Source organism: Silurus meridionalis, chromosome 18 (assembly GCF_014805685.1).
Source record: "Silurus meridionalis isolate SWU-2019-XX chromosome 18, ASM1480568v1, whole genome shotgun sequence".
NCBI lineage: Eukaryota > Metazoa > Chordata > Actinopteri > Siluriformes > Siluridae > Silurus > Silurus meridionalis.
Window position 1 is genome coordinate 9,229,558 of NC_060901.1, and position 144,179 is coordinate 9,373,736.

General features: G+C 35.7%; 10 protein-coding genes and 1 long non-coding RNA gene across 26 annotated transcripts in view; 4 read left to right on the top strand and 7 right to left on the bottom strand.

Annotated features, from left to right (window-relative positions):
- Positions 1-8,645: 8,645 nt before the first annotated feature.
- cdkn1ba (cyclin-dependent kinase inhibitor 1Ba) lies at positions 8,646-11,703 on the bottom strand. 2 transcript variants are annotated; one of them, XM_046874372.1, is made up of 3 exons: positions 10,989-11,703; positions 10,535-10,658; positions 8,646-10,003 (listed from the first exon to the last, which is right to left on the bottom strand). In XM_046874372.1, exons 1-2 carry the CDS (start codon positions 11,356-11,358, stop codon positions 10,558-10,560), a joined length of 471 nt encoding a protein of 156 aa, XP_046730328.1. In that variant the 5' UTR covers positions 11,359-11,703; the 3' UTR covers positions 8,646-10,003; positions 10,535-10,557. The 2 variants fall into 2 exon arrangements, with proteins under 2 accessions (XP_046730328.1, XP_046730327.1); XM_046874371.1 differs by having other exon boundaries at positions 8,646-9,974; positions 10,989-11,702.
- A 2,637-nt stretch (positions 11,704-14,340) lies between these two features.
- Positions 14,341-16,302, bottom strand: cdpf1 (cysteine rich DPF motif domain containing 1). The gene is made up of 3 exons (XM_046874353.1): positions 16,171-16,302; positions 15,242-15,353; positions 14,341-14,955 (listed from the first exon to the last, which is right to left on the bottom strand). The coding sequence occupies exons 1-3, from the start codon at positions 16,278-16,280 to the stop codon at positions 14,836-14,838; spliced, it is 342 nt and encodes a 113-aa protein (XP_046730309.1). The 5' UTR covers positions 16,281-16,302; the 3' UTR covers positions 14,341-14,835.
- On the top strand, positions 16,297-20,940 carry cbll1 (Cbl proto-oncogene-like 1, E3 ubiquitin protein ligase). 3 transcript variants are annotated; one of them, XM_046874352.1, is made up of 6 exons: positions 16,297-16,320; positions 18,566-18,655; positions 18,809-18,915; positions 19,041-19,124; positions 19,231-19,304; positions 19,421-20,940. In XM_046874352.1, exons 2-6 carry the CDS (start codon positions 18,574-18,576, stop codon positions 20,409-20,411), a joined length of 1,338 nt encoding a protein of 445 aa, XP_046730308.1. In that variant the 5' UTR covers positions 16,297-16,320; positions 18,566-18,573; the 3' UTR covers positions 20,412-20,940. The 3 variants fall into 3 exon arrangements, with proteins under 3 accessions (XP_046730308.1, XP_046730307.1, XP_046730306.1); XM_046874351.1 differs by lacking the exon at positions 16,297-16,320 and adding an exon at positions 16,350-16,534; XM_046874350.1 differs by lacking the exon at positions 16,297-16,320 and adding an exon at positions 16,515-16,572.
- A 480-nt stretch (positions 20,941-21,420) lies between these two features.
- On the bottom strand, positions 21,421-29,585 carry slc26a3.1 (solute carrier family 26 member 3). The gene is made up of 19 exons (XM_046874348.1): positions 29,390-29,585; positions 29,030-29,169; positions 27,924-28,034; positions 27,665-27,825; positions 27,243-27,407; positions 26,654-26,800; positions 26,474-26,556; positions 26,167-26,314; positions 25,928-26,041; positions 25,560-25,637; positions 25,136-25,231; positions 24,297-24,403; positions 24,125-24,194; positions 23,941-24,033; positions 23,292-23,387; positions 22,875-23,102; positions 22,537-22,591; positions 22,325-22,455; positions 21,421-21,544 (listed from the first exon to the last, which is right to left on the bottom strand). Exons 1-19 carry the CDS (start codon positions 29,527-29,529, stop codon positions 21,467-21,469), a joined length of 2,241 nt encoding a protein of 746 aa, XP_046730304.1. The 5' UTR covers positions 29,530-29,585; the 3' UTR covers positions 21,421-21,466.
- A 1,891-nt stretch (positions 29,586-31,476) lies between these two features.
- slc26a3.2 (solute carrier family 26 member 3, tandem duplicate 2) lies at positions 31,477-45,904 on the bottom strand. Of its 4 annotated transcripts, XM_046874339.1 has the most exons (22): positions 45,241-45,321; positions 43,995-44,028; positions 40,911-41,058; positions 40,482-40,621; positions 40,026-40,136; positions 38,620-38,780; positions 38,269-38,433; positions 37,934-38,086; positions 36,928-37,007; positions 36,669-36,816; positions 36,465-36,578; positions 35,938-36,015; positions 35,683-35,778; positions 34,790-34,896; positions 34,554-34,623; positions 34,214-34,306; positions 32,963-33,058; positions 32,535-32,768; positions 32,333-32,387; positions 32,088-32,221; positions 31,930-31,986; positions 31,477-31,855 (listed from the first exon to the last, which is right to left on the bottom strand). In XM_046874339.1, the coding sequence occupies exons 3-22, from the start codon at positions 41,024-41,026 to the stop codon at positions 31,829-31,831; spliced, it is 2,235 nt and encodes a 744-aa protein (XP_046730295.1). In that variant the 5' UTR covers positions 41,027-41,058; positions 43,995-44,028; positions 45,241-45,321; the 3' UTR covers positions 31,477-31,828. The 4 variants fall into 4 exon arrangements, with proteins under 4 accessions (XP_046730295.1, XP_046730299.1, XP_046730298.1 ...); XM_046874343.1 differs by lacking the exon at positions 43,995-44,028 and having other exon boundaries at positions 45,241-45,904; XM_046874342.1 differs by lacking the exons at positions 43,995-44,028; positions 45,241-45,321 and adding an exon at positions 41,385-41,670.
- A 235-nt stretch (positions 45,905-46,139) lies between these two features.
- On the bottom strand, positions 46,140-64,859 carry LOC124401837 (pendrin-like). Of its 4 annotated transcripts, none has more exons than XR_006928626.1 (21): positions 60,973-61,016; positions 55,464-55,606; positions 55,008-55,147; positions 54,827-54,937; positions 54,455-54,651; positions 53,114-53,278; positions 52,657-52,809; positions 51,639-51,721; positions 51,249-51,396; positions 50,846-50,959; positions 50,639-50,716; positions 50,422-50,517; positions 49,843-49,949; positions 49,580-49,649; positions 49,389-49,481; positions 49,159-49,254; positions 48,744-49,004; positions 47,933-48,016; positions 47,573-47,718; positions 46,706-46,789; positions 46,140-46,631 (listed from the first exon to the last, which is right to left on the bottom strand). XR_006928626.1 is itself a non-coding variant. In XM_046874345.1 (21 exons), the coding sequence occupies exons 2-21, from the start codon at positions 55,601-55,603 to the stop codon at positions 46,608-46,610; spliced, it is 2,361 nt and encodes a 786-aa protein (XP_046730301.1). In that variant the 5' UTR covers positions 55,604-55,606; positions 64,763-64,859; the 3' UTR covers positions 46,140-46,607. The 4 variants fall into 4 exon arrangements, 3 of the variants coding, with proteins under 3 accessions (XP_046730301.1, XP_046730300.1, XP_046730302.1); XM_046874345.1 differs by lacking the exon at positions 60,973-61,016 and adding an exon at positions 64,763-64,859 and having other exon boundaries at positions 47,962-48,016; XM_046874344.1 differs by having other exon boundaries at positions 47,962-48,016.
- A 504-nt stretch (positions 64,860-65,363) lies between these two features.
- LOC124401838 (pendrin-like) lies at positions 65,364-78,484 on the bottom strand. Its single transcript, XM_046874347.1, has 21 exons — positions 78,265-78,484; positions 77,334-77,471; positions 77,069-77,208; positions 76,865-76,975; positions 74,281-74,471; positions 73,999-74,163; positions 72,048-72,200; positions 71,828-71,910; positions 71,545-71,692; positions 71,081-71,194; positions 70,476-70,553; positions 69,987-70,082; positions 69,161-69,267; positions 68,949-69,018; positions 68,733-68,825; positions 68,544-68,639; positions 67,953-68,210; positions 67,564-67,618; positions 67,198-67,343; positions 66,313-66,390; positions 65,364-66,191 (listed from the first exon to the last, which is right to left on the bottom strand). Exons 2-21 carry the CDS (start codon positions 77,456-77,458, stop codon positions 66,168-66,170), a joined length of 2,331 nt encoding a protein of 776 aa, XP_046730303.1. The 5' UTR covers positions 77,459-77,471; positions 78,265-78,484; the 3' UTR covers positions 65,364-66,167.
- A 10,076-nt stretch (positions 78,485-88,560) lies between these two features.
- Positions 88,561-96,565, top strand: def6c (DEF6 guanine nucleotide exchange factor c). 2 transcript variants are annotated; one of them, XM_046874303.1, is made up of 12 exons: positions 88,561-88,743; positions 90,409-90,549; positions 90,773-90,955; positions 91,592-91,819; positions 91,961-92,107; positions 92,244-92,352; positions 92,509-92,798; positions 92,871-92,978; positions 93,133-93,299; positions 94,709-94,796; positions 95,116-95,203; positions 95,432-96,565. In XM_046874303.1, exons 1-12 carry the CDS (start codon positions 88,648-88,650, stop codon positions 95,662-95,664), a joined length of 1,878 nt encoding a protein of 625 aa, XP_046730259.1. In that variant the 5' UTR covers positions 88,561-88,647; the 3' UTR covers positions 95,665-96,565. The 2 variants fall into 2 exon arrangements, with proteins under 2 accessions (XP_046730259.1, XP_046730258.1); XM_046874302.1 differs by having other exon boundaries at positions 88,562-88,743; positions 94,709-94,982.
- Positions 96,566-101,095: 4,530 nt separating this feature from the next.
- On the top strand, positions 101,096-113,004 carry atxn10 (ataxin 10). Its single transcript, XM_046873274.1, has 11 exons — positions 101,096-101,237; positions 102,489-102,668; positions 103,522-103,607; positions 103,789-103,885; positions 104,010-104,177; positions 104,287-104,367; positions 105,061-105,217; positions 105,315-105,420; positions 107,088-107,266; positions 109,077-109,140; positions 111,108-113,004. Exons 1-11 carry the CDS (start codon positions 101,149-101,151, stop codon positions 111,305-111,307), a joined length of 1,407 nt encoding a protein of 468 aa, XP_046729230.1. The 5' UTR covers positions 101,096-101,148; the 3' UTR covers positions 111,308-113,004.
- A 356-nt stretch (positions 113,005-113,360) lies between these two features.
- wnt7ba (wingless-type MMTV integration site family, member 7Ba) lies at positions 113,361-121,737 on the bottom strand. The gene is made up of 4 exons (XM_046873275.1): positions 121,254-121,737; positions 118,824-119,050; positions 116,437-116,708; positions 113,361-114,680 (listed from the first exon to the last, which is right to left on the bottom strand). Exons 1-4 carry the CDS (start codon positions 121,334-121,336, stop codon positions 114,201-114,203), a joined length of 1,062 nt encoding a protein of 353 aa, XP_046729231.1. The 5' UTR covers positions 121,337-121,737; the 3' UTR covers positions 113,361-114,200.
- An 11,821-nt stretch (positions 121,738-133,558) lies between these two features.
- The window catches only part of LOC124401817, a 30,094-nt gene continuing 19,473 nt past the window's right edge, over positions 133,559-144,179 (top strand). Inside the window, exons 1-3 of one of the 6 annotated variants that reach the window (XR_006928620.1) lie at positions 133,559-134,930; positions 135,924-135,988; positions 140,431-140,481. This is a non-coding gene — a long non-coding RNA (uncharacterized LOC124401817). The remainder of the gene's footprint in view (positions 134,931-135,923; positions 135,989-140,430; positions 140,482-144,179) is intronic. The other 5 variants (XR_006928617.1, XR_006928618.1, XR_006928616.1 and 2 more) reach the window with 5 other exon arrangements.

The following is a 144,179-nucleotide window of genomic DNA, read 5'->3' on the forward strand; positions in this document are numbered from 1 at the left end:
TCTATTTAGTTAAATGGGTGTATTTATAATGTGTCTATTTATTTACATATACACTCAAACACACACACACACACACACACACACACACACACACACACACACACACACACAGAGGGTAAAACAGACTTTTCTTGTGCGAGGTGTAATCAGCACTTAATGTTTTTCCATCACAATATTAAGCCAGAACTGACAAGTACAATTTGAGTCAGTATTATTGCAGAACCTCAGAAAGCTGTATAGCTTTATAATGTGCTTTCATTTTGACCATACAGTGTTTTGATGTTGGTTTCACTATATGTTAGTAAATCTCTTAACATGAATGCAGACAGTGATGGCTATAACTAAATAATAATCTTTTACTGGGCTTCATAATAAATCATTGGATAGAAAGTTTGCAAGTAATTTTGCATTGTTTAGCTTGGGCCATTTTTTTGCCCAGGAGAATATATATTTTTAACAGATTAAAAGTAGCACAAAATAAACAGTAAATGGTGTACTCTACATAGAAGGCTATAGAAAATATTGCTAAATTATTTGGTCTAAAGTGTGCCTAAACACGTAACAGAGAAGTGGAATATGCGGTGCAACTGGTCCAGTTAGTTTACTGTGTTTATTTTGTCATTATGCCAATGTGATATTACTATTGTGGTGTGTTGTCAACTAAATTAATAGGCTTGCATTTAGAGTTATGTTATCATCATGAAATCCTGCTGCTTTGTAAATGGTGTTGCTGTTACGATTGTGACCAAATGACCATGACATAAAATTATCTATGGGGATATACCTTTTTTGAAAGCGACATGATCTTAGGGTGTGTGAGTGTATGTATTCTTAAGCACTTGTCTGTGTTCATGATTAGTTTATTTCAGGCAACTTATACGATTGCTGGGGTCAGACTACAATGCAGGGGAAGAATATGTTCTTACATTTATTTGAATGGGCTGCTGCTTGTTTTGTTATATATCATCGGGGATTTGAACTCTATCGATGTTCTCTAGATAAAGTTCCATCTTGCACCAGATTTGATCTTATATGTTCCTAATACATATACATTCACAGCTTCAGAAAGACTGTTTTTTTTTGTGGGGTTTTTTATTGTGATTTTGCTGCTGCACTTGCTTGTTTTTATTTAAAAAGGGCCGTTAATCATGTGCTCTGGGTGTGAAATGTGGCTTTACAACTCCAAACATAAAACATGGTTTCGGTTAAATGTAGGTGTTTGCTTTGCAAAGTTTATCTCTCCCTCACTTTCTGTGGCCAGTGTAGGCGTGTCACCTTTATAAAATACAGAGAGATGACTTTGCTTCTCTCTCTCTCTCTCTCTCTCTCTCTCTCTTGTGTGTGTGTGAGTGTGTGGTTTAACAGGGTGACAGGATTAACAGCAATATACATAGTTGGGGTAATCATAAAGTTACCAGTCTGTCTGATCTCCAGGTCACTGTAGGTGGCATGTTTACTGGTGCATGCCTCCTACACCCATCTTGCAGACAGACACCAAGCTATCGTGAACACGATAGAAAGATCAACTTTAAAAACTGCATCATAAACATTGCTTTATAACATGAATCAGGATAAAAATGCATATATGTGTAATCAATTAAAAAATTTGCTGTCAGTGACTTTGACCATGGCATATTTGTTGGTTCAGGGTGGACTGGTTGGTATCACAGAAACTGCTGACCTCCTGAGATTTCCACACACAACATTCTTTAAGTTTCAACTGAACTATTCAGAAAGACAAGAAACATTCAGTGAGCAGTAGTTCTCAAGCCAAACTACCTGATGGAAAATGCAAAATGGTGAGAAACATCAGAAGAGAATGGCAAGACTATCTTGAGCTGAGAAGTTTATTAAAATAGTGAGCAGATTGTTTAATTATACTTCCTCATCTGATTGATTATCGGATTCATTTATTCATCTTCAGTAACTGCTTTATCCTGGTCAGGGTTGTGGTGGATATAAAGCCAACCCTAAAAACACAGCAGCAGGCCACCAACTATGCACACTCATTCCCTAAACTTAGGGAAAGTGAAGGTGGGATGGAAGGAAACCAAAGAACACAGAGAAAATGTTAAAAGTTAAGAAGACTGTGTGAAACTTTACACAGACCCAAGTAACTCAATTAGCAGTATAAATTTTGCATAACTGTCACTATGCTATTATTTTGGGAAAATTAAATGTTTTTTTTTATACCTTGTTTGAATGATAGTTTTGATTGACCATAATGCAGGCCTTCCAGTCCTAGAGTTCATGGGTTTTCCAGTTACAGGTAGTATTTCTAAAACCTGAAAAGACTTGAACATTCAAAGCATAAGATCTACCGAAGTTAAGGTTTGTGCTAGAAGATTATAAGTGCAGACATTCATCTGCTGCTAAGAAAAAAAAATGTTGGTTGAAAAATCTAAGTATACAGAAAAAGTTAAACTAAAGTTGAATAACTTTTTTTGTTTGAACAGTGAAATGCTTTTACTGTTACTGTCAAAAAATTTTCCCAATAAGTATCTCAAATCTGTCAAAAAAAAGTGTCAAATCTTGCACATGTATTTTAATATTTAACATTTAGTGTTGATTCTTTTTAGGTCTTGTGAAGCAAGCAACAATCATTTCGTTAATGAGCTTGCTGCTAACTTTGGATAATATTATTATCTTCACAAGTCCTACAATAAATAGCTACACAGTAATGTAATAGGCAAATTTTTTTATTTCACTTTTCAATAATAAGGGCTTTACCTGACTTTACCTGGTACTTGGTTTGCTGCAGCAGCCTGAATAGTGAAATATATATAGAGATATGGAATATGAGAGCCTAGTGTTATACTTAATATACTTAACTTTTGTAGAAAGAGGCATAAATTATGAGATGTCTGAAAAAGAAGTATTGTGACCTAAAGTGAAGCTATATTTAGCAAGGTAGTAAAGAGAAAATTGAGTATTTGCGGCAAACAAGATAATGTAAATGTAAGAACTAGCAAGCTATTGACTTTGTTTTCACAGTCAAACAGAGGAACTATTGCAATTTGAACAATATTTACTTTGGCCACAGATGTAAAAGAGGAACGATTTCTATGTATGTCCTTTGTTAGTGTGGTGGGACACAGATAATGATGTATGTCTTAGAGGTGTTTATTAGAGGTTTATTGCAATTGACAAATGACAAATAGAGGGTGTTAATAAATAAAGACTGATAAACATGATCTAAAATATACCCCTGAGGGATACCTTTAGTAACAAGAAAAGAAGGCACCACAGAAACACCTTCTCATTAATTTATTTATACCTTCTCATTAATTTATTCATTCGATATTCACTATTACATTACTAATTATTTTTCATTTATTTACATACAAAATAATATGATTTATTTGGGGGTCCTTGATTGATTTGATTAGGCTCTAAATCTTGTTGAATGTTGAATTACACAATCTGCCTTACTGCCAAATGCACAACACACCATCACGTAAGCTGCCTGGCTCCACTTCACCTATTGCCATCTGCACAAACAGTTCATAATCAGCTATTTTCAGTGCTTACATGTTTCTGATTTTAAGGCTAAAATTTTTTGAGCAATTGTATGGCATGACAAAAACACCATTCACAATATTTAATGGGCATAACTCTACCTTAATGACCATTATTATTCATTTGAGAGTTTAGTTTACAAACAAAAATGTACCTGTATAGCACAGTAAAGCACCTTTTTTCTTTCCATTTGAGAACATAGTTTTAGATGCCAGAGGCTTTGAAACAGCACAACAAATCTAGTCATGCCATCAACCACAACAGTGAGTAACCGCACATGTTCACACCCATATTTAATACCCAGATATGTAAAAAAAAGTAAAAGAATATTAAAACTCTCTCTGACACTCACTCACTCACTCACTCACTCACTCACACACACACACACACACACACACACACACACACACACACACACACACACACACCTTTAATTGATGTCATGTGACTTAGATGATAACTTGTGTTATTAGTCAGTTTGAATAAAATTATGTATGGTCAAATGAAGAGAAATTTCTAAAAACATCCTGTACAAATCATGCATATGGCTAATAATGTTTTTCTATTTTTTTTTATTTTTAATTATTATCTTGTTTCAATGCAGTGCAATAGATTGCACAATATTCTTTATTCTAATGTAAATGCTTAAAATGAAATCAAATCACTTCACTCACACAATATTCAAATAGTCTTGCTGCACATGCACATTCTAAAGTACATTTCCTGTGTTCCTTTGGTCCAGCTCTTACCAAGCCTTAATTAATCTGGTAATTTCCTGGTTCTTGATATTGTTACTGGTTTACTCTGACCTGCTCATGCCTGCTCTAGTATATGTCTTTGGTAATGGACTGTATACCTGCACTTACCTCCATATTTTATTAAATTTTTTTTCACTGCAGCATTTATGAGAACAGGCAAATTAAGGATTTAATTGCAAAAATTATATATGATAATATGATAATAAAGTTAAATCTTAAATTATGTTTTGCACGAGTTATCTCATATCTCAAGCTAACTTTCATCCTAAAAACCATGATCCGGCACACACCTACACACTTATCTTGTCATCATGATAAGGAGTAAGCTGAAAGAATTTATACATGTGGTCAGAACAGAGCGAGAGACAGACAGGGAAAACTACTAATTGACCCTGAATGTGCAATGCATGGAACAAGCCAAAACCATGCATACAAGTGGGGTACACAGCAAGATAAGCGTTCCATTGGCAAAAGATTATCTAATAACTTTGTTTGTGCTGGTAAGGGGCCAAATAAAAACAAGTACCAGTTAGAGTTGGTTACATGCATGCCTGGTGCAGGTTTCTTGTAGAGTTTAGGGGCAGCCAAAGCACATGACTGTTGGGCAGACGGACATGGAAAATAAAAAGCTTTTTTCAATCTCATAAAAATCATTCATTAATAAAAAAAACACGAGACGTTGCAGATCCAAATTAATACAGGCATTTGCAAATGTTTCTTTCCCAGTATGACATCATGTTGGAATTTTCACAAAATATCTAATTATAGGCCCAGCAATAAACATTTTCGGGTTTTCTGATCACTCTCATTGTCTGCCATGCTGTTATATTAGTGGTCTCCTAATTTAGTCGTGTCCCTATCACAGAATTTTTTGAGTTTTGGCCAGGCTGCTTCCAGGGTTGTGTGAGTAGATATATGTTCATAAGCTTCTGCTCCAAAAAAGCAGCAGATCTCCTTTATTATTTATTTTTTAGCCTATACTTTCTTTTCAGCATTCTAAGAAAGTAGCACATAAGAGGTTAGAAAAGATGTATGAGTAAATGAACATTTCCCTGTATCTTTTCTGAGATCATATCTGGCAGGGTATGTTGTTGTTGATTGAGGTGATTGAGTCGGCATTTAGTACCTAAAGTCACCAGCAGCAAGCTAAGATTAAGTCAAGAGGAAATCCCAGTCTAGATTTAGGTTTTGAGGGGTTTAGATATGTTCAACTGGGCACACGGTACACTGTGCTTCCCACTGCCAGTGATGAGCACACAGCAAAGCTACTATCATTAACCATGGTTGCCAGGTTTCAGTAAAATTTTCAGCCCAGCTACATCTAAAAAACACACACAAAAGAACTCAAACTAGCCAAAATATTTCAGGCCTTGGAAGAGGGAGACACATTTCTCTTTTTCCTCTCAATCTTTGTGTGGGAAACAAGGTTACTGTGGTGCACACACATTACTGATATATGAACACAAGCAATAATTCACTTTCTCTTTACCGACCTTTAGAATATATTCAAAAATAGATAAAATTACACACACACAGTTTGCATACAGTTTTCCTTTCTTTTAAAAAATGACGTTACAAAATAAGGTCTTTGTAGACACAGAATATTTTAAGCGAGCTCAGTTGAAAGTTAAGAATGCAAACTGATTATCATTTATTTTGACCGCTGCCCTTCCCTGAGCATGAGATGATTCCTACCACAATGAGCTTCTATTCCTGCTTGTTGTAGTTCCTGTTTTTGATTAATAGGTCCAGGAATAAATCGATGGACGTGGGGATGTGGGGCAATTAGCATTCTGTCCTACAATCCCACATTTAGAAAGATTAGCAAATCAACTGATCATCAGCATGTAACATTGTACCTCTGTCACATAGCAACAAGGTAGGGGACGAAGCCAAAGAAGACATGGTGAAACTCTGCCACCCCGTCCCTGTTAAGAAGCCACCATGGCATTTAACAATTTATTTAATAATAAGATGATCTTGAATGGGTTCCAGTGAACTGGTCCCTGATGACAGGTCAGTTGGTATTAGCAGACTTTCTGAGGAGGTATTAATGCATTTTGATTCTAACTCAGATTCCAGAGCCAGACATCTGTTGTGGTTATTAGCCAAACTATCTTCTGGTGTAGAGTATAGACATAATAGATCCCATCTGAACAGTAATGGCCACTACTATGTGCTAATATCAGCCAGGTTCTCTTTCAACCATATGTAATGCATTGATCGATTCTTTTAAACACCAGAATACTGCAAAAAAGCAACCCTCCTGGGGTTTCTGTTCAGCAGGTTTAGCGAACAAGTCTGACTAACTGACTCTGTAACACAACCTGACCTATTGACCCCCAAGATAAGTAATAAAATAAATACTGATTATACAGTCTATGTAAGGGGTTGTCTTGATTGCCTTGTTGCTTAGATTATAAAGAATGGTAAATTGTATAGCTAGCATAAACTTTGTCAGCAAACACATTCATGCCATGGACTGAATGCATATATTTTCAAAATATTTTGTAATTCCTCAAATGGCTGTACTAAAGAGATGGTTCATTTTGTACATTGTATGTACAGTATATGCTGCACCATCACCTATTACTAATAATATTATTATTGTTATTATTATTATTATTAGATCACAAGACTCACTTCATCTTGCCTCTGTCCTGGCTTATGACACTTGGTTGTTTTGGAAGCTGACTAATATCTTTGCCACCGTAATATGACCTTAACCTTAATGAAAAATCCAAAAAATTGGACAACATTGAAGAATTTGTTATCTGTATTGTTTCTGTGTGACCAGGAGTTAAACAATTCCCACTGCTCCTCAGGTGCTCTACTGATCCAGTCTAGTGATAGTGAGAGAACTGTAACTCTTTCGTTGTGATCACTTTGTTTTATGCGCAGAATTGGTTGTAACACGGCCTCCTGCATTATTTGTGTACTTTTAAATTGTGCACACGCCTCAATACAAGCTCTACACAATTTGCTGCTACTACTACTTATTGCATCAAGCTGCACATAGCCTGGGGGTTTAAGCGCTCATTCTGTGTGTCATCCACGGCTGGTTTTGCAAGCATCAGCAAAAAAAAAAAAAAAACACTCCATAAATCTAGCCAATAGTGCTGGGTTCGGGACCGTGCTTTAGCGGAAAGGACATCCTGTACCGTTCCCGGCGCTGCATAGACGAGCTCAGTGGCTGCCGCCAGTGGTGTGCTTTCCAGAAACCCGGTCTGATTGGGCGAACCAAACGTCAGTATGCTATCGATTTTTTTCCCTCCTTCTTCTTTTTCATGGGACGTGTCCTTGTTTTTCTCAATCGAGGCAGGCAGGCAGGCAGGCAAGGTGAGGGCAGGTTATTGCGCGCGCTCCGAATGGCGCCTGGAGTAATCTGTGCACACCACAAAAACACTTCGTTTTACGTTTCCATCCGCGCAATTCTTTTTTCGCGCAAATGAAAAGGTTTTCTGCAAAAGCGAATTAGTGGGTTTCCAATTCTATCCGATCTCATATACTGAAAGAGCAGGGCGCAGTGCGTCCAGATTCAAGTTCAAAGATGCCTATAACCACACACACACACACACACACACACACACACACACACACACACACATTACAACCTCTTCGGGATGTAGTAACTTATGAACAAGTATTTCAGAGGTGATACCATGCAACTGGTGTTTTATCAAGATTTACCAAATATACATGCATTTCAAACACATTATGATGCATACCCATAAAAAGCCCTAGGTGTCTGTGCCCTTTAAGTACAGGGTTATTAAAAAAGAATGAACCGATTTCATGACGCAATATTTTATTAAGGAAATGTAATACAAAAAAATCCAGTCACAAGTATTATACTCACAATCAGCTTAGATAACTCCTCTTTCAAATGGTCACTGACTCATTCCATGACGATGCTTGAGAACTGAAGCAATGCGTCATGATATCTGTTCATTCTTTTTGAATAACCCTGTATTTTGAGTGCATGCAAATGCACTTACTACAATTTCTATTCTTCTACGAGTGAGATATTGTCCAAATTGTGGCCCATTTGCATGCCCCATTCATGCTCTAAAAAATATATATCTGTGATGTATAGTTGTAAAGCTTAATTTTAGTTCAAGTGATTGCAAGATAAGGTCATTTGTGTAATGTGTAAAATGTATGCCATTAAATGCACAAATTATTCCAGATGATGATCCCATGTTCTTGACCTTACAGTGAAAAAATATTAATGCAGCATAATTTTTAACTGGTTAGTATTGTGTATTAATCATTATCTTTATTCATAAAAATTTATTTAGTGAATTCATGGAATTATGATATAAACATCTTTAAAAATGCATGAATACAGAGTAGAAGAAAATGTAATGTGTTTGTCATTTTTTTTTATTAATTACTTTAAACAAGCAATACAAAATCCACATCAATTTTTTTTTTTTTGATATAGGCTCAGTTTGCAACCTTGCACAAATTCTTTTCAATAGTTGAAAATAACTTTCAGTAAAAAAACTAAATAAAAAGGTAGTTAAAAAAAAAAAAAAAGAAAGAAAAAAGAAAAACAACAAATGCCACTTTGGATAGTCAATAACAACCACAAAAAAAAAGGCTTAACATAAATAAGTTAGTATAATTTCCTCAGTGTTTTTACAAAGCAATATACACAGGTACACTTCAGAATTTTACACATGCAGTGTAACGTCTTAGTTTTTGATTTGCGTTTTTTTTTGGGGGATAGTGGAACATCATGTTCAACATGAATATCATGTGTGATGCCAAAAAGGGGGAAAAAAAATAATAAAATGGACCAGTGTTTTAAAAAAATAGAATCTAAAAATCTGCTACAAAGAGATACAATGAAGAAAATTACACAAAAAAGTGACTGAAGAAGATTTGCTGTTATTTTCAGTTTCCTGTTAAAAAATTATTCAGTAGACTTTGTCATTCATAATAAAAAAAATTAAAAACACAATCCAGGGGGAAAACTAGTGGAATAACCTAGATATATAATAATACTGTGTAACACTGTCAAAACCATAAACCACACCCTAAAAAGGGAAAATCCCTGCCTAAATGTGTTGTGACTTTGGCAGATTTTTAAATAAAACTTCACATAATTAAGTACCATACACTCTATGGTATCACTAATAATACCAAAAAATAAAAAATAAACATTTATCTACAGGTGTCTCAAATTGCTTTCTTTCAACTATGAATTTTATTTTGACTGTAGCTCTTAATAGAGGACCTTGATCCCTTGTGATAATTTTTTTAATTAATCAAACTTATTAGGTTTTAAACCCTGACAATATTGACTATTTTAATCTGGGTAGATTATTAGGGGTAGTTTTGAAAACTGCACAGCAATTCTTCAAGTCATTCACACAATATGCTTTTTCTCATCATAAATGTTATATTTTAATATGCTACATATAATTATTTACATAGGTAGTAATGACAAAAGCAAAAAGAAAACATTTGCACACTGCTACATCATCTGCTTTTGAGGCAAATGTCTTTTTGAGTGCGAAAACTTTAGTGTATTTACTCAAAAAAACAAAAACAACAAAAAAAAAATAAAACAAAAAGAAATCAGTGCTTCTACTGCCTCGCACATCCGTGGAAAAGGAAATGCTCTATTTGTTGTCCCTGTTTACTTCATAAAGCTCTTTGTTGGAGAAATGCACATTCTTCATCTCTCTGCAGGAAACAGAAAAGAGTCTATTCAGCTATAAAGAAAGCACAAATAGAAATAAAACATAATTGTACGTGAAACTTTCATGCACTGCATAGAATCAGGTTGTTTTTTTATCTGATGCTGATCAAATCTTTTTTTTTTTTTTTTTTTTTGCATTTTTGTTTCAAAAGCCCCTGAATACATTTTTTTAATTCTTTAAGTACTTTCCAAAGGGATTATCATAAAAAGTTAATAAGTAACAAATATTGCACATATGGACGTACAGTATGTGTACAATGCTGTGCACACACACGCACAAACACACACCCAAACACGCACACACACACACACACACACACCAGTGTCGATGACGTGTTACTACACTGTAGTACTGCAGTTCAAAGACGTTTGTTTACAACACCCAAGTCCCTTTTGCAATGAAACACAAGCTTTCTGCAATAACCTTCCACGTGCACGTTTAACCAAATTGCTTCCAACTGTGAAGCTTTTTTTTTTAGTAAAAAATAACAGAAGAAGAGTGGCACTTTTTCTCTGTGATGTTTCTAAATCGAATGTAACCCACCTTCGCCTGCAGGTCCTGTTGTTTTACGTGCTGGAATCTGATTTTCTGGGTGTCTGCTCTGCTCTTTCTTGACTGCTGCTCTCTTCCTCTCCATGGTTCAATCTTTTACTCTGTCGCGCAGAATCTGAGTTTGAAAGGGAAGACGCGGTTACACGCCTGTATACACGCCACTATTCAATGCAAATGCAATCATGCGGCAGGGTTTTTTTCTTTTCTAGAAATAGCCCTACTTCCGAGTGCTCTTGTACTCGAGTTAAACTGCAACAAATAATTACAGGAAACCGCAAAAGAAGAGCAACAAGTGTAGCAAAATTATGCACAACATAAACGCATGATCGTGTGCTCTGGGGGCTGCGAACAAAAGGTAGCGTCGAAACGTCACAACACCTCGGCCAGATGTTGAGAACCGACACAGTCGCGAAAATAAGCATTCCCTACATCCTGCTGTATTTACCCGAGTCCTCCGTGGAAGGTCTTTTTTTCGCGACGGTTTGCGTTTTTTGGCAGTCTGTCTGACCCCCGTTAAGGTCCACACGTCGGTTTGCACGCGACGGCCTGTAGAACTCGGGCGCGTCTCTGGCGTCTACTGACTGCCACTCGAATCTGCCCGACTCGAGCGGCTTGTCTTTCACAAAGTCGAAGTTATACTTCTCCTTGTGCTCCTCTTCCGACCTCCGCAACTCGTCCAGACACGACTGTCTTACTTCCCCCGGGTCCGGCGATCCGAACAGGTTTCTGCACACCGAGGGCTTGGCGTGTCCGTCCGGTCTCGTGTCCACGCGCTCGAGTGGCGGACTTCCATTAGAAAGACGCACGTCCGACATTTTGCTACATGAAACGCAGCCCGAAAAAATTGTTTTTTTAAATAAAAACAAGTAGCTGCTCTTGATATTAGACGTCAAAGTAGAAACCAATTATTCCCGTAATAAAACAATGTTCAGGCAACCAATAAGCATGAGATCATGCATGCCAAAAAAAAAAAAAAAAGAAAGAAAAACGGAACAAAAAAAAGCAATGCAGTCAATGTGGCAAAAGGAAGAAGTGATCGCAGGAAAAGTGTGCAGCTCTTCAGAAGTCACTCCCGTCTCCTCCTGTCTCGTAGTAATTCCTAAAGAAAAAAAAAACACCAAGTCAGACCAATATGGCGAACGCAAACGCAACTGGAGCAAAAACTCTAATGGCGAGGGCTATTTAAACACAGGGACGCGTTCATTGGTTGAACAGCACAGAACCGCCCATTTCCAAAAAAAGACGAAGCTGAAGATACCAGCGAGAGAAACGAGTGCGCTTCACGCTGCAGTTTCTTCTGTTTCGGCTTTTCATTGCTCCAAAACTACGCGTGAAACGCAATGTAGCTGCGTGTAAGTGACACGCAGGGCTCAGGACCACTACAGCACAATCCACGCAGCACGTGTGTCGATTATCCCCGAGTAATGCTATGCGATAAGGATGAGATAGGTGATGCTTTACCAAAAAAACCCTCCAAAGAGCAAAAAAGTAAAAATACGATACATTAAAATTTGTAGATCACATTCTAAACCAATATAACAGATCATAATAATCATTTTGCAATGCAATGGCCTACATATTACTTATCCATTACTCTTCCATTTAACAGTAATATAATTTTACTATATGACACTAGTATATATATATATATATATATATATATATATATATATATATATATATACACACACACAGATAATATATACGTATATATATATATATATATATATATATATATATATATATATATATATATACATACATACATACATACATACACACTACACTAGTATAGTATATATAGTTTTCATACTCTCTCATATATATATATATATATATATATATATATATATATATATATATATATATATATATATATATATATAAACTTATCCCATTAAACTACACTGGTGATGCTTAAAAACACTGCCTCAAAAGGACTAGGAAGATGGCTAAATAAGCACAAAGAAAAATATGATATTGGTTTGGCAAGCAATTAAGAGATTTAATACACTTAGGTTGATTTACAAATAAAAAGAAAAACTTTTAAAAATTTTAATAGAGAGGACTACTTTAGAAACTTTCAAAGAGATGACTATAACATAAAAGGCCTGTTGTGAGTAATTGAGTGCTTGCTTGGTTGTTGTTTTTTTTCTCTCTCGCAAATATGAAATTACTGAACCAAATCGAATGGAAAAACATGACCAAAATTATAATACAAAAATGCTATTAATTCTCATGCTTACTCATTTTGAGTGCAGCAAAAATAAATAAAATAAATAATAATACTGAGGTCATAGTTGGCAATGAGCTTATCATGGTTAGACTTTGTTGCTATCAGAAGTAGCTCGGATCGCTGAGTCCTATCAGTTGTCCTTCAAAGCTTAAGTTTTTTACAGGCTACACTAATTTCAGAAGGTCACAGTGTACAAAACTGTTGATATTTGTACAAATATGCTTCATTCATTTATTCATATTCAGGTTACTGTGGTGCTGTTTCGGTGTTGTTAATTGGATGGTGTATAGTAGTAGAAAGGGTTGTTTTATAAAAAAAAAAAAATAAATAAAAAAAAGGCTCCAATTGTTGCTACTTTATAATAATACACACACACACACACACACACACACACACACACACACACACACAGAGTCCTAATAAGTAATGCAAATTAAGCAGTCTCACAAGTGTGAACAGTACACCAGCATTTACTGTATCATTGCTAAATACACACAACAATGCCCTTTTGATGTATGTAATATTTAATTATGTTTCAAGGCCATGAGGAGAAAGTGAGACTTGGTGGCTCATCGAGATATGATGTTGTGTCTCTTTGTAAGTCAAACCTAACAAAGAATCCCTAAGTCCAAGTGGCACTGAAAACAAGAAACAAATCCGAGCAAACTGACTAATAATTTTTTTTTTTTTAAAGATGCTTTTCAATGACTTGATGGCATTTATTATTTCTTTGCATTCTATAAGTAGGTGATTTCGTACTAGTCGTCAACTCACTGCTGCAGTCAGGTCAAGTATTCACCAAAAAGTGCACACGAATGCTTCTACTGCCAGCTAGTGGTCAAAACAAGACATTGTCTTAAAAACAACTTGCAGGCTTTCAAAAAGTTTTGCCTACTTTATCATTTTCAAAAATGAAAATAATGTGACACATGAGATGCAACCTTAACTGTGTGATCAATATGCATGTGAACAAATTACAGTCTATTTGTCCAATAATTTAAATCATGCTAAAACTGTGCATAACATTCATTTGAAGCTAGTTTGTTATTGATCTCTAATTTATTAGAATATAAGCTTCACCAAGTACTACCAAAGAAAATCCATCAGCAATCTTTAAATCACAATGCAGCAGTTCTTTTAGTAATGTAGTCTGTCTAGCTCTCTTACCTCACCTGCTTAACTGATCAGTTTCCACATCTTCCAAAAAATGCTTAACTCCATCAAGATTGTCATTGACAAATAGACACAACATATCTAGATGAGCCACCAAGTCTCACTTTCTCCTCATGGCCTTGACACATATTTAAATATTACATACATCAAAAAGGCACAGTTGTGTGTATTTAGCAATGATACAGTAAATCGCTAACTTGCCAAAACGAATCTCTGCTGTAATTTCTCACTACGGCTTTGAACTGCTGCTCTGCATTCTGAAGTACACTGTTTGCAGTTGCAACTGTGTATACACTGGAGTTCTCATTAATAAGATATTTGAGATTATAATGTTTATGGCACACAACATAGTTTTAAATCGCACAGAACAAAACACACTTAAGCATAATAAATCTTTCAACTTTGTTTTATTACTATGCAATATACAGATTATTTTCTACAGTCTCTTAGTAATGGGTTGATTTGATAGCTTTTTCTCAAATCCATGTTTCTTGCAATGACAACAGAGACCACTCTACATTTCCTTTGTTTGCTGCTCTTCCAAATGTACCCTAGAATGGTATGTGAACTCCACGTGAGTTCTGGTTTTTGCTCAAGCACACATTTCAATTTCCTGTGACATCTTCAATGGAAATCCAGTAACAATTCAGTTAGATCCTATGTTAGATTTTATGAATAAAAAATACCAGGCTCTTGAATTCCCAAGAAGGATCCACTTTTCAAAATATTTCAATTTTATGATAAAGGAAATGGCTAAAACACTGTTTACACCATACTCAGAAATACAATGTTTAGTAAACTGTTTAGAATTCACACAGTCATGTAAAAAAAAATCCCAAATGTCCAAAATTTCCTCTGCATATTTGAACGTCTCTGCGTGATGTTAACTTTTCTGAGCTGATTTTTTCTTGGCTATTTCTGTCTGAATCTGCTCTGGAAACTGCTCCAAGTTTTCCCTTACACACTGTAGGCAGAAGCGTTTGGTGTAGAAAATGCTGCAGTCCTGTACAAAACATTCAAAAATGCAAAAAAAAAAAAAAATGTCAGTGTGCCTTTCTGAATAAATGCCATTAATGAGATGGTATTTTCTTCCCTCTTTGCAACAATGCTGCAGTAAATCCTAAATTAGTAGCACTAATTACGAGTACAAAAACTATTATAAAACAGACATAACATTCAATTTGCTAGGCACCAATGAAACTTCTATATGCAATACAATTACAACAGAGATACCATTCAGTATCCTAGGAAAAAAAAAACGTCAATGAAAGAATCTGATTAGACCGTACCGTGCCAACACATACAGTCTTGTTACACAAACTGCACTTGGAGCCCAATATAAGGAATTTGTTTTTGTCTGGAGTGAAGGGATCACGCATGCCATAGCAGTCTTCCAGAAGCCTGAAGAAAAATGGGTGTAGTCAAGTATTTAACAAGAGCACAAGCATGTTTAATAACCTACTTTGCAGCAACCCTTACTGGCCATTTTATTAGGGATATCCATTGTACAGTCAGCCACCATTAACACATTAATTATGCAATGAAAGAGATGCATACCATAGCTTTCTAGTAAGCATAGTGGGATTTCGCATCCTAGCAACACTGCTGAATCTGATACACCCAATGCTGTGTGATTTTTCACATTGTCTATTTGTGTCCAGGTTTTGTGCTTTTCATCATCTTCCATAAACATGCATAGACGTGGACTGGTGACACGAAATTGCCATCAAGTGTGAATGAGGGTGCATGGGGGTTTAGGCATTAAGAAGGATGCAATCCTGCCTCATTGCCAGTGTTTTTAGGCATACATTTTGCATACAAAGTGCCATGATTTATGTTTGATGAAAGGCACAATTGCAGGACTTGTGTGTATGTGTATGAATTTCATCTCCTAACATAGTTGTGATAAACATTAAAATCTTTATTGTAATGTTATTTGTTGTAATAATCACTAAATAAAGGGGAATTAATTGCTGAAAGTTTGTGACATTATTTTTTTGACACCTATTATTAAAAATCAGGGCAGTAAATAATTGCACCATGATCTTTTGGGTCAATGAATGTAATGTGATCAGTGAGCAGAAATATGACTGAAATGCTTTGGATCTTAGAGTCACGTGTCAGCCTGCCAATAGATCACCTTTGTTTGCTCTATATGGCATTATTAGTCATCTAGTGTGAAACACGGTCGAGATGATTATATTAACATTCGACTTACCCGATCCCTCGGGTGTTTGGTGGTTTCTTTCCGTAGAACGTGTATGCACAAGATAACTCACACAACGCGCATGTAAACACTCCTATTGCAGCTTCCTCTGTGGCGTCCATTTTAGCGGCGGCGGCGTGAGTCCACTTCTGCCCCCTGCTGGTGAGTCAAGAAATGCACGTCGTTATCAAAAACCGGGGAATTCGTTTTTCGACGCATTTAGCATACATAAACACCGACGTTCCATTGTAGCACAGTCCCTTTTTTAATCTTAATTAATGTTTAATTTCTGTTGGTCTCTTACCAACTTTTGCGTTGAAATATTCAAACCGGAAGCAGGAAGAGTTCCGGCTTCACACAGCTATGGATGCCATTGGTAAGGAGGGAACTTCACACTTTGCATGGTTTCCGTTGGTAATACAATCTTTTTTATCAGGTTTACGTTATCAGCACGGGAGCTGCTCGTTACTTGAAGTATTTTTTGAGAAGAGTGGGGAAACTGCAGATCGTGTAGCATGCTAATGGTTACTGTGGTTTACTTTAAATAGGATTATTCGGCCTAGAGGTTAGCATTAGCACTAGCTAACGGATAGAGATCTGTTAGCATTAGCACTAGCTAACATAGAGAGCTGTTATCCAGTGCTAATGCTAACCTTAAGGCCGAATAATCCTGTTTATTGCAAGTGTATGGGACTGTATAATATCCTTAAACCATGGCTCAAATATAGCTACTGTTTGCACACTTAACGCCTTACTTTGATTGGTTGTTAGCCATATAGTTAACAATTCAACGTTACAGACGTGTTTGGGCGTGTCCACGTTACTTCAGTGACCGCGCGGTGTCTAAGCCCCGCCCCCCGGTTGCGCCGCTTTGATTACTTTTGTTTATTTACTGCCATTTGTCATGATCTATATGATAATCATACATTGCATTATCTGTTTGCATCTTGTGTATATAGGGCCAGTCAAAATTTTGGACACACCTTTTTCTTCTTCAGCGGTGTACTTTATTTTTTTTTATAATTGTCAACCTTGTACATTAATACTGGACATCTACAGTATGAAAGAACACACATGGAAATATATAGTAAACAAAAACTTTTTAAAACATACCAGAATGTTTTATATTTTAGTTTGCCCAAAGGAGCTACATTCAGATTCAATGACATCTTGGCAAACTCATGGCATTCTCTTATTAGATTCATGAGGTAGTCACCTGGAATGGTGTTCAGTTCACAGATGTGCCTTGTGAAGCGTTCATTTGTGACAGTTCTTGGCTTCTTAATGTAATTTAGACCATACGTTGTCAGTCAATTATCCCTATTAATTCTACTACAAAATACTATACAAATCCATATTATGGCATGCAACACTGATTTTAGTTAAAAAAAAAATTAAATAAAAAGAAAGAAAAGACAGTCCAGTATTACTTGAAGATCATGTGTAGAATAAAGATCAGTCATTCCAAGATTTTAAATGTATTCCCAAATCAATGGGAATTCAAGTGGCTCAATATTTCAAGATCCAGTGTTCATAGGAGACTGCATAAGTCAGGCCTTCATGGTCGAGTCGTGGCAAAGAAACCATTACTGCAGAGGAACAACAAACGGAATATTTTTGTTTTTTTTCTCGGGCCAATAAATGGACAATAGATCAGTGGAAAACATTTATTTGGTCTAATGAGTCCAAAGATGAGCTTTTTGATTCTAACTGCTGTGTTCCAGATGAAATGTGTGGTTCCCACTGTAAAGTGGGATTTCCATTCAAGTTCTTATATATTTTGGATGTTTTCAGTGTTAAAGTACAATGTTAAATAATAAAAATAAAGAAAAGCCACTGAAGGAGAAGGTGTGTCCAAACAAGTGACTGGTACTATGTATGTATGTATGTATGTATCTATCTATCTATGTATCTATCTATGTATCTATCTATGTATCTATCTATGTATCTATCTATGTATCTATCTATCTATCTATCTATCTATCTATCTATCTATCTGAAATGTTTGTGATGTGCTTGGTGGTTCCTGTGCTAATGCTATTTAATTCTTTAGAAAAGTGGTTTAGTTTTGTCACAAGGAACTCTTTGATGACTTTCTTGGAATGGCTTTTTTTAAATGAAATATTTTTTAATGATAGCAGTCAGATTTAACATCAAATTTCAGGATTATTTAACAGTTTGCATGATTGTTAGTGAATACAAATCATGTTATTTAATAAAGGTGTTTTTTTATTTATTTATTTAGCATATAGTTAACGAGTGAGAAAATAGTCTCAACATTTCTCTATGTACAGCAGGTCATTTACAGAGCGGATGTGATCACAGTGATCATGTGATATACAAAGACATCAGTCTATAATCTACCGACAAGCTACTTACTCAACCACCCAATTTCTTTCTTATACAGACAGTGACATGCAGGGAACAGAGGGGGCATTAGGAGGTCCTGATGTACGAAGGCGGATACCCATCAAGCTTCTGCCTAAACAGGCTAGAAGTAATGTTTTTTATATTTCACTTACACACACAGACTTTTGGGCTGAAACATGTGCTTTATTCATTGCCCAAAGCAGTTTATACTATGTGCATGTTGTCTGTAATGCTACATTGCAATGTTTTCTGTAATGCTGCATTGTTTTTCTCTTAACAGAAAGCTTTGCCTACAAGCAGGAGGAGAGGTTCGACTGTGGGGTAAAGTCTGGAGATGCTTATGCTAGCCAGCGGCGATACCCCCAGCCATTGTTTTGGGATTATAAGGTTTAAGACTTTTCTACTGTCATTTTTCTTTTAGGATTAATCTATTTTATAACTGTAGATTATATCTTGTATACTAGATTCAAGAAAACCATTACTTTCTCACTTAATTTGGCTTCTTTTTCCAGCTTAATCTAATTGGGGAAAAAGATGAAACTCCTATTCATTGTTGTGACAAGTGTCATCTACCTATTAAGACTTATGGGCGCATGGTAAGCTTCATATAGATCTCAAAATGTCAAACATATTTTAGAGAATTCCTATAAAGCTGCATTTTAAACTTTGTGTTTCTTTTTTTTTACTTTACATTTTGTATAGATTCCTTGTAAACATGTATTCTGCTATGATTGTGCACTTCTTCATGAAAGGAAAGGTGATAAAATGTGTCCAGGGTAAGTTTGGAGGAAATTTTCCCTAAATCTGTGCAGTAAATCTGAAATATTTCAAAAGCAAAATTATGTAACCATATATCACATGTATTTAATATTTCATCCTCTTTATCTTTTAGTCTGACATTGTACAGCTGTACAGACCCAGTTCAGCGCATTGAGCAGTGTCAGCGTGGTTCTCTCTTCATGTGCAGCATTGTTCAGGGTTGTAAACGCACTTATCTCTCACAGAGAGATTTGCAGGCTCACATCAACCATCGCCACATGAGGGCAAGTAAGAATTCATCAGGTCGCTCTGACCCTCACCACCCTCCCTGCTCTGACGTCTCGGAGCGTTTCCGTGTGCCCCCTCACATGCCTAAACCCCATGTGCTCATTCCACCTCCTCTGCAACATACCAGTCATGACCCCTACATTCAGCCACCTCCCTCCTCTCACGATGACATGCGGGCCCCTCCTGGCCAGGCCCCCTCATCTGACATGGGGCCTCCTCGCTCTCTTGCTCAAGAGACGTTCCGCATTACAACGGTGACCACGCGGAAGCACAGCAACCTCATCACTGTCCCAATTCAGGACGATTCAGCAAGCTCTGCCTCCCGTGAGCCTGTGAACACCCTGTCACATCACCACCCAGGTGAATATCCAGGGCAACCTGTGGTTTCCCACCCTCACCACATGATGGCTCCACCTCAGCAGCGCTACGGCCCTCCACCTCCTCCACCGTCACTCACTCATCCAATGCAACATCCCTCACAGGTCTTTAGCCAAGCCCCTCCTCCACCTTTATCCTCAGTTCCTCCTCCTATCACTCCTCCTCCTGGACACCTCATGAGTCAGATGCCACCATACATGAACCATCCTCCACCTGGTCCTCCTCCTCAACATGCGGGTCCTGTAAATGCCCCACCACCCCATCATTACAATCCTCAGTTCTCTGAGGATAAAGGTACCCTCAGCCCACCATTCAACCAACCAGGTGGACTTAGTCCTGGCATGTGGCCCGCTCCCAGAGGACCTCCCCCACCCAGAATGCAAGGTCCACCTCCGCAGGGACAGATGCCTGGACCTCATCACCCAGACCAGGGTCGATACAGACCCTATTACCAGTAAAATGATTTTGTTGGTAGCTTTGAACATTGATCTAATAAGTGAGTCTGTGGTAGGGGTTTGGAGGTCTGTTGAGTCACAGTAAATAATAGGACTGCATATGTTTTGCATTGTTCATTTCTGATATTAGAATATATACCTTTAATTCTGGCCAATATTTTGGATTAAAAAATGTATTTGGCAAAGTTTTTAAAAAGTTTGTCAAATGTGCTTCATGAATGTATTACATATTAAATACTAGATAAGGATTGCTTTTTTTGGTTTTCAACTTTTCTGTTTTTGAGGTTTTGAGCTGCCATATAGTATGACAACCATATGTTAACTGCCAAGTTCATACCAGCAATCAATGGGTTCTCTAGTTCTTTTCAAAGAGAAGCAATGATGATACTGTAAGGACAGAATTTTTGAATAACATTTATTAAACTTCATTGTGTAAAAAAAAAAAGAAAGAAAAAAGAAAATTGTGTGTTTGGGTTTGATTTGGTTGACCTCTCATCTAGTCATGCTGATTTTATTGAAAAATTATGTTTTCAATCAGTGTGTACTTGTGAAATGTAATTCTAAAACAAGTGAAAATTCCTCAGCATTCTATATTCATAACACTGAAAATCCTTCTATCATATATTACAAGCAGTTACTGCAGCACACTAATAATATTGCTGGAATGTTTACTTAATTTCAGAAAGCAAAAATGTAGCTCCTTTCTAGTTACACATTAGATCTTATAGACTTGAACTATAAATATTACAATTCAAGCAATAGACATGCAAAACTGACAAGGAGCATTTTTTTTTGTTGAAAGTGTTGTTTTTTATTAGTGACTCAGTAAAAATGCCCCCAATTTTTTCCAAAATGTGCATAAGGTAAAAACAATTTTAATTGGACCACACTGTCTATTAATGGCAGAAAACTCCTGCTTTTGTTACATGGAGCTCTTTAAGTATTTGAATTTGTTTTTCACAGACAGTTCATGACTTGTTAATAAACGTTGTATGAGACAATGCATTTTTTGACATGATTATTGTGTTCTGTTTTTTAAATATATAAATATAGATTGTTTATAAACTTGTAGTTTTATTTTCATGTTTCCGTCGACATAATCCATTAGTCTGGTCGTGTGTTTTGAAGCATGTCTCCTGTGAATACACAAGCACAGTGATTAGCATGTAGCATGTAGCGCTCAATGGAATCATGAACCTATTGAATATTTAGTCTAAAATTTCAGACATTATTTAAACTGATTAGTAATTGGGAATGGTAATTTTATTATATGGCTAAGATTTTGCTTAAAATATTCCTAATAGGGCTGTCAATCGATTCAAATATTTAATCGCATGATTGTCATGAGTTAACTAGTGATTAATCGCAATTTACTTTTTACTTACATTTTTATTTGTTTTAAATGTACTTTAAATAAATACTTTTCAAGTTTTTAATACTCATCAACATTGGCATGGACAAATATTAATGCTTTATGCAAATGTATGTTTGTTATTAGCAAAACCAAACTCAACATAGAGCATTAAGACAAAATATATTTGTAAATGTTTTAAAGTAATTACAGTGTTTTAAATTACGTTAAGCATCAGGACACCGAAGTGAACTTTTGCAATATTTCCACACACACGGTTTTAATTGCCGGATATTGGGTGCATCATTGATTTTGGTGCCTGATTTGAGATGTGGCACATCAGTAAAAACAAATGTTTGGTGATTACAAATATTTTTTAGGTGTAGTTTATTCCTTTATAAATGTGTTGCGTTAAAGGTTTTAATTTAGTCTCTTGTATATTATGTATTTATATTTGTAATAAAAATGTTCAAACAGAAATGCGCACTGCATTAATAAAATTAGTGCCGTTAAGATGAATTTGCGTTAATGCGTTATTAATTTTGATAGCCCTAATTCTTAGTACCTTTTCCTTTGCATTATCTGGGTGCTTCTTCAGAATGTGCAGCATGGCATTAGGAATATCAGGAAAGAACATGGACGTCTTGATTTCCTCGTCAAAAAACATGCAACTGTGCAGTTTCTCCAAGATGTACACTACAAAACAAGTTATCCAGAAGTTAATGTTTTACATAGGGACTACTAAAAAATTAATATCAAACTTAAAAGCATAGTTACCGTCACAAGAAACAATGTAGACTTCCACATCAACTCGAATAAACTCCTTTAATATCTGTGTAAAGAAAGACCTTATAGTCACAGAATATTTTAAACAATGCTTTTTGGCTTTTTTTAGAGAATGTCTGTTGAAGGCTTCTAATCAGTGCTTTAAAACTGCTGCAATTTTTAAATATATCAATAATTTTAAATATATCTATATATATAATGGAAGTATAATATCAATATTCATATTTCCATATAATGCACCTTCTGTAAAGCCTTTTTATTAATGATAATTATTTTGGGTGTCTTAACAAGCATTTTAGTCACTTAAAATATTTAGTGAGTCAAGTCACCGTTTTAAGGCCGTTCAGTGCTGAGATATCAAGAAAGGAGACAGCTGAAAAATCCAAGACGAGACTATGGATATCCACTTGAGGAACAGAGATGTTGGCAGGAAGCTCTGATCTCCAGTTCACCTGAATAGGAAGGTCTGAGAAGTCTACTGGCTGATCTAAGCTTTCCATGTTGCTCTCATCCTCTGACATGTAATTAATTGAGTCACCAATAAGCTCAAAGCCACTCTGAAAGGAAATATTGAAACAATGTTACAATTTGAATAATTAAATCTTTAAAAAAATCATCAATAAAAATAATCATTTTCTATCTGTGTTAAGACTTATTTGGCGATTATATGACTAAGAATTATTGTAAAAACACAACTCAAACATGATATTAGATTACTAGCTACGTATATATAATAAGGGACTTACTGGTGATATGCGCAACTCCCCATTTTTTATCATTTTTCGGATTTTTCGCAGTGCCTTGTTCCTCTTTCTTAAAACTCTAAGTGGACTGAATCCCACCTAAGAACACAACAACAAAGAATTAAAAGATGTAAAACTGCTTTAACTAGGATTGGAGTTTCCATGCCTGAACTTTGTTTCCTCTTAACTTGAGCTTTTTTTGTTTATTAGTATAGTCTGTAATGAAATAATATGATGATCCTTGACTATAATATTGTTTACATCTTTCTGATTAGTTCAATGCATAAAAAGTCATTTGTAAAGTAATAATTCCAGTTTTTTATTTAGTTTCTATGATAATTGTCCCTGTTTATTCTTTACTTTTCTTTAAGGGAGCTATTACTACAGTGTTTTGCATTTTTTTTCACTGCTACAGGGATCCTGATAAAATATACTCTCTTTTATAGAGCTGTTGGGCAAGTTTAATGTTTTTAGAAAATCTACATACCTACAGCTAATTAAATAATGCAGCTAGTTAACTTCAGGTCATTGGTTTTTCAAAAGAGAAGCTAATCCTCACTTACAATGCTAGTGTGATCGGTACACCTACTTGTTCCTCCAGTTTAAAATACTTGTCTAGATTTCAAACAAATACAAGATATGAACCACTTACAGCTTGAACCAGTTTGTCTCTGAAGAACTCGATGTTTGCGAAAAATATTGGTGAGGGGATTCTAAATATTTTAACTCCACCTGGTTCATAAACCTATGAATAAAGAAAAACAAAATGAATAACACCCTAGTTTGTTGATGTTGAGAATTGTGACAGTTTAGACCATATATGAGCAAAAACTCACAGGAGTATAGTCCTTGTGGTCTCTGTAGATATTAGTGCCTATGATGTTGGCCAGTACAGAGCAACGTGGACTGTGATAAAAAATAAGCATGAATTATTTGTGCTGAAATAATTGATCATTTAAATCTGCCTTGTTGTTGCTTCAGTATTTATATATAACTGTGACAACTTACAACTGTGTACGGAAGACAACTGTGAGCAGTTCCACACCAAGACCAACAGCTAATCCTAGGTCTAGGCTCAAAATAATGGAGGCTGCACACGTCACAACCCAAATAACCTGAAACAGGGAACATTATAACAAGATTAAAGTTAACACAGAGAATGTAAAACTTTCTTAGAAGTGTAGAAAAAAAGCCACATGTACTTGTGCAACCTTTAGTTACATTTACTTGTGCAACCTTTAGAACAACCACAACTTTAGCAACCTTTAGTGTTTAAGCACTAATTTAGAAAACAAAAAATGTTGTATTTAAATGCGCTCACTTTTAGTATTTGCTTTAAAAAATAACTTTTACTTAAAAATAGCCTGATATAAACAGTTAATTAACAGCATTTTTTTAGTCAATAAGATAAAATAAATATAAATAAGTAGCTGCAAAACACTGCAAAATGCAGAATCATTCCAAAAATGTTCAATAAAAATTTCCTCACAAAACATTTTACCATATCAATGCATCACAATTAATGTATTATTAGTAATAGATAAGGTAAACCATCTGTTATCTATGTCTCGGTGTGAGAAATACCTTAATCATTTATTATGAGCCATTGGATATAAACCTGTGCTTTGTATTACACAAATGTCAGAAGTTTGAGCGATATTGAAGTGGTGCAGGTGTCTGTATGGTTTAGCAAAGGTCTTCACCAGGAAGGGTGGTGCAAGTACCACTACAAATATTAACAAGTTCTTATTTTTACCAATTTTTTTACCATTGGAAAGTGTTTAAATACTTTCCATACTTGTATGTTGCTGTTATGAGCCTTAAATAGAAATAAATAAAATGCTCACAAAATCAGCTTTGTCCCTTTTCCATAAGTATGGAATCTCTCGGAACTGCATCAGCATGCCTTTGAGGTTCACAATCACAAGAGCTCCCAAAACAGACTAGAAAAACAAGTAACAGTGTAGAAAAAAATGACATGAACATTCAATTGTTTCTACATTTGTTTCAGTTATTTGTATTTCTTCTTATTAGTAGTAGTATTGATGATTATAATGTATTTTATTATTATTTTTAAATATTTCTATTTACTTTATTTAATGTTTATTAAATTGTTAATAATTATAATGTGTACTTAATAACTATGCGCAAAAATGACTTGATAATGGAAATTAAGTAGTCAATGTCTTCTGATAAGTTAAGTCAGGTAGAAAACATGGGCAATATTTTTTCCGAATTTTGTTGGTGCTTTGACATTTTTTTTTCACTCACCCTGGGTAGTGGCTCAAGCAGGAATCCTATTCCAACTGTGACGATCAGTACTATAACAGCTGAGATTAGACCTGCTATCTGTAAAAAAAAATAAAAATAATAAAGTTAATATTTCATCCCTAGTTCTCATTTAGGCAATAAATCTTAACAAATGATAAACCAAACCCTTTATAAACTTTAATGACAGTGGCCTCATAAACTATAAAAGCATGTCTAAGATGTACAACAAGGCTAAGATGTAATATTAAATGAGCAATAGTGTGTACATGAACCTTTGTTACCTACACAGACTTTCACACCTTAACTATCTAGTTCAAAGGCAGTGCTTTGTGTAGTTAAGGGTTTAGCAGAAGCACTTTGATTCTTACCTGTGTTTTCCCCCCTGTGCTTTCCTGAACTGCTGTCCTGGACAGTGCAGTGCTGGCTGCAAAGGACCGAAAAGATGCTCCAAATATATTACTTGCTCCAAAAGCAATGAGCTCCTAAGAACATTTTAAAAAATTGGTTCATTTGCCATGAATATGATTACATTTCAAATGTAAGGCTCAGTCTGAATAATGTTTTTATTTAGTCTTATTGTGGATTGTTAGATTGTTAGATTTCTCACCTGATTTCCATCAATAATGTAGTCATGCTTGACAGAATAGACTTTAGCCACAGAGAAGGCCACAGCAAAGCCCACTATAGCTATAGGAAAAGCATCTACTGCACCTTGTTTCATCACTTCCACATTTGGGGCAAACGGAGCTTCAAATCTAAAGATATGAATGACAAAACTCAATGCTTCATATATGTTGAATTTGATACAATATGGCACATCTCCATAAATATTGTACATATCAAATATGTTTCATGTTCACACATTGGCAGGTGAATCACTAATTATTATTAACATGTCACAAATAAATACTTACCCATCCACCATCTGTCCAATCACAGTGACATTATATCTTTCTTCAAAATTAAATCCATAAGAGCACCCACAAGCAATGATCGTCTAATAAAGACAATAGAAAAAACATTATAGCTTGCAAAATCTGTTTGGATATCGGAAAAATGCTGCAATGTTAAACTGTTGATATGGTTACACCTACCATTATGATTTCAATTGGAATGGGCAAAGGTAGCTTGAATCTGTCATTTAGCTCTTTCACTATATACACCACTACCATGATTATAATGGAGGTCAACAAATCAGCTATGTTTGTCTTGTGGATCTGTGTAAAAACTTTCTCCAAAGTCTGAAAAATTTAAAAAGCACATTAGAAACATGTAATTTTAAAAATAAAAACATTCTTTCAGTTTTACCTAATATTTATAATTGCTTTATAATGACCCTAGCTCTCAATAACAGAAAGAAAATGCCAGAATATATTTTATACTGCTACATCTTTGCCCATAGCTGAGCAGCAAGACAATACATTTATGCACAATGAAAATAAGGCTAAACATCCACCTCTTCTAACCAGATATTCAGTTGGTTCCCTGTCCCTCCTTGACCAACAAAAATAAGATAAATAGAATACTATATAATATTAAATATGAAATAAACATTTCAATGTGTATACTTGACTTTAATTGACCAAGCAGTTTAAAAATATTAATTCATAAAGTACACCATATTAATAAAATGTTAACAACTTTAGTTAAACATGCAATATTTGTTATTATTATTATGCTCACTAAGAAAATGTTGAATGCTCCACTTTTGCCTGGTACATTCAACCCAAAGATAAATTTGAGCTGTGATACAAGGATGTGAACTGCAGCAGCAGTGGTGAATCCAGATACCATAGTATCAGACAGGTAAATGACAATGAAGCCAATCTGCAGCAACCCCATGCCAAGCTGAAAAAAAAATGAAAAATTACAGAATTTAAGTATTTTTATATTTTTTTTATTGCATTTCAGCTGCTGATTTTCAATTTAAATTATTTAGTTTTTCTGTCTATTTATAATGTGGTATTAACTAATCTGATTCTGATAAGGACTAGCAATTTATTTAATGATATTAGTAAATGACAATGCTAGCTTATTCTCATTTGAAAGAAATATGTGATAGAAGTACAACAGAAGCTGATCAAAGTACTATTTGTATAGGCTACCTGGAAAATACCCATTAGAAATGTGATTGAAGAGGCGACTATAACTCTTTGTTGATCCATGGTCAGTCCCTCAAATCCAGTAATATTGACAGGCATGTCACCATCAGGTACAAATCTCTCTACAACACTGCCAACCATCAGACTCAGAACCGGAAAAGGACCTAGAAGCCAGATAGAAAGATTTCTGATGAATCAAATAAAAAAAATTCTAATCTGCATATAATTAGCCAAGATCAATACTTCATCACGATCTGCGCACCTACTGACAGGTGTCTGGATGTGCCCAAGAAGAAGTAGATTATTACAGGAAAAAATGCAGAATATAGTCCATATCCAGGTGGTAATGAAGCCAGCAAGGAGAATGCAAGTCCTGGAGACATATAAGATAATAAGCATCTTCTACAGTTACTTGTCATTCACTGTAAAAATCACTTAAAATGATTTATATATAATGTTCCTAACAGACATAAACATGGCCTGGATTAACCCATTCTTACCACTTTATTTCCACCTGATCACTTGCACATTATGTGCAACATAGCAGTTTTTTTCTTACATTTTTTTAATGCTTTTCAGGGTAGCAACTGGTTGAAAAGGTTACCAAATCCTTTTTTTTTCAACAACTGGTGCTTGTCTATTTTGATTTCCATGTCTAATAACCCCACATATTCCCTAGACAAATGTCTGGGGTAAGCAGGTACTATTTGCCATATCCTGTGTTTGGTTAGCAAGTCCAGGTCCTGGACATGCCTGAACCAGGTCAAGATATATAGCTTCTACATACAGTGTACATACATACCCTGGAACTCGAGGTGGTTGACTGTATTCCTAATTTAAAGGGTCAATGATGTCTTAAAATATTTGACTGTTCAATCTGATTATAATGATAACCAGGTCATCAGACAAACTTAAATTAAGTAGAGTACATTTTCTTATCTTTTTTGCCAATTTTAATCGGTCTTGCTTTATGTCTGATTTCTCCTCTTAGATATTTTCATCAAAAATAGAACATTAAGCTCTGTCTCTGCAATAAAAGTTAACTGAAGTACACAAACCTCTTCACCACTCAAAGTTCACGCAAAGTCCATGAAGGCCGGAAGTTTATTTATTTGTTAAACAGAGAACAAATTGTATTTTTATGAATTTTATATGTCTTATTTGATATAATATTCTTAATATTTTCTTTTACAGTCTAAAAGTTTCTACTCACAATAATCTGTATCTGTTTCCAGATACTTGTGGCCTTGGTATTATTATGTTATTGAATCAAAAGGAAAATGTTGGTATTGCCTATCTTTACCAAATGACTGAAACACTTCAGGCTCTTTGTGAGTATGAAAGTCAGAGAAAAACACAAAATACTACCTTGCAGTACAGCAACAAGTCCTGTGCTGACTCCAGAAATTATGTCACTTGGCAGCCATTGTTTAACTCTGTATATTTTCATCCACCCAATGATGGGGAGCAAAGACAATGCTGCATTCTTTGCACGTTTGGAATTACACCTAATATAAAACACAAACATACACTTTCATCATATTTTGTCCTCATCACTGAAATAATTGGACTAAAGAGAAAAAACTATGTGACAATTTAAATACATGCAAACATTATAAAACAAAATGAGTAACCCTTAATGTGTTCTAAAATCTGGAAAGTGACATTTTTGTGGCACAAAGGTTTAGCTTCATTTATTTGACAGATTTGAGATTGAATTGTCCTTACGTGAAGTATTCTTTAACATGATCGAGTAGACCCTTGTGTTTCCTGCTGTTCGTTTTGAATTCTTGTGAAAAGGAATCCTCAGAAAATACATGTGTTTCCACCCAAGGGTGTCCATCCGCTAGTTTTTCCTCTTTTCCCATTTGCAAATCCACTGAAGGTAAAAGCAGGACGAGTTACTGCATCTCGTGTGTATTTTTAGGACTCAGCTTAGAGAATATGTGCATCTGCTTTTACTTCGCAGACTCTTTAATCATTTACAGATGTAAATCGGGTTGCCATCACAGCATGATAATCTGAGACATCCCTCCTTGTGTCTTACTGACAAAAGATTAAGGTGGTGCATATCCCGGAGTTTATGTCATCTGGAAGAAGCTAATAATTCATTTTGGTTTACGGAACAAATATTCTTTATTAATTTCTCATCAAAACTCAAAACACACCTAACTTCCTACCAGATTTCTCAAATGTGTTTGATCTTTAAGAAATATAATTTCTTAAAAAGCAAATAGATTTTTCATAGTATTTTGACTTGCTTTATCCTGATGTAAAGATATGATAACATAGGAATGCCCAGCTGACTCCTTCTAGGTCTTTAGAAAATAAATATTGTAAATAAAGAAAAGGAAAGTTGTAGTTTACATATTTTTTCCAACCTCTGGTCTGACTTGCAGAAGGTTAGGAGTTTTCTGGTAGGCTTTTTTCTCATGTTAACCAAGTTAAACTTATTCTTATTGATTTCATCATCTTGAAAAATAACTGCCCATGTTTGTATAGTGTGTTTCTATTCATTTTCTAATAATAAAAATATTTGGCTTTGGTTGTTTGATTTACCAAATTAATTTTTTCATTTCCTATTTTTGGAACAGTTTATAAAGGTATTGATGGAATGTCTATATAATGACTGAACAGGTGCCCATTTTTATAGCACATTTTCCTAAGCAGGTTTTCTTAGTCACACACTTTTGCACCTGTAACATTAATTGTTAGCAAAGTGGTTAAAAGTGTAGTAAGTTAGTGTTGTTCTGTGTGGGGCTAAATATAGCAGTCTATGGTCTATTTACAATGGAAATAGACCAGTACAGTAATCCACTGTTTAAACCACCCTCAATAAACTAAAAACCACGATAAACGGACGCCACCCCCAAAAATGCTATTTTATGTAAACAGTACTGTATTAACATTTTACTTAATTTTATAATTAATAATTATATTTGTATTAATACATTATTATAACATCATAAAACTCCATAAAAACAATTTCATATGTGTTTTTTGGTCTATCGTGCTATCCGCGAGAGACCGGGAAAATCAGCCAAACTAATTAGTTATGTGGCAAATGCAATTCCACAATAAACCGGGTGGGTCTCTGTATTCACAAACACTTGTGTGATTTTATACCCTTCACAAGAATGGTAAAATGTGCATATCTGCATCTACATGTTTTCTCTGTCACATTTTTGCAGTTACACTAAAGAGGGTAAATTCTGTTTTAGGATTGAAGACACAATACCTGTTTGTCTACCTAGTGTCGCAATTATTATTATAATTATGTATAAATACAGATCATTTTGCCATTGATTTTTAGACCACCTCTGACATATCATGCTTATGTTCTCAGGTTGATACTGCTATCTATGTTCTAATATTATGCTTTGGTTATACTGAAATAAACCTTATTTTGCTTTTTCTCATCCACATTTCCTTGAAGTCTTATTTATTTTAAAAAATAATTTCTGGGCAATATTGGCACAACATTTTGAACAAGAAGACCCAGCTACTGCTGTGGCAATTTTGCTATGACCGTTTTTAAGTAGATAGCTACATACCTAATCTTTCAGAAGTTTAATCAGATATTGTTCTTCAGTTTCCATATTTTTTACCACACTTGCTATAATCTTTGATCGAAAAGCAGACTACTCCTGTTGTCAATGTTAAGTCAATATTTTTGCACCCCACCTATCTTTAAATAAAGACTAATTGGCTAAAGAGGAATTGCATTGTATCATTTTGACTCTCTGTCTATAGGTGTATAATCTTGTATATAATATAATGACACATACAAGCAATAATAAACCAAAATAGTTGATATTTGGTATTTATTTTTTTAATGATTATTTTGTACAAACATCTGACATATTTTACATTTATAAAATATTTTACATATACAAAAAATAGCAATGTTATACCATGAATCCATATTTCTTCAATAATCCAGATAAAAAAAAGATAAAAGGATTTAGTGCATGCAATAGTGCACTAACTGCATAATATTTTGTAAATAAAATACATTTTACAGTACAAATTTATGTCAAACATTAAATCTATACAGAATTCTCCATGCTATCGATTACGTGCACAATACACAATAATCAAAGCATCCAACAGACTATTTTGTCTTGGTTTCTCCAGAATACTTGAGCACAACAGAGATGGTGTGCATTACAATCTGGTCTCTGGCTCCTTGCCCTGCAAAAAACACAGTTTTTTCTCTAAACTGTATAAACATATATACTATCATTTTAGAAAAGAGTTTCACTCACTCTGCTGCGCAAGCTGCAATTTCCATTATTCATCTCCTCATGATGTCTACTATTCACCTATATGGACATATTAATGGGTCAATCAGAGTTTATTATTCATGTTGAATATACATATGTGGACTTTGCAGTGAAAGGAAAACTTTTTGAAGTCTCCTCACCATCTGGCTAATGCTAAGAGGTGGATGCATACTGAGTATGTGCAGCATCGCATCATGGATGGTCAAAAAGAAGATGGATGTTTTAATCTCATCATCAAAGAATTTGCAATTCTTGAGTTTCTCAATGATGTAAGCTGGGAAGAGCATTGCAAGGGTTAGTGGTAGAAAATGTCTCACCATTTTATTGCAATGGCAACATAATTGTGGCAGTTTATATTCCACAATAAAGTAACATTTAAACTCACGATTACAGGCCACAATGTAGACCTCGACGTCAATGCGGATAAACTCTTTCAAAGCCTGGAAAATTTATAGCACACCGTTATCATAGTTGTTAAAATCACCAGTGTCAGATATATAGTTATATGCTGCTTATCTTGCTATCTACATTTGAAAAAATCTATGCTAATATAAATGCATAAATCATTGTTAAAACAACTGATATACCGTTTTAAGGCCTTTGAGTGCTGAAATGTCAAGGAAGGAGACAGCAGAGAAATCCAGGACAAGGCTGTGGATATCCACTTGGGGAACTAAAATGTTGGCAGGAAGCTCTGATCTCCAGTTCACCTGAATGGGAAGGTTTGAGAAGTCTGTTGGCAAATCTAAGTCTTCTGTGTTTATTTCATCTTCAGACTCTTCAATAGGCAGGGAACGATTTCTCTCCAATAGGAAGGGAGCCTGTGTATAAAGTAATAAGCTTTTTAGCATTTTAAGACAAGATTTTGTAACTGATAACATTTCAGAGAGAGCACGGGGGCTGTTATGCAAATGTTCAGATTTCAACTTCTGAAGCTAAATAGCAAAAATGAATATTAAGTGTTCAAATAAAGTGGCCCAGACCATGCTGCCAGCTCACTATGTATAGGACTTACACACATGACTGTGAGTTCCCCGTTCTTAATTAGCTTCTTAATTTTTCGTAGGGCTTTATTTCTCTTTCTCAGTACTATCAAGGGATTGAAGCCCACCTGTAATAAAGGAAAGAATAATTAAGTGAATTTAAAACTTGTGTTGACCTAAGAACTGTCCTCTACTTAAGACAACAACATGGAAACATGCATACAAAAATACAAATTAAGACATTAATACTATCTGTATCTGTTTAATGAGCCTCACTAGGCATTTCACTAGACAAATGTAGCAAATGCATTATCCAGCTCTGTATGTTCATTTTTTTATAAATATGGTATTTATTTGGCCTGCTCATTCACAACTGCATTAAAGTAAAGACGTCCTGCTTATGCAAGCTTTTCTGTGTCATGCCAGTGTATGCCAAGGCAGCTGGGTTAAAGATGCATTCATTCTTATTTTATGGAATTAAGTATGTCTCAGTTTAGACTTGGATTAAAAGGAAAGCAAATAGCTTTCAATTATACTCAAGGTCAAGGAACAGTCAGGAGTTACTGATAAGCGGACTTAAATAGCCTAGAAGCAATGTGTGTAATGCATGTCAGCAAACAAGTGAAGGTATATTTATTTTGTGCATTAAAAACAATAATTACATTGTAAAAAAAACCACAAAATATTTAAAAACTTGTGACTTTTTTCTATACAACAATATAAATATTTTTCCTTTTGAGTTTAGATTTCCCATTATTTCTCGAGGAGATGTCTATTTGCCACTGTTATCTCTGGCTTGCTTATTAGGCTTTTAAATTTCAATTCAGATTTCTGTAAATTATGAAAATGTTTATTGTGAAAGCACTATAAAGGAAGAGAATTGAATTGGAGCTTTCACAAATTGCTGGGTGTAATTGTGTTGCAATTTTGAAATAGCTTTGAATGTGCTTGACAATTAATAAACATTAAAATAAAAATGGATAAATAGGAAATATTTTACAGTTTGTGTAATACCATAGAGACATCATCCTAAAATTGGCAATGTTTGCCACAAGAAGTAAATCATTATGTACATTTAGGGCACTATAGATAGGTTTGAGTCTTAATTATCTCACCAGAACAACAGTGTAAACTGTGTTATGACTGCTTTTTTTTTTTTTCTGAGCCATGAATGTAAGACTCCATTGTGTAATACACTGATTAGGGCAAAGTGTGGACAGGTCCTTGTTGTTAAAGAACTTTAGGATTAGTGAAGCCAAACTATTAATCTCACAAATACTTACGGCATCAAGCAGTTTGCCTCTGAAGAAATCAATATTTGCAAAGAATATTGGTGAAGAAATTCGGAAAATCTTTACTCCCTCTGGTTCATATATCTGTGTAAAGTTAAAGATGAGAATTGATTTAAAAATAATCATAATTTACACTAGATGTATCTCCTGACTTATTCACACATGGGCCAGTATCTAACAGTATCTAAACTTTACCATTGATTAGTATACATTTCTGTAAAACAATGTTTTATGCATTGACACATTTATTGAGCTACAGTAGACCATTTTTCTTGCCTTTATAACGTGGAATATTCTGTATGTGGTGAATCTGTAATTATAAGTGACTTACATTAACATAGTCCTTGCGGTTCCTGTAAATGTCAGTGCCAGAGATGTTTGCCAGGACATAGCAGTGTGGGCTAAAAAAATACAAAACATATATTGGTATTCTATGAGTAAACAAACCAAGCTCTTAGGGTCACGTGAATATTATATTTTTAAAACTTTAAATAGAAAATGTATACTTTATGAATTTTGATTTTGTTGTATTTTTTTTGTCAAATAATTCAATTTAGTAACACTTACAACTGAGCTCTAAAGACAACAGAAATCAACTCTGCTCCAAGGCCCACAGCAAGGCCAAGATCCAGCCCCAGCAAGATAGAGGCCACACAGGTCACAACCCAAACAACCTGAGTGGAAGAAGGTAAAAAGAAGTATTTACAGGAGCCAGTTCAGTGTATTAATACAAAGGTACAGTATATTATTGATATAGTATAATTTCATTATTCACCAACAATCCTCTAATTAAACTGCTCATTTACCATCATTAGCTAGCTAATACTTTTGGGTTAGAACAGTATCAGAATGTTTTGTAAACTTTAGTTATATTTTCTTATATATTTATATTTTATAATTGCAAGTATTTTTTGCAATATCCTTTCATTTAAACGTATGTTAGTTATCCAGCTTCACTTCCAAAGATACAAATTTGATTTACAACATTTGATTTAAAAATGTTCTCACAAAATATAGTCAAGTTCAAGTAGCAAAATACAGAGGGGTGAAATATCTTTTTATATAATTTATATTTATATGTATTTGGTATATAATGTATAAGAAATTTTATTAACAGAAGTATAAAAGTATCATACTTATATAAAAAATCAACTATATATACCCTTATTCAGTTATATGTACATATTACTACACCTTCTGTATAACCTCATACCCTTATTTATTACACTGCCACTTGTAAATAAGCCATCTACGCACTTCTGGGTTAGATGTAAACTGCATTTCATTGGCTCTGTACATGTACCTTGCACAATGACAATAAAGTTGAATCTAATGTAATCTAATCTAATCTACCAGAAACATTTTATCTGTTGTATTCTAATTATCTGATATGAGGCATAATTTATTTAGCAGCAACTTTCACTTGCTGTTGGAAGGAACAAAACATGAAGGTCTCTTACACAGTCAGGTGGATCCTTCCTCCAGAGGTAAGGCACTTCACGTACCTGCATTAGCATCCCTTGCAGATTTACTATTACCACTGCACCCAGCACTGACTACAAAAAACGCACAATACAACACACATAGGAAGCATGCAACAGTGTGATATTAACTAAAACTGAAGCTCCAAGATTGTGTCATGATATAATTATGCATACTGTAAGGTTAACACTGTAAATTAATAACTCTAGATTATGCGGGTAATGATGTGTTACCTTTGGCAGTGGTTCTAGCAAGAACCCTATGGCCAGAGTTACTATCATGACAATGATTGCAGAAAGAATCCCAGCAACCTGAAAAAGTGACAACATTCTGGTTATGTTTTGGAAGAGCAGAGGTTTACTGGCTAAATGTTAAATGTTAACTGTAGTTTGCTATCCTCACTGCACAATAAACCACACACACAAAAAACAGATCATCTGACAAAAGTAAAAAAGGACTTTTAAAGGTTCCTTATTGTAGGTCTCTCTTTTTATAGGTTGTATGAGGCAATATCAGTGTCAACCCTTAACCCCTTAAATATTGTTTACTTCTCAAACTGCGTGCCTTTTCTCTGCATGTTATTGAAGTCCTTTACTGTAGAATTGTACATTGCCCCACCTCAACAATAGAGGGCAGTATTTTTGATTGAGACATGTTTTACAATGTAATAATTTGTAAAACGATATATTTCTATTTGAATTAAAATGCAATTCAGAATGCTTAACTGATAAAAATAGCACGTGTTTATGAAGGGTAGTACCTGTGTTTTTCCTCCTGTGCTCTCCTGTACTGCAGTCCTGGATAGAGCTGTACTGGCTGCCAATGATTTAAAAGCTCCACCAAAGATGTTACTTGCACCAAAAGCAATGAGCTCCTGTAGATACATACGTTTTGCAAGACAATCGATTAAAATTTTTTTTATAGATATTTGTTGACTTTAAACATATATGACAATGGACCTCACCTGGTTTCCATCAATAACATAGTCATGTTTGACAGCATAGACTTTAGCCACAGCAAAGGACACAGCAAAACCCACTATACACATAGGAAAAGCATCTACTGCCGTTTCCTCAAAGATCTGAAAATTAGGGGCAAGCGGAGGCTCAAATCTAATGGGAGGAGAAAATATGTTGTGGTCATTCTTACACATGAAAAATAATTAGATTAACTATATATTTTTATTAAAAATAATTAATAAAACTCATTATTTTGTTTCTTACCCATCTGGTATTTTTCCTACAACGTCCACTCCATAATTCTTGAAATTGAATATATAGGATACTCCACATGCAATGATAGTCTGCATAGGCAGGTATATTGTTAATCGTTAATCCAAAGGAAAATTTTAAGTGAGTGAAAAGTTTTTAAAGATATAAAAGCTACAATTGAAGCAATAAAAATGGTGCAAGATAAAGATGGTTAACAAAAAGGCCTGGCTTGCATGACACTGCAACATTAAAATCTTATCTTTGGAGGACTTTCAGTGCTAATTTAAATACATTCTGCTGCTTGTAGTTTGGAATTCCATTTTGATGATTTTATTTAGAACAGTCCTTATACTGAAGGTTATAATCATAAAGTAAATCTTGATGTAAAACTGGGATATAAAATTTGGAAGACCACATGTGCTTTGTACTGCCGTACTGTTTATTTTGTGTGTTGATTAACACGGATATCAAGGAAATGTGATTAAAGGAAATTTGTATTTCCATCCACCTAGCTTATCTAAGTGTAGTAGGATGGGCATATCTTAAGTTTTAAAATTTATCTTTAGTTATGCCATTTCTATGCTATAATTCTCTTCAAACTATAGTTTGTGATATACTTGCTATTCACATAAGCCAAAAGTGTGGGAGCTCTGATTGTGCTTGAGCCCTGATTTAAACCCTGATTACATTGCAAATTTTTCCAGTCCATAGATTTACACACACAAAAATGGAAAGAGCATATTTGAACAAGAATTTGCTTGTTTGTTTTTTTTACTATCTTCCAAAAAGAGGATCTGGTTTCACTGCATGCCAGTTTTGTGTCAAGAAAATCTTTTAAAATGGTTAAAGTATAGACTGAAACCGTTATCTATTAGTATATCTTATTTATATTGTCTTGTGCAAGATGGCAATCATTAGTTGCATACATAAATTACTAACAGTGGTTTATTTATAAGTTAATAAAAGTGACAACATAACTGATTTCCTTTATGCGTCCTGTTTCACAAGATTTACTCACCATGATGACTTCTATTGGGATGGGCACCGGGAGCTTTTTCTTGAATCGTTCGTTGAGCAATTTCACAATGAACACAACAACCATCACCACAATGGACATCACCAAATCATAGATGTTTGTGCATGTAATCTGCCCAAACGTTTTCTCCAATATCTAGTTTTGATACCAGGAAATATGAATGAAGTGACAGTATACTTGCAAATGCACAGATGCAAGTATTATATGACATTATGTTTCACTATTAAACAAAAATAAGGTGTTTATGGCATGACATATGTCATGTGCAGTCCCTTAAATTCAATTGTAACAGTAAATCAGAAAACTGTTAAACTTACTTTTATAATGGAAAATGGTCCACTGAAGCCTGGAACTGTCAGCCCAAAAATAAATTTGAGCTGTGACACCAGGATGTGAACTGCAGCAGCAGTAGTGAGCCCGGATATCAAAGTATCCGACAGATAAATGACTATAAAGCCAATCTGCAGCAACCCCATGCCAAGCTGTGTGTTAAAGAACAGAAAAGTTGTCACATTATACTGACTATACTTCTTCCTAAACAGCTATACAATTATCTTGTGTGTCATACATTATTGCAATACATAACTGTCAGTTATCAGTTCTCAATATTGTATACATGACAGACTATTTTAGACAAGAGCTGAAGAACATGAGATTATAAGGCATACCTGGAAAAGACCAATGAGAAAAGTAAGTGAGGCAGACACCATGGCTCTTTGCTGGTCCATTGTAAGCCCCTCAAAGGCTGTTATGTTGGCCACAGGACCCTCGTCAGGTACTAGCCTGGTTACTACAGACCCTACCATGAGACTCAGAACTGGGAATGCCCCTGAAGTAGAAATATGTGATTAAAAAGAAGAATTCATTTTAATTAATAGTTTTCTAGTAAAGTACAAAACATTATCATTGCCTGACCTTCTAACAAGATTTACATTATAGCACCTTATTTATCATTATACTTTAGCACAGATGTTTGAGGTTTTTTTTTTTTATCTCTGACTGTAAAACTAGTTGCGAGGCAAATCACAGGGATATATCAGTGTGCTTGTCACATTTCTGTTATAACAATAATTCACAGGGACTTGTAATCTAAGGTTAATAATAACATTATTAAAATGTTTTGTTTTAACAAGGAAAAATATGGTCAAACATTCTGATTTTGGTCTCCAGTGTCAGGTCAGTATCAGCTGAAAGTCTTTGTTGATTCAGAAACATGAAAAGCTGTGTGGTGTTTTTTTTTTTTTTTTTTTGTAAATCACAGTAAGTAATGGAACACTCCTTAATTCCACAAATGCTGTTTGTATTATCTAAACTTATTTAATACTTAGCTGAAAATGAAAATGAAAATTTTGATAGAAACATTTTATTTGTTGAAGATGAAGTCCACATACCACATAGTTTGTAATTTATTTTCAAGTATTATTTGTATGAATAAATGCATTTAACCATTGCAGCCAGAGCATGTCTTGCTCTTTAGTATAAAATATTGCCACAAAAAAAATAAGTATACAGTTCAGTATACAGTATACACATACAAACATTTAAAGTATGTTGGATTATAATTTTTAACATTAAATATTTGCAAAATGGAATTTACACTTATAGACTTAAGTGGTAACCATTAACATGGAAAACAAAAGCACTTTATGCCTTGCATAATGCTTTTATATATTATTAAATGAAAAAAAAAAAAAGATAATTATTTGTCATCTAGATATTATGTGTAATTTCAAATCAAGAAAACCTTTAGCATTAATATGGCACTTGTTATTGAACATCTTCTCATTTATGATATAGAATGCAAAATATTTACTTTGTATAATACGGACACATTGCAAGTCATGAAAAACAAAAGCTGCGCATGCATCTTTTGTGTTATATTGTTGATATATTATACAATGGTTATAATCAGGTTTGTTTGTACATTAAAGCCAACATAGCAGCTGAATGTGAACTAAGATATTTGATATTTATAATGAGACCTCCCAACATTTGATTCCATTTTGAAGTATGCTTCTTCAGGCCAAACATTTCTTTACCACAAATGCATACTTTAAAAAAAAAAGTAACTTACCTACAGAAATGTGTCGAGAAGTTCCAAAAAAAAAGTAGATGATCACAGGGAAAAAGGCAGCATATAATCCATACCAAGCAGGAAGAGATGCTAGTAAGCTGTATGCCAGTCCTAGCAAACCCAAAGTAGCAAATCCAAAAAGTTTAAATGTACATTAGTATATGAACAACTATATGTTATTGTGCAGGATTATTACAGACACTTCAAACAAATCATTCAGTCATTAAGTGTGCATATTTAACTATTTATTTATAATTATGATTTAAGAATTACACTTGTTGGAAACTCTAGATTACTTTTGTTAAGGTTTTTAGTCTAATTTTGCATTCCACTGAACATTAATTTATCCCATTTTATGATGGTGTATAATGTATAATAGATACAAGAGACAGTAAGTGTAACAAATTATATGAGAAATTTATTCGTTCGACAAAGTTTCATTGTAGATTGTTTTACCTTGCAGTACAGCCACCAGTCCAGTGCTGACTCCAGATACAATATCACTAAGTAGCCATTCTTTTACATTGTACATTTTTATCCATCCAATGATGGGTAACATAGACAAGGCTGCATTCTTTGCACGTTTTGAATTGCAACTGTATCACACACACACACACACACACACACACACACACACACACACACACACACACACACAAACACACACAAGCATACATACAAAGAGCATTAAAATTGTATCATGTTTTATCTTTGTTCTGTAAAACAGATGTTGTACCTTACATAAATTCACTTACATAAATGAGAAAAGAAAATAATATCACATAGTGGATACAATCTCATATCATTATTATATAAGGTCAGTATTCATCTACTTTGACAAACGTCTTAATAGTTTCTTCATGGGATACAAAAAGTCAGGCTTACGTGAAGTATTGTTTAACATGGTCCCGCATAGTCTTGCGTGGTCGGTAGTCTTTCTTGTGTTCATCTATAAAGGCATCCTCTGTGTAAAGTGGTCTGGACACCACATACTCTGCCATTGTGCCTCTGTCAAAAGTGTTCCACTGGTAATCTGTGTATGGAGAGGATTTATTTTTATTATTGGACATCACCATAGCTGTAACCACAAGTTTGAGAAAAAGCTCTGCACCGTTATCTGTTGTAACCATATCAGCATTTTAATTGCACATAGCTAAGCATAAGTAAATGTAAAACAAACTGTGCCTGAGTATCTTTTCTCACAATTTATATCACATATTTACTGTGTTTTTTAACTACTTTTAAGCTTCTAGATTTTGCCCTTATCCTCTTTATAATTTAAAAATATATATTCTCCATTTGCTTTGCTTACTTATCATGTTTCATAATTAGAATAGACAGGGTCTGTCCTCACATCACCTTTAGAAGAACAGGACATTCAAATGCACTTCTGCTAACCATCAGTCTCAGTTGATTTTCACTTTAATCCCAGAGTCCTTTGATAAACAGTCGAGACAACAAAGGCATAGCCTCTTCAAAGAGTAGTTAAACTACATTTTGTGTATCATGTATTATGTCTGTTCTATATTATGTGTGTATAATGTCTGTTATCTCATAACAAGAACTAGTGCGTTTGCAAAATTAGAAATGTGTTCCTTTGACTACATCAACCACAAAGAGCAGCCAATGTACAGTACAAACTATCCAGCAAAAAAACAACACATACGGTTTCATAACAATTGTAGTTGTTGATCAACCACATCAAGTCAACTTCATCACAAATTAGGACAATAAAAAGATAATTCCAGGATCTCCAAGTGGTTAAACATGAAGTTCCTGGAATTATATTTTTATTGTCCTAATTTGTGATGAAGTGATGGTTGATCCACAACTACAATTGTTATGAAACCGTATGTGTTGTTTTTTTGGTAAATGTAAATCACTCGAGAGTTCAAAGGTATAGACCTTTGGAGGGAAATCTCAAGTGATTTACATTTTGCAGTTGTTACCTTCAGTATATTTTCGGGAAACTTCATGTTTGGGGGTTCCTTCTGGTCTATGATCCTTCTGGTCATTAAATTTTTATTTTAATAAGAAAATGTGAAAAATTTATTTATTAATTTTTTTGTTTTTGTTTTTATATTTCAGACCAAACTACGAAAAAAACGTAATTTTCCCATTTATTTGTGTATAAATCAAATCAAAGAGATGACGTATTTAATTCATGACAGAGGAAGCTGACTTTTTAATACAATCAGGAGAACCCGCCAAAATATAGAACTAGATAGCTGGAAGATCAAACAGGTCAGTCAGGATGGCCTTGGAACCTCACCTTACCGATTATTAATACATGTACAATATAATGGCAAGCTAGGGAAGTCCTAATTTGACATACATTCTAATATTTTTTTTCTTTCTTGTGTTCTTGTGATCTTGACATAAGAAATATTGTTTCCTGTGATCAGTACTTAATGTTTTTGTGTATTCGGCATAAGAGCATGTTCTAGAGGCAGCATCATCGCATCATGAATAATAACCATAACCATTTGCGACAGCGTCAAGCATCCATGCGCCCACTGCCACAAATGGTTATGGTTTATGGTACTAGATATTGATACAATAATAATCTATGTGAAATAGATTATACCCTTTGTCCTGGGGAAACGTTATTTTACTGCGTTCTGCACTGTATATAGATGTAATGACAAAAAAACCCCAACACAATTGACTTGACTGCTAAAAGAAACGTACGCGTTTTAGGTAATGCATCTACCAATATAGACGTTATAAGCTCCGCCCACTTCTGATCTAAAACTGGTGTGACGTATCCACCTGGGCACTACGGTAAAATCAATTACGGGGCATACCTTCAGCCGGATGTCCAGTTTGTTTTTCAGGCACGAATATGTTTAAATAATATTTAAAAAAAAGCACAACATGTGCTGTTCTTGGTTGCACTTATAACCAGACAAAGCTTAATTTGTGGCGTAAAGAACAGTGGCTTTACACACAAACCTAAAATTTGCCAGAGTGCATGAATTGCCTATCGTCCTGCCCTCTATGACGCCTGACGTTGGCACTAAAACCCAAGCTTTATTATGTGACGCATACAGTACAGGCTTTGGCTTGGCTCTACATCAGCTTTTAATTACCAAAAAAATTATTTCCTACTGCACTGAATAGCACACAACGAATTTATTACTGTGAAGGTCAACTTCTGAGTTTTTACAGTGCTCATTGCCTACTGTATGGTATGCGCTGGCACATTTTGAAATCGCCTCTATTAATGAAGGGACGGGTATGCTGGTGTTGTCCTTTGTAAGTTCTGCTCTTTGTAAGTTTGGCTATGAAAATATGAGCGTTTATTAGGCATGAGCTATTTTACTTACATTTCTATTGTATTGTATGTTTAATAAAAAAATGATCTAATGGTGCGGACTATACACATACATAGGCAAACGGCATGTGTTGCCAATTTGCAATGTTTTTGATTCATTGTTTTACTGATGCACTCAAATTAGAACCAAAATCCGCCAGACGCACACATTCAGCTATTAACCCTCTCAAGTCGGTCTTTTTCCCACATTTTCATCAATTATTTGGTCATACAGATAAGAGCAATATATCATTTGAAACTGTAAAGGGTCTATTTTTATTTGTATATATTCATAATAACAACAAAAAGTTGTGCTTTTGTAAAAATAAAGAAAACCTACAGGATCGCTCTCTGTTGTCTCTGTTTCTTTCTTTACAGGAAAGCAACACCCTGAATATTAGTAAACACTTTCCTCACAGACATAATAAATATATTAATAGAAAGCTCTGATATTACTTCCTCTTCATTACAGCTCCATCCTGAAAGAAGGATTTGTGTTTATCTGAGATCCCCCTAAACAGTTACATCCATAAATATGTGCCTGTAATTATTAACAACTGGTCTTTCTTTATCTTTATAATCTCCTCGACCATTGCTCTTTCAGATAAAGCTGCTGATAACAGGTGGTACACTTGCTTTCGGAAATCACTTACAACTTTTTTTCACACACTGGATCAAGGAATCTCCCTAAATAAAAATAATAAAGCAAATGTCAATATCTATATGTAGATATATACATATCTTTCATCCAAAAACAGAGCATGCATGACAAAGGAGCCATTTTATTCAAGTAATATATGCATATAATATCTAAAGTCAGTGACATGATTAAATATCCAACAATAATCCCTTGAACCTGAAATAATTACTTCTAGGTTTTTTTCTGAAAGCATCTGATGTGTTAAACAAATTTTCTGATGTCATATGTGTTTTCACTGTTTTGTTCCCAGTGGACAGTGGGATCAAAACAGACAGCGCTTTGATATCTGTAGATTAGGATAGTTATGGAAGTGACCTCACGTCAGTGTGATTATAAAAGTGTTATAAAGTACTGAATAGCGGCAAGGTTCAAATGTCACCCAGTTTCCATTTGCCAATATTTTCCATTAACAAATACACAAGGTCTTGATCTATGTCAGACTGAAGCTGCAGGGCCCATCCCTAAAAATCACTGTTGTTCATGAATTGATTGATGAATTAAATTATACTAATACCTATGCAAAGATTTAAATGATACATTTTTTGGACAAATGATAAGCCAGTTATTTTGTCCAAAAACTGGTTTATCAACTGTAAAAATGTTCTTTAATGTGTTTGCTATTTATTAATACAGCTTAATGACTTAATCAACTTTGTGTATAATTACCAATTAGAACTAAATCCTGTGTGATTAAATAAGCACAAACAGTAAATGTGTGAAACCTAATAATATTAATAATAATAATAATAATAATAATAATAATAATAATAATAATAATTTAAGAAAGATTAAACATGATACACAATGCCCCAAATATAAATATGTATCTGTAATCAGTTAAATCTAAGTGATTTTTATTGGATACACAATATAATATTTTACAACAGGCTATAAACACCCAACTATAATAGTAAAGTCAGGAGATGATCAGCTAAAGATTACCATTCCACCAATCATACACATCATCCTTAATAGTAATAATAACAGTGAATATGTATGTACACCTAAATAATTCTCATACAGTATCTAGCTTTTAAAACTGCAGGAAATAAGTGAATGACTACATTTGAAATTCCTGATCATCCAACTGGACTAGGGAGTAATTCTTAAAACCTGAAACTCCATTAAATAATGCAGTTTTCAATGTTTTTTAAGTAGCATTGAACCAGCCATTGATTCATTATTACACTGTGACTTACCTTACTGTAAGAGTCAGGCAGTGAAGCTGGGCCTGGTGTATTTACAAGTATGTCTGGTTTAAATAAGTATATGTGTTTGAGAGAGAGAGAGAGAGAGAGAGAGAGAGAGAGAGAGAGAGAGAGAGAGAGCAAAAGATAGCTCATGTATGTTTGCTTGTGTGATTAATGCTTTTAGTGACTTTCACTTTTCACAGGAGACCTTCAGATTAACCAAAGCAAGAATGTAACAGAGAGCACAAGTGCTTCATTGTAGCAGAGTGCAGTCTATGCTGCAAACAATATTAAAAACTACTATAATAGAGTAATTCTGCACATAAATAGATCATACAGGGGATATATTAGCCAAAACATTAATATATAAAAATATTGTTCATAAAACAAACCGTTATTTATCTATTTGCCTTACACTTTATGACTTACCATTGTACGGTGACATGAGAAGAAAATTACATTTGTCAACCAAAGAAAATAGTAACAAAAATAAGAAAGTGCTTTGAAGACTTTAGAAGTTTTAATTGATAAAATGTTATATTTTTATTAATGGGCAGTACATGTAAATGAATGATGTTCTTATTTGTAATACTGCCATGGTTACTTTGGTGGCATATACTGGAAACAGCAGCAATAAATAACAAAATAAAAATACTAATATAAAGATAATATATATAACTAATATATAGCATGAACACACAATGTTTTTTGTATTTTAATAATGTCTGAAGCTGTATATATATATATATATATATATATATATATATATATATATATATATATATATATATATATATATATATATATATATTTGTATGTATGCAAATAAAAAATATAAAGCAAATGTCAATAGCTATATGTAGATATATCCATATCTTTCATCCAAAAACACGCAAAGGACAACAAAACAATTTGCATTCTGTCTTTATTACCAAATTAAACTTGGTTTTATTTACTGAAACTTCTATTTGGCTATGAAATGTATTCAATTCTTACATTAAGGCTATAAATGGTGAAGTTACACATATACAGAGTAATGGTCTAGTCACTTATCTTGGGTTCATTCAAGGTAATCAGTCCTTCTCATCTTTAAAACTGTAGGACAGGGAAAGCAGCCAGTTTTATGTGAACATCCTCCAGTGTGTTGTTAGCAAGCATTTCTCTTTAAGACACTTTGGGTAGTTTTGGGTTTTTGTCACTGCTGCTGTTTCAGTTCAAATGCTGTAATGCGCAATGAATCTAGTCACAACATTAACTAATGAGGCAAATGAGTGTTTATTATAAGGAGCGATGCTTAATGATGTTTGATGATAGCTTGAGTCAGTAGGAACTGTGCACCTTCTCCATCAGTGAGTTCAACAACAAAAGTAATTTGCTCAGACTGAGAGTTCATGAATAGCCTGAGAGAAAGAAAAGAGGCATTAATTAATCGTTTTTCAAAATCACTAATATGTTATTAAAAACAGGAGCTCACCAGGTGCTGGTTGTCATAGGTCTCTATCTGGTTTTCATCTTCAATGAACGGTGGTGGTGCCTTGTCATCCTGCATCTTAGATATCTAGACACACATCAACCATTACCTTAGGCACACACTGTGTAAGTATAGTATTTAGTACATATCAAGATGTCAAAGTAACTATATAGTATTTGGTTTAACTGTGCTGATTTGTTTTAAAAGTGTTTTTAATGCAGTGTAAAAAAGTTCATAATAATATTTTTGTTTTCACAGAAAGCTCCAAGCATTTACCCCTACAGAGACATAATGCTTATTCATAATAAATATCAGAACTATCACATTTGCTAAATGCAGTGGTTCTCACAGAGGTTTTCATAAAGCATAACCCATGGGTTTGTGATATTTAATTAGGTTGAAGAGCATAAACCCACCATATCAAAGCTAACATATTTTAAGTTTGAAAGATATTTACCTGGTCCAAATTTAATAGGTTGGGTAAATCCTTAATAACTTAAACAAGACCTATAAAAAAGTATTTTTATTTACTTGTTCTTTTGTTTATCTACTCTAATTGACAACACATTAATTAATTTATCTTTTGTTATTTCTTTATCCTGCTCAGGGTCATGCCAATAAACAGGCATGTGGAAGAATTTACACTAAATGGGATCAATTCACACACTCTCACACCAAGCACATAATTTATAATATAATTTAGCATAGCCAATCCATACAGCCAGAAGACTGAGCTTCATGCCTTCATGAAATACTGTACTGAATTTCTTTTACAACTAAAGGGTCCTTGGCTACAAATATTTGATTCCTGCATATTGCAACCTAAGCACTGTTTCAACCTTACTAACCTATTTTCTAATTACAGCCTACCTTATCTACCATTGGGTCTGATATACTACTAGTGGACATTTCCAGCTTGATAAAGAGGATAGCATCATGAACAGAGAGGAAGAGCAAGTCTCTGGTAACCACTTCATCAAAGAAACACAGGGCCTCCATCCTCCTGACAGTATCATCTGAAACACCAAATACATTCAAAATGAAATGACAGTGTGCTTTTTAATTAATTACAACTTTATTATAATCCTATTTAAATGCTGTTTCAAAAAACATTTCTATACAGTTCAGACTAGATTCATTTATACAATAAAAAGTGAAATCATTGGTGCTAAGAATTTATGACAAAACAAATCCCAAGGTCATTATGTAAAGACTTTTATGCTTATCTACAGTTGATTGTGATTTGACACAAGCCACACCATCACAGCCGGCAATATAGATGCTGACACCGATGCGTATAAATTCCTTTATGACCTGTGGAGGACAAAGAAATGATTCATTACTGACCAATGCCAAGCAATGTGAGATCTATCAATAAATGCACAAAGTGCATGATGAATGGCACAGTTGTTATCTGATAACACATGAGCACAGTTTTGCTTACAACACTGTATTGTCTGACACTGACATGCAGACTGCCTTTTACAGATTTTACTGCCTACATCAACATACTGGATGTCAAGCTGGATATGAATAGTCTGGTGATATGGTCCATTTATACCAAAGCATGTCTATAAATTTTTTGTGATAGAAAATCCCCCTCCCCCTCAAAAAAGAAAAATCACAAGCATCTTATCATGTATAAAAATCTTTCATAGCATTGTTGAATTCTTGAATCTTATTGAGCAGTGGGCAAAAGGTTAACATTCTAATACAATGTCGCTTGCATTATATTTATCTGCTTGTTCAAATCGCTATCATTTCTATAGCAACAACTTGTACACACGTTTATAGTTTTTATATTGGATGCTCTATATAACCTGACTAAAAATGTAAATAATCTTTGATAAGTCTTCTGTAAGGAAACTTTTACTGTTAAAATTAGTCCCCACTTTTTTTTTTTTATAAATGACAGTGGTTTAGTTGTTTCTGATACATCTGACATGTTTTCAGGACCAACAGTGATAACATAGCAAACTGAATTACTGTTAGATCTAATTTTACTTTTCTTTACACTGCATCAAACCAAATAAAAACCTACCAGTTTGAGGGACTTTGCCGCCATCACATCCAGGAATGAGACAGCAGAGAAATCCAACACTAAACTGTGGATGCTAACTGTAGGGACTGTCACGTTTACCGGCAGTGCAGCTGTCCAGTCCACTTGCACCTCTACAACGACATCTGTTCGACTCCCATCCTCCACCTCCTGCTGTGGTCCACCATCCACCTGCTCAGGGTCCCGCTCCCTTATATATCCCTCATTAACCACACCTAGAGGGTCCACTGACACCAAACCACTCTGCAACACACGTGATTTACTCCATTTATTCAGGAAAAGTGAGTATGGTGTGGAGTTGGTGTGGTGTGGAGTTTCATTATAATTAAGTATTAAACAAACAATTTATTGCAGTGAACACTTCCATGGTATCCACATTACTTTTCTGTTTTTGTACCTCTGTGACTTTCAGAGACCCCTTTTTAACTAGTTTGTGAATCTTCTTTAATGCTTTGTTCCTCTTTTTAAAGACCTGCACAGCATCAAATCCAACCTGTGATGCAATAACATAAATATTAGTCACAAGCTGTGAAAAAAAAAAATTAAACTTTGGTTCATAAAACTGGTTCTTAAACTATTAACATAAGCCATTTGACTACATGAATTTATATTAAATTATTAACTTACAGCATCTCGTAACTGCTCTTTGAAGTAGTCAATATTGGCAAAATATATGGGTGAGTTGCATTTGAAAATTTTAATTCCAGATATCCCATTAATCTGAGAAGGAGACAATACAATTTGAATGAAAATTTGCTTTATGCATTAACATGTACTAAACACTATTTGAGTTATAATTTCACTTAGTATTTTCTTACATTTTTGTAGTCTTTCATATTCTTGTAGATATCAGTGCCTGGTATATTCCCAAGGGTTATACAGGAAGGGCTAGATAACAGTGTATTGTGAAAATGTCAGAAATACAGTATCAAAATGTTTATAGGTACTAACATGAATATGATGTAAATATATTCCTTAGCATGTATTTTCAATAATCATTTTAAGCATACATAATAATAATGAAAGCTGCTAAAATAAAAATATATCAGTTTTATTAAGTTTTCAAATACAAGTTACTTACAACTGTGTCCTGACCAGCACAGTTCCCAGCTCAAACACTATGCCAGTCAGCAAACCCACATCCAGCCCCAGCATGATGCAGGAAATGCATGTAAACACCCAAATATACTGTAAAAAGTTTATGGTTATTACTCGTCTAAGGAGAAAACTTACACACAACCTCAGCATAGAAATTATAAACTCAAATATCAATATTTCTACACTCAATTTATTTTTTAACCAACATAATTATATATCAAAATCCAGAGCTCTCTTTAATTACATATATGTAATTAGGAAATAAATAGCTCAAATACTTAGTATTATAATAAGGTATTAAAACAACTATAGAAACACTGATATCGTTGATTTTATGTGATAAAAGTTAACACAAAAATAACTAATTGCTTGATTTCAACATAATTTTAATAGATAAAATGCATTGCCCTTTCCTAAAATGGCAACTCACAGAGGAGGTGGGGCCATTAGGGGAAATAGAAGGGTTGTCTGTTTTTTTATAAATGGATAAGTCCTTTAATACATGAGGACCTAGTATGAGGTCCTTTACTATGTGTTTGTTCACCAGAAATAAGTTACTTACACAGTCTGTCTTATTCTGCCTCCACAATATGGGCATATCTTTGAGTTGCATGAACATGCCCTTCAGGTTGGCGATGACTATGCCGGCCAACACTGACTAGAAGCCACAAATGAAGAATAGTCATGTCTAACATCATCTAAAGCACGTCTTTATGTCCTTACAAGTAAAGTGTTGTAATATCATTGCAGTCATACATGCAATTTATTATCCAACTTACTTTCTGCAGTGGTTGCAGTAGAGGCCCAAGGCCCATTATTACTATGAGCATTATCAGAGCTGAGATCAACCCTGCTACCTGCAACAACAACAAAAAAACTGAATATCACAGAGAGAAGAAAGAGAGAGAGAGAGAGAGAGAGAGAGAGAGAGAGAGAGAGAGATAGAAAGAGAGAGAGAGAGAGAGAGAGAGAGTATATATGTATACCTGAGTCTTTCCCCCTGTGCCCTCCTGTATTGCTGTACGTGAGAGTGCAGTGGTAGCCACAAAGCCTGAGAAGCAGCCACAGAAAATGTTGCTAATTCCAAATGCTATCAATTCCTGTTGAAAAACAAATAGGTTAGATCTGCATTCCAGAGCATAAGAGTAATAAGACTTCTTGTTCTCTGTGAGTCTTTTATCTCTGTTCTAGCAAGTTACAGTGACCCATGTAAGGTCAGTCAATATGAGCTCTTTCTTACATTATGACATAATTTCCTCCTACCTTAAACAACATACACACACACACACACACACACACACACACACACACACACACACACACACACACACACACACACGTTTTCCTTAAAGTCAGTCAATTTTTCACACCTTAAATGCAAATACATACCTGATTTCCATCAATTTTATAATCATGCTTTGTTGCATAAACTTTAGCCACTGATATTGATACTGCATATCCCACCACTGCAGTAGAAAAACTGGAGCCCACAATATCCCCAAAAAGCGTTATACTTGGAAAGCGTGCTGGAACAAACCTGTTAACACAAAATATGTAAGGTATATCCATACACCTATGCCATTTATTTTAATGAAATTGAATTGAATTTTCATCCATTTCACCCTATCAATTCTTTTTGTGTTCATTTATTTTGATATCCGATTTTGTCTTTTGTTTTATATTAATGTTTTCATGTTACTGGCCTCTTCATAGTATGACAATACAAATATTTTGTGTATCTCAATAGGGAAGAGGAAATGTCACAGAAAGTGACCTTACCCTCTTGGAATACCATCAACAATATTGGCACCATAGTGGGATTTTAGATCCACTGCATAGGAGATCCCTGCAGCAATCACTGTCTATAAGAGATATGATTTAACATGTTTTTTAAAAGCAAAAAAAGATCCTCGTCAAAATATTATTAATACAGAAACCAGAGCTGAATGAATATTGATAATAACAATATAATATGATACATTATAACTCAATATTTTGGTTTTCAGCTCATTGCAACATCAGCTTAGTTGAAATTCAGGGAGGATGGTATTCACTGACATAGACTATGTGGTCAAAAGTTTGTGGACACCTAATTAAGACACATGCATTTGTTGAACATACTATTCCAGATGTAGCTCCTGTTTTGCTGTTAAAATAACCTCCACAATTGGAAGGCTTCACACTAGATTTTGGATTGTGGCTATGAGCTTTTGTGTTCGTTCAGCCACAAGTGCATTAGTAAGGTCAGATTCCGGTGTCAGGTGAGGAGGTCTGGGGTGAATACAGTGTTCCATTACATTCCAGAAGTGTTTGGTAGATGTTAGGGCTCTGTTTAAGTTCTTTTACAACAACCATCAGCAAATCATGTCTGCATGCAACTCTCTTTGTGCACATAGGCATTTTATTGCTGGAACTGGTTTGGGCCCCTTCATTCTGTACAAAGATGTCGGATACAATTGTGTGGCTCAAGCCTTTTGGCAAATGTTTGGGGAAAGTGCGATTGTCAGGTATCCACAAACCCTCGGCTGTTTAGTGCATTACATTGGAGGACAGTGACAAATAATTATTATTATATAAAATTGATTATAAAATGTAGCTTATATTTAATATATCACACACACACACACACACACACACACACACACACACACACACACACACACACACATATATATATATATATATATATATATATATATATATATATATATATATATATATATATATATATATATATAATGTTTTTATATACTGCAGAAATAGGGCCATTTACATGTCATTACATGCAGATACTGACCACAATCACTTCAATGGGTACTGGCACTGGAATCTTATGCTGACATTTGGCATTGACCTCTTTTACTACCAACACTATAATTATGGTCAGTAAACCAGCAACCAGGTCAGCCAAATTGGTTTGCTTAATATTCTGAAACACATCACTGAGAGTCTACAAAGAAATAACAGGAAATTAATACATTTTATAAACAGCATGGCATAAATATTTACATTTACAGCAATATACAATTAACTTCTCAACATTTGGCACACTGTTTTTAATTATTCAATCATTAATGGTTAGCTAATTGTTTCACTTAAAGAATTTGTGTAAGTTGCTTTATACTGATTAATTAAAAGCAGCATCTTACTGAAGCAAAGCAAGTCTAATTAACAAATACTTTAAATAATTTTAAGGAAATACAAAGTGTTTTTCAAAGATACTAGGCTCCAAACTGTAGACAGCAACCACTCACATAGGCAATTGAGAAGAAGCCATGGTGGCTGTGTGTGGGAACAGACAAAACCATTTTAAGTTGAGAGATGAACACATGGAAAGCTGCCGCTGTGGTGAAGCCTCCTACCAGTGGATCAGACAGGTAACGCACCAAGAAGCCTACATGAAGCATCCCCATTGCCAACTGAAAAAAACACATCTAGTATTTAATCAACCTATGCTATACATTTGGCAGAGATGTGGGTTATATTCCTAGGTCAGGTATTAGTTTACTCTGTAAGAAACCATATTTTGACTGTCCTACATGTGATCACTGCCCAATTTACTTTTTTTTACTGTTGTCCCACAAACATCTTTGTACGTTTCTACATAAGAATGACAAAGATAATGAGTTTACACCATCTTACAGAATTAAGCTTGTGGCATAATTGACCAAGATATGTTTTGTGTAAGCTTCTAGGCTGATTTAAATCCTATTTCTTAAACTGTTACCAGATTACTAGTGTAAATGTAGATTGTTTAAAGCTCCACAAAGCTACACAATATTGAAGAGTGTGTAAAAGATAAAGAATTAATAGGCACCTGCTTTGAAATTCAAATAAAAAGGTAATAATGTTAGGAACTAAGTCTGCCCACAACAAGTGTGGATTTTAGCCTAAAGTTTGTGTCATTTTTTTTTGTAAAACCAAAATCAAGAAGAATCTTTTTCCTAATCTGATCTTAATCCAGTTTATCATTTGATTGTCACATAAATCTATGAATCTGCTAATAAACATATGATGATAAACATATGGTAACTGTGCAAGACTGATAAACTACTCAATGCTTTCACACATTCTAGACTGGGCCATTGTAATGTATTGTAATGATAGCTTGTTCCCTCCTGCCACCTTATGGAAAGTATCTAGTTGAGAATGCACCAGCCTGTGTCCTTACCAGGAAAAGAAAACCAAAGCACATTTCCTCAATGTTATTCAGGCTACACTGGCTGAGTATTAGGTTTCACATTGACTACAAAGTCCTTATTATAATGTATTAAACTCTAACCAGCTCTGACATATCTTTTTGAACTCGTGAAACAATATCAGTCATCTTGAGATTTTTTGCTTAGCAGTGGTAGGCCTACTGTTAATCCAGTGGATCACTTACAGCTTGGCAGGTAGAGGATTTTCTTGCGTGTGTACAATAGATGCTTTTTCATTAAGGTTTTAATATACTTGTTTAACTTGTCCTTATTTTTTCTGGGGTTTGGATGTTAGTAAACTTTTAATGCCAATATTTATTGTTATTTATATTGCTTCTATAATTTTATTTGGGCACTTTTTTAATCAAAGAACTAACAACAAAGTTAAAGCCCTACCTGAAACAATCCAACTAGTACAGTCATGGTTGTGGCTATTGAAATTCTTTCAGCCTCCATTGCAATAATATCTACTTCCTCTGTGCCCACCAATGAACCATTTACAGTGCTCCCATTTCCAGGACGAATGAAGTGCTCATCAGGTGCAAGAGTTAAAACCACAGAGCCCACCATCAGGCAGGTGACTGGAAATGGACCTGTTCACAGTCAGAGGAAAGAAATACAAGAATCAACCATCTACACCGAGAGGTGTAAAGATATTTCATTGTCATTCTCATTTAGATTTATTTCACGCTATTGGGACCCAATTATACTGAGACCCTCATCAACCTCCCAAAACAGTACCTTGTACATATTGAGAATAAACCCTACCAACAGATATGTGTCGGGAGGTTCCCAGAAAGAAGTAGGTGAGGATTGGAAAGAAAGCAGCATAGAGCCCATATACAGGGGCAACAGATACCAGCAATGCATAAGCCAAGCCTGTGGGGGAAAATACTGTAAATGCTCTGAAGTTCTTTAATTTAAATTGCTCTAAAAAGTAAACACTTACCTTGTAAACAGCACACTAATCCCGTGCTGGCTCCTGATATGATATCACTAGGAAGCCACAGCTTTACTGGATACTTGAGCAGCCAATCCAAGATTGGAAAAAGTCCCTTAAGAGCAGGCTTTACCTGGTTGCTAGAGCATCTATAAGATTTATGCATCAAAATTCACATCCAAAAAAGAGACATTAATCTGTTGAAGGCTAAAAATGCTGAAAGCATAAGTTCTCCAAATGGTGCACCTGATGAGGCTAGACATCAATATCAATTTATGAAATAAATTAACTAATATCAGCTTAACTCTAACTGCAAGTAGGCTAATGTGGGCAAGATATTAGTAGTTAAATTATAGTAATAAATTAATCTTTAAAGGGTCAAGCAAAACTTTAGTACACAATTAATATAAAAACAGCCCTAGTCAAGCAGCTGTATATAAAAAAACTGCTGAAGCATAATGTTACCTAAAGGAAGAACTGAATTTCTCCTTGAAGGTCTTACTTTCCAGCATCTGTTTCTCATGTGCCTCATCGAAGGCTCGTTTGGAGTAGATGGGTCGAGAAATTAAGTAAGCATTAGCAGAAAGAGAATGGCCAACCATCATGTTCTGTAATCATAAAATTGCAACTATTGATATTTATACTGATATTATTTCCAAGTAATGTTAACAGAAACATGCAGTATACAAAAAGAGCTGTATGTGTTGGACAATATAATGAGCTAATCAGTTGTCTTATCTTAAATATCATTTGTTAATTAGCTAACTGTTAAGGAGCTTTTTTAAACATATAAATACTTATGTATACATGTGTTGGTGTGTGCTGTGTTGTGAAGATGAAGATGTATTGATGTATGATACTATATTTTTTAGTTTTAGCCTGGAACTGTTCAGCGCAAATAAAAGTGAATGAGCAATGTAGGACATAGCAGGCATACAGCCATTTGATATGCATTTTATTGAATGATAACCCAATAAACTCAGTTCACCACTATCCTCATTTCCTTAGGTACTTAAAGAAAAGAAAACAAACAGACATTAAAAAATGACTCATTCTTTAGTCAATCTACAACTTAAAGGGCAGATATTTTTTGAGAGTTCTAATGAGCAAACTGCATCTATTGATAGTAGAACCCCCTCTGAGTCGACGTAAACAAAGGAGGTCGAGTAAATAGAGCACTAGTCTGAATACGAAGGTTTGTATATCAAGTAACACCGCATCTCAGCAGAGCAGATTCAGAAGTCAGCAGATTGGTATCCTGAGTTCCAAGTCAATAGCATGAACACACAATTAAACTCATTGTCTCCACACATGGGAGACTACTAGTCCAAAATCTGCAAATCTTCAGCACCTGCTCTAAACTACTTTAAGATATTTAATTTATTTTGTGGTTTCTTTCTTTCTTTCTTTCTTTCTTTCTTTCTTTCTTTCTTTCTTTCTTTCTTTCTTTCTTTCTTTCTTTCTTTCTTTCTTTCTTTCTTTCTTTCTTTCTTTCTTTCTTTTTTTCTTCCTTTCTTTCTTTCGTTCTTTCTTTTTTTTTTTTGTTTGACTATAATCCTATTATAGTGTTTGCCATCTCAGCCCAAACACATTGTCAAACAATTAGAGCCAGACTTACCTGTTAGTTTAAGCATCTGGTGTCAGTCTGAAACTGAAGGCAATACAGACCACCCATTCTGTGGCTATATTTCCTTCACACTGTTCATAATATGAAAATTAATCAAATTAAAGGCCCATTCCCTCTGTTCCCCTTTGCCTCGGTTTCTCAGAGAATGGGAGTCCTTCTTTTTTTCTGGCCGTTTATAAATGGAGTTAGGTTGTGGGAGGTGTAGCAGAAATGAGGAGATGTTAGATGCTGGACAGGATTATATCAGAGACACGCAGTATGCACCCTGCCTGTTGCTCAGCATCAAGTGAGGGAGTGTTTTTGTCTTTTAGTCAGAAAAGTGTGTGTGTGTGTGTGTGTGTGTGTGTGTGTGTGTGTGTGTGTGTGTGTGCACTGGGGACATGGAATCTGATCTGCCAAAGGTGTCTATTGCATTTTTGTCTGTGTGTGTGAATTTGAGATAGACAGAGGTGGCAAACACACATCAGTCACTTAAATGTAGTACAGATACTCATGTTTTAAAAGACTTTGGTAAAAGTCGAAGTACTGACTACACTTTTTTACTGAAGTTAAAGTAAATAAGTTTGGGTTCTAACGCGTACTTGAGTAAAAAGTACTACCTACCTGTTCTAGTGTCACGCTGGCAACTGGACCTCACGCTATACTAATATAAGGGCTTTCAGTCGATTAAAATAGTTTATCACGATTAGTTGCAACTTAATCGCACATTTTTATCTGTTATAAATGTACCTTAAATTAATAATGTTCAATTTTTTTAATACTCTAATCAACATGGGCATGGGCAAAAATTGAATCTTTATGCATATGTATGTTTATTATTAGTGAAACCAAACTCAACTCAGAGCATCAAGACAAAATATTCTTGTAAATGTTTTAAAGTAATTATGGTGTTTTAAATTACGTAAATCATCAGAACACCAACGGAACATTTGTTTCCACACAGACGGTTAACCCTCTCAAGGCAGGCGTTGCTGATTTGCAACAGTTAAAAACGAACTACCTTATTACTCCAGATACATATTTTATGAGGTTTTTTTACTCAGAAGTACCACTGCAGGACTTGGTTGTCCATTAGCAACAAACAGTTTCCCACTTGCTGACCAGGTGGCAGTGTAGTCTCCCTTCCAACATGTCTGTTTCCATGGGTTCCCTGAAACTGATTTTCTTGGCATCAATTTCGTGTAAGTATCACTATCAACCTCCATTAATTTGAAACTAAAACTGCATCAGAAGAATCATAAGTGTATATAGACACAGTAAATGCCAATTAGTAGATTTTATCTCTTCTGGATTTTTCCCCTGGTGCAGCTCTATTTCAACGTAGCAGATTTGCAACGTGTGGCCAGATAGGTACCACTGGATATCACATGCTTTATCTACTAGTTTGCCTATATTTTGAGCAACAGTTTATACTAGGGTTATTTTCCTATCACCAGTGTTTACGTATTACTTTGAGGTGTCACTGAGGGTATATCATATGGAAAATTTAATAATTTGGAGTGAAGTTACAAACAATCAGAGGCAGATTTGATCAAAAGCAATGGCACAATACCATGTTCATTTGACTGTGCAGTGAGGAAAACTGATGTAGCCTAAATTCCATGGCACTTTTATTAGTACAGATCATTGTGTCAAAGCATTTTTTGGCAAACTACCTTACAGAATACTCTCTATGCAGGATTTGCAGTGTGTTATGGCAGGCAGACGAAAGTTTTACTCAGCCAGGGAAGTCATTGAGTACATTTGCCTTCCTGATGGTGCTTTATCTGACACAGAATCGATTCCAGACGATAAAATTGCTGATCCAGATTTTGAGGAATCTCCTGAAGCATACGAGTCTGACTCCAGCTTTGATGATGATAAGCCACTGGCAGCAATACCAAAAGCTAATCTCAACCACCTTGATGTTGAAATTCATAACATACATGCAGACAGTGACACTGAGGTCCCAGATGACAATGAACCTCAGCCAGGCCCAGCTCCAGTCAACAAAGAGTTTTCTTGGAGGCAGAGGAAACCCCCAGCAGCTGACATAGACTCTTCATTCCGAGGACCTGCATTCTCACCTCCCCCAGACGAAATACCAAGTCCAAAGTGGTATTTTGATCAGTTCATGGACAAATCTGTGTTTGAACATATTTCTAACCAATCTAACTTGTATGCAGTTATGAAGAATGGCCCAGAACTGAAAACAACCCCTTCTGAAATAGAGCAATTCATTGGTTTACACATCTTGATGACCGTAGTACGTATGCCATCATACCGCATGTACTGGCAGACGGCAACCCGCTATGACCCAATTGCGACAGTCATGGGACGTAAGCGATTTGATAACCTGCGTACATACATCCACATGAACGACAATACCAATGTGAAGCAAAAGGGTGAGCCTGGATACGATCCATTATTCAAGGTGCGTCCAGTTCTTGAGAAAGTCCGTGCCAACTGTTTGAAGGTTGAACCAGAAGAAAACCACTCCATTGATGAGCAGATGATCCCCTTCAAAGGAAAGATTGGAATGAAACAGTATATCAAGAACAAGCCGCATAAATGGGGAATCAAGGTCTTTACTCGTGCAGGTGTCACTGGACTAGTCTATGACTTTGAAGTATACACTGGAAAAGGGACCGTGACCAATGAGCGTGGACTTGGTGTTGCCGGTGAAGTTGTGCTTCGTCTTGTATCAGAAGTTCCAAAAGGACTAAACTACAAGTGCTTCTTCGACAACTGGTTCACTTCCCCTGAACTCATTGTGGAACTGAAGAAAATGGGAATTCTAACAGTTGCTACCATCAATCGTAACCGTCTCCGTGGATGTACCCTCAAGAGTGACAAGGAACTCTCAAAGGCGGGCGTGGTGCGTATGAAGTGAAATACGAAAAGACAAGTGGGATGTCCATCGTGAAGTGGTATGATAACAAGGCAGTGTTGCTGGCATCATCCTTCATTGGCCCTGAACCTGTTGAGAGATGCAGAAGGTGGTCGAAAGAGAAGAAGGAATATGTGGAAGTGGACAGACCCCACATTGTCAATGGTTGGCTCCTCTATCGCCGTCATCTCACCCAGAAGCAGGAGAAGAAGTATATGCCACTTCTTGACTTCCGTGTTCAAGTTGCAGATGCCCTCATCAAGGTTGGCAAACAGGCTGACTTGAACAGTAGGAAAAGAGGACGACCGTCACTGGAAGATGATCCAACGTCCCATCAAGCTGCCCCACCTCCACCTCCACTTCAGAGGATCTCTGCACCATCAGTTGATGTCAGATTAGACCGATGCGATCATTTCCCCATCCATGCTGAGAAACGTGGACGATGCAGACTTTGCAAGAATGGCTACACGCAAATGGCCTGCCTGAAGTGCAAAGTACTTCTGTGCTTTACAAAAGACAAAAACTGTTTCTTGGAGTACCACATGACAAAGTGACTTGGAAACATGCCCTACTCAATGAGGATTTGAGATATTGGATTTGGATCCCATATTGTTTTTGTTGTTGTTCTGCCACTGAAAAGCACTTTGTTACATTGTTTGAAAAGTTGTATATAAAAAGTTATTGTTCATATCATATTCAGTCGTCAGTGTCTAATTACCACACTGGGCCAATGTTGCAAATCTGCAACATCCCAGAACGCCTTGCATGTGAAGGTCTCTCTAAAAAAAAAGTCAGGATTCTATTGTACTACCCCATATGATAATTTTCCCCAAATATCAGATTTTTCCTGTTACTAAAACTTAATTTGAGCCTGAGAGGGTTAATGAAGTGATACGGGAGAAGTTGTACCTCTTCTAACTTTCATACAGATTACAAAATCAGAAAATATTTGTTTTTGATGACAGCTTTCTATTCATATATTAATTATGTCTGTGGGGCAAGTATTCACTAAGATTTAGGTTTTTTTATTTATGTCTGTGAAGAGAGCACACCCTGTCTGTTTTCTTTATTTTACAATTTGTTTGTTTTATTTATTTATTAAAAAATTGTTATTATGAGTGTACAAAAATAAAGTTAGACCCTTTACAGATTCAAATGATTTATTGCTCTTATCTAAACAACCAAAAAAGACAGAGTAAATTAAGGTCATTTCAGCGGTATAAGGAAAAAATGCCACAAAGCGTCTTTGTCGACCCAAGAGGGTTAATTGCCGGATGTGTGCATCACGACGGATTTTGGTGCTGATTTGACACTTGGCGCATCAGTTAAACAAAGGTTTCTCATTCATATCTACATCGCTGACTCCCTCTGTTTCATTAACGTTAGTCCCATACTTCTTGTTGCCTTCTGTCTTGCTCATTGTTAGCTTCGTAAACTAGCCTACATCTCTGTTGTGTGAGAGCCAGAAGATTATTCACCTGTGGTAGATTGAAAAGGCCATGCATGACAGGAAATAGATTGATGGGCTGAAAACAGTGTGCAATGAGAAGAAAAAATATTGACATTAAATCGAATAGATTAAAACTAAGTAAAAATACAAATATTTGTGTAAAATGTAATGTAATGTAAAGTAAAAAAAAAAAAAAAAAAAAAAAAAAAAAAAAAAAAAAAAAAAAAAAAAAAAAAAAAAAAAAAAAAAAAAAAAAAAAAAAAAAAAAAAAAAAAAAAAAAAAAAAAAAAAAAAAAAAAAAAAAAAAAAAAAAAAAAAAAAAAAAAAAAAAAAAAAAAAAAAAAAAAAAAAAAAAAAAAAAAAAAAAAAAAAAAAAAAAAAAAAAAAAAAAAAAAAAAAAAAAAAAAAAAAAAAAAAAAAAAAAAAAAAAAAAAAAAAAAAAAAAAAAAAAAAAAAAAAAAAAAAAAAAAAAAAAAAAAAAAAAAAAAAAAAAAAAAAAAAAAAAAAAAAAAAAAAAAAAAAAAAAAAAAAAAAAAAAAAAAAAAAAAAAAAAAAAAAAAAAAAAAAAAAAAAAAAAAAAAAGCTTTCTTTCTTTCTTTCTTTCGTTCTTTCTTTTTTTTTGTTTGACTATAATCCTATTATAGTGTTTGCCATCTCAGCCCAAACACATTGTCAAACAATTAGAGCCAGACTTACCTGTTAGTTTAAGCATCTGGTGTCAGTCTGAAACTGAAGGCAATACAGACCACCCATTCTGTGGCTATATTTCCTTCACACTGTTCATAATATGAAAATTAATCAAATTAAAGGCCCATTCCCTCTGTTCCCCTTTGCCTCGGTTTCTCAGAGAATGGGAGTCCTTCTTTTTTTCTGGCCGTTTATAAATGGAGTTAGGTTGTGGGAGGTGTAGCAGAAATGAGGAGATGTTAGATGCTGGACAGGATTATATCAGAGACACGCAGTATGCACCCTGCCTGTTGCTCAGCATCAAGTGAGGGAGTGTTTTGTCTTTTAGTCAGAAAAGTGTGTGTGTGTGTGTGTGTGTGTGTGTGTGTGTGTGTGTGTGTGTGTGTGTGTGTGCACTGGGGACATGGAATCTGATCTGCCAAAGGTGTCTATTGCATTTTTGTCTGTGTGTGTGAATTTGAGATAGACAGAGGTGGCAAACACATCAGTCACTTAAATGTAGTACAGATACTCATGTTTTAAAAGACTTTGATAACGCGTACTTGAGTAAAAAGTACTACCTACCTGTTCTAGTGTCACGCTGGCAACTGGACCTCACGCTATACTAATATTAGGGCTTTCAGTCGATTAAAATAGTTTATCACGATTAATTGCAACTTAATCGCACATTTTTATCTGTTATAAATGTACCTTAAATTAATAATGTTCAATTTTTTTAATACTCTAATCAACATGGGCATGGGCAAAAATTGAATCTTTATGCATATGTATGTTTATTATTAGTGAAACCAAACTCAACTCAGAGCATCAAGACAAAATATTCTTGTAAATGTTTTAAAGTAATTATGGTGTTTTAAATTACGTAAATCATCAGAACACCAACGGAACATTTGTTTCCACACAGACGGTTAATGAAGTGATACGGGAGAAGTTGTACCTCTTCTAACTTTCATACAGATTACAAAATCAGAAAATATTTGTTTTTGATGACAGCTTTCTATTCATATATTAATTATGTCTGTGGGGCAAGTATTCACTAAGATTTAGTTTTTTTTATTTATGTCTGTGAAGAGAGCACACCCTGTCTGTTTTCTTTATTTTACAATTTGTTTGTTTTATTTATTTATTAAAAAATTGTTATTATGAGTTTACAAAAATAAAGGTAGACCCTTTACAGATTCAAATGATTTATTGCTCTTATCTAAACAACCAAAAAAGACAGAGTAAATTAAGGTCATTTCAGCGGTATAAGGAAAAAATGCCACAAAGCGTCTTTGTCGACCCAAGAGGGTTAATTGCCAGATGTGTGCATCACGACGGATTTTGGTGCTGATTTGACACTTGGCGCATCAGTTAAACAAAGGTTTCTCATTCATATCTACATCGCTGACTCCCTCTGTTTCATTAACGTTAGTCCCATACTTCTTGTTGCCTTCTGTCTTGCTCATTGTTAGCTTCGTAAACTAGCCTACATCTCTGTTGTGTGAGAGCCAGAAGATTATTCACCTGTGGTAGATTGAAAAGGCCATGCATGACAGGAAATAGATTGATGGGCTGAAAACAGGGTGCAATGAGAAGAAAAAATATTGACATTAAATCGAATAGATTAAAACTAAGTAAAAATACAAATATTTGTGTAAAAATGTAATGTAAATGTAAAATGTAAAGTAAAAAAAAAAAAAAGTAAAATGAACGTACTGATACCAGAAAAATCTACTTAAGTACAGTAACAAAGTATTTGCACTTCATTACTTCCCACCTGTGGAGATAGACAAAGTGTATGTACGACTACTTTTATATGTATATGTATGTGTGTGTGAGTGTGGAGGAGGGGATAAGATAGAAAAAGGTGTGTGTATGTGTGACTGGCTCCTTCGAACCCACTTGTTTTCATTAGGGATCCACTTATAATAGTTACTTAGAGAAGCCATAAGAAATAAAAATACGCAAAGACAGTGTTTTTTTTTTTTGTTTGACAAAACTAAGCCATGCCTGTGAGAAAGATTTCCCTGCTCTCTCTGTAGATATCTTCCCTCTCTCCCTCTCCTCCTTTGCCTAACACCGGTACGTTGTTGGCTAACAATTAGAGTGCACTGGCATGTGCAACCCTAATGGCTATAAAAATACCATAACTTAGTCGCCCTCTAGGGGAACAGTTGAATATAAAACATTTTCTTTAGCCTTTTTTAGTTTTTACTTTTTTTTTTTTTTTTTTTTACTTTTTAGTGTCCCTTGTTTCCCATTTAATACTGCATAATTTTTATACTTTTTTTGTCACTACATATTGCAATGCACCAAACAGAGCACTAGTGCAACTATTCCCAAAAAGTCCAGATTCTGAACCGCCAAATAATATTTACAGTGTAATTTATCAAGTAACATTCTAGCAGTATTTGCAAATAAAACTTAGGTATTAAATTAACTAAAAAAATAAATAAATATATAAAATTTTCTATTAACCTGTTTCAAACATTTGGATGCCAAATAAAAGTAAAAAATTAAATAAAATTGAATTTATAAAAAGTAATTTTAATTATGTCTTATTATCTAAAAATTTTATATGAATACTTCCACGGTACATGAAATAGATTGTCCCAAAAGCTATCTTGAAAGTGTTATTAAAACCTCTACATAGGATTGTCGTTTGTAAAAGTATATTTTATTAAAGTAAGCCAATTCTACATGTCACTGGATCCGCTCGAGTTTATAACCACAGTGCCCTCCATACCACACTGTGGCGTAGAAGATAGCACATTAGTTTAGACTTTTGCATGGATTTAGCTCCCTTAAACAGTATTCCAACAGATAAGTATCTTGGTGGGCATTGCTAGTTATCTGCTTGTCTTCCACAGAATTCCTGAACACAGGATTCTTGATTCAATCTTATACAAATTTAAATCTCAAACCTTATAAATCCTCTTCAACAATAATATCTTTTACTTCATGTGTAGTCATAACGTGGTCTATGTTTCAACATGGCAGTTAAATAGTTAAATAAACGTAAATAAATTCAATAAAAATTAATTTAAAAAATCCAGAATTCATGCACATCTTGGTCGTTTCAATGTTGTTTTGCAAAGTAACTTTTATCTTCTTGCATTATCCTTAGTAGTTTATATAATTTTACCTACCTTTAATGTTTCTCTAATGAGCTTAAGCTCATCCACCACTGGGGCTTGGTTGTTGATGGCAAACCTTCTTGAGGTGTTGCATCCTTTTGATGGAGAGATTGACTAATATTTTACCCGGTTGACTGTTAAAGGTATAAACTAGGGCAAAGGTCATGGGACCCAGCTGGGGACATTCCGAACCCCTTGTTATTCATCAACTACTAGAGACAACCTTAGACGACCTTCTCCAAAATCTTTGCATCAGATACATCTGAGTTGCCTATTCGAAGTCGTGTACTCTCAGATCCATTATTCTAGCTTCATATGCATGCTCTTTTGAAACCTCTATTGGCATCCAGAAGGTCAGGAGGATGCAGTTTTACAAATGAGAGTCAAATCAAGAAATTAATTGTGCACTGATGGCGAATCCAAAAATATGTGTATATTTAACAACTAAATCTACACACTAGTGTTCCAATCAGCATGGCTGTCACACTTAAATTAATCTAAACTCCTTGGCAATATTCCTTTAGTACATGACAGTAAAAAAAAAAAAAAGAAAGCAAGGAAAATTCATATTCTTACACAAATAATTGTGGATTTTTCCATTATAAACTTATTTCACTGTAAATAATTATTTTACTGCAAGTCTGTTTTTATTCCAAATATGTTTCATTATACACAGAGATTTAAAGTAGAAACAATACAAAATGGATGGCTACCCACTAAATTGGGGTTTCAGCAAAATAATTTGCTTTTATGATTACAGTAACAGATAGAACATAGAATACATTGGAATTATATTTCTGATGATATAATTATAATATAAAGACAGGAGAAGCAGCACTTTAAGACAGCTGTAAAATAAATGCTTTTGTTGATGTCATGTTTTTTCACTTTCTTGTAAGTTTACAAAGTGCAGGTAAATAAAAAACCAAAGTAAGTAGGAAAGTATTAGAAAGTGAGGTTAAATGCTTGAGGAGTGTAATATGTGTAGAAATTAGTTTAAATATTTTATAGACTAAAATTGTATCCTGCTTGTCTTCAATTAAAAAAAAATCCTTAAAGTAAATAGTAAGAGAAAAGTTATTGTTCATTATTACCTGACCCCCTTAAAGTGTAAATTTCCATTTGGAGTGGATAAAGTGATCGATCTAATCTCCCAGGACAGTATGTGGGTCTACTATTTCTATACATGTTTTGTATAAGTTTCACTGTAGTTATGTATAATTCATAAGATTATAATTAGGATAAGAATTTGAAGGGTTTCTGAAAAATTATTTTAAACCAGTACTAAAAGTGTATTGATCAATGCTTTGCTGATGATAACCAAGGGTATTCAATTTGTCATCAGAATTTGTGTTTTTTTTTTGGTTTGAAGGCCTTGTTGACTTGTTTACATGTCTGTAAAAACATCAGTTTAGTCTCAGCTTGAGAGTCCATGGATAGCCTATAGGTTGAAATATAAAAAAGAGACATTTGTTTTAATATTAAAACATCTTATAGCCTAAAGCATTCACAGTAGGTTCCATGCATAAAGCAAATCTGTAACAATGAATTTAGTAGCTCACCAAGCGCTGATTGTCATAGGTCTCAATCAAGTCATCATCATCAGGGTAAGGTATTTTGTCATCCTGTAGCTGTGAGATCTGGACATGTCAAGAGAGTGAGGCAATCAATTTAAGCATAAAACATTAACTACATTCTAAGTAATATTGTGAAAACCGTTGACTTCAATAGAAAAATGACTGATGTTGTGTTGTGTAATTATTAACACAACAAGTAAAGTTGTTACTGAGGGTCCAATTATTATAGCAGGTTTATTCTACCTTAGTCAGCTTTTACTATTCAATAGCTTAAGCAAAATAGTGCATTTTTGTGATTAGACATCATCACAAAATCTGGTAAACACTCCCACATTGTTTTTAAGTAATTTTTTATTACTAATATGTTACTGACATTTTATATGTGTTTTACATTTATAAAATTATAATTGTGTAAAGTAAATTTTAATTAAAGCTTTAGAAATGTTTACTTATGTGCTCTAAATGGGCTCATTTGAATAAAAAGTATACTGCATTGAAAGTTAGTGGACTGGACAAATGTTAATCATGTTAATAAATGTTAAAACCTTTTTGTGTATGTGTCCATATTTTTTTTTCATAGACAGAAATATAATTTCTGGTTATAAATACTGGTGTTTTCTTTGTTCCTGATTATAACAGGCTCATAGTCTTAATGTGCAGTAATTCCACTGGTGTGATACCAGCTTTATTTAAATTTGCATCTACGTTTTCTGTCTTAACAATATAAAGGAAAATGCATATTTAGTGCATCTTTGGGCATAGTTTATCCTTTGGGCACCACACCTCAAATATTACCTATTACCTATTACCAAATATTACTAACTAAGCATATCATTTCACACCCAAACTGAAACTGCCATTAATATATACCTTCTCTATCATCGGGTCTTCTGTGATATCACTAGCAGTTTCCATCTTTATGTAGAGAATAGCATCATGGACAGTGAGGAAAAGCATGCTTCTGTTCACCATTTCATCAAAGAATCCCATAGACTCCATCTTCATGACAATTTCATCTATAACATGTAGTAAGAATAAGTCAGATTACCAATATTATTCCTAAATGTTCTATTTACTCTTAATGTATTTTAAAACTAGGAAATCATTACTCATTAGTTTGTACATCTTGATCTTTCCAGAATTTGTGACATTAATTGTTCAATAAAATAATATTTGAGAAAACATATTTTCTAAGATAATAATATGGCAGAAGTTTGATTGATCAAAAGTACATACCATCACAGCCAGCAATATAAACATTCACTCCAATGCGCAAAAATTCCTTTATAATCTGTAAAGAATAAAGACACTTTATATAACTTATTTTTCAAAACACCTCTCTGTTGTACTACATTAGGTGAGAGAATATTACCTCACAATTCAATAAATGTTTAACAGACATTATACTAACAGTTGATAGATTTTAACCAAACAGTATCTAACATGGCTATTGGTGTTTCTGTAATGTAAAACAGTAATCAAAATGGAAATAATACAAGGAATGTTATGCTTAAATGGGTCTTTTCAAACTTCAGTAATACTCATAAATTTCCCTTTTAGCCACATTTGCGTTTAAGATATTCTAGCCTGGAAGAATTCAATTATCAACCTGAATGTACACCTACCAGTTTAATGGATTTTGCAGCCATCACATCCAGGAAGGAGACAGCAGTGAAATCCATGACGAAGCTGTGGATGTCGACTTTGGGAACTGTGACATTTACAGGCAGTGCAGCTGTCCAGTCTACTTGCATCTCTAGATCCACAGCTGTTCGAGCCCCATTCTCCACTGGCTGAGGTTCGCTATCCACCTGCCCTGGGTCCCGCTCAGTCTCATACCCCTCATTATCTACACCCAGTTGTTCCACTGGGACCAGGCCATTCTGCAATGGACATGGTTGAAGAGTGAAAAAAAACTATTTAGGATTATATTTTTTAAAGTTTTTACTTGTTTTTAAAATGGCAAATTTCATTTCAATTTCACTTTAATTATTTATTATAATTAATATTATTTATAAGTATTATTCCATATTACTATTATTAAATATTACTCTATTAATATGTATTTAAAAGTATAGTTTTAGACTAAAACACATGATAAATTAGTGTCTTTATTTAATAAACTATGAATTTGAATGTCACCAAAATGTACCATTAATTTGACTCCATTATATTTGTAAATGTTAGATCCAGTCTGTTTTGTTTTGTTACAGTACCTCTGTGACTTTAAGCTTCCCCTTCTTGATTAAACTGTGAATCTTCTTTAATGCTTTGTTCCTTTTCTTAAACACTTGCACTGCATTAAATCCCACCTGGCATTAAACAATTAAAATGTTTTTAATCCATCAAGAATATCAAGTAGCTCTTGTAATTGAGAAATACATATAAACACATGCAGAACTTACTGTATGCTTTATCCGGTCTTTTAGGTGTTCAATGTTGGCAAAATATATTGGTGCATTACATTTGAATATCTTTGTTCCAGGACATGTGACAATCTTAGAGAAACATTTATGACCAAACAAAGACAATTCGATAAATTTTTTAAACAAAACAATGAATGTTTAATTAAAGAAACATAGGGTATAGCAGTACTACTGGAATGATTTTTAATTTCTTACATTTTTATAGTCTTTCATGTTCTTGTAGATGTCTGTGCTGGGTATATTTCCAAGTGTTGAACAAGTTGGGCTGATATGAGAAAGACAGATTTCATTTTCCATTTTTTCATTATTTATTTTCCTTAAGATTTGTATACATTGAATCTTAAAAAGAACACCTCAGGAGGTTAGTGTATGTAAAATTTTATTAATAAGTGGTAAATTCAACTTACAATTGTGTCCTGATAACCACAGTGGCAAGCTCAAACACTACGCCAGCCAGCAAACCGACATCCAGCCCCAGCAGGATGCAGGCAGCAAATGTAAACACCCAAAGAAGCTGTAAAAATGTATAAGAATATGATTAGTTAAATTACACTGTAAACAGTTAACAACTGTAAAACTTAGCAAATTAGTTTTAAATGTCTTATTCATCCTGATTACTATTTCCAAAAGCAATATATGCCTGGTTTTTCATTGACCTTAAAACTTGAGCTCAGTTTTTTAGCAAACAAGTTTGCTTTGTGTCTGTGTGGGTTTCTTCCCATTTTTTTATTTTCTTCCTTCCACTAAACATAGGTGAATTGGCAACTCTGTAAAATTGCAGGTGAAAGATTTTTTTCACCTCACACTGGTATTCCAAGATCCACCAGACCAGATGGCTGTCATAAACAGTTAACTGGTGATGAATACAGTTACATTTACATTTACATTTGTGGCATTTAGCAGACGCCCTAATCCAGAGCGACGTACAGAAGTGCTTTGAGTCTCTAGCAATGAATAAATCTACACTGGTACGCCAGATTACAGACTTAATATAAATATAACTCTTGAATTCTACAAGGCAAACTTGGAAAGTGCTAATTTAAGTATTAATAAATAAATGGGTACATGATTTAATTAATTAATGGCTGAATAAATAAATGAATTTACATCAATGTTTCTGTTGCATTAGGTAATTTGTTATATTTATAATACTTTGTGGAACCTGATTACATATGTATTCTTACTAAGAATGGCCTTTATTGGCTTTGTATGTTTGTCACTGAAATTACTTACACAATCTGTTCTGTTCTTCCTCCAGAGAATGGGCACGTCATGCACCTGCATAAACATGCCTTTCAGGTTGGCAACGACAATGGCTCCTAGCACTGACTGGAAGTTTTTAGAAGGAAAATGTAATAGCAAAGTGTTAGATATAAAAAATAAATTATTCTGATGCATGGTTTTAATGTAATTCTTTGCAGAGTCAGCAAGTTTCTGCAGGTGGCTGGTTATCCAACAGATTTATTTACCTTTACAGAGAGTTGACATAAATTATATATTATATATTATATCTGAAAGATCTGGCAAAATGTTTTGGGTTCAATAAAAGAGTCAGAACTAAATTAAAAAAAAAAATCAGGCAGAGTAAAAAAAATCCATTTTATTTATAATGTACTGATGTAGATTGTAGAACAATCATTGTTCACTTTTGTTATATGAGGCAGCTATATAAAATCTAAGCATAAACCTTTCTATTACATGCTCTGCAACTCTTTGACATACCTTCTGTAGAGGCTGAAGTAGAGGACCAAGAGCCACAATCACTATCAGCACCAGCAGACCTGCAATTAAGGATGCTACCTACATTCCAACACAGTAACAATAAAAAAGATTATTGTTCGGAACTCGTGGCTCGGAAAATTTGCGGGATTCTCATTTGGAACCTAATTTACAGCAAGTTGCAGATTATCTTCAAATTTACGGAATCCGCAGTGGGACTGAATGTTCAGGAACGTTGGGAATAACATTTGAAACTATATATATATATATATATATATATATATATATATATATATATATATATATATATATATATATATATATATATATATATATATATATATATATATATATATATATATATATATATATATATATATATATATATACATACACACATATATGATGTCTTTTTTTTCCCGCTACGTTATAGTTATATGTTGGTGGTGACAGATTTTCTCCTCAGTGAGAGGTACCATATAAAGAAAACTTGGTTGAAAAGCTTTTTTTGTTTCCTGGTGAAAAATTTAGGGTTAGGTTTAAGTATAGGCATTATATTAAATGGCTGCACTATGAGAGTGAAGTTAAAAAAATATGTGTGTGTGTACCTGAGTTTTGCCTCCTGTACTCTCTTGTATAGCTGTTCGTGAGAGTGCAGTGGTGGCTACAAAACCACCAAATGCACCACAGAAAATGTTGCTGACTCCAAAAGCTAACAGTTCCTGTTGGAAAAACAAGCACCTTATAATATCTCACACAGGCCATGAGTAATAAGATGTTATGTTCTCATTTATCTCTCTCTTGCAAGCGATAGTGTTCACTTGGATAATAATAATAATAATAATAATAATAATAATAATAATAATAATAATAATAATAATAATAATAATAATAATAATAATAATAATAATAAGTATGTATATAAGTATTTAAGTAATAAATTAGATATATATATTATAAATTATATATATATATATATATAAATGAGTATATAAATGAGTATATAAATGAGTAAATAAATGAGTAATAGAATTCCTAATAATCACTCCCAGGGATACAGACACCCACATACCTGATTTGCATCAACTACAAGGTCATGTTTTGCTGCATAGACTTTAGCCACTGATATTGCTATTGCATAAGATACCACTGCTGTGGAAAAGCTGCTGCCTGCAAAACTGGCAAAATAGGATGTATCTGGGGGCTGAGGTGGAATAAACCTATAGAACACACACACACAAATAAGATTACTATTTTTACATTTTGCACCGGCAACAGAAAAATCTGTGTATTTTTTATTATAAAATGTTTTTAATTGTTTGAATGCTCTATGCTACAGGAGGTTCTGTTCTCACCCTCTTGGGATAGTTCGGACAATACCAGACCCGTAATTGGTGCTGAGGTCAAGTGCATAAGAAACTCCTGCGTCAATAACTGTCTAATAGTGTAAAACAGATACATAGCAGAACTGAAGATTGAGAAACATAAACATACTATTCAGGTGTTTTAATAAACAATGAAAGAGTTTTAGAAAAACAGTGTACTTTACAAAAGTTAAATAAAGCAGATACTTACCACTACCACTTCAATGGGAATAGGCGCTGGAAGCTTCTTCTGATATTTGACATTAAACTCCTTTACAAGCATTACCACGATGATCGTCACTACTGCAGCAATTAGGTCAACCATGTTGGCTTTCTTAATGTTTTTGAATACGTCCCCAATCGTCTAAAAACAAATAAGCAATACGGAAAACATTAATATTATAAAGCACTTTTAAAAATTTTAATGCTTTTGGGTCAGTGAGAAAAAGGGTATAATAATTGTACTATCCAAAAATGTCAGGTGTTGCAAACACACATTACACTGAATGAAGTTATTAAATTTAATTTGTAATGTAATGAGCAAATACCCATTTTTTATTGCTTATGACAATGTTTTTTTTTTGTTTGTTTGTTTTTTTACTCAAGATGATTTTATAATGTTGCAGACATTTTTCAAACATGTTTTCTCTTGTACATTCGACATTTTGCCATCTGTCGTTTTAGGTCCTTCTCAAATAATGCATGAATCTGTTTGGATAAGTCTTGAAATAATTTTTATATAAAAGATTTTTTTAAATAAATAAACAGTTTTATAAGGTAAGCATATTATAATATTTTATTGGTCTCCCACTGCCTGGTGTAGTATACTAACTATCCTTGGCATAAAATTGGAAAATTTTCCACATATATGTGAATATATGTGATTGCATCATCAATGTCAATTGAGGAATAATTTTTCATGGATAATTTTTTTAATTCACTTTGGGCACTTTAGGCACTTTGTTTTGATGCACTGGAAATTAATTTATCATAGAACGGATATTGCAGAATAAAGTGCCTATTTTATTATATTAAACTTGACAAACAATTTATATCATACATATTTACTGATAATTTAAATAATTGAAAAGCAATAAGAAACCTAAATGTCATGTTGTGTAAATACATTTTTTTAATAAAAGTTATTTAAATCAAGTCTGACTATTATTAATTGCAGTGGCGGGCCGTGCGTTTGGTACCTGGGCCTTCAGTGGGGACAGTGGGGACTTACCCGGCTTAATACCACCACTATCACGTTCCAATTATAGAAACCATCAATACTGTACAAAAACACAATATAACAACGTGTGGCATTACAGAAGCATTTTCCATATGGAGCAAGAAACCCAGTTAAGACAACTCCAAATCTCTACACTACAACCGCAACTGTGTCACCTAAATCGTCTGGAGCAGTTCAGAATCAATATTTGTCTAATAACATGACAAAAACTTAAAAATTTCATCAAATACAACCTACTCACCAGAGATGCAGACTCTTAACTGCACCGTTCCTCAGAGGCTCTAAGCCAGTGGTACCGCTCGTATTTACTGATCTGGAAATGGCCAACAAACCCTTCCGGGCTGAGACAAGCTAGCTAGCTTTGGGGTTGGCCGACCTCTGATCACGATGTCTAAATTTTCTAAAAATTTATTTTTAAGAATGTCTAAGACCAAATAAATTTCTCTTCTTCCGTAGGCATAAAAAACTCTTTCTTAGATGTATTAATGTGTGCAGTGAGCTACAGACATGTTTTGCATGTGAGGCAAATTTGAAATCTAATTGGTTAAAGGAACAGACTAATTTCTTAGAGACTAAGGCAAATAAGCCAGCAGTACTGACTTTGAAGGCCCTGGGCAGATTAGATTGACATGGCAGCACATAGAGACTGAAATCTGGTTATACAAAAAATCTAACATCCACATACATGTCCTGGAAGCAGTGCAGTCAAGAGAAACACTACGAAATTAAGAGAATAGACTAATAAGAATAAATTATTACAATTTCATGGAACAAATATTAGAATGTAGGTTTTAAATGTACGTAGGTCAGTGCTTCTGATAGTGTTTAGGCCAGCAGAGAAGGCTTTGCTGGCTCTGACGGCCCACCACTGATTAATTGATAATAGTTATTTATAAGGATGTTTATAGTGTTTATTACTCACATAAAAGATAGCCAGGACACTATTGTAGTTTCCAGTGGGGACATTAAAAATCAGCTTGAGTTGAGATACTACTACAGTCACAGCTGCAGCTGTGGTGAAGCCACCAACTAGTGGGTCAGAAAGATAACGCACCAAGAAACCCACTCCTGCCACACCCATTGCCAGCTGAAAAACATAAATAACATTCACTTATAAGGTCTATGTATTTTCTGAGGAAGAAGTAATATGACTGCCATTGAGGCCAGTGGGAGCAGGTCTTACTTTATTTCAAGATAACTATACCTGAAAAATTCCAATCAGATAAGTCATTGAGATGGATAATGCCACTCTCATTTCATCTCTTGCTACAGTATTCAAAACCAATGCTACCGTCCCATTTACACCTGTCACATTTCCGGGTTTCATGAACATTTCATCAGGAGCAAGATTCAATATGACAGATCCCATCATTAGACATGTGACTGGAAATGGGCCTGCACAGAATCAGACAGAAAGTGTACTTAAATCAAAATGTTATTTATTTACATATGTATTATTTAAAAAGGTTTGTATATTTATAGTTTTTCTCAGTTGCTTTGAAGCAACCTCCACATCATTTAGTCATTTGTGCTCATCATAAGAACATTTCTTGTTGCTTTGATCAAATTGTGATTGCTTTAGTTCATTAATTTATTCGATTGTGTACAATTGTCTGCTGTTTTCTACATTATCAGTTGTTTATGTCATGTTGATTAAAATATATTATACTGGTTTCACCTAAATAAGCTTAATCCCCAAAACATCTCGGTATCAGTTAATTGCATGAGTCATTGAATGCAAAATGGTTAAACCAGTTGTTATAATTTGTCAAATTATAGCTAAAATTTCTATTAAACTTTTTTTTTTGTAAACGTGACTTGAATTGATGAATTGTGCAGATGAATCTTGAATTTCACTAATGAAGGCGAGTGAATGAGGTCAGATCAACCAATGATCAACTAGTTCTCTAGATCAACTAGATCAACTGAATCTTGTGAACCTTCAGTTGGTGAGTGTATACAGACATTTTCTGAAAATGGATGATCAACCAAGAAACGAATGAACATTTTTACAGTACAGTAAAAGTGTGAATCTCTTGTAATCTATATAAATCAAATATACAATCAAATAAATACATTTGTGCTGTTGAAATTCATATATACCATACAGAAGAAATTCAACTTTGTGCATTTTCAATCACTGTGATCCAAACCATAGTTTATATGAGGAAATACAGAAACTGTGCACCATTATACTGACAACATGACTAATCATTTTCACAATCTTGTTTGTGAACAATGACAAAGGGACTTTTTATTCTGATGAGAATGAGATGTTCATTGACACAAATACCTACTTTTGAGAGATGAACTAAGGATTTTGGGAAAAGTACAGGCTTTTGCAAGAAATCCAATGTGTTGTGCTGTTTTGTACAAATTGTTTTGAGAATGCTTACTGGTTTGCAAATATTAAGGATGATTCGACAAATGCTCTAAAGCAACTAAGAAAAACTGTAAAAATGCACAAAGTTGAATTTCTTCTATATAACATGAATTTTAACAGAACATATTTATTTATTTGATTGCATATTTTATTTATATAGATTACAAGAGATTCATACTTAACAAATTTTACATACTTACATACTTACTATATTGTAATAATGTTTCTTAGTTTTTTAGTTGAATATATAATTCTGTGTTTTTCTCTGTCTGTATACACTCTCCAATTAAAGATTCACAGGATTCACCTTTGACCTGTTTTAGAGAACTAGTTAATTATTGGTTGATCTGATGCCTTATACTCCCCTTCATTAGTGACATTCAAGATTCATCTGCACAATTTATCAATTCAAGTCACATTTACAAAAAAAGTTTAATAGAAAGTTTAGATGACAGATGGTGACAAGTGGTTTAACCATTTTGCATTTGATGACTTATGCCATGAACTGATGCCAAGATGTTTTCAGGTGACGCAACTGATAATGTAGGAAACAGCAGACAATTGTACACAATCGATTAAATGAATGTACAAAAGCAATCACAATTTGATCAAAGCAACAAGAAATGTTCTTATGATGAGCACAAATGACTAAATGATGTGGAGGTTAACAAGTTGTTTTAAGAAATTCATTTCTGATATGAGAAACGTTCCAAAGCAAGAAAAACTGTAATATTGGTTTAATCTGATGTCGTTCACTCAGCTTTACTAGTGAAATTCAATATTTATTTGCACAATTCATAAATTGAAGTCACAGTTACAAAATCTTTTTTTTATAAAAATTTAAGCCTGACAGATATTTAACTGGTTTAAATATTTTGCATTCAATTATTGCATGCAATGAACTGATGCCAAAATGTTTTGGAGGTTAAGACTATTCAGGTGTAACCAGTAAAATATTCAATTCGATTCATTTCAATTCATTTTTATTTGTATAGCGCTTTTAACAATGAAGAGTTTTGAATTGTCTCAAAGCAGCTTTACACAGATAATGTGATGAATAAGATGTTCTTTATAAGTGTAAGTTTGTCCCTGATGAGCAAGCCAGTGGCGACTGTGACAAGGAAAAACTCCCCGATAATATAGTTTGATCAACATGACATAAACAACCGATAATGTAGGAAACAGCAGACAATTGTACACAATTGATTAAAAGAATGTACTAAAGCATTCGCAATTGATCAAAGCAACAGGAATTGTTTTTATGATGTGCACAAGTGGCTAAATGATGTGGAGGTTGGACAAGTAGTTTTAAGAATTACATATCTGATTTAAGAAACGCTCCTAAGCAACTGAAAAAACTGTGAAATTAACAGCTATAACAAATCATTTTTTAAGTGAAACCTACCCACAGATAGATGTCTAGAGGTGCCCAAAATGAAATAGGTGAGAATTGGGAAGAAAGCAGCATAAAGTCCATATACAGGTGGAACATTAACCAGTAGTGTGTAAGCCAATCCTAAAGGGAAAAAATGCAATTATTTTCAGAAACACAGAAACACAATAAAAACAATAGAGATCAAACTAATTATATTGCTAGCACACAGCTCACCTTGTAAAGCACACACCATCCCTGTAGTGATTCCTGATACAATTTCGCCAGTAATCCATTGCCTGGGTTGATATAATGGGAGCCATTCTAAGATTGGGAAAAACCTCTTAACCAGTCCATAGGCCGCTTTAGTAGAGCAACTGTAATGAGTCAGTTACAGATATTGTGTGAAGACCAGGATGAAATGTCATGGAAGTAAAGATCCATGGATATAAATCAAATAAGTTTGGCCTTGTTATTCACCGGGGATTTTACACAGACTAACCTGCAGGAGTTTCTGAGCTTTTCTTTAAGGCTCTTCTTTTCTCTGGCTTGTCTTTCATTTACATGCTCAAAGGCACGTATTGAGTAGATTGGCCGAGATACGTGATATTGGTTCTGGCTGTCCATCTTGAAAAATAATCTGTTTTAAATAGTAGAAGATATTTTTTCACATAGTGTCCACTTTTGAATTGCTCACCGCTTTCTGTTCAAAGTCACAGCTTTTTTACACAGAATACATGAGTGGCTAGTTTACATAAAAATTTTTTAAAGAGTTAGAGAAGATCACACAAACTAGAAATACTACAAAAGACAAAAGACATTAAAAAAAATAAAAACGTTTAAATACAATCTCAAAAGGGCAATGTCTAATAAAAATCCTATTTAAAAACTATACTTAAAACATGCTGCTATTTATTAAATCAATATTTATAAATGTTGATATTTTAATATATGTTTTCTGTGATAACCTTTAGTATTATTGAAAGGAGTCTCCAGTGTTATCACTTTGTTATATTGGTAAATCCTTACTTTTTTCCTGATTTACAGTTTCTTGGTAACTTGATCAAATACATTTTATTATGTTATGAACTTTAAGAAAAATAAAGTGAGGCTTTAATAGCATCAGTGGTCATTGACACTAAATTGTTTCACATCAGTAAATATGAATGCAAAAGGTTAAATTATTATAAAAAAGAAAATGTTCAAATAGTTTGCAAGAGGAATTAGAAAAGATATAAAAAGGATTTAGAACTAGTTCATAGGGTGATAATCAACATTTCGGTTAATTGTTTTCCTATCACAGCACATCTTTGAATGTGTTTACAATGGTTTAATTTCTTACACAATGTTTTCTACTTTCAATTAATTTTCAACATAAAAAAAATCAATTATATTAGCTAACACATTTGTCAGTAGATTTTAATCATCCTTACCTGGCAATTCTAATTGGATCTGCTTGGGAAATTGTTAATCACCCATGACTTCCAAAAATTCACTTGCGCATATCTTTAATGCCATGTATAAATTCCAATTTGATTTATTTGTTGTATTTTTTATATATAAATGCAGCTTTAACTCCCTTGTTCAGGTTTCTTCTTTATTGTCTTATTTCCTCCTCAGTCTCTCTGCTCTTGAATATATATATTTTTTTTATGTCTTGCTCCCTTGGAATGGCACCTGGTCTTTGCATTTATTTATAAGCCAAGGTTGGTTGTGGGAGGTGTCAACTGAAGGAAGCAATGTAGATAGCTGTCAGTGACCAAAACCTCGTAAAGCCTATAAGTGAACATTTTCTGAAATCATTTTTAAATACTACAATAAAGTACTGATGATTTCGCTTTTTTATTTATGTAAGATTTTCTTTATCAAAGTTAGACTTTATAGTAGACTTGATTGACTTCATATGTAAATAAAACGTCATATAATGAAAAGTATCATGAAATACCAAAAAGATTTTGTGCACTCTGTAGTAGTCACTTGAAAATGCCATGTATTGATGAATCTTATTTTTTTTAGCTTTGAAAACTTGACTTGCAGTACGACTGTTTCCTAGTAGTAATCCTATGTGCTTTTTCTACATTTCCTAGTATGTGTGCTCTCTGCTGTCTAGTTCTATTTGCAGAATTTTTCATGTTTGTGGGTAAGCTGTTCCAATGAGAAAATGCTTACACAAAAATAGTGGTATAAGTTATAATGAAACAACATTCTTTCCACTGTCTAAATCTATTACAACAAAATGACCAAGCATATATATATATATATATATATATATATATATATATATATATATATATATATATATATATATATATATATATGTTTATTCTTTTCTTTTTTTAATCCTTAGTTCATCTCTCAAAAGTAAGTATTTTTGTGTGAACATATCATTGGCATCGAAATGACAAGTCCTTTCGTCATTGTTTGCAAACACATTCATCAAAATGTTTAGTCATGTCAGTATGTGCACAGTTTCAGTATTTTTTATTTAAACTACATTTTGGATTACAGTGATTGAAAGTGCACAATAGTATTAGTGTTAGTTCATCTCATCTCTAATCCATATTGAGAAATTGTAATTCTGTGTTTTGCTCTGTGAATGTACTAAAGCATTCGCAATTTGTTCAAAACAACAGGAATTGTTTTTATGATGTGCACAAGTGACTAAATGACATGGAGGTTAAACAAGTACTTTTGAGAATTTCATTTCTGACCTGAGAAAAGCTCCTAAGCAACTGAGAATAACTGATAAGAGTGAAATGATGGGTAATTGGTCAATAATTAAGAAACAAAGTGAAGTGAAGGATTAAGTTGCTTGTTTATTTTAGTCATGTCCTTTTATTTCTTAGCCATGGGCCAAAATCTAATCCTTAGTTATTTGATAATGTATTTGGACATCTGGTTGCCTGCAGCTATATTTTTTAGTTTATTCATGTAAATAGATTTGGAGATAGGAGCTTGTTAAGGAAGAGACTTTATAATCTCTTCCCTGTGAATGTGCATAAATATTTCTATGAAATTTGTGGCAACACCAAATAAGAATGTGGTACTAATCTTCCAGAAATTTTAACAGGTTCAGTATTTAGCATACTGCATAACACGTTTAACTGTCTACACAACACAAGAGAGTGTGGGTATTACAGTTTCCTAGTACTTATGTTGTACTTTTATAGCCACATTTCATTTCCATACATGGAACAAATCTGAGTTATTGGTGCTGTCTGAGACATTACTGAATGACTATACTATTTAATATTGGTACTATTTAGTTACAGGTAACAGCTAACTATAATAATTCCTATAAATATATAGCAAACAAGAGAAGCACTCAAAAAGGTGTTTCTAAATCACAGCCAGCAGTTTTGTTCAGAATAAACGTCTTAACCCACAAGAATATTTGTTTTAATTCAGTCCTTTTATACACTTTTCAGTGAAGCACTACACTTTGTGCATTTAATTGCAAATTGAAAAGAATACGAAGAAACAGTGGTACAAAGAAATGTCTGCCTGCATGGAGAATTTTTTTCAAAGAATCTGTGACATATATAGGAAAACTATGATCAGGTTAGACCTAAAACCTTCTTTGTTTTCTGTGTGATTGGATATGTGGAAAAGGTAAGTCTGTACTTGTAGGTATTTTGGAACAAGATTATGATTGAAATTACACAGTCCCAAATATAGTTAGTGATTATCATTCACAAAATGTTTTATTTCATCTTGTATTTCATTTCACATCATCTACACTGTACAAGAATCACAAACCTAATACAAAATTGCAAACCCTTCACTTACATTGACATATACATATATATCTTAGGGGGGTAAATGGTCATAAAGGTGGAGTACTTTAACATATTTAATCATAAAAAAGGCACTTCTGTCATGTTGATCAAAATATATTATATTGGTTCTCGTCTGAATAATCTTAACCCCAAAACATCTAGGCATTAGTTCATTCAGAATCTACCAAGCTTAAATTTCTATGAAACTTTATTTTTGTAAATGTGTTTTGAACTGATAAATTGTGTAGATGAATTATGAACCTTACTAATGAAGGGCATTCTAATAAGGGCACACTAATAATGTTTATCCATTTTTAGAAATTGATGAATTTACAGAATTTATGAACGTACCAAAGCATTCGCAATTTAATCAAGGCAACGAGAAATGCTCTTATTATGTGCACGTGACTAAATGATGTGGAGGTTGAACAAGTAATTTTGAGAATTTCATTTCTGATCTGAGAAAAGATACAAAGCAACTTAGAAAAATTGTAACAGTGACTGTTCACTCTGATGCCAATAATATGTTCATTGACACAAATACTTTTGAATGTTATTATTTAGAATTAAGTATTTTGAGAAAGGTACAGCTTTTTGCAAGAAAGCCAATGTTTTGTGCTGTTTGTACAAATTGTTTTGAGAAATGCACTTAGTGATTTACTTGTAAGTTAGACCTGTTAGGCACACCTCTCTGCTTTTTCAGCCATGAAGGAATGATTTAGCAACAATCGCATGTTATATATTGCCCAGTTTACAGTTTTTCTTAGCTGCTGTAGAGCATTTCTCATATCATCCTGAATATTTGGAAACCAGTAAGTGCATTTTTAAAACAATTTGCACAAACAACACAACACATTGGATTTCTTGCAAAATCCTATCTTCTTCTTCTTCCTCTTCTTCTTCTTCTTCTTCTTCTTCTCTCGGCTTCTCCCAGGGGTTAGCACAGTGGATCATCTGTCTTCATACCCCCTGTCCTCTGCATCTGCCTCTTTCAAACCAACTACCTGCATGTCTTCCCTCACCACATCCATAAACCTCCTCTTCGGCCTTCCTATTTTCCTCATTCCTGGTGGCTCCATCCTCAGCATTCGCCTACAGATGTGCCCCATGTCTCTCCTCTGCACATGTCCAAACCATCTCAATCGCGCCTCCCTCACCTTGTCTCTAAAATGTCCTACATGCGCTGTCCCTCTAATAAACTCATTTCTAATCCTGTCCATCGTCGTCACTCCCAACGAAAACCTCAACATGTGTTTTTAAATCCACAAACACACAATGCATCTCTTTCTGACCTTCTCTATACTTCTCCATCAACATTCTCAAAGCAAATAATCCGTTTGTGGTGCTCTTCCTCGGCATGAAACCATACTGTTGCTTCCAGATGGTCAGCTCTTCTCTCAGCCTGGCTTCCACTACTCTTTCTCATAACTTCATGGTGTGACTGATCAGCTTTATTCCCCTGTAGTTACTGCAGGTCTGCACATCTCCCTTATTCTTAAAGATCGGTACCAGCACTTTCCTTCTACTTCTCCATTCCTCACTATTCAAAATCTTGTTAAACAATCTTGTTAAAAACTCCACTGCTATCACTCCTAAACATCTCCATGCTTCTAATCAGCATGTGGACTTTGCAACAAGAGAAGCAAACACGCTGGATCTTGTTTACACAAACATCCCCGGCTCGTATCGTGCGGCGCCCCACCCCCATCTCGGCTACTCAGACCACATCTCTGTTATGCTAATTCCAGCATACAGGCCGCTTGTCAGACGCTCTAAACGGGTTCTGAAACAGGTGAAAAACTGGCCATCAGAAACCACCTGCTCTTCAGGACTGTTTTGAGTGCACTGACTGGGACATGTTTAGGGAGGCTGCAACCAACGGTGATTTCATCAACTTAGAGGAGTACACGTCAACAGTGACCAGCTATATCTGCAAGTGCGTTGATGACATGACCATCTCCAAGACCATCACTACACGCTCCAGAAGCCGTAGATGACTGAAAAAAATGTGTGCGCTGCTGAAACAAAGAGACTCTGCCTTCAGAGCAGGGTACAAGACAGCTTTAAAACAAACAAGAGCCAAACTGCCCCTTGCCATCAGAGAGGCGAAGCGCACGCACGCCAAGAGAATCCACGACTATTTCCAGGACAGCGGAGAGACACCCGGCGCATGTGGCAGGACATCCAGGCGATCATGAACTACAAGACAACATCACCTGCTTGTGACTGTGACGGCTTCATCCCAGATGCGCCGATTGACTTCTACACCCGGTTTTACGTTCAGAACAACGTGAAGGCGAGGAAGACGACCCCTCCTTCCAGTGACCAGGTGCCCTGTCTAACCACAGCTGAAGTGAGGAAAACTCTATGCAACCCTCATTTGGCCCTCACCCACCTAGACAACCAGGACACGTATGTATGAATGCTGTTCATTGATTTCAGCTAAGCATTCAACACAATCATCCCTCAGCACCTGATTGAAAAGCTTGGAACTGGGCCTGAACACCTCCCTCTGCAACTGGATCCTGGACTTCCTGACTGGGAGACCTCAGTCAGTCCGGAATGGGAACAGCGTCTCCAGTACCACCACACTGAGCACTGGGGCCTCTCAGGGCTGTGTGCTCAGCCCACTGCTGTTCACTCTGCTGACTCACGACCGTGTAGCAATTCACAGCTCAATCCACATCGTCAAGTTCGCCGATGACACGACCATGGTGGGTCTAATTAGCAAGAACGACGAGTCAGCATACAGAGACTGCACTATAACAGCCTGGTATGAAGCCAACAACCTGTCTCTGAACGTTGACAAAAACAAAGAGATGGTTGTGGACTTTAGGAGAGCACAGAGCAGCCATTTTTAACTGATCGGGCCGTCACATCCAGACTGTGTAACAGCTTTTTCCTGCAGCCATCAGGTTCCTCAGAACTGAACTGGAACTCACACACACACACACACACACACACACACACACACACACACACACAGACTCACTCTACTGTGTGTTACCGAACTGTACTGAACTGAATGTGTGTTACCTAGAACTTAACACACACTCATTACTCATCTCAATCCATTCCACCACCACTTATGACTTATTACCACTTACTACACCGTTTACATGCTGTTTTTGCACCTCTCGACTGCTGCTACTGCTGTTTTTGCACTGCATTGTGTTTATTTTCATATACTCTCGGTTATAGTTTTTATAGTCCTCTTTGCACAGTACTGTATATTAAGAGTATACAGTAGGTTTACTGGTCGCCGCTATCTTATGTTATGTGTATTGTCCCACACTGTCTTGTGTTGTCTTTGTTGTCTGTCTGTCTGTACTGTTTGTCTGTCTGTCTGTACTGTTTTTCGTCTGCACTGTATGCACTCGATGCACCTCATGTAGCTTTATGTTATGTGTTGTAGCTCTATGTTGTTTAGTGTAGGGTTCTGGAGGAACGTTGTCTCGTTTTTACTGTGTACTATGTACCATTGTGTATAGTAGAAATGAAAATAAAAGCCTTTTGACTTAACTTGACTTGACTTCTAACGGAATGTCATCTGGTACAACCAACTTTCCACTCTTCATCCTCTTAATCGTTGCTCTCACTTCCTCCTTACTGATCCAATCCACTTCCTACTTCATCTCCACACAATCCAACCTTCTCTCCTTCCTTAGTGTCCAACTTCTTATACAGCTCCTCATATGCCTTTTCCTTGGCTTTCGCCTCTTCACATCCCTCTTCACCTGCTGCCGCATCTCCTTGTATTCCTGCCTACTTTTCTCATCTTTCTGCAGATCCCAAATCTGTTTTGCAAGCCTCTTTCTCCTTATGCTTTCCTGCACTTCCTCATTCCACCAACACCTCTCTTTGTCTCCCTTTCTTTTTCCAGATGTTACACCAAGTACCTTTCTATCTGTCTCCCTTATCACTTCTGCAGTAGTTGCCCAATCATTCAGCACCTCTTCAGCACCACTGAGACCCTGTCTAACCTCTTCCCTGAATCTTACACTACAGTCTTCCTCCTTCAGTTTCCACCACCTTATTCTTCTTTCAGTCCTCACTCTCCTCTTCTTCTTCACCTCCACTTTCCTCCACTCTTATACGTCACTCTATGCTTCTCCTTCTCCTTAAAATATGTATTTACCACTGCCATTTCCATCCTTTTAGCAAAATCTACCACCATCTGCCCTACTACATTCCTCTCCTTAAGGCCATACCTACCCATCACCTCCTCATCACCTCTGTTCCCTTCACCAACATGCCCATTAAAGTCCCCAACATGCCCCAATCACCACTCATTCTTTCCTAGGTTCACTCTCCACCACTTCATCAAACTCACTCCAGATATTTTCCTTCTCCTCCATCTCACAACCCACTTGTTGAGCATAAGAACTGATAGCATTTATCATCACCCCTTCAACTTCCAGCTTCACGTTCATCACCCTATCAGAAACTCTCTTCACCTTCACTACACTCTTACTTAACTCTTCCTTCAGAATCACCCCTACACCATTTCTCTTTCCATCCACAACACGAAAAAAACAGTTTAAACCCACCTCCAATATTACTGGCCTAACTCCCTTTCCACTTGGTCTTCTGAACACACAACATATCTACCTTTCCTCCTCTCCATTATATCAGTTACCTCTCTCCCTTTACCAGTCATAGTACCAACATTTATAGCACCAACCCTAACTTACACTCTTCTACACTTCTCCTTTTCTTGCTGTCTTTGTAGACGTCATCCTCCTCTCCTTCTCCTCCTTCGACCAGCAGTAGCCCAATTTCCACCTGTACCCTGTTGGCTAACAATACCTGTGGCGGTCGTTAGTAACCCAAGCCTTGACTGATCCGGTATGGATTTCTGATTCGTGATCCACATATTTGATTTGGCACATGTTTTGCGCTGGATGCCCTTCCTAACGCAACCCTTCCCATTTATCCAGGATTGGGAATGGAACTTAGAGTACACTGGCTTGTGCAACCATAATAGCGGGTTCTGTACTTTTCAAAAAATTCTTAGTTCATCTTCTAAAAGTAAGTATTTGTGTCAGTGAACATGTCATTCTCATCAGAATGAAAAGTCTTTCTGTTATTGTTCACAAGCAAAATCATCAAAATGTTTAGTCATGTTGTCAGTATGACACTGCACAGTTTTAGTATTTCTTGATATAAACTACGGTATGGATGACAGTGATTGAAAATTCACAAAAGTTTAATTCTTTCTGTACAGCTTCTATGCATTTCAACAACAAAAAAAGTTTAATAGAAATTTTAGATGACAGATGATGACAACTGGTTTAACCATTTTGCATGCAATGACTTACAGTATGCAATGAACTGATGCCAAAATGTTTTGGGGGTTAAAACTATTAGGGTGAAACCAGTATAATATGTTTTGATCAACATGCCATAAACAATTGATAATGTAGGACACAGCAGACAATTGAACACAATCAATTAAATTAATGTACTATGGTCTTTAGTAGTAGTTTGTAGTTTGAAGAATTTCTGAACTAAAAAATGCTCCAAAGCAACTGAGAAAAACTGTAATTATGAACATTTATTATAAGGTATTAAGAATACAGATCCGAAGGCATTCTGTCGTAAAATGTGCATTTACCAATATCTTCTTTATTATAGTATTAAAACAACCTATTCAAAAAAAATGCAGCCAAAACACAATTCCTACAATATTTTCTTTGGACACTAATAGTATATTACAGATAATTGCTCTGACCTTCCCTGTCAGGCTGTACAGTTTAACAGTGCACTGACAGGTTGGTTTGTGTTATACCACCATCTGCTGTCTTTCTGAATTGCAAACCAGAGGTATAAAAACTTTGCTGTTGTTGGTATGGCCATCTGTGACACTGTCTTTGGCAAGACGAGCAGTTGCAAGAACTGCAAAAACATGCAAAAACTGAGATGTGTGGCTCATGGGAAGAAAATTTTGAATACCTATAAATTGAACCATGTATGTATGATGTATTATAATAAAACAAGCACAAGCCCACTGCGTCATATTTATGTAATAGCTACACATGTTTACTATAAATTATAGACAGGTGTCAAATTACTGTTTAACAGGTAAAGTTTATATTGTGTAAACACTGTCTATTGCATATTGTATATTCTGTGAATTATGTTCTAGATTGTAAAAACAGAAAAAGTTTACTGGAGAACCCCAATTATAATCTTAAGTTCATCAAATAAGTAACAACCAGTGGCAGGCATATGTGTGAGCAATAAAGTCATTTTATAAATATACAAAATATAAAAAAAGATTAAAGAATTTAATCCAGGCTAGTGCAGCTTTAAATATATAAACACACGAGCAGAGCAAGGCATTTGTTTATTCAATTTTCTTCCACCTGATTGAGCAGACTGGACTTTGACCTAAAATAAATCCACCTACTTTTAGCTCAGCCTGTGATAAATGCTCATTATCGCCCACAATCAATGATTGTTCTCCAGTAACAGGCAACATATAAAATGGTTGTCCAATCCTTGTATCCCAAAAATACAGACCCTGCAAAGCTTGAGTTAAGGATCTCACCAGAGAATGTCATGCCAGAGCATGTATAAAAGCGTCATCATTTAACTTTTCCAATCAGAATAGCTTATTATCCATAATACATTTTACTGCTTATAGTACTTCTGATATTGACATTAATTTATTACATTTATAAGGTTTGTGAAACCAACACTTTGGAAATGTGAAGTTACAGCCGTGCCAAACAAAAGCCTGAAGATAGCACAGTTTGTAGAAGTAGATAAGCACATTGGGAAGAAAGTTACATAACATTGCATTTTTTAAATAATACAATATTTTGTATTAAAAACTCAATTCTATGACACTTTTAAATTACTTATTTGTTAGTTGGTAATGATTTCTTCTGCACATTTATAAATAAAAATCTAATGTCTCATGTAACATAACAAGAGATACTATTCATTATTCATTATACTGTAATGCAATGTGATGTCCTGTAAAACTTATTGAACAATTAATAACCTGTGATTAACAACTATAAACAATTATAAAGATTTGTAAAAAAATAAAAATAAAATAAAAAAAATAAAATTGGTGACTTTTTTTTTTTATAACTTAACTTTGATACTCTGATTCCTGGAACTTGCATGTTTAGATAACTCCATTAATTGATTTGTTGAAGCATGGTTACTAACAAACGGGTGTATTCGGATTATCCTTTAATTGTAAACACAGATGAACACTGGTGAACTCCATTCAACTAACAAGATCAAGTTCATCACAACAAACTCTTGCAATGACAAAGCCAGTCTGAAAGAGTGAAACTGTTATTATAAGCTTGAAAATAGTTTGAAGTTATAAGTAATAGAGTGATAGTGAACTTATGTAATGAGTGTGAGAATGACACAAGTAAATACATGGAGCGAGGACAGTGGGACAAAAATTGAGAGAGTGATACAGGTACTGATAGAGAGAGAAAGAGAAAGGTGGTGAGTGGGCATGTGTGTGAAAGAAATATAAAAGAATAGGGCCTTCAGGCCTTACATTTGTGGTTGCTGTGTTATAACTGAATATTGCAGGATTCCTCCAAAAAATACACTAGGAAAAATATATAGTCAGCTATAATAGCCTTTGTTCTTTCTTTCGAGTTTAATATCATTATAATCTAAATTTACACCTGGATCTATGGTCGCACTTTGTGTGAAGGATCAAGTCTTTATTAAGAATACAAGTAAATGCATAAACACACATATTGTGACTTTTACACGAGGATTTTATGTCTTCAGAGTAAATAACAGCTTCAGCCACTCGTCCTTGTCCATTTTTTAAATTGCAAAGTACATATAATTAAATGTCTGGGCTGATATGTAGTGCAAATTAGAGAGGGGATTATTACAAGTCTGGGATGGAACTAAAATCAATCTGGCAACCCTGCAGAGCGCCTGCGCTGTGAGGTTTCTGAACTGTGTTGAAGGGCGCAAAAAAAAAAGCCGTTCTGGTTTTATTGTCTTCTCTGCAGTATGAGTTGCTGAGCGATTACAGGAGACATGGACCTCCAATCTGAGCTGCTGAAGTCTATCTGGTACGCGTTCACATCACTGGAAGCCGAGCGCAGCGGCAAAGTGTCCAAATCCCAGCTGAAGGTAAGAAAGGTCTTCAGTTTACTTTTTGGCACTTGGGAAAACAAACTTTTACGTTTGTCAAGGAATGTAAAATGACTCGTGGAGTACATTCCTGTCCGCATGTTCACGTGCTCATTCTTGACTACCATTCCAAAACTGCACACTACCTTAAAACTAGTACATTGCTGGTAATCTGTACGCTTCCTGGTACAAACAGGGATGTCTGTAGGTTTTGTGCATGTATATGTATCTTATACTTTGGAAAGTGCATGTGGTGTTCCTTTACCTTTCAGATGTTCTCAAGTTTAACTTTAGAACATTATATATGAAAATATAATCCATCCTATACTTACAAAACACATCACCTCTGAAGGCACCAAGCCCAACAAGAGGGAAAAATACATATTAGTCATATCTGGATGTGAGGTTTTGTGTTCTGTCATTTTGATTACAGATATGGCCATGTTCTGAAAGATGTGTAAGATATCACCGCCTACTTTCAGATGCAAAACTAATGGTGTGAAAGTGTATCCTAAGGGTATGTAATTAAAGCCAGGTCAGCTCAAACATTGATTGCACAAAAGGGTAGAAGCTGCTCTAGTAGGATCACAATGTCTTAATTCTATATATGTGTTAAAGGTGTGTTACAGTTCATTACCTTGCAGTTTGTAAAAAAAAAAAAGGTTTTTATTTACTTTGTAATTTACTTTTAGAATATTGGTGTAGAAGTCACGATCTAGACATGTATGCATTTAAAAATGCAAATAAATGTTTTTATATTCAAAACACTGTCTGTAAAACAGTGGTCTATCCAGCTGTTTTTGTGGAATCTCTCGAGTTGGAACACATCCTTATATTGCCACATGTTAAAAATGTAGCAACAACAGGCAGCTGTCCTGACATGCTGTTTGCAAAGCAAAGATCAGTCTTTCCTCTGCACACATTTGAAAGAGTTCCACCTCAGGTGGTTGTTTTGCTTGCACACACACTCACACACACACACACACATGCACGCACGAACACACGTGCACACATGCACAAAAATCACACTTTTGCTCCTCGGTATACTTGGTATTTTATTTGTGTTTTAATACAATGAATAAAACAGATTTTCTTTAGTCAGTCTGTCTGGACAAACAATCCAAATGTCGAACAAACCTTAACGAATCAGTTTATGGTTTATACAGCTCAAGTTGGATCTCTGTGAATAAAATATTCAAGGTAAAATTCTTTACTTATATACATTGTGTAATTCGTTGACGACGACATTGGTCAGTTGAAACCTAAATCTACAACCCACTAACAGCTGGATTTAAAAATCACACCCAAAAAAAAAAATGAAATTACAGGCTGATCCACATTGCAATAATTTCATCATGGCATTTTGTGATGCAAGTCGGTATATGATATATGATGATCCACAACATTAGATACATATTGACATGTTGCTCCATCATAAATTGCAGTTTGTAATCATTGTTGTGGTATAAGAGAAATAAAGCACAACAGGACATGCTGTTTTTGTTGATAAAACATCCCACTATCTTTTTGTGTGGTGTTTTTTTATAATTAATAATATAACACCTATGTTTTATTCTGTGCTTACAACTGCAAGTTTTTGTGCTTCTCAATGCTTTACACCTGTATTGTTTTTAATGCTTTTTTTAATCTATGTGTATGTCACAGGTGTTGTCTCACAATTTATACACAGCTCTGAACATCCCTCATGACCCTATAGCCTTAGAGGAGCATTTCAAGGATAATGACAATGGACCCGTCTCTGATCATGGCTACATGCCTTATCTCAACAAGTACATTCTGGCAAAGGTATCGGTCTTCATGACAGATGTACAGACTCATCATTTGTAATTTCCTGTTTATAAGGTTTGAGGCTAAGCACAAGAAATGATCTGGTGCCTGTGCTCTAATACTAGCTCTTACGTGATAATCTTATAATCAGCTTAAACACAGATCTAGAAATGCATCAAGCTTTTTTCATTTTGAGTGGAAGGAAAACAATTTACTTTATCTAGCTTTTGCTGATGTTTAGGCTACTGAGGGTACATTTAACAAGGAGACGTTTGATGAGCTGTGCTGGATGATGACATCCAAGAAGAACTTCAAGCCCAGTATTCCACACGGGCTGTGTTCACAAAGTGACTGCTTCAAGCTCTTCTGCCTGTTTAACCTGCTTTCTGAGGACCGTTATCCTCTTGTTATCATCCAGCCTGAGGTTTGTGATTTAGTGTATGAGAAAAACTGAAACCACATGCTATAAAATAACAGTTGCAGGTGTTAACATATTAAAAGAGATGTTGATTGATTTAGAAGCAACGTTCAACAGATCATGCAATTATGTTCACTTAGACATACTAAAGTACTAGGCGAAACCGATCCTAGATGCATTCTATGGCAAAATATAAATTACTCTTTTGATAGAGAGAATTTATTTGTGGGAGTAGGATTTTTATTCTCATGTGTGAAATGCTCCTCAACTGTGAAAAAATTAACATTTCACAATAGATAAAATCTAGTGACTGAGAGATAAAGGGGCCCGATGTGGAACTCATCTGAATCATCATTAACGTCGGTGTACAAAAGGAAGTTATATAGGAGTAAAAACAGAACTACAGTCTTAGGACTTCCTGATGATTACACACATGCCTCACTTCATGATCTGCCTAAGCTGTCTAACTTTTATGCCATGCAAATTAGGCCATGATTTACACAAATATTCAATCTGCACTAAAAGCTTTACTACTGTAAATGGTTGTAATCATTTAGAGCGATTTCAGATACCATGTTAAAAGTGTAGTAATGAAATGTCATATTTAAGACCCCTTGTGAATGATTGAATATATGCTCTTAGTTGGAGTACCTGTTGAAGAAGATCTCTACTGCTATGAACCAGGAGTGGGATGGGACGGCACTGGAGGATCTGCTATCCAAGGATCCTTCTTTGCAGGATGGCCTGACAGTGTGGATGTTTTTGGAGCACCTCAGCGCAGGGCACCTTCTGAGGGTGGACAGTAAGGAGGCCTTCAGCCTGGCTCTGGATGACATCTTCTTAGAGATGTACCACAATGTACTGAAGAAGGTGACTGTCTAACAGGGCAGGCCTGCATGATTGTTGCTGACTGAAGCTTGTTCATGAGAACCATAAATTACTTCTTTTTTGTTTTGCATTTGTGATTAATTTGATTACTAATTAATTGTTTTTATTTCTCCTTTCTTTCAGGGTTACATGCTGAAAAAGGGGCATGTACGTAGGAATTGGCAAGAGCGTTGGTTTGTACTTAAGCCAGGCAGCTTGGCCTACTACATTATTGAGGACCAGAAAGAAAAAAAGGGAGAAGTCCAGTTGGATGGGAGCTGTGTGTTAGAGGTATTTTGAAGTCACAGCTTTAAAATAAATGAGTGTTTAAAATAAATGTGTTTAAAATTAAATTCACAGGAATAATTATATTAGCTAAGTAGATTGTAAGGCTAATTATTGTGCTATTGCTTAATGTAAATGGCAGACCATGCCGGATAAAGAAGGAAAGCGCTGCTTATTTTGCGTGAAGACCCCTGGCAGGACATATGAGATGAGTGCTACAGATCAGAAACAGAGAGTGGAGTGGATTCAAGGTGTGTGCTTACACCTAAGCAGTTCTGGCTAAATCTATTAAAATACATTCTGAACTTGACCTTAAGAGTACTCCACATATGATTGTAAGGCAGACATAATTTTTCTAATATGTTCTGATATTTTGTTGAGCCTGTCTCACTTTCTATGTACGCTAGCTATGCAGACAGCACTGCGGCTGAAGACAGAGGGGAAGAGCTCATTGCATAAGGAGCTAAAGCTTCGCAGACGAGAGTTACGGGAAAACAGCCAGAACAGTCCACGAACTGAGTGCCCAAGCAGTCAAAGTGGGCTGAGAATTCTGAGCCAAAGTAGCGAAAATGGACAGAGAAGCCTGAGCCAGAGTAGCCAAAGTGAACGAAGCACTGAAGTCGAGGAATCCAGCTCTGGAGCCCATTGTGAACCAGGGAGCAAGGAACCAGACCTGGAGATCATAGACATTATCCAGGTAAGAGAGAATGAGTAAAGAGACAGGAGATGCAGCTCAGGCCTTTGTGTTTACTAATTTAATGTGTTTTAGCAACACCTGGAAATGGAGGTGCAGCGCAAAAAGGAAGATGCATTGGAGAAAGAGAAGCAGAAGGAGAGGCAGCAAGAGCTGGAGAGACTGGTGGAGGAAGCAAACAAGGTAGGACACATTCCTTTACCATTTAAGTGCAGTATATTATTCTAAGCAATTTGTGACAATAGAAGGGAATCAAAACTATTTTTGACTTATATAATGTATATACTATAGTTAATTTCTGCATTTTATGTTTAATGATATGCTGGTTTCTGCCCAGGCCAGAGAAGACATGGTGGCTTTACTAGCTAAAATGGAAAGGGAGGTGAAGCAACAAAAAGTGAGAATACAGGAGCTGGAACTCACACAGCAAAAACTGGAGGAGGCACTCAACACACAAATTCAGGCTCGATTAGAGGATGAGAAAGTCCGACATGAGCTTGAGAGGTCAGTCACCGACATCTTAAATTTTAATAATAATAATAATAATAAGTTTAATTTATATAGCGCCTTTCCCAAGCTCAAGGACGCTTTACAAGGTACAATAGTTCAATATTTCAAGACAGATGAAATATAATGAACATACATAAACATATTCGTCAGACATTTCACATGCAGCTGCATGAGTTAATAACAGAGACAACACAGACACAAAACATACAGGACAAGAGAAAGAACACTACATAGTACATGAAAAACACACCACATTTTCAAAAAATTAAGGACTCCTAACACATATGCATGGGGTGATAGTGGAGGTTGAAAAGGTGGGTCTTAAGCCTTGATTTAAATTCAGACAGAGTGGTGATGGTTCTGAGTGCAATGGGTATGGAGTTCCATAGTGTTGGAGCAATGACGGAAAAGGATCTGCCACCCGCAGAGGATAGACGGTATCTAGGAATACATAAAAGTTCAGAATTTGAAGACCGGAGTTTCCTAGACACATCAAGGTGATGTTGAAAAACTACTATATCAAAGTGATGTTGATGAATACACCGGCTGATGGCCAACATCTTGCATGAATAACAGCACACTCTTGGCATCCGGACAGTTAGTTTCTCCAAACATTCAACTGAAAGACTTTGCCATGCGTTTTGTAAAACTTTCCAAATGTGTTCTTCACTAGTTGGATATTCTGATTCTGATCTTGCGATTTAGTTTATCTTCGAGCAGTATAATAGGATTAAGAACTTTCTTCTAGTTATTCACTGTCCAATTATTTTATTTTGCTTTTTGCCTAGTTTGTTGCATATAAACAAAAGGAACCTGCATATGCCTCAAAAATGATAAAATACTAGGTATTTTTAAACTTTTGACAGGCACTGCATTGTTGTATTTCATTGTTTTTGTGTTGTTTTTTTTTCTTGAGCAAGAGAAAATTCCTTCTGGTCTGTATTCATAATCAACATTATTTGATAATCGAAGTAGGCCTAGTCTCATGGAAAGACAAACATTGTCTGAAGTTTATTTGGTTCTTTTGGTTAAAAACACTGTTTGCTTTGGGAATTTGGTTCCCGCACAAACAATAAAAAAATGTCTCTGGCCTAGTTTCAAATCTTGTGCAGGCATTGAGTTAAGAGTTCAGGTGGAATAAAATGCTGAAACCTGGCAACCCTTCTCCCAAGCTTCATATTAATGGCTTTGAAGCTCCTGATGAAAGCAAAAACCTCAGGCTTGTGCAATTATGTTTTGTCCCAAGGGATAAAATACATTGTATACACACCTAGTAATTATAAAAAAAATCTTTAGTAATCTTCGGGAAAAAAACCCCACTATATTCACAATACAACATAATATATCTGTTCATTTATAATTTGTATACGTAATATTTTTACACGTGTTTTTGTGTCTCACAGGCTACTGGAGGAAGAAAGGAGGAAACTAAGCGATATGATTCTCAATCAGAGACAGTTGGAGGCTCGTGATTTTGCAGAAATAGACCAGGTGAAATTACCTCAGCCTAAAAAAGATGAGGATTGCATACACACTTCTTTATCCCCTGTGATCCCTCTGTCGTCAAGCAGTCCTTCCACAAGCCCTACATCCACAAGCTCTCCATCCTCAAACCAAATATTGAGTACAACCCCAGTCTTTTCAGAAACAATGGAGATGCATCAGGCCAATGTGGAGGTACTTAAACAGGGGAAAGTAGAAAGAAGGGATGGGGAATATGTACATTTTGATATAAATGGGCTTTGATTATTTATAAATTTTTGGTCAGCATCTTTTAATTTTTTATTTCTCAATTTCTCTGATTGTACAGAAAATGTCCGAGCATTTTTCGAAAGCACCACATATGAGACAATGGAACGTCCAGCTTAACCGCCTTATGAAGCCCATCACACCAGCAGGTAACAAATTCACATAGAAAGCAACACATAACAGATGGGCCATTTAAAGATTTTAGTTTTACTTAGAAATTGTTCTTGAATGTTGGCTCATTGCATTAACTTGTCAATGGGATGCTGAAATCCCTCTGGCTCCCCTTCTTTCAGAGCTATTCTAACTCTGCCAGACTCAACACATGATTTAACTGTTGATGTTAAGTGAATTTGCACCTTTCCCTCATCCATATGTAGACAAGATGGAGCGTCTGTCGGTGAGGTCCCACCATCCCAAACACGGCCAGGCACTCACCAGCACAGAGTTCATTGTTAGGTACCAGTCAACCGTCGCTGAAACAGAATCCAGCAACAGCCAGTTCCGAAAAACTGAAGAGGATGTGGGAACAGAAGAACCAATAACTACCTCTCGGGTTGAGGAACCACCTAAAACAAGAGAACAAATTGAGCAGAAAAAAGACTTTGCATAGTGACTTTACTGACACAAACTCAACAAACAAACTTTGTGAGATTTATTGTTTGTAGCAGGTTACCATCTTCCAGAAATGAATAGCAACTGTAGACTGTGTGTGTATGTATTTAACATGTAGTTGTATGAGCACTACAATATAGTATTTGCAGCAATGGTACAGTAGACATTTACAGTAAACCTATTGTGTGTGCATGTGCCTTTGTGGTTTCAGTGTGAATGGATACCACATAACACATAACGCAGTGGCATTTATTTCACACCAAATGCATTGTGTACTATTGAGAACAAAAGCTAACACTTGTTTATTTACAACCATCTCACTCAATCCAGACAAAAGTAATTTGTAATCCAAGTTTTCTTGGAGCTAGTAACCATCAAGTCAATTATATAAAAATGTGTGCACCGAGTTTGCATGTTTTCCACCAGTTTTAGGGATTTTCTTTGGGTACTCTGGTTTAGTTTCCCAGTCCAAAGACATGCATTGAGGGCTGAATGTCTTTTCCAAACTAGCTGTAGTGTGTGAATGGTTTGTGTGTGTGTGTGTGGTGATTACACTCTTTGAAAGGTTGGATACAGGGTGTTCCCTATCTTGTAAATTTGTAGCATTGTGTAGAATAAACGTTTTCGAAAATGGAGGGATGGATGAACGTGTAGCCAGCAATACAATTGTAGATACATAATAGTGAAAAGTAATAATAAATTATGACCACTGGTTTGATCAACCAGGCTTTACTTATGTCTTCCTTTTGTTATATTCAGCATATTATATAATCTGGTGCATATTGTAAACCAAATATTTCTTGTTTAATTGTTTGTTTATTATCTCCATTAGCAAGTTAGACCACAAGTTAAACAGAACAATTTGATAATGAGGACTTAATAAATTCAGTTCCCCTGTATGAAGAATATTATTATTTTGTAATATTTTATGTTTATATGTTATGTTATTTGATTATTTTAGTGACTGCATTCCAGTCCTTGTTTTTCTTACTTGTATGTCTTTTGTTTTGTTTTTTTTCTTCTATTTTGTATTGATTACGTTTTGCACTTGTTCCTGTTTGTAATTCTATGAGTGACCAGTAGAGGGGGCACTTGTTTTGAAAATGTGTGCCTCCCATTCAGACTAATTCATTGCATACATCAAACCTTGGTGTCTCATTGTCATAGCTTCAGTCTACTTAAAATAAGTAATTTGCCCATTATAGATTAAGTTAATGTTTCACAGCCACTTATTCAATTCACAGGGAAATCCCTTTTTTTTTTTTTTATTTTTTTTTTTTTAAAGGGGGAAGATGGGATGGGGTCAAACTGAGAACCAAAAAAAACCTTTCATCTTCTTTGTACTTCTGTTAATGTGATCATAATAATCACACTCTCTTGCACAAACAACTCTTTAAAGTGCTGAAAATATATACAGTCTATATTTTATTCTGTGGATGCTGGCGACTGGAACTCAGTCTGCAAAACATCACTCCCAGCCACAAAGATGAATGATGACCTTCTGTGCTGGTTTTGGGTAATAATCAATAGCATTACTGTAAATGATCTTTGAGAAACAGTTGTGGTTTGTGATTTTCCAAAATCTGATCTTCTTCCATACAGTTTGGAATCTTTACAAACCTAAATATTCATGCACATGTCTGTTACATGTGCTATCTTAAACACCTGGGTTTTCACATCTGCTCTTAAACCTCACTTACTGTTTTAAAAGCTTTCTAAGAATGTTATGTTGTATTTGTTACACTTAAACAGTTTTTCTATTAGCATTTGATGCTATCTAGCTTACATTTACAAGCTTTAAATATTACATGCCTATTGCTGTCTAATGTAGAGCCTTAAAATTGAGAGAAAATCTTTCCAGGATGACCAAAAGTTCAGTTTTGCCTCAAACTTGAATTCTTATGCTATTTCCAGAAATTCCTGCCATAAAATGTCTAGCAGTAGTTCGTGTAGACAACACTGGATTAATCCAATCGGTGGCTTTAAACATGCAACACTATCTGGGTGCGTCGATTCATTTTGTGAAGCAAACAAGAGAGCATGTTGAGTGTTACAAGTGCTCTTCTGACAGAAGGAGCAGTGGCAGAATATTAACATATTTGTTTTTTTGCAGTCAGCCCTTCATTACAATAGTCTTCTAAGAAAAAGATCAGCTGGCACCCAGTCACACTCCACCTCTGGATCAGGGTCAGATGAATAAGTGATTAGAAGGCGTTTAGGCTGGAGATTGTTAAGAATAGGAAAGACAAAAGACAGATAGAATTTTCTTGAGGAAAAAAAAGTGTTTGGCTCTTAAAAGAGTAACACCTATCAGCTTCTCCAGTATTGCTGTGTAACATTGTCACTAATAGGTTTTTACAGCTCTACTGTTTTCTTCTCATCTTTGTTTCTCAAGTACAAGTACACAGATTGTGCATGGGTGAGATAATTGTGAATGACAATTTTATTTGCATTTACTAACTGAATTGTAATGGTATTTTATATAAGACTGAGGTGGATCCAGGAACAATCCTAGAAACATTAGGTGTGAGGGTGGAAATACACAAATTTTGATGGCAGTCTATAGGCACCATGTGGAAGCACATGCACACATTAATTTATTATTTTTTTAATATGGTACATGATCTCCTTAAATACAGGAAGCACTAATTGCTAATTATTACACTAAGAATGATTATTATTATATCTTCCCAGGGTAAAGTGCATTAGGGATAATTATTAAAATTCACATGTTCATCAGCTAGATTTATCTATTCGAGTATCTTATATACTTTCATCTCCCTGTGCTCAGTTATCATTAATTGTAACCACATGTAATTTGTCCCTGCTCAGAGACACCAAATACAGATATGGTGAGCAGAACATTTGTAGCTTTTCCATAAGCCATTAAGTAGAAGCTTTTACTCTGCTTCCTTTGCATAGGATCGGTGTGTCTATATTGGGGTTTGGTTGCTGTAGCACACCATTTGTGTATTAGCTTTGGGCCCACCCTGGGCAAAGGATCACTGTCTGATACGCAACCACCTGTAATTATATTCTTTAGCCTCAACCAACTTTCTCTGGTGCATTTCCTAGGGCAGAAAAAAATGAAATGGACCACAGACTAGCAAGCCAACAACCAAAAATACACTAGCACTCATGAAAATTTAAAAGTGAAATTTGCCCTTGTTGTTACAGCTGGAATACTTATCCCCACAACGTTGTGAAAAATGGAACGATTGATCTTAAACTCTTTTGAACACTTGATTTAGATCAGAAGTGACCATCTCCGGTCCTGGAGGGACAGAATCCAGCACAGTTTGGTGATTTCCATCCTCAAAGACACCTGATTCAACTCACCACTTAATTACCAGGTTCAGGAGGTGTCTGTGAACGAAATAGCCAAAATGTACATGCCTGCAGCCTCTCCTGATTTAGATGAAGGGATATCGGATGGCCTGGTTTACGGTGCTGTTGATGTCATTCTTATAGAAGCGTACTAGGAATGCAACATCATGAAGTCCTTCTGATAGAAAACCTTTACTTAAAATGTTTCTGTTTCAATGTGTATACAGCTGTCGAATCTAGCTTTTTCAACAACATGCACTGAGCTGTTATTTTATCATGTAAACCAACCATGTAAGCACACTTTTTGGGTATATTATTGAGGACTGATCTAGTCCATCAAAAGAAAGGGATCATCAAAGGATCACAACTGGATAATTTGAGTTGTGGTGAATGTGCAATTTGGTTCTATATGGTTTTTCGCCTTGCACATACTACAGTTACCAAGCAGGTATAGTGACTGCTAACATGTGCATCCTTCTAGACACTTGAAGCTCATTGCATCTTTCAAACTGCTGCTTATGCTGCATTATAGCAGAGCATAACATGCTTGGAAAAAAAATGGCATCAATCGCGTATGAGTTTACAGAGGCCATCAATTAGCTAGTCACTGTGATTCACAGAGGAGCTAGAGTATGCTATCCATTGGTTGGCTTCTTGGTAATATCTTGAAGATATGGCAAAAGATATTTGAAACATTGTAGTGTTTTGATTCTTAATAAATGTACAATAAAATTCATTTAAATGGACATAGATTAGAAAAACTTAGATGAGCAATAGCACTGGTATTAATTGATGTGAGATAAGTTCAGCATTGTAGGAGCTCTAAGAATGTGCAGGGAGATAGATGATGCCAAGCTGTGTGTGTATTTATGCATTTCTTGCTTTCATGAGGCGCAGTTTGTGGCGAGGGCTTACTTGCCATTTCTGTAGCAGTTTTGTTACAGGGTCAGGTTGCTAGTGCCTACCCTCCTCCTTTCACTGCTGGGCTTGGGATAGTCCATGGTGGAGTACTTTAACTCCAAATCTGACAACTGAGCACCAATGGTGGTTAAGGGCCATGCTCAAGGGCCCAAGGGTGGCAGCCTGGTATGGTCAGCAGTCAAACCCACAATCCTCAAATCCAAAGTCCAATTCCTTACCCAGTAAACGACCACCTCCCACTACCCAACCATATATACAGTATCTCACAAACGTGAACACACGCCTCACGTTTCAGCAACCATTTTAGTATATCTTTTCAAGAGACAATACTATAGATATAAAACTTGGATATATTTCAGAGTAGTCAATGTGCAGCTTTTATAGCAGTATAAATATAATGTCCACTAAATATAACTTTGTTTCTCAAGGAAGGGCATCATGTTCTGCTTCAGAATGTCACAGTACATGTTAGAATCCGTGTTTACCTCAATGAACCAAACATGGATTCCAATATGTACTGTGACATTCTGAAGCAGAACATGATGCCCTTCCTTCAGAAACAATTGCCCTGCTTAGAAGGTTGAAGGTGAAGGTGAAGGAGTGAACAAGTATGTCTCCAGACCTGAACCCTATTGAGAACCCGTGGGGCATCCTCAAGTGGAAGGTGGAGAAGCACCATGTGTCTAACTTCCAGCAGCTGTGTGATGTCATAATGGAGAAGTGATAGAGGATCCCAGCAACAACCTGTGCAGCTCTGGTGAATGCCATGCCCAGGAGAATTAAGGCAGTGCTAGATAGCAATGGTGCTCACACAAAATATTTACACTTTGGACACAGTTTTGACATGTTCACTTAGGGTACTCACTTTGTGTGAGATACTATATATATATATATATATATATATATATATATATATATATATATATATATATATATATATATACACACACACACACACACACACACACACACACACACACACACACACACACTAATATATCGAAATACTTATATTAATATTTTTTAAAAATACAATAGGTTTGAAGCTGTGATCAAGTGTCAAGCATGTATATTAAATGCTAGAATTAATTAAGAACAAGAAACAAAAACGTATAAAAAAATTCGTGGCGAAGCCAAAAACGTCACTTCCGGACTTTTATTTTGAAAAGCTTTTGCTTAGTGACGCGGATTTCCCGGTTTGATCAGTGAAAGCGTGCTAAACTGGAAGTGCGTGATGGATGCGCTGTGCGCAGACACTCTAAATATGGAGTGTTTGTCCTCCTTACAGAGTTTGACGAAGGCTTTAAGAGATGAGCAGTTCAGGTGCGAAAATATTATTATGGGGACAAAGTGATCATCAGCCTCCAGTCCCAGCTGTGACTGCTAGTTTAGTCAGCACATTGTGACGACTGTTTGCACAGATAATGTTGGATAATCTTATTGTTGGTTATGGTATATTTAAAATGTTTTTGAGAGATGTTTGTGGTCAACAAGTAAGTCATTAAACGTACATTATTTTAAAGCCATGGAAGTAATATTTCTAATAATATAGCTGTTTTCTATTGTATCATAATGTTGGTGTAGATCTTCTGTACACATTCAATTGTTATTAAGATATTACATTTAAATTTGCTTTAAATAGGAAACATAAAACATGCAGCTCGTTATCATGACTGTGGGTTAGAAAAGTTGTAATGTTGGTAAATCCTTTCTAATGAGCTACAGTAGTTAATCTGATTGACCATCAGTGTCTGTAATACCTGTTCAAATGGTTTCTTAGTTGTGTATGAATGACTATTAAAGTGGATTTCCAAGGGAAGGGGTTTAGAGACACAGAAACAAGAAATGTTTTACATATAAAACCAACAATTCCCAACATTCCTACTTAAGTAGTGAACTCTGGTCAGGGTTACTGTACATCCAGGAATTCAGCAGGAACAATATGGGATTGCAGTCTATCATGGTACCATAAACATTTGTTCAAGCTCGGGGGGGGAATTTTAATATAGCCAGATCACCTACTGTCATGCTTTTGGGGATTTAAAGAACACCCCATACAGATAAGAAGGATGTGCAGAACTCCACACAGATGTTAATCAGTCCATTCAAACAGGGGTCTCTGGAGATGAGAAGCAGCAATGCTACCCAATGTGCCACCAAACACTAAAACGAAATCACTGATTTTAAAACAAAGATTTTGTTTTTAAAAAAAAAAGCACAGGCTTTTTGGATCATAGTGTGCTACAACTCATTGTTTTTCATTGCTTGGTGGTTAAAGCAAGTGCCCAGAATGGTGTAAGTTTAAATCCCACCCTGCTATTGCTTGGTTGATGAGAATGGCTATTACCTGCCTAATAAGACATTGTACACATGCTCTGAATTAGACATTACGTTAGAGGATTTGAGATAATCAGAGAGAAAGTGTCCACCCGGTACAGTTGAAAGGTGGTAATAATATTTGATATGTGTTTGCCTTGATAATCAGCTTTATCAGAAAATAAATGTTGATAATTTCTGGACTGCAAATGCTGCATGGAAGCATATATTGTACAGTGCTGTATTTTGTGCTTCCAGGTGTGGTGTAAAGGCCGAGATCCTGCACAGTCTCTCTGCTCTTTTACTGAGACTGTCTGATAAGCTTCAGGAGGATCAAGAGGCAGTAAAAACACCACTGTGTGTCCAGCTTACTGCTGAGTGCTTCCGGGCTCAAAGAAATGCCTGTGTGCAGTGTCTTCGCAACCAGTGCATTCTACGGTAACTTGCATTGCAAATGGATAATGGGTTTATTAACGATCGTACCAACATGGCTTAGGCTTGCACATTCACGTACACACACATTAAGTTGCAATATTTAAGTTTCAATTGTAAGAAAGTAATATTTAAGGAACCATATAAAAAGAGTATGAGCAGATGAGCTGCAGTGGCTGAGCTGCATTATTGGGAGATTTAGCAAACACTGTGATTTGAGGCACTCTTTCACCATTTAGTCATAATTTAATGTACAGGATTTGTGCATTCTATGGAGTTTTGCTTAAAAAATGTAGTAATTATTTTAAATCAATCACTTTTTTGCTGTAAACAAGTTTGATGACTTACTATTGGTTGGCAGAACATCAAGTTTTGTGTATCTACTGGTTCATTTGTTTATTTTGGCCTCCATACAGCTTTAATAAATGTCTGAAACTGGACAGTTGTGGAATAGGAAAAAAATATAATGGTCTTTTTTCAAGTTTAGCTGTTCAGCTTGGGTGATTCTGTGCCAATGAAAATCACAGATTCTTTGTCTTGGCTAATGAGAGTGGAACTTAGTGTGGTCTTCTGCTTTTGTAGCTCATTCACTTAAAAAGGTTTATGTGTTGTGAGTTTAAAGATGCTTTTCTGCTCACCATGGTTGTAAAGTGTGATATATGGCTTACTATATCCTTCCTGGAAGTCTTGAACTGTTGCTCTTTTTGTTTTTGCCCACATGATTGGCTGACAAGATAACTGCATAAAATGTGAAGCTGTATAGGTGTTTCCATGTTTATGTTCAGCTCTGTACTACAAACCAAGGTGCTTTTAAAGCTTTTAACACAAGAAGTGTCACATTTAACCTTTACCCCATTAGGGATCAGGGATGTATCCAGGTATCCCTAGGGATTCTGGGAAAGTTGCTTAAGCTTACATCAGGAGCATCTGATGATCGTCTTGATGGTAAGTGTGCTTAATGTGGCCAATGGCATCGTTTTGCTAATAATGGTCCTGAATCTTACGTGGCTAGTTCAGCACAATGTTGTATGATCATGTGACATTTCTGTATAGTACATTTACATTCTTGAGTGACTGTTGTATTGTAGTTTGACATTGCAGCAGATCCAATATCTTGTTTTGGCAGCACTACGATGTGGAATTCAGTTTCTCGGCAATGCCGCAGTTGGGAACCAACTATGCAAAGATGACATTTGGGCCTGTGGTTTTCCACACATGTTTTTGTAAGCCAATTTACATCACTCAAACCAATTCTGCATTTTTCATTATGCAGGTCCCCTTAATACTAAGACTGGTTCCATGTATACACTGCCAAGAGTGCTTCTGAATCAGGCCTTGTCTTTACAGGGATTTTTTGAAACTGGATGATGAAAAGGCTGTGGCGTATATGTGCATGGTGATATTCACCTGTCTGGATGTAGAGAAGACAGAGCAGCTGGGCTTGGATCCGATCAAGTTGAAAGTGGCGTTGAAGATCACGGAGCTGTGTCGGACACTGCCTGACATCGATTGGACGTATGTTGTCTTTAGCAGATCTCACTGCCATTCTTTAGACTCAGCTGTTAGGCAGAAAATAGAAATCTGTTTAATTTGTATAAATTCAGTGTAATGTTTTTTTTTTCAGAGTACTGATTGTGACGCAACATTTCTTCAAATCCTCTGCGCTCACTGAGAAGATGTATGCAGTGATGAGTGATCATGAAAGGTAGAGAACTATTATGGTAGCTGCCATTTTAAGGTTAGGAGAGAGGACTGTCTGCTTCAGTGATATTGATTATCTGCCTCATTGAGACCCGTTTTCATTAATACTAGTAAAACATACAGATCTTGTTTATATTAGGACAAAATGGGATGTGTGTCTTAGATTGCTAATATGAGTAGATGATATGAATATAGTTTGCTGACATTTTCTAATTTCTTCAGAGGAAACACTGAAACTTTACCCAAGCTTAATATAAAGAGCCTGTAGCGTCTGTGAAATTCTTTGGGGTGCTATAACCTGAAATGCTCATACTTTTTGGAAACCAGTTATAAATTATTTCTTTGCAACATAGCTTAAACATGTATGATGCTCTAGCTCACTCAGGCATTTTATTATAAGTTGCAAAAGGTGAGCGATATGATGTTTGGTTGTCATTGTTATACTGAAATGTTATATCTTTATATGCATCATCATGACTTAGATGATGTAATGATGATCACTGATAAGCAGCATGGACCAGTAACAGAATGCACAGATTTTATAAATGTTTTGTAAAATGTGACAATGGTCTGCTAAAATCTGTTTATGTAATAAATAGGCTTTTTCCGCGTTAATTACCTCTGACAGACACTGTATAATCACATGTTAAGACTCATACAGTGTACTGACTGTGTATTTTCACTTGCTTTTGAAAAGGCTTACCTTACTGGAGCTTGTAATGGCCCATCTTGGAGAAAATAAAGAGGAAGAGTGTGTGATTCCTCTTAAAACAGCTCAGTTCTTTGCATTGTCCTTCCAGCACAGCTGCAGGGCTGTTCTCTCTCTTAGCTCAGTCTCATCAGCTGATGAGCAGGTAATTATCTCCTCAAGCTTCACTGTATGATGATAAATGTCTGGGTTGATATTTGAAAAAAAATTGACTGATACCTCAATTGGTTTGTGTGAGTAAGGCTTTGGCAGTGATCAGGCTCCTGGATATTCTCTGTGACATGACGTCTGGACAGATGAAATTTATGGCTCTGCAGGATCACCCAGACCTTCTCCAGACAACAATTGGTAAATACATTGTGGTTGGTTAGCTTACCAGGTTTGGTTTTTAAATCTTAGCAAATCACATTGAATGTTTTTAAATTATAACGTATCTTGCACAACTTTAAAAATTGTAACTGGTTTAAAATAACAGACAGCCAGTCAAATTTTATATTAAGTTTTAATTTTTTCAATTGATTTATTTTTATTTCTGGTTGGCATAATAAATGCACCACCAGAACATCAGAGTGGCTCTTGATGCATTTTGAAATATAATTACACAATTACAACATGCACATAAACAAATGTTTGTTGTTTACCATACTTTACATAAATTAATTTCCACTTCACTTTTTAATGATTTGGACAGCCAGCCTAGCTAACGTTAAATGAAATAGCAGGGCTTGAAATTAAAACATTAAATGAAATGTATAGTTAAAAGATGACATCAAATTCTTTGATATTTGCTGAGAATTCCACCCAGGCTGTGGCTTGGACCATGGGGCTACTTTATGTTTATCTTTGTATAACATACTTTATCACCATCAATTTAAGAAAACTTCAATTTATTTGACCAAACATTTGGAATTGGTTTAATATATATGCTGTTAATATTAGAGGCTGATATCTTGCTAGCTGAGTGTGATTTTCTCCCACATATGAAAATGTGCTAGTGATGTATTAGATATACAGTATCAATCAATAATCAGGGAAGGGTTTTTCCATTTCTGTTGATGAGTGCACTGCAGTCGGAATGGAATCTTTTCCCTTCTTGCTTTTGGATAGAATAATTTTTGCAGTAACATTACTTGAGGTTTAAATGTACAAAAGAAAAACATATATATAAAATCAGGAACAACTGTAATTTTAGAACAAAAATTTCACCACACAAATTTATCACATAACCTCACACAATTCCTTAAGAAATTCAGGCTGCGTTCAGTCAATCTTGACTATTAAAGAAAAAAACTGAACATTGTAAATTCAGGGTTTCCCCAAAACAATTGTGTTAGAGGTTTAATTTTGTGTATGTGTGTGATTGTGTGGTGTTCGATCAGAAAGTCTGTTTACACTCACATCACCAGAAAAATTGTAGTAGTAGTTTCAACTGTTACGATTCCAAAATCAAAAATAAAGTCCTACTGTAAGCCCAACTTTAGATTTAAAGCATTTGAATGAGCTATTCGTCAGATTTTGTGGTTATTTAAATGCCCCTGACTGGAAAGGGTCTATTTTTGGACATTTTTTCTCATTCAGAAAACACATAAAGCCGTCGTCTCTCTGTGTGCCACTGCTGGGAACTTATTCCACCACCAGGTCACACTCCATTACAGCTACACGCTACATTGTACCACGGTTAGAGAGACTAAGGGAAAGACAGTACATGATTTATTTCTGCATTTTCTGTCTTGTGATTTTCTTGCTTGGTAATTCTGTATTTCTGAATTTTTCCATATGAATATTTTATAGACTGTACAAATAGCAAATGCAGATCATATGCTATGTATATTGTTAAAGCAGGAACAGATTACATAAATGGTGCATGCACTTGCTCATCAAATGGTTTTACCTTTAAGATGTAACCTTATCACTTTAGTCTCTATTTCAAATATGAAATGTCCTTTCTGTCATATGCTTTTTCTTCTACAATTGTTCACCATGACTGTACCATCTTAATATCTTGTGTGTTTTAGAGCTCCTGAAGGAAGTGCATTTTCTAGGGAAGGCCAGTAAAAATGTGTTCAGTGCAGCGCAGGATTTTTGTCTCACGCCAGCAGGTGAAGCAAGCACACACCCTGCTCTCAGCTTTAAAGCCCACCTCATCCGGCTGATTGGGAACCTGTGCCATGAACATACAGCCAACCAGAATCAGGTACAACACAGTCAAACCACACAAATGCAGGAATAAAGAATACTAATCGTGTACTTTTTAACAGTAAATAAAAATTAGTGTAGATTAATAGCTGGGTCAAGACCTACCTCTTTCTAAAACATTTACACTTTTTTCAATTTTAGACAAAATAACTCAATGATGCATGTGTTTTTATTCAACAAATTTCCAGCACTCTGGTTTATGGACACAAATTTGGAAATTAACCAAGAAACAGATTGTTGAAGGCTTTGTATTCATGCTTCAGATTTGGCACTGGTAAACTCATTTCTAGACATTTGCACCTTAACTGACTATTAACTACTTTGGTTCTGTTTTGGGTTTTTTTTGTTAGTGAAGTCTCCCTCCTTGAAAACTAATCTAGGGATTAGCATGTACTGATAAAAGCTCCAGGAACTCTCCGAATCTCTCTGCTTGTATCATCTCTTTTGGCCCACCCCGACCTGATTTTCACTTTGTTCCTTCACTCTCTTTTTAATGAATTCCTTTGTGAGTACCCTCCTGTGATGGCAGCATTTGCACTCTTTCAGATCACTCCCATTCAGTCAGCTAAGTGCAGAGATCTGCACCAGTCTTGTTAAATGGGGTCAAGGCACACAAGTAAAGGGCCAAAGGTCAAAAAACAATAGCGAGACACCCCGAGATTGTGGTCTCATTGATTGACCGTGTAATCCTTTGCTTGTTAAGGCTGCTACTCACCACTGCGTTCTCATGGGTTTCCCTCTTTGGAGCATATTGCATCTGTGCCAGCACAAAGACATGCTGGTCTTTAATTGCCTCGTTAGAGTTTTGTTCCTGAAAGTTGTTTACCTCCCCCACTCTCCCAACTAACTTCTTTTTTTGCTTAAGATGAACAGGTGTGTAGTTAGCATTTCTTTTTCTTTTTTTTTCTGCGCCAAGGTGGTTGGATGGCGTAGAACACTTTTGATTCCAGTCTTTCTTCAAAATCTAATGGTTGCCACATTAGAAGCCCCTGCCTGCTGTTTTATATACATTAATATAATATTTAAAAGAAATGAGCCCAGCTAGAGCCCAATTCCTTTATGTTGTTTAACAAATAGATGGTAAGATGTTATCAACCCTTATCTGGCTATCAGCATATGGGATGATTCAGTTTGCCAGTGCTTGTGCAGACTTGATAAGAATAGCAAATTTGAGTTTTCAGATAAAAAAAAGCAAACTTCTGTGTTGTCTAGATACTGTAGATACTATATTTCAAGTCAATGAGAGGCTAATGAGCACTGGAAAGGGCAGGTTTGTATCTAAAGGGTGTTTTCCCATTTGCACAATAAGGAGAAATGTACAGATAAGTTTAATGTAGCAATGACGGCATCATGCAAAGCAATATAAGTGTGTCTTAGTTTTCTTCTATGGTACCTCACCAAGTACAGTTAGAAAAAAAAAGGCTAAAAAAGACTCTCCATCTATATAATTAAGCTATAATTTGCTTTTTATTTATTCTTATGTCTATTTTCTTTAGATAAAAGCAATATAATGTAGACAATACATGGTCATAGTAATTAAAATTGTAAGCACAAAAATGTAAACTGCAAACTTTGGAACTTTACAACCTTCATTTTGTGGCCATGTAAAATTAAATTAAACTAAATGAAAAATTGCTTTTGAATCTTGTTTGTGTTGTTCAGACCAGAGCTACTCTGCCCAGGATTTTTCAGCAGAAAGATATTTTCTCCAGTCTCACTTACTATATGCCCAGCTAACAAAACTGCTGTTTCTGGATATGTCTTCAGGTTACAAATGTCCTTTTTGTAATTTTCACTTGTCTCTTTAGGTCAGAGAACTGGACGGTATAGCCCTCACCCTGGACAACTGCAGTATAGACAGTAACAATCCCTGTATCCTTGGTCATGACTGCACATCCCTCATGTCTTTATGTTGCTTTGATAATGCCTGTTTTCCAGTTTAGCAACCAGCTGTGCACCAAAAAGCTCAGAGAAAAAAAGCCCCTTAGCTTCCATAACTAATGGATGGTTTGGATGGTTTACCACACCACAAGATGGGAAATGAGCAATCGCTCTATCAGAGTTAAAGTGTAGATGATTTTGGCTGAGGCTCCTGACCAGTTTCCTACACCACAGTTTCAAGGTACTTCATCTAACAGAGCCCCAACTGAATAAAGTTGGTGTATTTGTTTAGTGAATAATATAATCCATACATGGTAGTGTCTTACAATTTTGAAGTAATAAATTGTAAAAAAAAAAAAAAAGGTTAATAAATTGTTAATTGTTGATTTTTAATAATGAACAAGATGAAAACAAATGTGAATTTTTAATTCTATCAATGTTGGGTGTGACTGCCCTTTGCCTGAAAAATAGCACCAAGTCTTGTAGCTACACTTGCATACAGTTTTTGAAGAAACTCTGAAGGCAGGTTGTTCTAAACATTTTGGAAAACTAACCACAGATCGTCTGTGACCGTAGGCTCAAATTCTTTTGTATGTTGTAATCCCAGACAGTCTCGATGATGATGAGATCAGGGCTCTGTCGGGGCCAAACCCTAACTTCCAAGACTCCTTATTCTTCTCTATAATGAAGATAGCTCTTAATGACATTGGCTGTATGTTTAGGGGTCATTGTCGTGCTGCTAAATACATTTGGGGCCGAACAGTCACCTCCCTGGTGGTATTGCATGATGGATAAATATCTGCCTTTATTTCTCAGCATTAAAAACACCATTAATCCTGACCCAATCTCCAACAACATTTGTACAAACTTGCAAGAAACCTCCACCTTGCTTCACTGTTGCCTGCATACACTCATTATTGTACCGCTCTCCTGCAAACATCTTTCCAGAATATTTAAAATTTTGACTCATCAGTCCTGACTCATCAGAATATGAATCATGAAGACCACTTCTGGCCAAACTTCTCCAGATAGTAACTGGGTGTTCCTGGGTACCACTGGTTTCCACCAGGTTTTTGCTGTCTGCTCTACTGAACATCTTCAGAAGGGTAGTAAGCATAATATGTCTTTCAATGGCTACATTAAGGTGCCTTGGCCGAGCACTACGGTCCCTAAAAATTGCCCAATTCTTTGTGTTTCTTCAAAATAGTTTAAACAGCACATCCTTTTGCTGTGCTTAGTCTTGCCATGGTGTATTGGCTGTCAAATGAAACTGCTGTCCATGAACTGTTACTCACCCAGGCTTAAACCTCCTTAAAAGCTGTTTGTGTTTCAATTAATAACTTTTTTTTTCAACCTACATATGAAATTGATTATTAGCACCCGCTTGGTCTTGGTAATCATACATCAGACTTGATTATACAAAATGCCTGTTTATGTGCAAAGTGTAAGAACTGAAATCCAAAAGGTGGTCACACCCTTGATTTGTAATTTCTTTTCTGTTTGCTCATTTTGCATTTTGTAAATCCTCTCGATAATATGCATATGTACATGGATGTACATGTATATCTATGTATGTAGATGTGTATGTATTTTATCGAGAAAAGGTCAATTAAGAACTGCAAGGCCAATTTAGTCAAACACATTGACAATGTTTTTAAAAGTGCAGAACATGAGGTCTTAAATGCATCTTATCATAAATGTGGCTACATCTACTTTAAAATTTGAATGTGGATAGTCTGCATTTGGGTACTGTATAATTCTATCATTCAAGAAGTTTTGTATGTACAATCAAGTGGTGTAAATACCCGTCATTTAAAACTGAAGGTCTGCAGTAACTGTAAAATGAAATATTTAAAAATGTACAATATTATATTTATGCATTTAACATATGTTTTAATGATTGGCATATATGTATGATGCATCTTTGATTGCATACTTTTCCTTGACTATGGCCCCAGTCATAAGCCAATGGGCTGTGTTTGCCATCCGGAACATTCTGGAGCACAATGTGGAGAACCAGAAGCTGGTGCAATGCTTAAGGAGGCAGGGGGTAGCAGATGACTCCATGATCAGAGAGTTGGGCTTCTGTGTACAAGAGAGAGATGGCAACCTGCTCCTCCGACCTCTCAAAAAGGAGAAAGAGCAGAGAGAGCACTAAACCTGGAGCCCTCTCATTTCATCCACTCCTCTGTACTCAACATCACATTCTGCAGACAGCTTAAGACACCCACAGAGACCGTTGTGCACACAGAAAACACAGAGTGCATTTTAATATCCAATCAGTATTTAGAACTCAAGGGGGCAGGGAAGCGGAGACAGAGAGGGGTGGTGGGGGGTTACTTTGCTTTGTACTCTTTGCATAAGGGGAACACTATGGGTTTTTTCTGCAGGGACTCATGCTGATGCCTGTGATGCATTTAGTGGCCTTTGATTCTAGCTCCCACTGAATAGGATTCAAATCCTCTGAAACAAGGAGACCCATGTCTTCCTGGCTTTTCAGCCACCAAAGAAACACTAGTGACCAGTGGGGAACAGAGGTTAATCTCTAATCCAGTGAGGTTTATGGAGACCTGGGGCCCTCCTGATCCGTTCACATGAGGGTTTCCTCTCAATAACCGTGGGACTTGGGTCCCTGTTTTTTTGTGTTTTGTGTGTTGGTTTTCCACTTTGGGAATGCAAGGCCATGTAGTCCATGGTCTGTTTTTCTCTTCTACAGTTAAAAGAATAGTCACTTATCAATATTATAATCACTAGTCTTCCACTCCAATTGTGGTTCAAAACAATTTTTTTTTACAAAAAAAACACCAGCTGCTCCTTTAGCAGTGCTCATCTATACTTAGCGGTTATGACTTATCTGATCATCTTACATTCTTAGCTAGCCCATCATGTCCTCAGACACGGACCAAAGTTTTGGCCCAAGTATATTGCACTAAGGTCAATCAGACCATAAGTGTTATTTTGTGTGATGGATTGACACCTCGGCCCTCACTTACTCTGACTAAATGAACTGAGTGTTCCTGACACCTGCATAATACCCGGCTGCGGAGGCCTCCCCTCACCCTGCGCCACCCTGTTTGCTCTGCCTCATATTTTTTAATGACAAAATGTTTGTGTGAAACAGTTGAGGTTGACTTTTCTCCCAATCCAGGCTATAGTGTAGGGAGCTTATGGGGTTCCGGTAGCCAGCGGTTCAGACGGCTAACAAAACACGACTGCTTTACTTCTGCTCCGTTGGCTGCCTGTAATGCTTTTCACACAGGAAAAGAGCGCTGAGCGAGGGAATGAGGCGGCGTGGACAGCTATTCAAATCCTTGTTGGGCAGGACTGGGCGGAGAGCAGTGTCATGCCACGCCAGCAACAATCACACATCACTCAACTGCAGTCAATTTGGAAAATGGTACATAAAGTTTATCTGATTTAATCTTTTTAATATCTAAACAATGATTTCTGGTTTTGTTTTCAACCACACAGTGAGTGCACAGCGATGTTCACTGAAATGAATTCATTTATTAACCTAATAACATTGCTGCAATACTACTATGTTTAAACCAAACTACAAAACGATGAGATGGATTCATGTCAAAGTAGATATTTTTTAAAAAGAAATGGGCTGCTGTGGAAAGAACAAACAGTGTACATCATTAATTTGGGACAAAGGTCAGCATAATTCATGGTTCAAATCATAAAGAAACAAGGATAATATATAATAAGGAACATAGTAATAATTACTCTTTTTCTGAATATACATGATATAAAGTGCCAGATTTTCTGTGTAAAAAAATATACTTTCTCAAATTTGCCAGTCCTTAACCTTGCATAAACAATTTTGAATAAAAGAATGTTGCTACCCATGAATCTTGTCAGCCCCCACTGTATGGTTAGGCAAATTCCATTGGCTCAGGCGGAATATAGTTGGCTTGGGGCAGGGGGGGTGCAAGCTGGGCCAGTAATGTGGAATCCCATGTCTCTGGCATTTGTGAGAATATTCTGTGCATAGTTTGGTCACCCGATTGCATTTCCATGAAATATTCTACCAGCATTTGCACTCCCACACTTTTGTGCAGGCAGTAAAGACAATTCTTGCACTGAGATGTACAGACATTGCGTAATTCATTGTATTTTTGTATTGCCACATGGTGCATTGTGGTGGTTTATTTTTTATACATATATATATATATATATATATATATATATATATATATATATATATATATATATATATATATATATATATATATATATATCATGTTCACAACAAAGCAGAACATCACACATCCCACCACAGCAATCGGCAACACATTCAGTGACCTCATGACATCTTGTCTAGTTGGCTGTGGACTTAGCTGGCCTGTTTTCTATCAGTGAGCAGCAGAGAAATGCAGGGGAATATAAATACTCATATGCTGAATCTGACACCTGTTTTTTTTTTGTGTTCTTATTAAACAATTGTACTGAAATATTATGAGCTATGAAATACAACAACAAATCAGTAGCAACCATTTTTCGAAATTGTAAAAGAGACATCGGCCTTAACAAAGTCAGGACAAGAACTATGCAGTTCTCTCTCTCCAAAAAACGAACAAAGAAGTCTTTTTTCAGTGTTCAAACAGATACAGTGTGAATGAACATGTGAAGTAATCCAGCATATTATGTTGTGAAAAACATGTCTTTTCTCCCATCCATCCACAGACATTGCCTTGAACAGCTCCAGTCTTTAGAATTGGTTCTTTTCCTTCAAGGTTATCAGCTTATTTGTTTGACATAATCATGCAAACACAGTCACCATCAGATCCCCATAAAATTCTTCCATTCGCCTCAGATACTCTGAGCTGTAAAATCCTTATACTGTGTGTAGTTTTACATGTAGTATGAACTTATATGCTGTTTCAGACTGTAGTCAGTGCACTTTTTTTCCAAAAATCTCATCTTTTATGTTGATCCTTTTCCCCTGCAATGAGTACCTGATGTGCAAAATGAAGCCATGATAAACTGAGCTTATTCTCACTTCCTCTTCACACTTCTGTGCCCCCCTGCTTGTTTTTCCCTTGTTCTCATTTACAAGTGAACACCTCTGTTTTTTCACTACAGGTGTTGCACTTGACAAAGCAGCACCACTGGAACTTGCAGTTACACTGCCACACACGTGTATACTGGTGTGTGTCATGACCGCGGCCGCAGCACATGAGGTTGCAGCCATCTGGGTGGGGTGAGGTGTGGTTGCAGAGGCGGCCCCTAGTCCCTGTACTCCCCGTCAATGTGTCTTCCTCACAGTAATTTGGGGAGCGTTCCAAATACACCAGGTCCGTGTCAGTGGGCTTTATGTAGCCATGTGACTGCTTAAGGCGCAGGAAGGAGGGCTGGCGCAGGCGAGTGGCTCGCACTGCCTCCACCTGTACAGCGGCACCATACCGCTCTTTCAGCACGTAGCCGATCTCACGGAACTTGGGCAATGTTGTCCAGCATGTCTTTGTGGTACAGGAGCCTGAGACACCGTGGCACTTGCACTCCAGCTTCATCCTTTCTTCCAGAATCTGAGAGAGCAGGGACACAATCTATCATTGTAGGGCAATTCCAGGCCTGATGATTGAGACTCATGAATGCTTAATTATATCAATCCTATTTCAATCTGTAAGGTAGTTGTTACATTTTTCAACAGCTCTTAGGGCAGGAAAAATGTTGCCTTCAGGTAGAAACTAATGAATTCTACAGGGAAAATCTCATTTTGCATTAAATGGAAAGTCACATAAGTCACTATTTACATATAAAAATCGTACACAAATTGTTTACTTACCCAAAAGTAAAAAAATTATGCACTTTATTTTTCAAGTGTATATAGCCATTACATAAAAAAACTTTTGTATTGTTGACTATTATTATTATTATTATTAATCGCATGGAACTTGACTTTAAGCTAAAGTTGCATCAGGTTTGACATTTGTGGTATTAGCAAATTCATGCAGCTGAACGATGAAGGAAATGCTTGACATTCTGCTTTGACTCGCTGCGGCAAAACAAACCAAACCCCATTATTCAATAAATTCTGCGCAATGCCCCAATAAGTATTGCCAGCTATATGTCAGATCTGGGAGGAAAAATTTGTTTTTTGCCAAAACATACCTTGTAATTTTCCCTACCTTCCAAAAGCCACATCAGACGGCAAGAAAAAAGTCCACCACTCTCAAGTAACCATTTGTTTATACAGTAACGTTTGAGTTAAATGTGGATCTGTTTGTGTTTTGTTACTGATATATTCTACAGGCAGTTGACTTGAAACTGTTTAATTTATGGCTGTGATCAGCTCTGAATTAAAGGACTGGAGACGTTCAATCATTAGGATTGAAATAATGTCACCACAATTTATTTTAAGTCTCTTGAAATTCCATGTTACCTAACATTAATTTAATTTGAGTAAAATAATTAATGCAAAAATCAGCTGATATGGTTTTGCCTTGTTTCTGAAGGCCACATCATGATGTGTTGGTCAAGCTGAGCAAAACCTGATTTGGCTGTGTATGAATAAAGAGAGTGAACGAAACAGAGGAAGAGAAAGAGACTAGCAATAATATCCTGTATCCTGACTTAATGCTCTGTAATTCAATGAAGGGACTGAGGGGCTGTGGCACTTCTCCAACTGGCAGCCACTGGTCGAATTGGCCTTTGCATTCCTGTCACACACGAAGAAAGCCTCAACTCCATAACCACTCCATTAGGCACTGTAATTCTACTTATGGATGGGCTTTGTATGAACAACCCCCCCCTTTTCTCGGCCCCTGAAGTGACAAATGAAACGAGAGAGCATGGATCAGGTCGGGCTAGGCTAATCGGGAAGTGGAACGTTTCCATAATGCATGCCAACTTGCCTTAATTATAAACGTGGACCTGGAGACATTGTACAGTGCTGCAGAAAATGAACACTGCATAATATTTTGCAGAAAACATAACATGTATCAAGAAGTGCAGACCTCTTCCCTGTGAATTATATTTCATGACGTGCTACATTTTAAAAACGAGTCTTTCGAATTAGTCAATGTGTTTTTGTCTCAATCAGGTCAGAATCATTTCTCAATAAAATGAGCATGTTCCTTTATTATGAAGAATCATCATTGTCGGGTGGTGTATCGTTCCCATACCTCCTGTGTCAAACAATGGAGGAGAAGACTAATTGATTTTACTTGTCAGCCAATTAGCTGGAAAATTACACATTATTCCTGATGCCAAAAACAATTTATGTTCTCATAGAATAGTGTGCATGTGCTGCGTTTTAACTGATATTAGCACTAAAATTACCTTTCTGCCTGCCTCGTTGTTGTGCAAGTTCATGAGCCTACGGGCATTTTTTTTAATCTCACGAGCATCCACAAAGCGACGAGAGAACTCAACACCATACTTGACGTCGGCTGAACATCCACCCCATTTCCAGCCCTCCTCTTGGTTCTGGTACCCCTGTTTCTCCCTGTCACAGCCGCAGTGGCTCAGGTTGCCCTGACTGCAGGCTGCTGTGACTGCATGGGCCACTCCAGCTGCGGTGATGGCGTAGGTAAACGCCGCCTCCTTGCTGCCTAGGGAGATGAAAAAGACGGATACACATCATATTCTGTAGAGTATTACAGTGCAATGGGAAATTAGTTTTTAGTTTAACTATCACCTGCCACATGTAAACAGAGGGCTTAGCTAGAAAGGGTGCATTTAGCATTGTGCTGTTTTTTAATTATTGGCTTCTGATGAATTATCTTCACAGATAAAGAACCAAGTCAAATCTATAATGTTTTTTTTATATAGAGATTCTTAACTTACTTAATTACTTGTAGAATACACACATTTATAAATGTAAGCTTTTTTAAGAAACCAGACCCAGAAATATCTGAAGGGTTTTCCCAGACTGCCTCACATACAGACAAACTAAGAAAAGGACTAAAACATTTGGTGGAAGTCAGTCATATTTGCTATGTGATCTCAGTTCAGTCTGAACACTCTGTTGAAGTGCTTGTCTGGTCGCCATCTATTCAGCATTCACCATTTTTTCCACCAAGTGCACACATGAATGCTAATTAGGTTGTTGGAAATAGACATTCTGATGTAACACCGATTCAGCTTTCCAAGCATAAATTAGAAAGTAGTTTATAGTGTTTAGTATCTGACCAGAGGTGTGATCATTTTGATATGTGCTCAGTCAGTAAATCTTGCATTTTTGCAGGGGGGAGAAGGGAGATAAAAGTGCCCCCTGCTGGTGGACCACTAACCACAAGGCTACAGGTGGTCTGAAGGTTTCTATTTTAAGTTGGTGGGAGGCATCTAGTCTTAACAGGTACCTAGGGTCATTACAAACTGTAAATAGTTTTGGTTCATTCCTCCATTCAGCTTCATTAACTGCTTTATGTTAGTCATAGTAATGGTATAGATCACTGGGCGTGAGGCAGGAATGCATCCTGTATATGAATAATAATATTTTTGTTGCAATCCAGGCAGTTTTACTTACTGCATGTACAGGTATACGCTCTGAAACTGCTATGCCATGCATTTACCATTGGGATCTGTGAGCAACATTGCATGCAGATCATGTGATTATTTTAGTATGGCATAGATATCTTCTTATTTTAGAACATATTTATATATACTCACTGATGACTCATTGAGTCATTGAATATAAAATAGAGTTTTTGTTCATGCTCCAGCTGAATGCAAAAGCTAACTGCTAGGTCATCAAATGGATTTGAGAAAAAGAAAATCTTATATTTGATGTATTTTATCTTAGCATTTAACATAGTGCTACTTCCACAAATGTATGTGGGTTGCTTTGGGTAAAAGCTAAATGAAAATTGTGGTATTAACAGATTTATGTGAGATGACAGTTCAAACCCCTACAAAGACAATTATGCTTTCATTCTCAATGACGGGAAGAGTATTTTAGGAAAATATGTTTTGGTTGAAAATCATGCAATCATAATTTGAACTACCACAAACACAAAAGAGCATAATAGAGGGATGTGTTCAGATGAAGGAAAGCCTTCTATGGAGAACGCCACAGCAGAGAAACAGATACATTTAATTGAACAAAAGAAATAAATGCAGCCAGCTTCGAGTCAGCCAACACCCCACCCCCCACCCCTAAAAAAGTGATTGTTACCAGGGCCAGTGGATTAGACACAGCTCCCAACCACACTTTGACCAAAACAAAACATTTTTAACTGAGAGGCCATTTATATGAACATTCGACATTTAAATTCCCATTACTCAAAAATAAATTCAGAAAATGTGCACCCCAGCAAACACAGTCTACTTCTTATGTTTGAGGTTTTCTCAGAATAAGTAGTATGTGCATCTGCGTGTGTGTGTGTGTGTGTGTGTGTGTGTGTGTGTGTGTGTGTGTGTGTGTGCTCGTGTGCATAAGGCTGAAACGTATTACAGTAAATTCATCGTTGTTAGTGTAATGAAAGTTGCTTTTAGTCAAAGTCCAAGTTTAGTCACCCACAACATTACGGGAACTGATCGCCCCACTCTGTCCCCATTTCCATTCCCCGATTTTCCTCTCATCTCTTGTTTTACAGACTGCACTGCCACAGTAAGAGTGCATCTGCCAGTTAAACCAATCTTGCAACAATAAATATAGTGACACGAGCATACACAAACACATATTTGTGTCAATTAAAGCCAGCATGCCAGGATGGATTACTGACCCACACGCAGCTCTTGGCCGAAGACGGTCCTCTCACCGAGGGCGGAGCAGTTCCATCGGCCAAAGCGGAACTGGAACTGACACTCGTTGATACCCATCTGAGCACCCTCACCGATAACAATGATGGCGTCTGGGCGACTTTGACAGATGGCACGCTGTCTGGGGGCCAGTCCGGGGATTTTGTTGCAGATAATATTGGCACCAAGAGCCACCACTGAAGATAGGGCCCTGTGTAGGAGAACAAAAATCAACATCAATCAAACTTTTTGTTTACATTTTTCACCTACAAATCACAACTAAACAACTAACCTCTCTCAAACAAACAAGAAACTAGAAATTTATAGGACAAACACTTAAAATATCCAAACAAATCAACAAGCCAATGTACAGATCAATACAATATGCATAAAAGGACAAAAGGAATATATGAGCCAAATAAAACATCGCCCCACACATAAAATGCATGTCGTACTCTGTATGTATGTGCATGTGACAAATAACATTTGATTTGATTTGATTTGAAATGTGGACTATTCTTGTAATTCAAGTTTGTTTTACAATAATCTGGTTCTTCAAAAGGTTTTTTCCTGAAACAAATTTATACATTATATATCAGTTATTTAACAAAACAACCCACATGTATGAAAATGCTATTTTCAATATGTAAAATGTCCTCTTAAAATAAAGAAATTGAAGTCACCAATATCTGCTATCTTCTTTATATGCACTTGTCAAACATCAGTGAATCTTATCTTCCCATTCAGATCTGTAAAAATTTTACAGTCAACAGCACAAATGCCTCAAAGAAAGCCCAACTAAGTCCGCAGTGTATACAGTCAGAGGTATATCTACATAATACAATGTAAGGAAAACAATGTTATATCATTTAATAATGTGGTGCTCCATCCTTAACATAATAATGACCACTTCTGAAACAGTATCCATGCACTCTCCTCTTATTTAAACCTCAAGGCTGTGGTCCAGTGGAAAGATTTAAATGTATGGCAACCTAATTTCTCCATGGGATGAAAGTATTAAAACGCTATGACTGAAACATCAGAGATCAGAGAAAAGTGCAGGCATACATTACTCTCACTTGCTTTATGGAAACAGTTTGACAGATAATGTGATGATCTTTCGTGAAGTTCACTGGCCATAAGCATTGGGCATTGAGCAAGGCTGGTTGTGCCATTAGGAAAATAAAACAGTGGCCACTAATTGCCAATTGGAAAAACAGAGCTCTTTGGGGTTACTATTTTCCACTGTTGGGTACACTGCTCAACAGTTTAAATTTTGAGGATTCAACATCTTTATTTGGTTCTGAACCAGTGCATGAAATAAGGCTTTAAAAGATTAATTGCTCTGTTTAGAATGATCATCATCATCATCATCATCATTGCTGCTGCTTAAACATGCTTTCACACATTTGAGCACCAAGGTTTGCATTTCCTATAGACTTTGGATTAATATTACTAAAAATCTTTTTGAAAATGGAAAATCTGGCGTGGTTTTTTTTTTTGGTACATTTTATTTTTAGCTATAAAATAGGGAAAAGTTGGGAAATAATTAGCAAAGTCTAAGCCTTAAATTATAATGTTTGGAACCAACTCATACTCAAGCTAACTCAAGCTAGTATAAAATTTGTTAGAATGTATATATGTTTAAAAAACCTATATGTTAAGTGAAAAAATGGCAGAAAATAGTCAGGCGATATGGAAAAATTAAATAGGCATCTCGGGAGCAATAATGGGGCAAATGTTACACCTAGGGGGATGCAAAAGTTGCTTAATGTCCGGAGACAGTTATAGGTGAGTGTATGTACAGGGCAGCCTGTCAAATAATAATAATATCAAATTTTTAAAGGAAGATGGAAAAATCGAAAATGAAAGCATGTTTTGTCACTATTTTTTTCTGATTAAAAAAATAATTTTTATACATTATATGGCCTGCTTTAATGATGAAGAATACTTGTTATAAAATAATAATAATAATAATAATAATGTTAGCCCTAAGGGTAAGCATACTTTTTATACACTATATGGCCTGCTTTAATGATGAAGAATACTTGTTATAAAATAATAATAATAATAATAATAATAATAATAATAATAATAATAATAATAATGTTAGCCCTAAGGGTAAGCATACTTTTGCACTTAACTGTATTCCCATATAAACAGGTAATAATTAGTTCTTCTCTGTCTGGAGTAAAATGCGCACAGGTTCCACCGCCTGTTTTTTTTTTTCTTCATACAGGTGCGTCCCATAATAAAACTCCCAATAAAAAGCAATCAGAAAGCCGGTAAGAACGAGTTCAAACACCTGTTACCCACAACACTACACATCCACACGTCTACTTAGCGCACTTAAGCAGTAAACCGGTCTACCGAGCCGCAGCAGTGAAGAGTGGAGGCAGTGATGAGAAACCCACAGGTAGCTGCCGCTGGTGAGGATGAGGAACAGCTGAGAGTAGGAGACCGACAGAAGAGCGGCGCGCGGCGAAAGCACGCGCATGGTGGCATGGGACAGCAGGACGAGGCGCGTGCTTTTCTCTGGGGTCCTGCCCGGGTCTGCGGAGCTCGCGGTAAACCAAGAAGCGCTTCGGTAATGCTCTTGTCGGTGGAGAGCAGTCCGTGGCGCTCCTGCATCTCCTGCTTGCGGACGCGTTGTGCGCGTGCCTCCCTGTGCCAGCAAGCGTGCGTGCGTGCGCGCGCGTGTGTCTGTGCGTGTTTCAGGGTGAGCTGCCGAGGAGCTACGGATTGAAGAGTGCAGATCACGCACGCACAACCGGGTCTTCTCTCATTGCTTTGCCATTGGCAGACGAGGAGGTGGGGGACCATTCCATCCGCCCACATTTAGTGGTGTACAGGACAGCTGGGTGACTCTCCTCCTCCTCTTTTCTGCACGCTGATAGATTTGTATGAAGGACAGCTTGCTCGGGTTATTAGCTGTCCCTTTTTAGAGGCTGGACAATCAGGATAGACTGGGATTGATGAGATAAAAACATAACCATTTAGCAGTAGGAGGAATATACTCAACCTCATCTGGCATTAAATCTGTGGTAATAACAACGCATGCGTATAGCAATATTAACATTAATTTCTGTGCATAAAGCTGTGCATGTAAAATGTAGTAATTTACACGTATTGAAGAAAATCTAGGTGGTGATTGATGAAGCAAAAAAAAAAAAAAAAAAAAGCTAAATATTATGTCCGTAAACAGTTCATATAGATGATGTAGTTTGAAGTTAACTAGTAGGAACTGTTTAATGAACGCTATTCTGTGGACTTTCACACTGTTGAATTGGGCCCCTTTCTTTTTTTTTAAAGCACCACTACTTATTACATTGAACTAAACATAATAAAATTACTCTTTCACGATAATCCATAGACGTGAGAACTAATTTAAATTATATATAAATAGCCGTGGCATGGCATGAGTTCATAGAAAGAAGCATCTTTGTCACCATCATCACATAAAACTCTATGGAGGGCCCCGTATTCCTGATTACATTTTCCTTTCTCAGGCTTGCATCCGTATGTGAGACTGCTCCCCCTGCTGGTAAGATATGGAAGTTGCAATTTCATAAACGGAGATTTGAGCTCATTATCAGAGCATGAGTGAAACGAACAAAACTGCAGATTTATTCAAGGTTCAGAATGTGTCCATAAGCAAACTGTAGCAAATACTGTTTTTGGGTTTTTTCAAAAGTGACGAAGATTAAAGAATCAAAGTTGAATGTATTTTACATCTCTTTTAAAGATGCTCTTTGCAAACACCAACTTGTTTGCTCTGAAACAAAGAGACCAGGAGAGTTTTGTAGGTGGAGGTGGCCTGGTGGAATATCATAAAGCTTCAAAGGGTGGACATGTTTATGAGGTATTTTCCACTTGAACTCTGAGATCAAAGTGCACTCAATAGTGAAGGTCTTGTGCATATCTTTAGGGGTTTCCAATACACAGATGTAAAGCAAAAAGCCACACCTAATGACCACGTTTGATTTTCCACTTCTAGTAAAGCAAATAGGTTGGGCTTCATTTGTCTTTCATCACACACACACACACACACACACACACACACACACACACACACACACACACACACACAGAGCTGTTTTGAACTGATCACTGTTTTAAATAGTGTTAGTTAATCCACACTTTAAATTCTATAAGGCAACTCTAACAGCTGTTATTAAGCATTGGTGTTCTCAGCCAAGGGGGTTGTAAGTAATGTCTCTGACTTCAGTTCAGTCCATAACACTATGAAACATAGCAGTCAGGAGTAAACTCAGATAGAGAAAAGAAATCCCATGAACTGCCATTGCTGGTGTATTACACCACAGGTCTGAAAGCCAAAACTGCACTTTAGCTGTTCTGTCACTATTTGGAAGCTTATATAAATGGTATCTGTTTCTTTTCAGTTCTTCAAGATTGTGATGAAAAAAATTGAGAACTTTTATTTTCAGTTCAGTATGTGGAGCATCGCTGTGTCTTGTTGAATTTTAGCAATGGTTTATCACTTCAAGAGTGATATTACAATCATTATATTAACTAAATATGTTTAAAAGAAAATATCTGCTCAAAAACATTTCATGTTTGCTCAATTTTTCAACTTTTTCCAAACTATACTGCTCACAAAATGTGTCATCCAACTTTGTAATATACTGTTCATATTAAAAGGAAAGCAACATTTTTATATATATAATTGTGTTGCATATAAACATCTGTCCAAATCAGGTCTTTATAATTCATGCCAAACAGATGCCAGGGCACAAAGGCACAAACAAAAGAACAGAAACATCTGGTCACATATGTGCATTTATGGTGTGGTTAAAAGTTTAAATAAACGATTGACATGGTGGAAATCTGCTCCTTTATTTATTTGTATTTATGCCAGCGTGTTCAGTAAATGATTGTTGAACACTCCCACATGCATCGTGATCCACTTTACATCCAGAGCACGCTACTCCTAAATGCGGCTGGCTATTTAATTCCCTGATTTACTTACTCTAATTCAGTTAGAAAATGCTTTATGTGATATTCAAGAAGCTTGTTTATTCAATGGGCTTTTAGGGCCTCCAGGGTGTACATTATTGTTTTTTTTCCCACCAATGCATATACAATTGAAGCTTATAAATTAAGGTAAAAAAAAATTAAGTGTAAATGGTTATGGTAAGAAAGAGAAGTAGCACATTAAACAACATCCTCTTTAAGAAGCCAATGACAAGCCAATATAGCTGTGTTTAAATAACATGTTAGTATGTAATGTGTCCTTCACAGAGGCCTTCTCTTTTATTATCAAAACCATGAACATATCTCCATGCTCAAGATAATCATTTTGTCCTTCAGCATAAAACACATATTCAAATGCTCTTATACAAAAAAGATTATCTTTTTGGCTTATTTCTGTTGTTATGAAAGACAATTTTGTGATTAATGTTCACATCAATAACTTTATTTGTATGCATTAGGTTCAGTGTGCACAGAACAGTACCACAAATTTAAGGGGAAAAAAACACTAATACAGCGACAACTGTCACTTCTACAATTCACATCTTTTTTTATTCGGTTTTTATTAATTTATATACTATAACAGCACACTTTTACATATATAATACTACCATGCATTAATGCAAGTCACAGATATCACCATAAACAGATGAACTTAAGTGCAATGTCGTGATTTTACCAGTAGATGGCATCAGATGTTCAGTCAGATCTACAATGTTGAAATTATTTGTCAGAATAAAAGTTTTTGTCAAAGGTCCTTAAATAAAAACTAATACTAAAGATAACGGAGGAATACATATTTTGAAAGAAAACACGGAGCTAAAAGATTTATAACATTATTACAACATACGGTTCATACAATGCTATAAACTAGGGTTATAAACCTTATTTTAGAAAAAACAATTATTGCAGTATATCATTTTGTGGATTATCTAGCTGTAGATTTTTGCTAAAAAGGTTTTAACTACAAATTATTGACTGGAAAATGCCAGCAAGGCCATAAATCTACTAATAAACTACTACTACTACGGATGTAATACAAAACTTGCAGATAATTAAAACAAGAATGTTAAACCAGTAACAAAATATTTTTTTAATAGAAAAGTGACTGATACATTATATATGTTTAATTAATGAATAACATTTTATATTCAGGAATGGCTAATGATTTATGATATAGCTCATTCTGCAGTCAGAACCAGAGTTATTAAATAAGGAAGTAATAATGAGTCATGGGCTAAGATGGAATCTAATATGATTAATTAGATGTGGACTTAAATAAAAACAGTAATATACTCTATTCATAAGTTGCCATACATTGATCATAATCTACATGGAGGATATTTAATTTTTTTTTTTTTGACCACATCAGACTCAGCTAATAAAGAGGCTGAATTTCCAGCATTATTAATACTTGTGTTTTTTTGTGACCTTCTGACAATATAACTGCAGAACTTTCACTGATACCCAAGACAGGCTTTTACTAAATGCTACTTTATAATCAGCAAAATCTGTGTTCAGAGCTGTCCTTGAAACTTTAGCAACCCCAGGTTTTTGTGGAAATCAAAAAAAAAAAGGATTTCAATTTAAAAATGATCTTAACAGTGGAACATTCCCCATAATGGAGAGCAGATGAAACTGCAATAAGCTTTTAGTAAAATATTTTGCAGTAACAAATGTCTATTAATCTATAAAGTGATTAAAATATAATGAAGCAGTAGCTTTTGAGAATTCTTGATCATCACATTGGTTGGTAGGTAGGTAGGTAGGTGGGTGGATGGATGGATGGATGGATGGATGGATGGCAAAATCAGTTTTCAGAATATAAATAATATTAATTACTTAGGAGAAGAAAATTATCATTATTATTATTATTATTATTATTATTATTATTATTATTATTATTCAGCCATTTGATGAAGCCAGAAACTACATGATGGAGTAAAGTAAGTATGCATGTCCAGTGATTTTATTATAAAAACAATTATGCTGAATATCTTTCGACCGTGTGAAAGTTACTTTCTCTTGTACAACCAAAAAGGCCAGGTTCTCTTTTTATTTTGTAAATAAATTGTGGTCTATTAAACCAAAGAAACCTTTTATTTGAAAATATATATTTTATGTAAATACATTAAAATATTAAGTCATCATGCAACAAAATTGTTTTAATTATTATGATAATTTCTTCTCATATTTTAATAATATTTCTTTAGTTCGTAACGTTCCCATTATTTTGCTGTATTTAGTTTGTTATAAACCCTTATTTTGAAATGTAGTTACTAATTATTGTGGCTAAATGCTGCTAGAAACACAGTGCTACCGGAGTGAACTCGGTAACCCCTGAATTTGAATATCCATAAACTCCTCCAAAACCGGGTAAAACTTACTAGTATATCAAAAATATTTAATACTGATGAGTGCAGTAGTGTCTTGTGTTTTAAACAGTATTGATCTCAGTAATGAGGGGTGGTGTGACATTTGGCAGGAGGGTATAAAATAATATTTTGATGTATTAGTGTTTGGTGAGAATGTGTAGGGCAGAGCAGGAAATCACTGACATTTGTGCTCTAACAGAACCAGGTTATTACACTAAATCTGGCTATGGGACTTAACCATGTTACAGGACTAAGCTGGTTTATGGGACTAAATCAGGTTATGGCACTGAACTGGGTTTTGGCCCTGAATCTGGTTATGGCCCTGAACTGTATTATGGCCCTGAACTGGGTTATGGCAGTGAACTGGGTTATGGCACTGACCTGGGTTTTGACCCTGAACCTGGTTATGGCACTGAACTGGGTTATGGCCCTGAATCGGGTTATGGCACTAAACAGGGTTATGGCCCTGAATCGGGTTATCGCACTGAACTGGGTTATGGCCCTGAATCTGGTTATGGCCCTGAACCATGTTACAGGACTGAGTCGGGTTATGGCCTGACCCTGGTTATGGGACTGAATCAGGTTATGACAATGATTCGGGTTATGGCCCTGAATTGGGTTTTGGCACTGACCTGGGTTATGGCCCTGAATCAGGTTATGACAGTGAATTGGGTTATGGCCTTGAATTGGGTTTTGGCACTGAACTAAGTTATGGCCCTGAACCATGTTAGAGGGACTGGGTCAGGTTACGGCCCTGACCCCTGGTTATGGAACTATATCAGGTTATGGCACTTATCTGGGTTTTGGCCCTGAATAGGTTTAAGACACTGAACTGGGTTATTGCTCTGAATCGGGTTATGGCACTGATCTGGATTATGGCCCAGAGCCTGGGTATGGCCCTGGCCCTGGTTATGGAACCTGAACCGGGTTATGGCACTAAACCAGGTAATGGCAGGGCCCACAGTATTTATTCGTGCTCACTGTTTGGGTTCCACATGGCTGCAGTTACGCATATGATCCACACGGTGTCGCTGCTGCACAGCATTCAGCAATAGCTCCGCGTGCCGCCGCCCTAACAGTGAGCCGCGAGCGCCGTGTTGCCTCGCACTGTTCCCGCCATCTTGTTTCCCGCTTTCGATCAGTGCCAGAGCCCGCCATAATTCAAACCAACGTGCAGCATTATAACAGATATATGACGATATAATGCCAAAGCCAGGACCAGACCAAGACAACAAACAAACACATGAATAATATAAATAATAAATAATATAAAAATGATTATTATTTTTTTATCAATACTATAAATAATTTATTTGTATATGCTTCATATAGAAAGTAATTCTATAATATACCATAATAGGTCTAATAAATAAATACAGTAATGTCTTTTGGGTTTTTGTGCTCTTTCAATGGGCTCTTATTATTGTTATTATTTTTTATTATGTTGAATTTTGACTAAGGTTGAATTTTATTACAATTTTATTTAAATACTATATTTTATACTTGTAAGCAAGTCATAAGTAATAATTATAAAAAAGGGCTAATAGATAAGTTTAAACTTTATTTCTATTATTTCAGTGTTTTAAAAACTCACACACACCAAAATTGTATACACACACACACACACACACACACACACACACACACACAATGACATATATGACTGTACAGTAAATCTGTATGTGTGTGTGTGTATATATATATATATATATATATATATATATATATATATATATATATATATATATATATACACACATATATATATATATATATATATATATACACACACACACACAATGACATATATGACTGTACAGTAAATCTGTATGTATGTGTGTGTATATATATATATATATATATATATATATATATATATATATATATATATATATACACACATATATATATATATATACATATATATATATACACACACACACATACAGATTTACTGTACATATATATATATATATATATATATATATATATATATATATATATATTAGATTTGATTAGATTCAACCTTATTGCCATTGTGCATGTACAGAGACAATGAAATGCAGTTAGCCTATTTAACATCTAACCAGAAGTGTATAAGTGGCCTATTTAAATTATTTTATAAAATAAATACCGGTGTGATAAGTAATGGTATGGGGTCCATATGTACAGGGGCGAGAGTAAATAATGAACAGAAGGTGCAGTCGGTAATAATATATGTATATATAGTAATATACAATATACTGTGCAAAGATTGTGCATAGATGTCGGGAGATAACATGTTCAAATGACATGATATGGTTAAGTATGAATGTTGTATTATACAGTATATACAGATTAAATATGGGCGGAATATACTAATAATAGTGTAGTTATAAACAAGTTATGGATGGTGCACAAATGTATAATAGATAAGCAGTTCACAAAAAAAAAAAAAAACAGAAGGTGACAATGCAGTAGTGTATTTTTACATTGTATGATGATCAGCTGTTCAGTGCAGTAACAGCCACAGGTAAAAAGCTATACTTCAGTCTGTTTGTGCGAGCCCTGTGACACCTGTAGCGTCTGCCCGATGGAAGAAAAAAAAAAAATTTAATTAAATAAAAAAAAAAATATATATATATATATATATATATATATATATATATATATATATATATATATATACACAATTATTAATAACTCATAGCACACGCACACACACAGACATCGGGTGAGAAACAGCATAAGAATAAAACCTTGCATGCTCTTATCTAACAGACCGATTATGTTCTAAATCTATTTGAAGGCCTTGCTTGAGCAGAGCTGAGCTAGTTCATGTAGTTTACGTACAATCACATTGGTAAACTCTGAGGTCAACTAAATGGCTAATTTGCTTTTAATGAATGCTATTTCGCATCGTCATTAGATACATGCCTACGCATGCAGAGGCCAAGCCAGAAATAAGATGAGCTTTCTTTGAGCTTTTCTATCTCTCTCTCTCTCTCTCTCTCTCTCTCTCTATAAGGACCTTCAAAAGGCTTTGCTGGAAAGGTAGCACAGAGAAAATTACAATGTGGGGTGTGGAGGGAGAACAGGAGAATAAGTGAAAAAGATAAGTTTGTCATTCGGTTGTCCATGCGACGGACGCCCTGTTGGGACAACAGATGTGCATGATGTCATGCCAGAGGAGGGGTGGAGAGATGCAGGGAGGAGCGAGAGACCTAAGGTTGGACAGTATCCTTGTGCAACGTTCCTCTTGGCACAGGACAGAGAAGGAGAATGGTTGGCGAGGGGCAGGGAGTGGATGGAGTTCCTTAACCCTGCATCCCATGATGTGCATACTGAATCCCTAACATTCTGCATTCAACATTTCAGTGCAATGATGTGTGATATTGTTAATACAATGTTATTATGTGGTTTAGCAACTGACTTAATAACTGTGCTCCATATAAGCAGAAATGAATTATAAATTTGGTACGAGGGTGCAGTAATGAAGCATATGGTGAGTAGGCTTTTACCTCTCATGGTAAATGGATAGAGTTAACATTTTGCTGAGTTGCAATGATTTTCATCCAGAAGCCCTTTTTTTAATGGCACAGGACTCTGCACAAATAACAGGCTCTCGTGAGGACATGCTCTCAGATTTTGTGATTTGATTGTGTGACTTCAATGCTAAACTTTTTGCCTCTGTCCCCTGACTCTTTTTCAGTGGCATAAGAAGTCAATTGTTCTTGTGGTATGCAGTGACAATGTCTGTTTGTGATTGCACAGAGCCAGAGAGGGGGAGCATCATCTACAGAAAATGTGGTTCCCTATGCTAGGCCTAGGAGCTCTCACTAGGGTCATGCAGAGATCAAAATGCTTTCTGTTGCATACAAAAACAGTGTGTGTGTGTGTGTGTGTGTGATCAATTGTGCCAGTAGTTATTAATAAAATATAAAATGTTGCTTATTTGCTGCTCTAACTCCATAAACACACATTAAAATCCTCCATGTTCTTTTTCTCATTATTCTAAACATGCATTGTGCAGAAATCAAACAAACCAGATTAAATATGTTTCAGTGGGAACACTGCTGCTTTAAGTACTGGCTTATTTAAGGGCTATTAAAGGGTTTACATTTATCAGGTGAACAGGCAGCATGTCAAAACACAAAGAGTTAATTTTGAACAGAAAGTGCCACTGCTGAATTCCCCAAATTTCATTGAAGACAAGCAGAACCTGTTTGGCCAATGGTGCCATCTGCTGCCACATGTACTTGATCCCACTGTCAGCCAGGCCATGCACTGTTATTCTCACACACTGCAGCTACGATGACCTCTGTATGAGGACACTGACTGGCTGGGTAATCATTTACTAGTGGCCTTGAGTAACACTGGTGTGACAACCATTGTCTCGACAACTGAAAAGAAAAAATGTAGTAACTGAAATAAAAGACTTGAACGGCCCTTAAGTGTGTACAAAAATATGCAGCTTGTGCAGAACCTGTGTACTAGGGCAAGGTATTTTATTCACAGTAACCTAGTTATTATATGGGATACTGGGTAGTTTGATACCCTATTAATTCAAGGCCTTACAGGGATGTACATTTAGTATAAAAAATCTGAGGATAATTAAGGTTACATTTTTTTGTAATAACAAAAAAACATTACATTCAAAAACTATATTTTATAGTTATTATTTTCATAGTTCTCAGTGGGAGAAAGCAAAGTGTTTATAAAAAAATGAATCATGCAGTGATTATTTAGGTAATTAATGATTTAAGTAAACACACATTTAAATCTAGATATTTAAATCTAAAAAAGATATGGTGTATATTTATACCATATTTGTTCATCTATGCCTGCATACTGCCTTTAATGATAACTTTGAATTTTAATTGTTTTATACAGAAGGCTCCTGTAAGCTTTTCTTAATCCTGACTATCATAATAATACAGTATGTATGAGATTGTAATGTAATGCTCCTTGCCCATGTCTTTACATTAAAGGGAATTTTATATACACTTAACAACATGGTTCCTTTTTTTTCTTTCTCTATCATTTATTTTAATGTAGTATATTCATATATCTTAAAGCTTGTAAAACATTGATGAAGTTTGTGTTAAAGTTGCTTATTCTGTACCATAGATTCTAAAGATTATTGCCCAAGTGTACTACACAACTAACATATACACATATAATAAACAATAAAATACACTTACATTTTAAATACTGCTAATAATTTCTAAATCTGATCATCGAATAAAACTAAGTGTTTAGGGTGTGGCATTGCGGCATGCCCCTTGGCTGTTAGGGTTGGGTGCTGCCACAAGATCTTGCTCGCTTTCTCTCATACTCTGGGTCCCACCCCTTTGCCACTGCCATCTCCTGGTTTTCCCAGAATGCCCTGTCTGAGAGCACTGGCCTGAAATAAAACTAAGAGGGCCCTCATGGAGAGAATGGGAGCTTTGTCTCAGCTGCCATTTACACTGTCTGGGGGCATAGAAGGAGAAGAAGAAGAACTCAAAGAGAGTGTCTGATTGCAAATTAGCACAGCCAAGGCTTTGCTGCTCCCAACCCTCCAGTGCTTTCACTCTGTAGGGGTGATAAGTGGATAAAGTTCTGGTATTAAAGTTGAAATTCAACATATTTCTATCTTCCACCTTCACTGCTGACCAGTGCCTTTTTCCAGTCAGGTGGAAATATAAGTTGTTTGCAGCATGTCTTTGACTTTTCTTTTGTTGTGGTCTGTTGAGGCTGTGCCATTGGGGCTGCTTATTATGCGAGCAATGTTGTGTCTGAATCTGTAATTAGTTAAAGACAAAAGACAGCCTCTGAGTGCTGCAGACGAGGCCGCTTGACACTAGAACCCTTCCCAAGACAGGTTCTTGTCGATGAGTTTGATTGGCACATGTCAAAAAAATGGGTGCAATATGTCAGTGAGATGTTAGAGGTACCGTGGCATAAAATATTTCACTAATATAATTATTTTATTTAATTATAAAGAAAAATGTGTGCAATTTCGGTATGATTTGTAAATATACTATGATGAATATGTTCACTTTACTGTTTACATTTTCCACAATTTTTATTTATTTATATTTGTCATACTGAAACTATGGTATACTTTCAGGCAAAATGTGTAATCAGTTATGAACTTGATAACCCTTCTCCTGTAATCCTTTATTTTGTAAAGCACACACATAAACCTATATATAAATCCCAACACCTACAGAGAGAAAGAGAGCGAGAGAGAGAATCTGATTCATATGTTCTTATTGCTTTTGTCTATATGATACACATGCATGTTGAACATACAGTATATACACATAACGCTTAAGATATCACCTGACAAGGATTGATATCAAAGAATATATTTATTGAAAGGGTTTTTATTAATTAGATAAATGTCAAATTTTTGCTGTGTTTATCAGTGTCTTTATCCAAAGCCTGGGTTTAGAAAATAACATGAAATTGAGCATATAATAGGATTGGTTTAATTTCTAAGCTAATAATACAACTATCCAAAATAAAATAAAAAACTAATGAACCTATATTTAAAAAAAAAACAAGAAAAAAATGGAGAATATTAAACTAATATTTATTTTATATAAAATTTGATTCTTTATTAATTCAAACAAATATTGTAAATAATGACAAGCTATTATTGCTAGTGCTGTTACAAGATTTGTCCAAAAATAATAATTTCTATATTTTCTTATTGATATTGTTCTGCGTCAGATATCAGCACACTATTTTATCATGATTAAATCAAGAATCAGTTTCACTCATATAATCCAATAAGCCAATTTGAGCTAATCACTTGTTGCAGGAATAGATTCAGGGAAGGGAAAGTGTACAGAACCTTTACTTGTAGCTGGGATGGTGGTGATGTCTTGTGTTCCTTTTATAGGAATATTTCACCTGGAAACGAGAATAGGGTGTACTCGCTAAAAAAAATTAAAAAATAAAAGATTATTTCAAGTACATGATTAGACCATTTCAATGCTTAAAGGTCCATTTTGATCTTTCTAGTTAAAAAATAGATAAAGGTACAAAAGTGCACTTGGTGACTGATTTAATTCATTAATTTGTAAGAAGCTATGCAAATATTATTTCATAACTTTCAGAGAGAAATCCGATAAAAGCCTACCTGAGGCTAATAACTTTTGATGAGGTATATTTTATATATTTTATAAAGCAATCTTACGTGAGTCTTGCATCCAACAAAAACCTTAATATTATATTTACTGAATACATGTTAAACGTCAATATTTCGTTTAAGATATACAGAAGCCCGTATTACAAACTTTTTTTTCAACACATTAATAGCAGTGCTGTTTTGGCAGTAAATAAAATCCCTGAGGTGACACTTCTAGATGCAGAGAGGGGATGAAGAAGCGCTCTTCTGCCAAACCACCTATGGAGCTGTACATTCATTTAGATGACACACTTAATTGGTGTTATGAGAGGGCAAAATTTCACTCAGCCGACATTAAACCACGTCCTCGCCAGGTCTGGTGTCTTCTGCATTTATTATTCTTTTTGTAGCGTTTTTTGCGGCTTTTTGGTGAGTCACAATTTTGAGCTGGAGCTTATTTCTCTAAGGAGGCAGTCATGTGTTAAGCTGCAGTAAAGCTGCAACTTGTTTGGGGCGTAGCAAAAAAAAAAAAGGAGCCTGTTTCCCCCTTTCCATTCACTCCTGGATTCCTTTGTATATTAGATCTTTAAAAACAAGTAATACAGGAACAATTTTATATCATTCTCTCAGTTTGGGTTTTTAGCAACCAGGGTTAATTTTTCTTCTTCTGCCAATCAGGATATAACCGAGACACCGAGAGTGAAACTTTCTGACACTCCGTTTAGCACAAACTTCCTGGAATAGCTCATTTTGAAAGTCAGCCTTTTTCATTATGAGGGGGGAATTTGGGTGTCTTTAATGTTTTGGTTGAAACCTCTTGTATTTTTCTCTCTACGTTTCTCTCGCTCTTTTTTTTTCTTTTTCCAGAGGGATATCAAATGGCGACGAACTCTCTTACACGTCCCCGTCCGCCGCCTTTCACGTGTTGTCGGTGCGAGGCGGTGACACGGGCCGACTGAAAGAGACTCGCGGTGGGCGAGCACCATTCCGCTTTACCGAGGCTGCACTGCAGCGCCGAGTGTGTGTGTGTGTGTGTGTGTGTGTGTAACACCGGACATGCGGCGTTTTTTTTCGGGAAATAGCTTGTCTATATGCAGGGCTCTTGTGTAACGGCTTGGGCTGTGAATCCCACTTCACCTCAGTTGAACTTGGCCGATCGAGTTCACCAGCGACATGAACGCTGTCAGGCCGGTGTGGCGGGTTCCGCGAGGAGCAGAAGAAGAAGAAAAGAAAGCGCTACCGTTAATACACCAGACTCAGAAAAATCTCTCGACCTATTTCGTAGACGCTTATTTATTTATTTAGTGGTTTATTTAATTATTTATCTCCACCCTCCCTTTTCGCTTCTAACGCCGAGGGGACGAGGCAGGTCGCTGATGCTTTTTTGTGTTGTTTTGTTGTTGTTGTTTTCTACGCTCGCGCTCGTCTCGCCGTCGTTGCCGAGGAGCTCGCGCGCAACAAAAGTAACCGGGACGACGGGAATTCGCCATGGAGAAAGAATGACAGCTCTCCACCGCCGGGAGACCGCGAGCTCGGCCGTCTTTCCTCTTTTCCTTCGTCTCCTCTTCGCACTTGAACTTGTGCTTGAACTCCAAGAAACGGCCCCGTCGAAGCCTAAATGTGTAAGTTTCTTTCTTGTTTGTAATTTTTCTATTAAATAATAACAACTCATACATAGGCAGAGACCGAGAGGGCGAGTCATACGTGCAACTTCGTGATGTTTCTTTTATACATTTATATTTTATTTCGAGTAGACTATCCGATTAAAGCAACCGGTCAGGCCCAGAAGGGTGCACAGAGGACTGCAGCTAAACTTCAAGTATGCCATAAAGTCTAATCATGAGGCCTATCTGATTATATTAAATCCATGTATGCAAACCTTAACGATTTATATGACCAAAACCCACAAGACTGGCATGTGTGTATATGCATTAAGCACAAGGTCATATTCTCGTGGCCTGGTTTTGTGTTTAGTCATAATGACTCATAGCTTGGTTTCCTTGTATTAATCAAACTCTACTAAAGAGGTTAAAGGGCATATATCTGCTAAACCAAATGATAATTAAATCTGGAATGCATCAATCGTGCAAATGATTAATGCATTTATAAGTTCTAAAGGAGCCTTTCATTATAAAGCTATTTTATGTGAGACATTCAATAGTCTAGGCTACAAGCTGGCACAATATTTTATTACTACCCCAACAAGCCTGTGTATTTATTTGTACTAAGACTACATCCATGGTGGCATGGTTGGTGTTTATTTTTTTTTTTTGGTGACTAATTATTACACAGATTTGTGGGAAGAGGGGTTGCTTGGAGAATTATTTTGTTGGTAAGGAAGACTAGCTTACAGATTGTTTTCTAGTAGTCGTTAACTTAAAAAAAAAAAAAAAAAAGTTGCTGTTTAATCCTCAGCAGTCCTTATGGTTTGCCTTCTACTTGCAGAGTAAAATTTGTGGATGATAATTATATTCTGGGAAACAAACTCGCATCATTTCGTTTCAGTAAAGTGGCTGTATTAGGTAAGTTCTCATGTAGTTAGTGAGAACCAACCTTTTTTTAAATCTGTGGTCTGTGTGTGTGTGTGTGTGTGTGTGTGTGTGTGTGTCTGACAGTGGTGCTTAAAATGGCGTAACCTTGTACATGCAGCCTTTTCGATGTTCGACAGCTTCTTGATCAGGTAAGATTTTCCTCATCGTTTCATACATTTAACCCCTTATTTGGAGCATCATTCGTTCATATATTGTGTAGATCATGAATAATTTGTGAGAATCGGCATTATCATAATCACTTTTCAGTGAAAATGTTTGTAGGGTGCATTTGGCATACAGAGATACATACCTGGTTTAGGAATTTATTAGGGTATTTGTTCTTTCCTATTATAAAGGTCATAATCGTATTTCATTAAAGCGTGGCCATTTGTGTTTATTATCAGAAAGAAATATATTTTCCCTTGTGGGTTCCCTTTTGGTAGGTCATGTGTGATGCATAGGGTTGTTGCACACACACACACACACACACACACACACACACACACACACACACACACATTTTTACAAATATACATGCACATATTTATGCACTAAATGATAAATATCATTTTCACGGACATTATTCGGTGTTGCTTACTGACTGTCTGCACTATTTAGAGAATGTTACACATTTACTCAGTTTTTTCTTCTATTGTTCTGGCTCACTGAGTAAGCCAACCTATTCTTTTTACGCTCCTAATGAAAGTCTTAAACTGTATATGAACGATTTTCATCAGAACTATATTGAGCCTCAGTAAAGTGTATTGTGCATTTGAGATTGTCTGACTGCTTTACTGGGTTATTTGGTCATGGGTGAATTGTTGTGGAGTGTTGCCCTAGTGAGGGCCTTGAAGACTAGTCAATATCTGTGTGTGTGTGTGTGTGTGTGTGTGTGTTATGGAACTCTTCAGGCAAATAACATGACAGCAGTAAGAAAGAGGTCTACAAAATGGGTTTACCAGTGTACAAGTTTCAAGTAACCAGGCATCCTACAGTATCTCGATCTCGATTGTTACCTTTATTCATATATTTTTATGGCTTTAGTATTATAGGGTTCTCTCCTTGGGATGAACTGCTTTTTATTTATTAGCTGTCAAGTCGTTTACATTCTAGACAGCAAAAAAAATCATGAATTCTAAATGTGCAGCCAGGCAAGGGCTACATTTTGAAAGGTCTCTCTAATTTTATTCTTATCAAAATCCAGAGATATTTCATAAATGGTTTTCTGAACATCAGCTAATTGCCAACAAAACCATATAATTTCGTTTTGTCTTATATAAGGCTGTTTCTCTTTAAACAAATCTGGAATCTCAATAAATTACTAATAAAGATGATGACTCAGCAGAGAAAGACTTTTTAAAGCTACATTTATAAAACAAGATTATAATCATACACAATTTAAAATAATATATATATCGTATTTCCTCAGTGCTGAACTTCAAGCTATTTCATTGGAAATTTAAAAAATGTGGGCATCAACAAAATATTTTACTGTAAAATTCAGTATAAATATGAAAGTATAATAAAATATACAGCGCATGTTTTTTGTACAACATCATACACCTTACAGACTCTAGCTGACCTTTGGTCTGTTACACAAATAATCATTTCGAATATAGCTGACAAACGTTAGTATTTGATTCTTATTTTTTTAATTGAGATTTTTTTTTTCTCAGCCAGCAAATGTAGAACACCAACAGTTAAAAGTCTCTTTGTCCTCATGCTCGCAGTACATAGACCTGGAGTCTGGTCTCTTCTGTCGGAGCGTTAAAAGAACACAAACACCGATTGGCCGCAGCCACTTATCTTGCATGTTTGTCCTAGTTGATGATTGGACAGCAGAAGTTTATTTTTGAGTTCGAAGATGCACTTTTCTTTTTTAAACATAACACCAAGAGCATTGAAAAAAACAGTGGAAAATTGTATCCTTGCTTGATTAAGTCTGTGAGGTTAACTAATATTTGACCAAAACAAAAGACAAAAGAAAACCTTTTAATACTGAGTCATGATTCTTCTACTCATCTGTTATTCGACGTGTAACTATACGCATTCATTGCATAAGCAAGGAGAGTACCTTTCAAAAAGGTGCAAAGAAAATATGCTGTGAATACACAGACATATTACAACCTGAATCGTTCTTGTGCACCATGTGGAGTCTTACCCTGCTGCTCTGAGGTTACTAATGTAATAATCATGCTTTTAACTCTGCGGTTACCAATGTAGTAATAATGCTTTTAATTCTGTGGTTACCAATGTAATAATCATGCTTTTGACTCTCTGGTTTATCACTGAAATACTAGAGGTACATTATATAGGCTTTTCTAATAATTAAATATTAAGCAATATACTTACTACATAAGGGAGGTAATATGGAATGCTACATGGGGAATAGATGTATAAAATTCACAATGGTCCACCAGCAGCCAGTAGTCCTTACTTTTTTTTACTTACGTTGCAGTCAGGCCTACTTCCTATTAATGGATATGGAAATATCTTGCATTTAGAATATAAAAGATGTTACTTTATTTCCTAAATGTAAAGTATAGTTCACATGAAGAAACTGAGGAATTGTTTAAGAGAATACCTTTTTTGTCCATTTAGCTTTCAAGCCAGTGGTTTGTCCACTAAAGTGCAATTTCATCTTGGCAAGATAACATGGTCTCTGACATCTCAGCAATCAGTTTTCACTCACTTTAATGTTGCCAGTCAGTGCTCAGTTCTATTTGCCAAATAATAGCTTTTGGTTGATATCTTTTGTCATTGACAATCTCTTAGAAACATTAAACAAACTAGACTAAAAGCTGCCACAACATTTTATTACAGTTTAAAAAGCTTGCCGTTTTTTATTTACTCTGCTGGGCTTTACTACAGGTTGTTTAGAAGACAACCATACTGATCAAGTTTATTCGTTTTTTAATTATTATTGCTTAGTACATTTGATAAGTTAATATATGCTGGCAGTTCAGAGCTCGGGAACCTGTGTGAGGACTCTGGACAGGTCGATACGCAGTGACCGAGGCCAACAAGCATGCAGTACAGCTGGCTGAATTTGTGCTGTGTGTGCACTGGAAGTGTCTTTCCACGACTAGCTGCTGGAGCTCTGGCTATACCAAACTGTCAATCCCACAGGAATGTCTCCCCAAACTCTCCGCTGTAGCAACAGATGACAGAAAATTGGCGTGTTATTGCTGTGCTCCTTCTCCGTTTTCTTTCTGACCTTCTCTCTATTGCTCCCCTGTTTTTGCTCTTGGTCACACTGCTTCCTGTTCCCTTTAAAACCTTTGCTCACCAAAGAATAGAGGCCAAGTATGTAATGTGTCAACATGACCTGGCCGTAGTGTTGTAATCTGATGATTTCTTTGATGGCTCAAGGCTGGTTCTTACGGTGTTATCAGGAACATGTGGAATAGGGCTGTCTAGGATAATACACCAAATAAAAAAAGCCCTGCAAAACCTAAGGCTGCCTTTTTATAATTTGCTTTGCCCTGGCTAACAATGTCTAAAATCCAGTTGTGGATGAAAATAATACAATGATGACAGCTCACCTGCCACATATGTGCACTCAGGCCCAGTTGTGTGAGTAGTAGTGTGATTCGTGCATGGGGCAATAATAGGCTGAGACTGGCACTAAGGGAATTGCAGAGATATGAGTGTGAACAGGCCTGCGACTGCAGGAGGAATGTGTCTGCATCGAGCTGGACAGCAGCCGTGATCATTACAGAGCATTACAGGGTAAGGAACAGTAAATAAGCCACTCAGATCCAGAGTGTAATGCATATTCCCAGAGTGTGATGCATATGTTCAGAGAAAACAACTCTCTGAACATATGCATCACACTCTGGGAATATGCATTACACTCTGGATCTGGACCCATGAGATGTAAAGGCATTGCATCACATACTATGTTTGGGTGCAGGGAATTTGTGTGTATGTTATGTGTGCATGTGTATATGCATCTGTTAGAGTAAAAGCGAGAGTGAGGTCAAACTTGTTTCTGCGCATGGAGTTCTTAAGTGCTTGACCTAATTTTGCAGGCAGTAAAGAATTCAGCAGTGAAGGCCTTCCTCTGTGAGTGTGAGTTTGCTGCGCTGGGTGTTTCCTCCCAGGGTCTAACAGGAAGCTCATGTTCGAGTTCATCTGAGGACAGGCAGAAGGCTTTTCTTTCCACTGTGGATCTTTTTAAAGGGGGCGGGGGGTGGGGGTGGAGTATGGAGGCTGGGCCTCTTCTCTGAATTGCCTCTCTGCAATCTGGCATGTGTTTTAGCTCCCTATACTGCTTTATTGTCTATTTTGGCTGAACTTGCAGTTTTTTTCACGCTGCCAAGAAAACATCTATTTTTTAGGCTACAGTAAGTAGCCGAAGTCCAGAGTTAAAAGAAAGTTCATGATTCTTGTTAGAAGTCTTTCTCTTTTTAGTTCCATTCTGCATTCCTCATTGCACTGATCCTATTTTTACGACTCGGCGAGATAAACTGAAGAAAATCACTTATCCAATTTCATAATGAATATCAGTGTATTATTTGTGGATTAAATAATTTGGCCTTTTGTCTAAATGATACATAATGTTTCTCTCTCTTTTTGCTGTCTGCAGACTGAGGAACATTTGATAGATGAGGTGCTTACTCATGGCATTATGATACAGGTAAGATCCTGTCAATGGTATAAAAGCAAATAAAAGCAAACTTTATTATGAACAAATATGAGTAGTTTCAGACATTGGCAGTGGAAAGTTATGAAACCTAAAAAAAAAAGGCTTAGACCATGTTTATTATTATAATAGCCAATTTCTTATCCTTTTACATGCACTAGGGATTTATAACCATGCTTATGCTAATGAGTTTATCACACAAAAATATATTTCTATATGCCATTAATTGGCATAATTAAACATTGCAGGCTGTCGTCAGTGCATAATAGATTACTGGTACCTAATTATTTAGATTCACTTTCACAAACATTTTAGAGCTGCCTGCTTTAAATGCCCTTATTCTTTTTACATGCTTTTAAATTATATTATTTTCATTATGTAAAATAAACTTTTTTTTTTTTTATGCAACTAAAACAAATACGTCAAATACGAAACTCTGCAGCCTATAAATAACTTCCTCAAGACACTTCTGTTTTTTGGCAGATGAGATTATTGCTTTATCAGACACAGTTCTGTAATGTGCTTGCAGCTGAACCTAAAATGAATTTTAAACTGGAGCACAGCACTTTTTAATCTACATTTCTCTTGAGTGCAAGAGGGTGGAAAAGGAGGAGGATAAGAATGCCAGACAGGGTAAGAATGCCAGACAGGTGGAGCTTCGTTGTACCCTTCCAGACCTCTCTATTATCTTACCATCTCCTTCACATCTTCCGTACATCTTTCTTCATCTCGTTATATCAGCTTGTATGCTGGAGTTGACTCTCGGGTCCGGTGCCATTTGCAGGTGTCTTCCAGATGTTGTTATACTCCGTGTAATTCCTCTCATGGGGTTCAATTTCATCCTAGGTTAGAGAGACATGGGTAGGAACTCTGATGATGGCAAAACCAGGTATAATGTAAGGAGAAGGGAGTATTTTTTTAACCATAGGGATATATCTAGCACAGTTGGGTCTCTTTTTAACTGAGAGAAAGAGTGAGAGAAAGTTTGTGCCTTCTTCTTCTTCTTCTTCTTCTTCTTCTTCTTCTTCTTATTATTATTATTATTATTATAAATGATAATGCTGAATTAAAAACATGCTGGGGTTTTTATTGGTGTAGAAATTATGGCAAATTTGCATGCTTCAGCGATGTGTGGCAGGGTATTTATTATGAATGAATATTGTAGAAAGTACTTGCTTTGTCCAAGGTCAACATTAGATTTTATTTATTTATTTATTTATAAATCAGTCAGCGGATGGCAATTTTAGGGCTGCAGGTATTGATTATTTTAGTAATCGAGTATTCTACCGATAACTCCATAAATTAGTCGAGTAATAGGATAAGAAGTTATTTTTATTAATTAAAGAGCAACTAAATATATACAAGAGAAAATACGACAGGCATCTTAAATTTATCAAGTAATTTGTTTCCTTTTTAGAAAAATAAAAATTAGCAATTTGTGAAAACTAAACCAATTTAGTGCATTTAATTGCCAAATTATATTCAAATGCAAATATAAATAAATAAATAAAAATATAAAATTCTGTACGGTGTTTTCTTTCTTTTAGTTTGAAATGATCACAAACTTTGGAAAGTTTCTGTTGTGTTCTTTGGCCTGAATCTTCTCCTCGACCCTCACTGTTTTCTCTCCGTTCCTCCATTTTTCATTCTGCAGCGTCTTCTGTGTTACCTGTCCAGGGGTCTTATTTATAAACGTGGCATATGCACAAACTGAGGCTGAAAATGTGCATACGCCACTTTTCATGCAAAGTTTATGATTTATAAAAAAAACTAACTTGACGGGAGTAAGTGCGCACCTGTAAGTAAACTCTGTTCTGCACTGCGTACTCTCAATGTGGGAACATAGACGGCAAAAAGGGAAATTGGTGACACAGATAGCACACAAACCCTTTTTGGGTGAAAAGTGGCTTTCCACGCAAAAGTTGTGTGCGCTATCATTTATAAACGAGACCTCGGAGCAGGTGGTGCATCAGTAATGGTCCGTGTTCAAACACAGTGCTCCATGTAAAGTTAAATGGACTAAACAAAGCTTTTTAGTATTCAAATTACTCAAGTTACTCGAGGAATCATTTCAACACATTTTGTTTTATATTTATATGAAAATATATTTAAAAAAAAGTACCATAGCTAAAATTTTAGACTGAAATGACTTCTGTGGTTTGCTTAACATTAGCTTGTGGCTGATAGCTCATTCTGTTTGAATGACATCATTTGACCCTAATTGGCCTGTGTTAGTCTTCAGGCCATAAGTTGCACTGACCTGATGCATTGACTCAGCTTCCTCTTCACAACACTAGTCAGAGATAATGTGGTTGTTCCTTTTATAATACAAAATGAAATGTCTGTCAAACATGCAGTATCAAGAAAATCACAGTTGCTATAAAAAGCAGATCCCTCCCCCACAGACAGACACACATATACAAACTAAGCAAAATATTGAGATTTTAAACTTAAATCATCTGTTTATACCAAAATGTATTAAAATGCATACTAAATATATATAATTTACACTAAATAGATACAAAATATATAGAAATAATTTATATTATTTGTTAAGATTTATAATCTATTAGGTTTGTTGACTTAAAACAAAATCATATTTTATGTTGTCAGATTAGTACATTTCTAGGTACATCAGATAATCATATGTATTTCAGTAGAATGCACACCAGTTGCATGCCAGGCATACAAGCTAATAAAACTGATTTCATATACAGGGATTTTTATTCTTGATATAAAAAAAAAGTAATTTCAGAAAAACATCCTTTAAAAAAATTATAATAATTCTCTTTGGTAAACATGCAAGAAAGTGCAAAATATCATTGAATAGACCACTAAACGTTTATATGGTCATTGTATTGAATGTACTTCTGTAAGCGGCTTTGATTATGTTTGTGTTTGAGGAAATGCAACAGTTTTTTTTTTATTTATTATAATTCACCAGTGAAAGAAGTTATCATTAGCAGTTTGTCACTCAATGGAGGCTTTTACATCAAGCATAAAGGAAGCACTGGTTCATATAGAGAGTGTTTGTTTGAGGCTTTAGGTATAGGATTAACAGTAATGTGAATGTGCTGCTCTGGGCCTGGCTGTGTGATGGATCAGGCTGTTCCAGACTGGGCCTCCGAGCCTGCAGACTGCCACTGCTCCCTGGGTCGGCCGCTGCCGCATTGTTGGCAGGGGCTCATTTGAATAGCTCTTTAGTAGTTTGTGTGAGCAAGTCAGCGCCATTTGCATTTGTTCCAGTCACAAAGGTTTACAGGTCAATAGAGATGGGCTCGAGAAAGAGTAACGTGCAAAAGGAACCCACTCCTCTTTCTTTTGAGGACTTCGTCTCCCACCTCATGAAAAAAACGCTCCACGTTGGTGCATGTGTGTGAGCATGTGTGAGTGTTTATGTGTGTTTGTGCTGAAACACCTCAGATGTCTAGAGAGTGATTTACTCCCCGTTGGGGATAAGTTGCTGGAAAGGGGCCCCTGGTAACCCCCAACGAATGCTGAGAATAATTTGATTATCACACCTCAGCATGCCTATTAGGGGCTGTTCATGTGTGTGCATGTATGCGTGTTTGTATGTCTGCACTGAGAGAACGTAAAAGCGAGAGGGAGGGAGGGAGAGAAAGGAGTGAGCATACCTGATTAAGTGGACCCTATTCAGAAGTGTTTGTGAGCAGTTTGAATGGCTGCAGTGC

Bases quoted from the DNA above. Each gene is read 5' to 3' on its own strand.
- cdkn1ba (XM_046874372.1), bottom strand. From the start codon at position 11,358: ATGTCGGACGTGCGTCTTTCTAATGGAAGTCCGCCACTCGAGCGCGTG. The intron at 10,659-10,988 runs GTAAATACAGCA...TTTCAAACTCAG, and splicing joins ACCTTCCACGGAGGACTCGG to ATTCTGCGCGACAGAGTAAA.
- cdpf1 (XM_046874353.1), bottom strand. From the start codon at position 16,280: ATGGACGCCACAGAGGAAGCTGCAATAGGAGTGTTTACATGCGCGTTG. The intron at 15,354-16,170 runs GTAAGTCGAATG...ATTTTTCTTCAG, and splicing joins CCAAACACCCGAGGGATCGG to GCTTCTGGAAGACTGCTATG. The intron at 14,956-15,241 runs GTACGGTCTAAT...TGTTTTGTACAG, and splicing joins AGACTGTATGTGTTGGCACG to GACTGCAGCATTTTCTACAC.
- cbll1 (XM_046874351.1), top strand. The intron at 18,916-19,040 runs GTTTAAGACTTT...TTCTTTTTCCAG, and splicing joins CATTGTTTTGGGATTATAAG to CTTAATCTAATTGGGGAAAA. The intron at 19,125-19,230 runs GTAAGCTTCATA...CATTTTGTATAG, and splicing joins TTAAGACTTATGGGCGCATG to ATTCCTTGTAAACATGTATT.
- slc26a3.1 (XM_046874348.1), bottom strand. From the start codon at position 29,529: ATGGGAAAAGAGGAAAAACTAGCGGATGGACACCCTTGGGTGGAAACA. The intron at 26,801-27,242 runs GTGAGCATAATA...TAAATTTTTCAG, and splicing joins GAGCATTCAACATTTTCTTA to ACTTTGGAGAAAGTTTTTAC. The intron at 26,315-26,473 runs GTAAGTATTTAT...TCATATCTTTAG, and splicing joins ATTGGACAGATGGTGGATGG to ATTTGAAGCTCCGTTTGCCC.
- slc26a3.2 (XM_046874341.1), bottom strand. From the start codon at position 41,155: ATGGTTACAACAGATAACGGTGCAGAGCTTTTTCTCAAACTTGTGGTT. The intron at 37,008-37,933 runs GTGAGTAAATCT...CTGCCTATGCAG, and splicing joins TCCCAATAGAAGTCATCATG to ACTATCATTGCATGTGGAGT. The intron at 32,222-32,332 runs GTGAGTTTAAAT...TGCTCTTCCCAG, and splicing joins CTACATTGTGGCCTGTAATC to CTTACATCATTGAGAAACTC.
- LOC124401837 (XM_046874344.1), bottom strand. From the start codon at position 60,999: ATGCATGGCCTTTTCAATCTACCACAG. The intron at 49,482-49,579 runs GTAAGAAAATAC...TCTCCTTCTCAG, and splicing joins ATATGAAAGACTACAAAAAT to ATTAATGGGATATCTGGAAT. The intron at 49,005-49,158 runs GTACAAAAACAG...CGTGTGTTGCAG, and splicing joins GGTCTCTGAAAGTCACAGAG to AGTGGTTTGGTGTCAGTGGA.
- LOC124401838 (XM_046874347.1), bottom strand. From the start codon at position 77,458: ATGGACAGCCAGAACCAATATCACGTATCTCGGCCAATCTACTCAATA. The intron at 74,164-74,280 runs GTATAGTTATCT...TATGTTTTTCAG, and splicing joins ATCTGATTGGAATTTTTCAG to CTGGCAATGGGTGTGGCAGG. The intron at 71,195-71,544 runs GTATGTGGGTGT...TTTTTCCAACAG, and splicing joins TTGTAGTTGATGCAAATCAG to GAACTGTTAGCTTTTGGAGT.
- def6c (XM_046874302.1), top strand. From the start codon at position 88,648: ATGGACCTCCAATCTGAGCTGCTGAAGTCTATCTGGTACGCGTTCACA. The intron at 88,744-90,408 runs GTAAGAAAGGTC...TGTATGTCACAG, and splicing joins TGTCCAAATCCCAGCTGAAG to GTGTTGTCTCACAATTTATA. The intron at 95,204-95,431 runs GTAACAAATTCA...ATCCATATGTAG, and splicing joins GAAGCCCATCACACCAGCAG to ACAAGATGGAGCGTCTGTCG.
- atxn10 (XM_046873274.1), top strand. From the start codon at position 101,149: ATGGATGCGCTGTGCGCAGACACTCTAAATATGGAGTGTTTGTCCTCC. The intron at 105,421-107,087 runs GTAAATACATTG...TGTGTGTTTTAG, and splicing joins CCTTCTCCAGACAACAATTG to AGCTCCTGAAGGAAGTGCAT. The intron at 109,141-111,107 runs GTATCCTTGGTC...CTATGGCCCCAG, and splicing joins TATAGACAGTAACAATCCCT to TCATAAGCCAATGGGCTGTG.
- wnt7ba (XM_046873275.1), bottom strand. From the start codon at position 121,336: ATGCGCGTGCTTTCGCCGCGCGCCGCTCTTCTGTCGGTCTCCTACTCT. The intron at 119,051-121,253 runs GTGGGTTTCTCA...TCTCCTACACAG, and splicing joins CTCACCAGCGGCAGCTACCT to GGCCCTATCTTCAGTGGTGG. The intron at 116,709-118,823 runs GTCAGTAATCCA...TCATCTCCCTAG, and splicing joins CGGCCAAGAGCTGCGTGTGG to GCAGCAAGGAGGCGGCGTTT.